General features: G+C 36.1%; 1 protein-coding gene across 6 annotated transcripts; it reads right to left on the minus strand.

Annotated features, from left to right (window-relative positions):
* Window positions 1-22,666: 22,666 nt before the first annotated feature.
* On the minus strand, window positions 22,667-114,392 carry LRCH2 (leucine rich repeats and calponin homology domain containing 2; the record flags this gene model as incomplete). Of its 6 annotated transcripts, XM_082681530.1 has the most annotated exons (22): window positions 22,667-22,786; window positions 31,975-32,052; window positions 32,206-32,343; window positions 32,525-32,637; window positions 33,397-33,454; window positions 35,714-35,764; window positions 38,784-38,828; window positions 47,681-47,797; window positions 47,876-47,924; window positions 56,180-56,245; window positions 58,069-58,146; window positions 61,924-62,031; window positions 63,677-63,735; window positions 63,832-63,929; window positions 64,134-64,245; window positions 64,545-64,632; window positions 68,692-68,825; window positions 73,850-73,986; window positions 74,070-74,175; window positions 77,906-78,032; window positions 81,408-81,552; window positions 114,023-114,392. In XM_082681530.1, 22 exons carry the CDS (start codon window positions 114,375-114,377, stop codon window positions 22,667-22,669), a joined length of 2,382 nt encoding a protein of 793 aa, XP_082537656.1. The 6 variants fall into 6 exon arrangements, with proteins under 6 accessions (XP_082537656.1, XP_082537657.1, XP_082537658.1 ...); XM_082681531.1 differs by lacking the exon at window positions 58,069-58,146 and having other exon boundaries at window positions 114,023-114,377; XM_082681532.1 differs by lacking the exon at window positions 35,714-35,764 and having other exon boundaries at window positions 114,023-114,377.
* Between the last annotated feature and the right edge of the window lie 29,787 nt (window positions 114,393-144,179).

Raw genomic sequence — 144,179 nt, forward strand, 5'->3', positions numbered from 1 at the left:
GTTTGTGTGTCTTCTAATTTTTTGTTATTGAAAATTGGATGTTTTAAATAATATAATGTGGCAACTCTGGAAATCAGATCTTCCTTCCCCAGTGTTTCTTGCTGTTGATTATTGTTTAGTGACTTCCCTAACTAACTCTAACTAATTCTTTAGAGTCTATATTCTTTGCCTTTTGTGGCCATTGAAGTCTCTGTTCAGATAGCTGAATGGTTAGCTAATGATTGAACAGAGATTACCTCCATCACCTCAAACTAGTAAGCTTCCCACCCTTTGCTGAGGTGCTGTTTGTTGAAAAATGCCTTCAATACTGGCAGTTTACAACCCCGCCTTAGCCTTTATTTCCTGTTTTTTACAGAGCTTCAAGGTCAGTCAGATAAGAGATTAGGGTCTTCTCAGTTCTTTCTTGGGTATTTGCTCAGATGTGCACATGTTCATGGCCACCTAGATCCTCAGGGATATGTCAGAACTTTTCAAAGATCCCTATGGACATTTCATTCCCCAGATTTTTAAGGTTTTTGGCCTGCTGTCTGTTTGCCCCAACTATTAATGGTCCCCTCAGGAGACTGTGATATTAAACAATTGCCTCTAATTTTTTTTTTAATGAAAAATGTCCTAAGGATAAGGTTTTCCTCATCGAGCAAGCCAACAGTTGGGTCAAACAAAAGCCAGTCCTGATAATGAGGATTTCCCAGGGAACTGCCAAAAAGGTCAAATGCTGACATTTCTCTGGGTATGAGGCTCTTTGGGGAGCTCGAAATCCAATATTCCCCCTTCTGTGTCTGCTAGGCTACAGTTATTCACAGCTACACATGGTCCTGAGACTGTTGGTTTTTAAGGCTACCCCAGAACTCAGGAAAGGAGGATGGGAATAGGGAAAGTCAAAACTTCATAATGTTGTTTTACTGAGATTCAGCTGTTTTTTAAAAAATAAATGCTCCTTGGATTTTTACAAGCCTTTGGTAAACTTTCAGAGCTGTGAAAAAGCTAATTTTGACACTTTCTGCTGTATTCTTATTTCCTCTGTGAAGGAATGGATTTTCAGAGGTCCTCACTCCACCAATGTGGAAGTGCTTCTCTCATCATCCTTCCATTTTGATTGACTTTCTTTCTCATACAACTTCCTCCTCTTATTTTAGAATATTTTTCTTTAATCTTTTAGCTTTTACTCTAGGCATTTTCTCATGCATGCTTAAAGTCTAAAGTTAAAAAAAAAACTTACCTTTTCCTGAAAAGACAAGCATCACAGAACATTAGCTCAAATCACACCTCCCTCTCAAGGTATGTTAAGTATGGTCTGGTATTTTAGTTTTATCCTATATAGTCTTTAAATTAGCCATTGTTATTATCATTTAATAGAGTCAATGTTAGTTTTGATTTACCCATATATTCACCTTTACTCTTATTTATCATTTGTTCTTGAATCTCAGATGATCTTGGGTCATTTTCCTTCTGCCCAAAGTGCTTCCTTTAAAGTTTTCATTAATGTGATTCTATGGGTGGTAAACAATATTAGTTGTTACACGTCTATAAATATTATTTTGTTCTAGTTTTTAAAAAATGGTCTCACTGACTATACAAATCTAGGTTGATAATGATTTTCTATCAGATACTCAGGATATTATTCTACTGTCTTCTAGCTTTCATTGTTATTTTAGAGAAATAAGCAATCAGCATAGTCACTGATGCTTTGTAGCTCTTTTCACTCTAGGTGTTTCATCTTTTGCTTTCCCTCTGGTATTCTGTATTTTATCACAAGATTTGTATGAGTGGATCTCTATTTACTTTGCTTGAGATTTGCTGGGCTCTTTAATCTAAGAATTGTTGTCTTTTATCCATTTCGGAAAATTTCAGGTTTCATCTACTCAAATGTTCCCTCTCACCCATTTTCTTTCACCACTCCTTTTGGAAACCCCGTTACATAGAGCTTAGATCTTTCCCCTTTTATCTTCCATGTCTAAATTTCTCTTTTTCTCACTATGATGAATTCCAGGTAATTTCTTCTTCATTCTCTCTTCAGCTACTTCCAATATGCTCAAAATCTGTTCACTGGGTTTTTTAATTCAGTGATAACTTTATTTCTAGATCATTTTGATACTTTTTGAAAAATCTGCTTGGCCCATTTTATAGTCTTTGGTACTTTACTCATACTGTCAATTTCCATTTTTAATTTCTTCAAACATTTTCAAAAATCTTATTTTATATTCCATGTCCAATAATTCCAATATCTAAAGTATTTTCATGTCTTAGTCTGTTTTCTATTATCTCTGCTGAACCCTTGTTTTCTTGCAGGTTGTTTTTGAAATCTGATTGTGAGCTCATATTCTATAGATCCCTATCTGTGGGAATTTGAGATTGAAGATACACTCCTCTAGAAAAGATACTCTTTTGCTTTGTTCAGTTACCTGGAAACACCAACAATCAGAGTATAATTTAACTAAATTCTATGCTTGAGGTTTTGGGAATATACACAAAAAAATGTGCAATAAGTCACAAGCCCATGCTGGAGATGGTTAATTTGAGGTTATTAATACTTATGAGAGTTTTTTTTTTTTTTTCTTTTCCACTCAATGTCAAAGTCAAGCCAGGAAAGTTTCCTCTTCCTTTTTTGTACATCAGACAACCCTTTGAAGCCTCATGCCACATTCTCCTTTTGTTGGCTTTTGGAATGCCAACTTTGAAAAATGTCAAATTTTATCTCCTATCCTTAAGTCCCATGCAACTGTCAAAACAGAAATTTTGTCAGAAACCATCAGGCTGATCTGCACTTACGGATGCCTTATTATCAGCTCAGCAAAGTCTTCAGCAATATATATTTTATTTTATTTTTTGTAGTATGATCCCTTTATAACTTTATTTTGGAGGATGGCTACTTTACCACTTTTTGTTATATATATATATTTAATCCAGCACTTTTAAGGAGGTGGATGGTTCTAATGTTATTTCTCTTATAATAACATAGGAAACAGATACCTTGAAGTACTGTTCTAAACATCTAAATATCATTAAAAATTTTGAATTGCACTGATACCAATATTCCAGACAAAATTCTGATTGTTCTATTTTTGCTTAACAATTTTTTTCATACATAATTGAAATGAATTAAGCTAAGCAAAAGGAGCCTTTCATGGCATATCTAAAATACATGGAAAGTATTTACAAGCACCCTAAAACACTTTAGAAAACACCTACTTACCATTATCTAGATGATTTTAAATCAATCATATCTGTATATCAAGCATTCCTCCACATTTTCATCATAACCAGGAGCCTAGAAACATGCAGGTAAATAGATGGAAAGAAGTGAATGAGAATTACAAAGTATTTTGGTCTAATTTGTCAGTCTGTCTGACTATGTTGAAGACTTGGCAGAAACCAAGCTCGTCCAAAATAGTGCTCATTATTAATATCATTGTTACCAAAAATTGTACCTTCAGTGTTTTCAGGATGCTGGGCAATGTACAGAGAGACTAGCAGGCAGCTTCTTGTGGCAGTTTATAGAGCAAATTTAATGTCTTTTTATTGGTCTTACCAGGTAGGCAAGTCAGGGAAAACCTTATTCTTTTTTTTTTTTTTTCAGTACGCGGGCCTCTCACTGCTGTGGCCTCTCCCATTGCGGAGCACAGGCTCCGGACGCGCAGGCTCAGCGGCCATGGCTCATGGGCCCAGCTGCTCCGCAGCATGTGGGATCTTCCCGGACTGGGGCACGATCCCGTGTCCCCTGCATCGGCAGGCGGACTCTCAACTACTGCGCCACCAGGGAAGCCCCCTTATTCTTAATGTATCTTATTCCTGAAAAAGTTATTTATAAAACTGCTCATGATTATTTTATTTGTGACTAAGAAATGTGCCTAGATCCTCGCTACTCAAAGTCTGTTCCATGGACCATCAGCAACAACCTCACATAAAAGCTTGTTATAAATGCAAAATCTCAGGCTTTTCCACAAACCAACTAAATCAGAATCTTCATTTTAACAAGATTCCCAGGTAATTTTTATGCACATTAAAGTTTGAGAAGCAGTGGCCTAGATGATTCTGGTAGGTTCATAGCTGGTTGACAAACAATACTCATAGTGTTGATTGCTATCAATAGTGAATAAGGTCTCAAGCAGAACACCACATTGATAAAATGCTGAACACCACAATGTATGAACACTTAGATGAAGACATAAATGGTGTGCTTATAAAATTTGGAGGTGATAATTGTTAACGTGTAGATGGCAGAATCAAGACTCAAAAATATTTTGGAAAGGTCTGACAACTAACAAATAAAATATAAAATATATTGAGAAGAAATGTAAAGGTTCAAAAACTAAATTGGACAAATACAGAAGAGGGGACTCTGGTTTAATACTAGTTCATATATAAAATACATAAGCAAGACTTCCAAAGATCATGTCAACGACGGAAAACGAGCACAATTACTACCTTTCTTCCCAAAATTAATTTTAGAGAAGCTATACAGGTAAACATAGAGCCCCGAAAACTAATTTTGAAAATCCTTGAAAATGCCCTGTGAATATGTGAAAGGGACCGAAGTCTGGTACAAAAGTTAGTTGGAGGCAGCAGTGAGGGGAACAGTAAGGAAAAGAGGAGACTTCTGTTTTTAGTATTACAGATCTTTGCTATCATTTCCTTCTTTTTCATTTATTTATGAGCTTTTTTATTAACATGTTTATTGTAGTATAATTGCTATACAATGGTGTGTCAGTTTCTGCTTTATAACAAAGTGAATCAGCTATATATATACACATATCCCCATATCTCCTCCCTCTTGTGTCTCCCTCCCATCCTCCCTATCCCACCTCTCTAGGTGGGCACAAAGCACCGAGGTGATCTCCCTGTGCTATGAGGCTGCTTCCCATTAGCTATCGATTTTACATTTGGTAGTGTATACATGTCCATGCCACTCTCTCACATCATCCCAGCTTACACTTCCCCCTCCCTGTGTCCTCAACTCCATTCTCTACGTCTGTGTCTTTATTCCTGTCCTGCCCCTATGTTCTTCAGAAACTTTTTTTTTTTTTTAAGATTCCATATATATGTGTTAGCATGGCATTTGTTTTTTTCTTTCTGACTTACTTCACTCTATATGACAGACTCTAGGTCCATCCACCTCACTACAAATAACTCAATTGTTTCTTTTTATGGCTCAGTAATATTCTCTCTCTCTCTCTCTCTCTCTCTCTCTCTCTCTCTCTCTCTCTCTCTCTATATATATATATATATATATGCCACATCTTCTTTATCCATTCATCTCTTGATGGACACTTAGGTTGCTTCCATATCCTGGCTATTCTAAATAGAGCTGCAATAAACATTGTGGTACATGACTCTTTTTGAATTATGGTTTTCTCAGGGTATATGGCCAGCAGTGGGATTGCTGGTTCCTATGCTAGTTCTATTTTTAGGTTGTAAGGAACCTCCATACTGTTCTCCATAGTGGCGGTATCGATTTATATTCCCACCAACAGTGCAAGAGGGTTCCCTTTTCTCCACACCCTCTCCAGCATTTATTGTTTGTAGATTTTTTTGATGATGGCCATTCTGACTGGTGTGAGGTGATACCTCATTGTAGCTTTGATTTGCATTTCTCTAATGATTAGTGACGTTGAGCATCCTTTCATGTGTTTGTAGCCAATCTATCTTCTTTGGAGAAATGTCCATTTAGGTCTTCTGCCCATTTTTGGATTGCGTTGTTGGTTTTTCTGATATTGAGCTGCTTGTAAATTTTGGAGATTAATCCTTTGTCAGTTGCTTCATTTGCAAATATTTTCTCCCATTCTGAGGGTTGTCTTTTGGTCTTGTTTATGGTTTCTTTTGCTGTGCAAAAGCTTTTAAGTTTCATTAGGTCCCATTTGTTTATTTTTGTTTTTATTTCCATTTCTCCAGGAGGTGGGCCAAAAAGGATCTTGCTGTGATTTATGTCATAGAGTGTTCTGCCTAGGTTTTCCTCTAAGAGTTTTATAGTGTTTGGCCTTACATTTAGGACTTTAATCCATTTTGAGTTTATTTTTCTGTATGGTGTTAGGGAGTGTTCCAGTTTCATTCTTTTACATGTAGCTGTCCAGTTTTCCCAGCACCACTTATTGAAGAGGCTGCCTTTTCTCCATTGTATATTCTTGCCTCCTTTATCAAAAATAAGGTGACCATATGTGTGTGGGTATATCTCAGGGCTTTCTATCCTGTTCCATTTATCTATATTTCTTTTTTTGTGCCAGTACCATACTGTCTTGACTACTGTAGCTTTGTAATATAGTCTGAAGTCAGGGAGCCTGATTCCTTCAGCTCTGCTTTTCTTCCTCAAGATTGCTTTGGCTATGAGGGTTTTTTTTGTGTTTCCATATAAATTGTGAAATTTTTCATTCTAGTTTTGTGAAAAGTGCCATTGGTAGTTTGATAGGGATTGCACTGAACCCGTAGATTGCTTTGGGTAGTACAGGCATTTTCACAATGTTGATTCTTCCAACCCAAGAACATGGTATATCTCTGCATCTGTGTCATTTTTGATTTCTTTCATCACTGTCTTACAGTTTTCTGAGTACAGGTCTTTTACCTCCATATGTAGGTTTATTTCTATGTATTTTATTCTTTTTGTTGCAATGGTGAATGGGATTGTTTCCTTAATTTCTCTTTCTAATCTTTCATTGTTAGTGTATAGGAATGCAAGCGATTTCTGTGCATTCATTTTGTATCCTGCCACTTTACCAAATTCATTGATTAGCTCTAGTAGTTTTCTGGTAGCATCTTTAGGATTCTCCATGTACAGTATCCTGTCATCTGCAAACAGTAACAGTTTTACTTCTTCTTCTATGATTTGGATTCCTTTTATTTCTTTTTCATCTCTGATTGCTGTGGCTATAACTTCCAAAACTATGTTGAATAATAGTGCTGAGAGTGGGCAACCTTGTTTTATTCCTGATCTTAGTAGAAATGGTTTCAGTTTTTCACCATTGAGAATGTTGGCTGTGGGTTTGTCATATATGGCCTTTATTATGTTGAGGTAAGTTCTCTCTATACCTACTTTCTGGTGGGTTTTTACCATCAATGTCTGTTGAATTTTGTCAAAATCTCTTTCTGAATCTGTTGAGATTATCGTATGCTTTTATCCCTCAATTTGGTAATATGGTGTATCACACTGATTGATTTACTTATATTGAAGAATCCTTGCATTCCTGGGATAAACCCCACTTGATCATGGTGCATGATCCTTTGGATGTGCTGCGTCTATGTTCATCAGTGATATTGGCCTGTGGTTTTCTTTTCTTGTGACATCTTTGTCTGGTTTTGGCATCAGGGGGATGGAGGCCTCATAGAATGAGTTTGGGAGTGTTCCTCCCTCTGCTATATTTTGGAAGAGTTTGAGAAGGATAGGTGTTAGCTCTTCTCTAAATGTTTGATAGATTTTGCCTGTGTAGCCACCTGGTCCTGGGCTTTTGTTTGTTGGAAGATTTTTAATCACAGTTTCAATTTCAGTGCCTGTGATTGGTCTATTTATATTTTCTATTTCTTCCTGGTTCAATCTCGGAAGGTTGTGCTATTCTACGAATTTGCCCATTTCTTCCAGGTCATCCATTTTATTGGCATATAGTTGCATGTAGTAATCTCTCATGATCCTTTGTATTTCTGCAGTGTCAGTTGTTACTTCTCCTTTTTCATTTCTAATACTATTAATTTGAGTCTTCTCCCTTTTTTTTCTTGCAGGCTGGCTGATGGTTTATCAATTTTGTTTATCATCTAAAAGAACCAGCTTTTAGTTTTATTGATCTTTGCTATTGTTTCCTTCATCTCTTTTGCATTTATTTCTGATCTGATCTTTATGATTTCTTTCCTTCTGCTAACTTTGGGGGTTTTTTGTTCTTTCTCTAATTGATTTAGGTGTAGGGTTAGGTTGTTTAATTTGTGATGTTTCTTGTTTCTTGAGGTAGGATTGTATTGCTATAAACTTCCCTCTTAGCACTGCTTTTGCTGCATCCCATAGGTTTTGGACTGTCATGTTTTCATTGTCATTTGTTTCTAGGTATTTTTTGAGTTCCTCTTTGATTTCCTCAGTGATCTCTTGGTTATTTAGTAGCGTATTGTTTAGCCTCCATGTGTTTGTATTTTTTACATTTTTTTCCTGTAATTGACATTTAGTCTCATAGCATTGTGGTCAGAAAAGATACCTGATATGATTTCAATTTTCTGAAAGTTACCAAGGCTTGATTTGTGACTCAAGATATGATCTATCCTAGAGAATGTTCCATCAGCACTTGAGAAGAAAGTGTATTCTGTTGTTTTTGGATGGAATGTCCTATAAATATCAATTAAGTCCATCTTGTTTAATGTATCATTTAAAGCTTGAGTTTCCTTATTTATTTTCATTTTGGATGATCTGTCCATTGGTGAAAGAGGGCTGTTAAAGTCCCCTACTATGATTGTGTTACTGTTGATTTCCCCTTTTATGTCTGTTAGCATTTGCCTTATGTATTGAGGTGCTCCCATGTTGGATGCATAAATATTTACAATTGTTATATCTTCTTCTTGGATCGATCCTTTGATCATTATGTAGTGTCCTTCTTTGTCTCTTGTAATAGTCTTTAAGTCTATTTTGTCTGATATGAGAATTGCTACTCCAGCTTTCTTCTGATTTCCATTTGCATGGAATATCTTTTTCCATCCCCTCACTTTCAGTCTGTATGTGTCCCTAGGTCTGAAGTGGGTCTCTTGTAGACAGCATATATATGGGTCTCGTTTTTGTATCTATTCAGCCAGTCTTTGTCTTTTGGCGGGAGCATTTAATACATTTACATTTAAGGTAATTATCAATATGTATGTTCCTATTACCATTTTCTTAATTGATTTGGGTTTGTTATTGTAGGTCTTTTCCTTATGTTTCCTGCCTAGAAAAGTGTCTTTAGCATTTGTCGTAAAGCTGGTTTGGTGGTGCTGAATTCTCTTAGCTTTTGCTTGTCCATAAAGGTTTTAATTTCTCTGTGAAATCTGAATGAAATCTTGCTGGGTAGAGTAATCTTGGTTGTAGGCTTTTCCCTTTCATCACTTTAACCATGTCCTGCCAATCCCTTCTGGCTTGCAGAGTTTCTGCTGAAAGATCAGGTGTTAACCTTATGGGGATTCCCCTGTATGTTATTTGTTGCTTTCTCCTTGCTGCTTTGAAATTTTTTTCTTTGATAGTTTGATTAGTATGTGTCTTGGTGTGTTTCTCCTTGGATTTATCATGAATGGGATTCTCTACGCTTCCTGGACTTGATTAACTATTTCCTTTCCCATATTCGGGAAGTTTTCAACTATAATCTCTTCAAAGATTTTCTCAGTCCCTTTCTTTTTCTCTTCTTCTTCTGGAACCCCTATAATTCGAATGTTGGTGCCTTTAATGTTGTCCCAGATGTCTCTGAGACTGTCCTCAATTCTTTTCATTCTTTTTTCTTTATTCTGCTCTGCAGTAGTTATTTCCACTCTTTTACCTTCCAGGTCACTTATCCATTCTTCTGCCTCAGTTATTCTGCTATTGATTCCTTCTAGAGAATTTTTAATCTCGTCTACTGTGTTGTTCATCATTTCTTTTTGCTCTTTAGTTCTTCTAGGTCCTTGTTAAACGTTTCTTGTATTTTCTCCATTCTATTTCCAAGATTTGAGATCATCTTTACTATCATTACTCTGAATTCTTTTTCAGGAAGACTGCCTATTTCCTCTTCACTTGTTTGGTCTGGTTGGTTTTTACCTTGCTCCATCATCTGCTGTGTGTTTCTCTATCTTCTCATTTTGCTTCACTTACTGTGTTTGGGTTCTCCTTTTCACAGGCTGCAGGTTCGTAGTTCCCATTGTTTTCGTTGTCTGCCCCCAGTGGGTAAGGTTGGTTCAGTCGGTTGTGTAAGCTTCTTGGTGGAGGCAACTGGTGCCTGTGTTCTGGTGGATGAGGCTGGATCTTGTCTTTCTGGTGGGCAGGACCATGTCTGGTGGCGTGTTTTGGGGTGTCTGTGTCCTTATTATGATTTTAGGCAGCCTCTCTGCTAATGGGTGGGGTTGTGTTCCTGTCTTGCTAGTTGTTTGTCATGAGTTGTCCAGCTCTGGAGCTTTTGGGTCATTGAGTGGAGCTGGGTCTTAGCGTTGAGACAGAGACCTCTGGGAAAGCTCTCACCGATTGATATTACATGGGGCCAGGAGGTCTCTGGTGGTCCAATGTCCTGAACTCGGCTCTCCCACTCAAAGGCCCCGGCCTGACACACGGCCAGAGCACCAAGACCCTGTCAGGCACACAGCTCAGAAGAAACGGGAGGAAAAAAAGAAAGAAAGAAAAAATAGTACAATAAAATAGTTATTAAAATAAAAAAGTAATAAAAAAACAAGCAACCAAACCATTAAACAAATCCACCAATGATAACAAGCACTAAAATCTAAACTAAGATCATCATATAAATCAGAAACTAGTCAGTCACATACAGCAAACCCCAAGTCTACAGTTGCTGACAACGTCCACCACCTCAATTTTGGGATGATTCATTGTCTATTCAGATGCAGGGTACATCAAGTTGATTGTGGAGTTTTAATCCACTGCTTCTGAGGCTGCATGGAGAAATTTCCCTTTCTCTTCTTTGTTTGCACAGCTCCTGGGGTTCACTTTGGTTTTGGCCCTGCCTCTGCATGTAGGTCACCCTCTGGCATCTTTTCTTCACCCAGACAGGAGGGGGTTAAAGGAGCAGCTGATTAGGGGACTCTGGATCACTCAGGCTGGTGAGGAGGAAGGGGTATGGAATGTGGGGCAAGCCTGCAGTTGCAAAGGCTGGCATGACACTGCAACAGCCTGAGGCATTCCATGTGTTCTCCCAGGGAAGTTGTCCCTGGATCACGGGACCCTGGCAGTGGTGGGTTGCACAGGCTCCCGGGAGGGGAGGTGTGGATAGTAACCTGTGCTTGCACACAGGATTCTTGGTGGCTGCAGCAGCAGCATTAGCATTTTATGCCTGTCTCTGATGTCCACGCTGATAGCTACGGCTCACGCCCTTCTCTGCAGCCCGTTTAGGTGGTACTCTGAATCCCCTCTCCTCGCGCACCCCCAAAACAATGGTCTCTTGACTCCTAGGCAGTTCCAGACTTTTTCCCGGATTCCCTCCCGGTTAGCTGTGGTGCACTAGCCCCCTTCAGGCTGTGATCATGCAGCCAACCCCAGTCCTCTCCCTGGGATCTGACCTCTGACGTCCGATTGTCAGCTCCCAGCCCCCACCCAGACCAACAGGTGAGCAGACAAGGCTCTCAGGCTGGTGAGTGCCAGTTGGCACCAATCCTCTGTGTGGGAATCTCTCCACTTTGCCCTCTGCACCCCTGTTCCTGTGTTCTCCTCCATGGCTCTGAAGCTTCCCCCTGCCCACCCCGTCTCTGCCAGTGAAGGGGCTTCCTAGTGTGTGGAAACTTTTCCTCTTTCACAGCTCCCTCCCAGACGTGCAGGTCCCATCCCTATTCTTTTGTCTCTGTTTTTTCTTTTTTCTTTTGCCCTACCCAGGTACATGGGGAGTTTCTTGCCTTTTGGGAGGTCTGAGGTCTTCTGCCAGCGTTCAGTAGGTGTTCTGTAGGAGTTGTTCCAAATGTAGATGTGTTTTTGATGTATGTGTGGGGAGGAAGGTGATCTCCACATCTTATTCCTCCACCATCTTGAAGGTCCTCCTGTAATTAATCTTCAAACCACCTAGCCATTGGTAGAAAATTTTTCTACCACATTCTGCAAATGATAGAAAATTATTCTAAGCAAGTGCTCCACAGAACATTTGCACATTTAATTTATAGGAAAGGTTAATTGCATTGCTCTGTTAGCATGGCCTGCTTGAGCGCTGAATCCAGGGGGCATAAATGATTTTTAAGTACCTATTTTTACTTTTAAAAAACTAATATTGTTTCAACAAATAGACCTATAGAACAAAATAGAGAGCCCAGAGATAGATACACATATATATGAGAATTTGAAATATGATAAAAGTGGTACCACAAATCAAAGGAAAAATTATGGATTATTTAGAAGGTGGTGTTGAGAAAACATACGCTCAATATGAAGAAAAAAAAATGACTATTGCCATTGTGTTGCAATCTTAAAGTCTCTGCCTCTCAAGTATGTCCCTGTAGTCAAAACAGATCTACTCTGACCAATAATCTTTCCTTTTCTACAGAAATTGTCTTTATAAAAACATAATAATAATAATAATATGTCCCCAATCACAACTCATTTAAAAAGCATGTTAAATATAAGGCATTTTAAACATAACTACAGTACAAGGCCAAGTAATATTTCTGCTTTGGCACCACTACGTGCAATAAGCAAATCAGCCCCCTTACAATCTCACAACTTTTATTACAGCACCTGCAAGCTCTATGTACTACCATCCGTTAATATTTTTGAATAGAGTATCTATTGTCAATTGCTTGTAGAGTATATTATTTTAATGAAGAGAAGTGAACAAAATTCTTCTTTGATGCCTTACCAAGCTTCCAAATTAAAAAAAAAACAAACATGTAGATGCATGCTCGATCATATATATCTAATCACAACTTAATCTTGTCATATGATGGATAATCTGTCGGATAGGTCAAGATAGGAGCTCACTCACATTTTTAATCAAATGACAAAAATTATTAGTAATTATTCCTTTTCTATTTATCATTACTGTGATTACATTTCCCTTGATCTCATTCAGTGAGAGACACCAGTGCCTAATGGAGACTGGGAGCTATTTCTCCTAGGTTTATAAGCCCTATGTTTTAGATTCCAGAATTATCTCTATGAGAAAACTAATCATTCTACCAGTTACAGTTCATTTTATTAACTACTTTAAGTTTAAAGTTGAAATCCTTTAAAACTTTGTGCTAAAGTTTAAAAACCCTAGGAAGATCTGTCATAAGAATTATTTGAATCATTGGAAATTCCAATCTTCGGAAAACATTTTACTCTAAATTCTCAGACATAATTTAGGCAGGATGGGATCAAAGTACCGTTTATCCCATTTCTTAAAGCCTTCTCTCTCCAAGATTACAATTCATCAATTTTCTAAATATCTCAAAATTGTCCTCTCCTCCTCCCTCCTTTCTCTCCCCATCTCTCAAAAATGCTCTTTAAAAAACACAAATGGCCTCCTTTTAACTATTACTTAACTCCCTATTTTCACACAATTGAGGACTTAACTACATAAGAATTTTACATAATTTAATGAAAAACTTTTGACCTGTGAATATATAGATTGGAACCATCTATGAACTATGCTATATGATCTAGATATAGTTCCCAGGATTTAATATTTCTTCACAGCCTTTATTCTAAAACTATCTTGAAATTGGAATAGGTAAGAATGACCCCATCTCTAAGTAATTTTATGTAGTCTTAGATTATTTTGATATATAATTCATTGACTGAACAAATACTAGGGAAATAATTTTTAACATCATGTATGAGAATGTGTAAAAAAGGAGCTTAAACTAATGGTGGGGGGCAGTTGACAAAGGGAGCCTTAAGAAATCCTGCATCTAAATGATGACTTGGGATTTGTCAAGTTCAGTGAGTAGGGAGGAGAGGTTCACGGAGTCATTTCATTTAGTTATCTGGGGATATTAATTGATTTATTCATAACTCAAGTTTATACTGAGTTCCTACTACGTGCCAGGCACTGTGTTACCAGCTAAAGATACAGTAATGAACAAGACATATCAAATAGATCCCTGCCTTAATGAATCTTACAGTCTTATAGGGAAGTATTATTAACACATAAAATAAAATGTCACATTGAGAAGTACTATGAAAGAAATTAGCGTGTTATGTTATAATATAATAAGGGAGAACTTTCTGAGGAGGAGACTTTCAAGCTGAATAAGAAGCAGCAGCCATGGGGAAATTGCATTTCAGGCAGCATACAAAGGCCTTGATACACTGGTGAGATCAATAAACAGAAAGGAGACCCATGTGGCTGGAGCATGGGGAGTTGTAAGAAGAGAGGTAGTGGAGTTGATGTTGGAGAGGTAACCCAGGGTTTATTATAAGTGAGATGTTTTAAGTACGGGGATGACATGATAATTTATGGCTTTAATGGGTCACTTGAGTTTGCAATATGGAGTATGAACTGGAGAAGCAAGTGTGGAAGCCAATTAGGAGTCTATTGCAGCAGTCCAGACAAGGGATGATGGTGGCTTGGGCTACAGTCCTGGCAGTGTAGATAGAAAGCATGAGACAAAGTTGATATGTATTCTGAAAAGTAAAAGTGACAAGTCTTATTAATGACTTGAACATGAAAAATAAAGTTAAAAAAATTGACAATGACTCCCTCTTTCTTGTCATAAGCAACTGAATCAATGATATTAACATTTATACTTCTATGGGTATGAATGTGTTTGAGGCCAGGGTGCAGAATAAATAGTTCTTTATTGGTCATTCTAGGATTGAGACATCTGAGATACAGTTAAGTAGGCAATTGAATATATACATATGAAACTCTGTGGAAAGGGTTGAGCTAAAGATAAAAGTTATACATCTGTAGAACAGTGGTTCTCAACCCTGGCTACAAATGGGAATAATGTGGGAAGCTTTTAAAAATACTAAAGCCCAGGTTCCATCTCCAAAATTTCTGATTTAATTGGTCTGGAATGGGCATTAACATTTTTCAAAAGCTCCCTAGGTGATTCTTTATGCAGTTAGGGCTGAGAAGCATTGACATATAGATAGGAATGGATTAGCTCTCCAAAGGAGAAAGTGTAGACAGAAGGGAGGCACAGGAATGAGACCTAAGGAGCAAAGGTTTTCAAAATTAAGATTCATGAGCCATCTACATCATAACCTTTTGGGATACTGGTTAAAGCTATAGATTCTGGGCCTTCCCTGGTGGCGCAGTGGTTGAGAGTCCACCTGCCGATGCAGGGAACACGGGTTCATGCCCCGGTCCGGGAAGATCCCACATGCCGCGGAGCGGCTGGGCCCGTGAGCCATGGCCGCTGAGCCTGTGCATCCGGCGCCTGTGCTCTGCAACGGGAGAGGCCACAACAGTGAGAGGCCCGCGTACCGCAAAAAAAAAAAAAAAAAAAACACCTATAGATTCTTAGGCTTAATTCAGAGGTGTTAAAAAAGAACTTGGGAGAATGAAGTCCAAGAATCTGCATTTTAACAAGCTTTCAAAGCTATTTTAAAGTACACTAAAGTTTGAGAACCATTCATTTGGAAGTAGGGCTGGAGTAGCCAGGAGGATAGAAGGCAAACTGGAAGAATATAATGTTACAAAGAGGTGAGAGAGGACAATGTTTCAAGGAGGGAGGGGCCAACTATGATGAAAGCAGGTGAAAGATCAAAAGAGATGGGAACAAAGAACTGACGTTATCTTGCAATATGGAAATCATGGTAATTTTGATAAGAGCAATCAACGTCAGTGAAGAGATCAGGTAAGAAGCTAGAATAGGGTGGATTGAAGAATGAGTGAAAGGTGAGGAAGTGGAGACAGCATAGAGTACTCTTCTAAGAGATCTGGGTTTTTAGCCAAGCAGAAAAAAGGTCAGTTGCTGGGAGTACTGTGGGAGTTTTATGGTTGTTTTCAAATGAAACTAGCATATGCTTTTATGTCGATGGTAACAATCAAGGTAGAGAGGCAGAAATCAAAAATGCACGAAGAATTATCAACCAAAAAAGTGAAGTACAAAAGAGGGTTTTTTATCCCAGAGAATATGTGGCCTTTGATAAGTAGAAAGACACATCTTCCACTGTAACAGTATTGAATAATCTAATAGGTGTAAGGGCAGCTAAGATTACAAGTGGAAAGATTATAGAGTCCCCAGTTGATGGTTTCTATTTTCTCAATGAAGTATTAAAACAGATTAATCAACTGAGAGACTGTGGGAATAAATTTGAAGAAAGGATATAAATTACTTCTGGTTGGCTCACTGAGATAGCATTCCAGCTCAAAACTCAAGTGATCTGTAGGAACTGTATTAAACTCAATTTGTTGCTATGGAAGATAATTAGTAACTCCTGGCTTAAAGCCATCTCTTCTGCTTTATGACGGGTATCTGGAATTTCAACTGAGCAATTGTTAGACTTTCAAATAGATGATACTCATTCATAAAGGAATTTTGGTACCTACCTACAGGTAATCCTGTGGCCAACCAATATAAGGTTTCCATCTGAATTAGGATATAATAATTTTCACAACAAAATCTTTATCTACATGTTTAATATCCAAATGGAGGAAACCTACTTCGCATGAGGTGCTGTGGTAGGCAATCTACACAATTCTCATTTCATCTACTCAACTCTATGCAGTAGCCACACAGACAAGTGAAGTTAGCACATACAAAGTTCCACAGCTACTAAAGGAATTGGGAATTAAACGGTCTGTCCTGCAAAGCCTGTGCTCAATACATAACAGAGATTACTACACTTAAGGTTCAGTGAATGCAGTGTTGACTGATCTCCAAAGCCTAAGGAAACAACATTCTTGATATATTCATGTATTTTCTTATCTGGCAGGAGGCTCAGAGCTAAGTTTTGAATAAAACTGTAGTAACTGACTTGAGTCTGGATTTTCTATCTATAATTGTTCTACCATCCTATTCATTACTTGGCTCTTATTCTCTATTAACTGGATACATGACAGTTTTTATTGATTACTTTTATTGCAAACCGTCATATTATTTTTAAGAGTAGGCTGAGGTATAAATCAAATAGTAAGTGATAAACTCTGTCTTTATATTTCTAAGAGTCACAGAAGGCTTAGAAAACAGAACTCTTAAGGCACTCTATATAGAATACTGCGATTGTGAGCCCCTTCAAGGTATAGGTATCTGTCTTATTCATCAGTGCATACCTGGCACCCAGGACACAATGCTTGGCAAGTAATAGATACTGAGTATTTCCTGAGTGATTTAAAACTCAAGTGTTGAGACATGCCACGGTGCCTGTTATTATTTCAAATTTCTCATTAAATTTCTCCAATACAAGAAAAATAATTAAAATTCAAACATGTATATGGACTAATATTTTGTGTAGGCCTACACAGAAAATAGATATATACATATACCACAGAAAAAATATAGTCTAAACTACAAAAATAAGCAAGTGAAGGATTCATAACAATTAATTCCTTAGGAGGACTAAAGAACTTTATTTCCTGCAGGTGATGTGGTAAAATAAAGTTTCTTTGATGTTGGATAGAATTAGAATCCTAGATTTTCCACCTATGAAATGGGTAAACTTGGGTAAATCACTTAACCTCTGGTCTAATTTTCCTCATCTGTAAAACTAGGATAATTACAGTACCCATCTCATAGGGTTATTCTGAGAATTACATTACATAATGCTTGAAAACATTCAGTACAATGCTATGCACATAGTTAAGAACTCACTAAATATTAGATCTTACTATTTAGAGTCCTACCTTATCCCTTTATCAACAAAATCTTATTTTATCAAGTCTGGCTAGAAAACACGTGGGTCTAGGCCTAAGGGCAAAACAGGATCATTTGTGGTAGTCTCTTCTTTCATTCCTGTAGATTAACCAGGGTGAAAGTACAGAAGCACTTTTAAAGAGACACCTTGGTTTAAGAAAAGATCTAGCAGAAAGAAAACCATTTCCATTTGCATTTATCACTTGCAACTTTGCCATAGAAAGAAAGAGAAAACAATTTGGAAATAACTGACAAGTCAAATAAATAAAAGATCAGTTAAAGAATTAGATCCCTACTGATATAAATATTACCAATAAGATTTTCAAATAATATCAAAAGCACCTAGAAATGAGTATAGAAAACAGTGAAAAATTTCCTAGTACTTTATAATTTGTTTAAAAAATACTTTTAACATTTCCATAGGCCAAAATTATTAGAACTTGAGTTATATTTATGTTATATCTACAATAGAACCATAAACATAAAAACATTACATTTAAACTAACATGAATTATTCTAAAACTTAACACAGAGAAAGATTTCAAAGCTAATTGCTTTAGAAATAAATTATTCCAGAAAAATATAAAATTTTAGGAAATACACCATTTTCTACATAGACTATTTTACAAATCTGTGGAATGGATATATTAACTTCCTCCATGCAAATGTGATGTACAATCATTCAAAATAAACAGAATTGCTTTTCAAAGAAACATGATTGTTGGGACCAACTAGCAGAAATGAATATTCAATGACAAATGTAGTACTGAGAGGTAAATTTTAAAAATTAGCTTGCAAAATATGAGCAGGAAAAACGATAAATTTTAATAGGTGGTAACCTCACTGACATCAGCCTTAGCGATGTTTTTGTGGATGTGACTCCAGGTAAGGGAAACAAAAGCAAAAATAAACAAATGAGACTACATCAAACTAAAAAGCTTCCACACAGCAAAGGAAACCATAATCAAAACAAAATGGCAACCTGCTGAATGGGAGAAGATATTTGCAAATCACAAATCTGATAAGGGGTTAATATCCAAAATATATGAAGATCTCATATAACTCAACAACAATAACAAAAAAAACTGAATTAAAAATGTGCAGAGGATCTAAATAGACATTTTTCCAAAGGAGACATACAAATGGCCAACAAGTACATGAAAAAATGTTCAACATCACTAATTATTAGGGAAATGCATATCAAAACCACAATGAGATATCACCTGCCTGTTAGAATGGCTATTATTGAAAAGACAAGAAATAACAAGTATTGGTGAGGATGTAGAGAAAAGGGAATCCTTGTACACTGTTGGTGGGATAGTACATTGATGCAGCCACTATGGAAACAGTATGGAGATTCCTCAAAAAATTAAGAAAAGAACCAGCATATGACCCAGCTATTCCACTTCTGGGTATTTATCTAAAGAACACAAAACCACTAACTTGAAAATATATATGCACCCGTATGTTCATTGCAACATTATTTACAATAGCCAATATAAGGAAATAAGCTAAGCACCCATGATGGATGAATGGATAAAGAAGATATGGTTTATATACACAACGAAATACTACTCAGGCATAAAAGAGAATGAAATTCTGCCATTTGCAACAACATGGATGGACCTTGAAGGTATTATGCTAAGTGAAATCTAAAAAACAAACAAACAAACAAAGAAAATAAAACAAAAACAAACTGATAGATACAGAGATCAGACTAGTGGTTACCAGAGGGGAAGGGGGTTGGGGAAGGGCAAAACAGGTGAAGAGGGTAAACTGTATGGTGATGGATGGTAACTAGGCTTGTGGTGGTGACCACTTTGTAGTGTATATATATAGATGTCGAATTATAATGCTGTATACCTGAAACTTATATAATAAAAGAAAAGAATCACTGCCCTAAGGTATAATTTTAATTACTACTTTATAAATAATACAGCATTACTTTGTATTTCTTTGCAATAGAAGTGACTGAGATATCTGAACAACAAAGTTCTAGAAAATTCAATTTGCTAACTGAAAAATCTATTTCTCTTTATGTACATACCTAATGCATTTCTCATCTACTTAGGTAGCTATTTGATGCATATTAATGGAGCACAGTAAAAATCAATCTATTCCTAACTTTAAATGACAGGCAATGCAGAGACTCCATACAGGATTAACCCAAGGAGGAACACACCGAGACACAAAGTAATCAAATTGACAAAAATTAAAGATAAAGAAAAAACCTGAAAAGTAACAAGGGAAAAGCAACAAATAACATACAAGGGAATCCCCATAAGGTTATCAGCTGATTTTTCAGCAGAAACTCTGCAGGCCAGAAGGGAGTGTCCTACCTTTTATTTTATGTAAAGGTTTATCTGACATTTATGTTATATCCAATCTATCTTAAGGTGACATCATTTTGTGAAGATATATGAGGAAATCATTGTTTTTTTAAAGAAAACATTGTCTACTAAAAATATCATGATGTAAAGAAAATCTAGACTCAACTTACTTTGAATATCCTCTTGAAGTCTATTTTTCCATACTAGAGAACATAGACACAAGCTATCAAATACCTACAAAAAATGAATGCTGTGATGTTAAGAGAAGAGGTAGAAAGGGAGAAAAGAAATCTCAGACTTTAATTTTTTCGTTCAACTTTATCCACAGTTTGCATCAGTAATATACATTTAGTGTTCCATTTATTTTTAAATGCATCAGAAAATCAATCATAATAGATCTGTGACCAATACAAACATTTCTGAATTCTTCAAAAAATTCAGTTAGAAAAGTCAATAAACTAGCATTCTGTAAAGATAATTATGAAACAAATGGTAATGTATTTTTACTCCTTATTTCAATTCTAACATATCTGACATCACCTCTTTCTTGTGTGATACAGGAATAAAATTTAGCAGAAGCAGCTATCTACTGCATGTTTTAGGTCCTAATAAAATATTTTAGTTTGATTATTTAACCTTCTTCAAATCACAAATCCAATTCAAATAATGATAATTATTCTTAATTCAATAACTGATGAAGTAAATATATAATAACCATAAAGACCATTTAGAATAACTTTACACTTACTCAAAAATACTAAAAGAAATACATCAGAGCCTTGGTATAATGTGTGCTTGGGGACTATGCTGTGAAACTGCCATAGAGGTGATGTTGCCTTTTGCCACTACAGTAAATAAACTGCCATGGTATGGACCTCAGATAGACCCATCTTAAATGGAATTCTGCTTTGCAGTAAAGAATGCTACAAAGGTTCTGGTGTATTTTCTCTTTAAAGTAATAACTAATTGACAAGTAAGTGAAATGCAATAAGGAAATGGCCTATAATTTCACTAATATTTCAATGATATGAAACATGAAGATACTTGTAAAATAATTAACATCTAGATTGATTAACAAGAGGAATTCTACAGCATGATAACTATGAAAGCAGTATGAATGATTGCTGTAGCTTTTAATGATCGCTTTATTTGTAACACTGTCAAATTTTTACATTAAAAACTAACAACTAAGGTATTTGTCATTTCTTACCTTTATTACCCAAGTTTTCACTAGAGAGATTGATTATGTCAATGCCGTTTTTTAAGATCCAACTGAAAAATAATAACTAATTAGCTCAAATATTTAAAGTAATAAATTACTAATAATTTAATTTTTAAACCTTTTAGTCATAAGAAGCTTTAATTCTTTAAAAGCTTCAATTTGACCCTTGGGGAATGTAAAGAACACATCTGTATCCTAAAGCCAAAACTTAATTATATGGCTTCATGCCGATTGATCAAAAAAGTAGAGTTGTTCCTAAACCAACCCTTACTATACCATTTGGCACAATGGTTTTTACCTTTTATATATACCTTTGAAATACCCAGGCCAACATTTTTAGTAAGTTGCATCCATATTAAGAGGTAACAAGTGCAAATAATCACATATTTAACATATGATACTTGCTTGATTACTACGAAAGTAATTATAATTATACTAAGGTTTTTCTACAGCAAACTGAGTTATTCATCACAGTAATGGTTTTGAAAAATTCCTGCACTACTACCAACGCAAATTTATCCATCTCTAAATTAAACAAGGACTTTATGTAACAGTATACTTATGAAAAGATTTATAGAACGGTTTGTGTTTATTTCAACATCATGTTGAGGATCAATTAAGATTTACAGGTTCCACAAATGGACATATTTTCTAATAAAAACCTATTCCTCAATTGCTGCTCTCTGAATCTGAATGTAACCAAAGGCAGCACACTGATGTAATAACGTTCCTGAAAGTCAAGATATAAATCCAAACTTTGGCAGTTTTATCAAAATGTCCTTGACAATTAATTACTCTGCTTATTTGCAAAAACCCTACTGCTTTGTGTAACATTTTCAATACAGAAATAAAATACTCTTCAAATAATACATTTTAAAAGATGATTAAGTTTTGCAAAATTAAATAGCATAAATTAAGCATATTAACATTGTTTTTCTGACAACATGAAATAACCAATTTACGAAAACTGCAATGGACTAAATAAAAAACACAAATGTCACAATGTGAGGCACATTTATCCTCACATATTACTGAACTTACAAAATCTACTAAAATATTTTAAAATTCCATTGATTCCATTAATACATAAAAAGAAATTGCAAAAATGCTTAAGACTATATAAGAGTCATCAATTACACAGGCACTTCACATGTAAACAATCTACAGTACAACTGAAAATATTTTGGCACCAACCTATAATACTAAAAGAATTTAATATAAAGCCAGAGTTCTATAATTTCTACTCACTTTTTTCTAGAAAACTAAGACCAAAGATTGAAGAAATTATGTATAAACTAGAATTACAAGCATATTAAATAACTCAAATATAGAATTGTTTTAAATTGGTAAAAAATGATTACCTTATCCACATGTTCACCAGTATGCTTTGATAAAAAAAATTAAACCTAATGTGATTATTGAATTGAAACCACATTTTAAATTTAGTATTAATCTGATTATTGAAAAATAATCAAGGTTATCAGCTGACTTAGTAAAAAGAGAATTTGAATTTATCAAAAACTCTTAAGTTGATCCAGTTTTCCCCCAAAAGAAGTTTGGGCAATGCAAAATTGAATTTTAATGTTTTAACATAATATTTCTTAAACCTAAGGCTTGATGTAATAAAATTATTTTTGATTAGACATCCTTATTCATAAATTTGAGATGTTTGAAATCACTTCAAATGAAACTAGACACTTATGATTTTTAAATGTTATAATCAAGCCGTAGAAAGCTGAGATGCCTTGGTTGTAGGTAATTCAAGAAGAGCCTGAACTGTGACACCAACTTTCACAAGACCTCTTTCTTCCAAAATATGATGAGGCAAACAGAGTCTTTCCTGAAAAAAAAAAAACAAATGATATCTAAACATTTGCTTCTTAATAGTGTAGCAAAACCTGAAAAAGTCAGAACTGGGTTTTTAAAACATGCTTTTTATGAAACTTCAAGTTAAAAGTACACAATTCTAATTAGATTAAAATCTAATTTTAAAATGTCTGTTTCAATACATTTTTATGGTATGGAATTCTATTTTACAGGTTGTATTTTGACCTGAAGTTGATCTGATACACACAATAAGCAAATATTTTAAAGTGAGACAGTGGTGCTAAATGTTCCCTAAGCTTTCATGCTACAACAGAAAGAGCACTACATTTCCAGCCAAGGGATCTAAGGGCCATATGAAGTACTAAAGGTACTAAAATTCCCTGAGACTCTGTTTTTTCAACCTGAAAATGGAACTGTGTGAGAAACAAACAGAGCAGTCTATATACGGAACCACTTTGTAAACTGTTCAGTCCTATACAAAACTAGCCACTCTGGTTCTTTCTATCAGTTCTGAGGTTCCATGGTCTGTGATGTATACAGCACTTCAGTACTTTTTTTTTGTCTTAAGGTTACTTCCCTCCAGCTTCTAGTGATGTGTTGCTTCTTAGTTCCAATAGTCTAGAATTTAATAAATAACAACTGCCTTCTCTTCTAAGTCATCACGTGTGTCATTTGATATTCACAACTCTATGAGAAAGAGGGTTCAGAGACAACTTTGCATTAGGTTTCATTAGCCTTCACTGATCCTCTTCTAACAATCTTAATGTTTCCAACGGTTCTGTCTTCACCCTCTTCTCTTTTCAAACTATATCCTCTCCTTGGTATTCTCAAAGCCTCATCAAAACTACAAGGGTTTTAACTGAAGGTCTGCATGCATGTGCACAACAAATAAATTTGGTTGCATTTTTGAAGAAACAATGCATTCTACTGCTTCAGGTGGGACACTCGCTTATCTCAGGAAAATAAGAATGGATACATTGGGTGGCAAACAGACCATCTACAGGTCCCATCTGGTCCATAATTTGTTTTAGTTAGCTACCACAGTATTTTAAAAATCTAGAAACATTACTTTTTTTTTTTTTTTTTTTTTTGCAGTACATGGGCCTCTCACTGTTGTGGCCTCTCCCGCTGCGGAGCACAGGCTCCGGACGCGCAGGCTCAGCGGCCATGGCTCACGGGCCTAGCCACTCCGCGGCATGTGGGATCTTCCCGGACCGGGGCACGAATCCGTGTCCCCTGCATCGGCAGGCGGACTCTCAACCACTGCGTCACCAGGGAAGCCCACTTTTTTTTTTTAATTCAGTGTTTCTAGAAACATTGGAAGCCTTGGCAAGACAGGGCCCTTATGCCCAAATAGTAACAACTATATTTTCCATCCTGATAACTTTCAAATCTTTATTTCCTGCCAAGATCTCTCTATTGAGCTCCAGATACAAATGTCAACTTGATACAGCCAAATGGATATCCAACAGACATATCAAAATCAATATGTCCACAACAGAACTACTTCTTACTAAATTAACTTCTCCTCTGTATTCTATACCTCAGTGAGTAATACACTATTCAATCTCTCTCAACATAAACCTGGGAATCATAGTAGTCTCTTTCCTCCTTACTCCCGTAAGTCAATCACCAAATACTACTGATAATATCTCATTTATCAAGAGTTCTCAAAAACTATCTTCTCACTCCATTTTCACTGCAACATTTGTTGCCCTCCTAATATTTTGCTTATTTATTCAAAAAACCACTAAAATATATATTAGAAAAGAAAAACAGGTGTCACATCAATGACCTCAACTCTCATCTTAGAAACTAGAAAAAGAAAAGCAAAGTAAACCAATGGTAAGCATAAAGAAGGAAATAATGAAGATGAGAGAGGAAAACAATAAAATTAAAAAACAGAAAATAATAGCAAAAAAAAATCAATGAAACCAAACATTAGTTCATTGAGAAAATTTTTTTAAATTCATAAATCCCTCGCTAGATTAATCACAAAAAAGAGAGAAAATACAAGAATTACCAATATCAGGAATAAAAGAAGTGACACCACAAGAGAGTCTACAAATACTAAAATGATAATAAGGGGGACATTATAAACAACATTATAACAATAAGTTTGACAAACTACATGAAATGGACAAATTCTTTGAAAGATACAGTATACCAAAGCTCATACAAGAACAAACAGAAAAATAGAATAGCCCTATATCTAATAAAGAAATTGAATTGTAGTTAAATACTTTCCCACAAAGAAAACCCCTTGCCTAGATGGCTTCAAGGTTCAATAATGAATTTGACTAAATATTTAATAAAGAAATAATAGCAATTCTACCCAAAATCTTCAAGAAAAGTGAACAGCAGGGAATACTTCCTAACATGTTCCATGAGGTCAGCATTACTGGACACCAAAACCAGGCAAAACCATTAAAAGAAAGAAAACAGAAGACTAATAACCCCACTAACATAGATGCAAAAGGGCTAAACAAAATTTTAGCAAATTGAATCCAACAATATAAAAATAACAACAACAAAATCCATCATGACCAAGTAGGGTTTATCCCAGAAGTCCAGGTTTGAGTTAATATCTGAAAATCAACCAATGTAATTCACAATGCTGTGAAAGAAAAAATATGTTAACTCAGCAGATGTAGAAAAAGCACTTGACACAACAACATCCATTTGTGGTAAGAACTCTCAGAAAACTAGAATCATATTTCTCATAAGGAACCTGTATCTGGAATATATACAGAAGTTAATAATAAAAAGGAGACTAATTCAATTAACAAATGAGCACAGGATTTGAAAAGACATTTCTCCAAAGAATATATACAAATAGTCAATAGGCACACAAAAAGATGCCCAACATCATTAATCATTAAGGAAATGCTAATAATCAAAACCACAATGGGGCTTCCCTGGTAGTCCAGCAGTTAATACTCCGTGCTCCCAATGCAGGGGGCCCGGGTTCGATCCCCGGTCAGGGAACTAGATCCTGCATGCTGCAACTAAGACCCGGTGCAGCCAAATAAATAAATAAATATTTTTTTAAAAAAACCCACAATGAGACCACTTCAGACCCACTAGTATGACTAGAATCAAAAAGGTAGACAAAGGCTTCCCTGGTGGCACAGTGGTTGCGAGTCCGCCTGCCAATGCAGGGGACACGGGTTTGTGCCCTGGTCCGGGAAAATCCCACATGCCGCGGAGCGGCTGGGACCATGAGCCATGGCCGCTGAACCTGTGCGTCCAGAGCCTGTGCTCCACAACGGGAGAGACCACAACAGTGAGAGGCCCGTGTACTGCAAAAAAAAAAAAAAAAGGTAGACAATAATAATTGCTGGTGAGGATTCAGAGAAATTAGAACCCTCATACATTGCTGGTGGTAATGTAAATCAAAAAATAGCTTAGCAGTTCCTCAGAAAGGTAAACATAGAGCTACCATGTAATCCAGCATAGAGCAACCATATAAACTACCATATAACCTAGTTAACTAAGAGAATTAAAACATTTTCAAACAAAAACGTGTTCATGAATGTGCATAGCAGCATTATTCACAATAAACAATGAGTGGAAACAGCCCTAATATCCATCAACTGATGAACGGTAAACAAACTGTGGTATATACATAGAGCCCTAAAAAATGAGGTAGAGCCATATTTCAGAGAGACTCCAGTTCTAGATCACCAAAATAAAGCAAATATTACAATAAAGTAAGTCACATGAACTTTTGTTTCCTAGTGAATACAAAAGTTATGTTTACATTATACTGCACTCTATTAGTGTGCAATAACACTGTCTTAAAACAAACCTTAATTATAAAATACTTTCTTGCTAAAAAATTCTAATCATCATCTGACAATGCAGGGTTGCCACAAACCTTCAATTCATAAAAAATGCAGTAACTGTGAAGCACAATAAAGTGAAGTGCAATAAAACTGGGTATGTCTGTACTGCTTTATGCTACAACATGGATGAACCTTGAGAGTATCATGCTAAATGGAAGAAGCCAGACACAAAAGACCCCATAACATATGATGTCATTAATATGTGATGTCCAGAATAGGAAAATTCAGAGAGATAGAAGAGGAGAGGAACTGTTAACAGGTAAGAGGTTTCTTTCTGGGGTGATAAAAATATTCTACACTTAGGGAATGTGAATTGGTATAGCCACTATGGAGAACAGTATGGAGGTTCCTTAAAAAACTAAAAATAGAACTACCATATGACCCAGCAATCCTACTACTAGGCATATACCTTGAGAAAGCCATAATTCAAAAAGAGTCATGTACCAAAATGTTCATTGCAGCTCTGTTTACAATAGCCAGGAGATGGAAGCAACCTAAGTGTCCATCATCGGATGAATGGATAAAGAAGATGTGGCACATATATACAATGGAATATCACTCAGCCATAAAAAGAAACGAAATTGAGTTATTTGTAGTGAGGTGGATGGACCTAGAGTCTGTCATACAGAGTGAAGTAAGTCAGAAAGAGAAAGACAAATACCACATGCTAACACATATATATGGAATTTAAGAAAAAAAATGTCATGAAGAACCTAGGGGAAAGACAGGAATAAAGACACAGACCTACTAGAGAATGGACTTGAGGATATGGGGAGGGGGAAGGGTAAGCTGTGACAAAGTGAGAGAGTGGCATGGACATATATACACTACCAAATGTAAAATAGATCGCTAGTGGGAAGTAGCCGCATAGCACAGGGAGATCAGCTCGGTGCTTTGTGACCACCTAGAGGGGTGGGATAGGAAGGGTGGGAGGGAGGGAGACGCAAGAGGCAAGATATATGGGAACATATGTATATGTATAACTGATTTGTTTTGTTATAAAGCAGAAACTAACACACCATTGTAAAGCAATTATACTCCAATAAAGATGTTAAACAAAAAAATGAGCTTGTGAAAAAACTAGAACTCAGGCCCACCAGACCTACTGAATCACAATCTGCACTTTTACAATCTCCCCAGTGTACCAGTGTACCCATGAATAGTTGAAAGGTACATTTCTACCTCCACATGTCTTTTCTGAGAAATAAACACATTTTATCCAGTTTCATATAAATAAAACACTCAAAAATGCAAAAAATAAAAAAATATTCTACACTTAGACCGCTGCCCAACTCTGTGAATATACTAAAAATCATTGAATTATACACTTTAAATGGGTGAATTTTATGGTATGTTAATTATATCTCAATAATAATGTTTAAAAAAAAATGTGTGTAACCAATCCCAGGCCTAAAAAAAGATAACTTCAATCCATACTTTTCAACACATATAAAAATTAACTGGACCTGCACAGAAGGGGAGAGGTGGCACATCCAGACAGGGGCCTCAGGAGTGTGGAGTTCTGGAGTTTCGTACCATGTTGATGACAGGCTCTTAGTGCCCCAGCCAGGCCTCAGGGCTGTGCCTCTGAGGTGGGAGAGCCAAGTTCAGGACACTGGTCTACAAGAGACCTCCCAGCTCCACATAATATCAAACAGCAAAAATCTCCCAGAGATCTCCATCTCAACACCAAGACCCAGCTCCACTCAACGACCAGCAAGCTACAGTGCTGGACACCCTATGCCAAACAACTAGCAAGACAGGAACACAACCCCACCCATTAGCAGAGAGGCTGCCTAAAATCATAATAAGGCCACAGACACCCCAAAACACACCACCAGACATGGACCTGCCCACTAGAAAGACAAGATCCAGCCTCATCCACCAGAACAGAGGCACTAGTCTCGTCCACCAGGAAGCCTACACAACCCACTGAACCAACCTTAGCCCCTGGGGACAGACACCAAAAAAAACGGGAACTATGAACCTGCAGCCTGCAAAAAGGAGACCCCAAACACAGTAAGATAAGAAAAACGAGAAGACAGAAGAACACACAGCAGATGAAGAAGCAAGATAAAAACCCACCAGACCAAACAAATGAAGAGGAAATAGGCAGTCTACCTGAAAAAGAATTCAGAATAATGATAGTAAAGATGGTCCAAAATCTTGGAAATAGAATGGAGAAAATACAAGAAACGTTTAACAAGGACCTAGAAGAACTAAAGAGCAAACAGCAGGGATGAAAAACACAATAAATGAAATGAAAAATTCTCTAGAAGGGATCAACAGCACAATAACTGAGGCAGAAGAATGTATAAGTGACCTGGAAGATAAAACAGTGGAAATAACTACTACAGAGCAAAATAAAGAAAAAAGAATGAAAGGAATTGAGGACAGTCTCAGAGACCTCTGGGACAACATTATAGGCACCAACATTCGAATTACAGGCGTCCCAGAAGAAGAGGAGAAAAAGAAAGGAACTGAGAAAATCTTTGAAGAGATTATAGTTGAAAACTTCCTTAATATGGGAAAGGAAATAGTTAATCAAGTCGAGGAAGCACAGAGAGTCCCATTCAGGATAAATCCAAGGAGAAACACACCAAGACACATATTAATCAAACTATCAAAAATTAAATACAAAGAAAAAATATTAAAAGCAGCAACGGAAAAGCAACAAATAACACACAAGGGAATCCCCATAACGTTAACAGCTGATCTTTCAGAAGAAACTCTGCAAGCCAGAAAGGAGTGGCAGGACATATTTAAAGTGATGAAGGAGGAAAATCTAGAACCAAGATTACTCTACACAGCAAGGATCTCATTCAGATTTGATGGAGAAATTAAAAGCTTTACAGACAAGCAAAAGCTAAGAGAATTCAGCACCACCAAACCAGCTTTACAACAAATGCTAGAGGAACTTCTCTAGGCAGGAAACACAAGAGAAAGAAAAGACCTACAATAACAAACCCAAAACAATTAAGAAAATGGTAATAGGAACATACATATCAATAATTACCTTAAATGTCAATGGACTAAATGCTCCCACCAAAAGACACAGACTGGCTGAATGGATACAAAAACAAGACCCGTATATATATTGTCTACAAGAGACCCACTTCAGACCTAGGGACACATACAGATGGACAGTGAGGGTATGGAAAAGATATTCCATGCAAATGGAAATCAGAAGAAAGCTGGAGTAGCAATTCTCATATCAGACAAAATAGACTTTAAAACAAAGACTATTACAAGAGACAAAGAAGGACACTACATAATGATCAAGGGATCGATCCAAGAAGAAGATATAACAATTGTAAATATTTATACACCCAACATAGGAGCACCTCAATACATAAGGCAAATGCTAACAGACATAAAAGGGGAAATCGACACTAACACATTCATAGTAGGGGACTTTAACACCCCACTTTCACCAATGGACAGATCATCCAAAATGAAAATAAATAAGGAAACACAAGCTTTATTTGGTACATTAAACAAGATGGACTTAATTGATATTTATAGGACATTCCATCCAAAAACAAGAAAATACACACTCTTTTCAAGTGCTCATAGAACATTCTCCAGGACAGATCATATCTTGGGTCACATATCAAGCCTTGGTAAATTTAAGAAAATTGAAATCGTGTCAAGTATCTTTTCTGACCACAATGCTATGAGACTAGATATCAATTACAGGAAAAAATCTGTAAAAAATACAAACACTTGGAGGCTAAACAATACACTACTTAATAACCAAGAGATCACTGAAGAAATCAAAGAGGAACTCAAAAAACACCTAGAAACAAATGACAATGGAAACACAACCACCCAACACCTATGGGATACAGCAAAAGCAGTTGTAAGAGGGAAGTTTAGGGTAATACAATCCTACCTTAAGAAACAAGAAATATCTCAAATAAACAACCTAACCTTACACCTAAAGCAATTAGAGAAATAAGAACAAAAAACCCCAAAGTTAGCAGAAGGAAAGAAATAAAAATCAGATCAGAAATAAATGAAAAAGAAATGAAGGAAACAATACCAAAGATCAATAAAACTAAAAGCTGGTTCTTTGAGAAGACAAACAAAATTGATAAACCATTAGCCAGACTCATCAAGAAAAAAAGGAAGAAGACTCAAATCAATAGAATTAGAAATGAAAAAGGGGAAGTAAAAACTGACACTGCAGAAATACAAAGGATCATGAGAGATTACTATAAGCAACTATATGCCAATAAAATGGACAACCTGGAAGAAATGGACAAATTCTTAGAAATGCACAACCTGCCAAGACTGAACCAGGAAGAAATAGAAAATATGAACAGACCAATCACAAGCACTGAAATTGAAACTGTGATTAAAAATCTTCCAACAGGGCTTCCCTGGTGGCGCAGTGGTTGAGAGTCTGCCTGCCAATGCAGGGGACACGGGTTCGTGCCCCGGTCCAGGAAGATCCCACGTGCCGCAGGGCGGCTAGGCCCGTGAGCCATGGCCGCTGAGCCTGCGCGCCCGGAGCCTGTGCTCCGCAACGGGAGAGGCCACAACAGTGAGAGGCCCGTATACCGCAAAAAAAAAAAAAAAAAAAAAAATCTTCCAACAAACAAAAGCCCAGGACCAGATGGCTTCACAGGCGAATTCTATCAAACATTTAGAGAAGAGCTAACACCTATCCTTCTCAAACTCTTCCAAAATATAGCAGAGGGAGGAACACTCCCAAACTCATTCTATGAGGCCACCATCACCCTGATACCAAAACCAGACAAAGATGTCACAAAGGAAGAAAACTACAGGCCAATATCACTGATGAACATAGATGCAAAAATCCTCCACAAAATACTAGCAAACTGAATGCAACAGCACATTAAAAGGATCATACACCATGATCAAGTGGGGTTTATTCCTGGAATGCAAAGATTCTTCAATATACGCAAATCAATCAATGTGATACACCATATTAACAAATTGAAGGAGAAAAACTATGTGATCATCTCAATAGATGCAGAGAAAGCTTTCGACAAAATTCAACACCCATTTATGATAAAAACCCTGCAGAAAGTAGGCATAGAGGGAACTTTCCTCAACATAATAAAGGTCATATATGACAAACCCACAGCCAACATCACCCTCAATGGTGAAAAACTGAAACTATTTCTACAATTACTTTAAAAGCAGCTTAAAATCATTCATTAGATAGCTGTTACAGTTGAAGCTGGGACTCAGTAGAAGGTACCAAGGGAAGGTATTCATTTTCATGTTCAGAAAGCATTACTCATTCCTACTGTGAAGAAGAATCCAGTTTGCATGCAATAAATTAATAATTAAATGATCATTTTGTTAGAAAAATAATTACCTGTGAGACACCCAGCTTTTTACAAGCATCAAGAAAATTTTCTACATTTCTTCGACATTTTGCCATGCTAAGTTTAGGCTGTAAAGTAAGATAAAAAGGTATATTTTCAGGTATATTTATACAAAATTAATAAAAACTGAAAATTAAATTTATTGAAGTATATTATTTAAAGATTGTTTCAAGAAGCTCTATCTTCCTTTAGAGAACTAACAAATTGCAGACAAAACTTACCACTGCTGGTGATGGCACATGAATACTAGCTACAGAGCGTGGCCTTATGTGATTGGCTAAATGGCAAAGAACAACCCCATCCATCAGTGCAGCTCCAATGTCATCAGGCAAAATTACTTTTAACCTGGATTCGAGATTCTACAAAAGAAACGGGTATAAATCACAGATATTCTATCTAAACATATATGTTATATATTTATACAACTAACCATTATGTAATCTAAAATTTTAAAGAGTACTGAAAATAAAATATAACTTGTTAATTTTCCACATTAAACCCATTTCTATAAAGGAGACCTGAAAGGTCAATATGACTTACATTGCGAAGTTGTCGTATTTGCTCTCGTTCTTCCCGTAGATGTTCCATCTTTCTTCTCATTGTAAAACCTGGATCTGCTGCCCCATATTCCTGACGAGATGAGCGGCTAAAAGCTATAAAACAGAAATTTCCTAGCTTATTACAAAGCTAACAGGAAGGATCAACCATCGGTGGGGAAAGAGACATGATAAAAAGAACCAGAACAAAATGACATAAAACACTATTATTATTAATAAATTCTAAATATTTTTTACAGAATATAACTGAAATCTGCTTATTTGCATAATTGAAAGTAACAGGGAAGACAAGTGTAACAATTTCTACCACCTATACATGTTCTTACTTAAACATATTATTAGAAACTTATGATCCAGGTTAAGAATTATTACTGAACACAAATCAGCCTTTATTATCTTTAAAGAAAAAGGAAATTATTCTTGAAGGTCAATACAGTTATTCACGAATAAAAACTATAATTCAATACCTTGCCAAGTAACATGGATCCATTTTCTTTTGGGCTTGCCAAATGCGAAAAGATCCCTTTTTAAAACCACAATATAATGGAGTGCTATAATTTCAAACAGTGTTTGGTCTGCTGGCAGAGTGGTCATTCTAATAGCAGTCACAGTAGAGTAGAAATAAGACTGCAGTATATCTAAGGCAAAAAGCTGAGGTTTCAGGAGCTTGAAAGTAAAGAGGAAGAAAGAAATGGGGAATGGGAATTGGAAAGACAAATAAGGTTAAGAGAAAATTACTTTTAGGAGAGGGGAAAGAATCTATGTGTACTTAAAACTATGGAATCAATCCCATTTAAGCTGAGAAACTCGTTTCATATATAGCCAATAAATTTTATTCACAGAATATATATTTACCTGATCTAGGCTTCAAGCCAAAGGGACCATGTGAAAAAGCATCAGTTCTATCATAATCCTAAAAACAAAAAACAAATAAAACCTCTTTTCTTTCAAAATAATCAAGGTAGTTATTCATATCCATTCCAATTTTGAGAAGTATTTTTTTCCATGATTAGTGTAGTAGAGAAAGGTAAACTGCATTTCAATTCAAATTGATATATTTCACTTCTAAAAGGTCTATAAATATTTGCTAATTGACTTCTCCCTCATAGTATAAGGAAAATGAAAATTATTGAAGCATATAAAATAGGTATTTTTTGAATGAAGAACCAGATTAAAGTCTCCCCCAAAATGAAAAAAAGCTTCAATGAAAAGATAAGTGAAATTAGTAAAACTTACTCAGTACCTACTTTGGACTTGACCCTTAGTGGATAATCTGAGGCAAATATACACATTCATACTAATAGGGGCTGCAGAGTGATACATAATAAAGTATTATTTCTTCTATCTGAATGCACATTGTTTCAAAGTGCTTTCACACAGTAGTGTGCTTTGGAAAGAACTGTGGTATATTTTAAAAATCTGAACTTAGAGTCAGAAAGTTTAGGCTAAGCCTTGAGCAAAACATTTAATTTCTCTGTAACTGTTCCTTCATCTTTAAAATGGGATGTTGTAAAGATTAAGTGAGATAACTAAAAGAAAACACTTTGTAAATTATAAGATGGAAAGATAATGTAATTTTAGCAGCATCTTATTTAATCTGTACAACAACTGAAGTAGCCAGAGTTTGGGCTTCAGTCACTTCTCTACCATTTATCGACTGGAGTCTTTAAGAAAAGTTATCAGTCTCTGCAGCTATAAAATGATGAGTATACTACCCAGCTCATGGGACTGCTCTTAGGTTTAAATGTATAGGCAAGCACTTTGTTAATAGTAAAGCACTATACTATAGTACAATTATACTAATTGTTTTTATCATTTTCCTTTCACAGATGAAACTAAAACAATCAGAATTCTGTTGACTCTCTTAATTTTCTGATTAACATATGATAAGCAATTCAAGTTGAAAGTCAGTTGAGCTACTAAAATACATGCTCACCACCCTATCCCTCTACAAGCCTCAGTTTGTCTTGATTACTTCGGTTAAAGTGTTATGAATTTCCAGACAAAATTTTCACTTATCCAAATGTAAGGAAAAATGTATTATAAAAGCAATATAATTTATTTGAGAAAACTGGCACTGATACTCTCCCCATGAGCACAGATCATAAAATCATAAAGTACCTAGTTAAATAAGGCAGCACTTACATTTGTTATAACTGAAAGTAAAAAAAGGATTTACAAAAGCATGTGACAAAGACTAATTTTAGGATATCCTAATTTAAATTATTTTCTAAAAGAATGCAAACCATTTTCCTGCCATATAAATAATTTAGAAACATATTTATAAAATTAATGTCCACGTCCATTTAACAGTTTTATAATGCAACTCACCCAAAACAATAGACAAAGAATCCTGGCTTTTTAAAAAATTAACATCACCTATATAAGATGAAATACTGGCTAATTAACCAAAGTTATATGGTGAATTTGGATCATCCAAACGTTTAGACAAAGTTCTGAATTCACCAAATGAACACATAATCATCTATTTACTAATGCCAATACACTTTTAGAATACTAAAGTAATCTGAAGTAGAAGAGATACTGTTTAGAATTTTTTAAATTTATCTCTTATTGTGAAGCAATAGGTTTAACTAAATTAGAAGAGTTAATCATTCAAACCACCAAAGTATTTGATTGAGATCTCAGAAACTCTAACTTTCATCTACCCCTTCTCCCCATGCTCCTCCTTAGGTCTAAGATGCTAGGAAAGGTGTACCCTCCTGTCGATAGGAACAACCCACTACAGGGATGTTTCTCGTGGAAAAAGGAAGTTTTTCTTGCATTGCTTTCAGACCTAACTGGTTATGAGAAAAACCAAAGGCCATTGCACAATGCTGAAGTACTTTTTTCAAATTTAAAATCTGAAAGCTGTTCTTATCATTGATTTCAAAATATGGATGAATTATAAAACATAAAAAAATGTATAAAGTGAATTATTTTCTGTAATCTATAGGCATTTTTCAATAACTAATTTAAGTGATATTGATTATGAATATTTGTTCAAAAATATAGTGTTCTTAGAATTTTTTATAGGCTAGGTTTGTATAAATTAACCTACTATGGATTTTTAAATATGGGTGAATAAATTACACTTAAAAAAAAGAAAGATGAGGTTAGAGAGAAGAGACAAAGAAACCTATGTAAACACATTTAAAAACAGAACTTGTACCTCAGATGATACTGGAGATTGTGGTGACATATTAGCATTATCACTGTCTTGCTAAAATATAAAAACAAGAAGATGAAAGATGAAATTAAAATATGAATGATGATTTAGACATATAAAAGGAAAACTGAAAATTTTTTGATTAACTACTAAAGGAAGAATCTGGAAAATGCCATCTACCACCTTGCCAAAGTGTGGTCTGTGGACCAGTAGCATCAGCATCCTCTGGGAGCTTGTTAGAAATGCAGAATCTCAGGCCCCACCCAAGACCTACTGAATCAGAATCTGTATTTCAGGTGATTCATAAGCCTTTAAAGTTTTAGAAGTAGTATCTACTTACATCAAATATTTTCTTATAAATATATTTCCTTTAAATATCACAAATGAAAAACCTTTCTATATTTCTTAGAAAAGAGCCATGTGTTAAGATTAATTCCTGATGGGAAATGGCAACAATATGTTACAATCTGAGACAGGTACATGGAAGCATGCAAAAATTCCATCACGCCAAATAATAACATTTACCTGGAAAATTATGTGTATCTAACATAGGCTTAGAAATAATGACAAAGAATTAATTGAATTGCATAAAATACTACTAAATGGTCCATGTTTTTTCAATGATTACTACTAAACAAATACAAAATTCTTAACATTTAATCTTGAATATGCATACCACAGACGACATGTATTCATCATCAACAAATGATTACTATCTACTATATGTCAGACACTGGTGCTAGACACTGGGAACACTGAAATTTGGTAAAATATCATCCACTCAAGGATCTCTCAGTCTAGGGGGAAAACAGATTCATTTACATGGGTAGTACAACCTTCTCAGTATAAGGATAGAGCTATGCATGATATATTATGAGGCACAGATAAGGGGCACTTGGGGAAACAGTGGGGGTGGTGGATAAAATCAAGTTTCCTGAGAAACTAAAAAACTGAGTAGATGTTTAACAATATTCCAAGATGAGAGGACAACAAGGACAAAGGCACAGAAGTAATAACAGCCAGGACATGGAAGCAACCTAAATGTCCATTGACAGATGAATGGATAAAGAAGATGTGGCACATATATACAATGGAATATTACTCAGCCATAAAAAGAAATGAAATTGAGTTATCTGTACTGAGGTGGATGGACCTAGAGTCTGTCATACAGAGTGAATAAGTCAGAAAGAGAAAGACAAATACCATATGCTAACACATATATATGGAATATAAGAAAAAAAATGTCATGAGGAACACTCTTGCACTGTTGGTGGGAATGTATATTGATACAGCCACTGTGGAGAACAGTATGGAGGGTCCTTAAAAAACTACACATAGAACTACCATATGACCCAGCAATCCCACTACTGGGCATATACCCTGAGAAAACCATAATTCAAAAATCATATGTACCCCAATGTTCATTGCAGCACTATTTACAATAGCCCAGAGATGGAAACAACCTAAGTGTCCATCATCGGATGAATGGATAAAGAAGATGTGACACATATACACAATGGAATATTACTCAGCCATAAAAAGAAACGAAATTGAGATATTTGTAGTGAGGTGGATGGACCTAGAATCTGTCATACAGAGTGAAGTAAGTCAGAAAGAGAAAAACAAATGCCGTATGTTAACACATATATATGGAATAAAAAAAAATGTTTCTTTAGAACCTAGAGGCAGGACAGGAATAAAGATGCAGACGTAGAGAATGGACTTGAGGACATAGGGAAGGGGAAGGGGAGGTTGGGATGAAGTGAGAGAGTAGCACTGACATATATACACTACCAAATGTAAAATGGATAGCTAGTGAGAAACTGCTGTATAGCACAGGGAGATCAGCTTGGTGCTTTGTGCCCACCTAGAGGGGTGGGATAGGGAGGGTGGGAGGGAGGCTCAAGAGGGAGGGGATATGGGGATATATGTATATGTATAGCTGATTCACTTTGTTGTACAGCAGAAATTAACACAACATTGTAAAGCAATTATACTCCAATAAAAATGTTTTTAAAAAAGCAATAAATGTAAGGATGAGTGCAGAAAACCTTGTAATTCCACATTTTTGGACAGTATGGTGAAAGGAAGGCAAATTGTGAGTTGAGGCTGATGTGGTAAGCAGGAGCTTAATGAAGAAGGACCTTGAATTTACCTTCTAAGTGATGAGGAGACAGTGAAGGTTTCTAAGCAAGGGAATGGCCTGATCATATTTGTGTTCTTTGAAACAGTCATTTGCAGCAGAGAGGTGAATGGACTGGAGAGAGGGAGAAGATCAAGGATGCTATTGCAGTAATACAGGCAAGAAATGAGGAGGGCCTGTGCCAGAGCAGAAATGCAGGTGGGGAATGTATTCAGAATATTTCTGTATCAAAAAAAAAAAGGTTTTGGTAACTGATTAGATATTGAAGCAGGCAGGACCAAAGTGGATATAATATATAAAGGGACAGGGAAAATACCCAAGCTGAACTTCTAGCTCAGGTACAACAAACGTTTTTTTGGTGATTCCATTTCCTAAAATTAAAGGAGTTTTCAGAAACCCTGCCAAGTATCCAACATCAAATGAATTACCAATCCTTCCAAACAAAAATACACAAAGCTTAAGTATTCATGGTGATGAGACTGTATCATTTCAAAAATGCCAGGCTGCTGTACAGCTTAAAATGATGAGGTAGAAAAATTTATAGTAATGCACAAACTGTAGAAATCTAATTTTAAGTGTTGAAATAGTATACAGAGCTGTGAAAAGAGATTAACAAATTCCAAAGGAAAAATCTCAATTGACCACCAGGTTGATTTAAGAAGATAAAATATAGGAAAATGTAAAATTTTTAAATTAATTAGTTTCAAGATGAATGTTAATAAAATTCTAAAGCTGAACTACAAAGGACAGATGGAAATTACATGATTAAATTAATAATTGTCTAACGATGCTCAGTTTTTATTATTGGAAAAAACTTGTGCATTAAATCAATAACAAACTGAAAGATGAATTATATTTTACTCTGATTGAGCCAACTACATGTGAAAGTAAATATTTTAAACAATTGCTAATATTACCCTGTTTTCTCACCTCATCGTTTTCATTGCCACTTGAACTCTTCCTTGATGATTTATACTGAAAAATATTTAAATCACATTATTTTATTTTTCCTTGAACAAATAAATTCTCTAAGTAGTAAATTATATATGAGGTTTATTCACATTTTGGTACTTTTATTAAATTATCTAAATTATATATAAAATGTAAATTATATGTAAAGATAAATAAACTGTTTAATTACATAACCAGTTTAAACAGTCCTACTACTTACTAATAGCTAACACAAAACAGTACTTCCTATGTGCAAGGCATTGTTCTAAGTACATACGTCAAGTAACATTTCCTTCCTAAACCAATCCATTTCCCATTCATTCAGGTTTGCTATCTGAGTGCTGTCTTAAATCCTCCTTTTTCTTAATCCACTATTTACAAAACATCAAGAAGTCAATTCTTTCTGTAATCTCTCTCAGACTTACTTCTTCTGAATTCTCTCAAATATTATTCTATTCTAGGCTCCACTATCTCACGCCTAGCCTGTAATCTCACCAGTCAAAAATGTCATCCATTTTTAAGAAACCTACTGATTTTAGGTTAAAAAAATACTATATTAAGTGTATATATTGACTATACAATAACAGTAACAGTGATAATAACACTTATACCAGTGCTTACTATACACCGCGCACTGATTGAAGTGTGTTACATGTATGAACCCATTTAATATTCTTAACCCTGAGGTAAATAGTATTGGGTTGGCCAAAAGGTTCATTCAGTTTTTTCTGTAAGATGGTTCTAGCAGCACTTAGTTGTCTTTAACTTCATTCAAAACAATTTTGTTAGATTGTATGTGACAGCTGTCATATCAGCTTGCATTTTAAAAAAGACTTATCAAAATTGGTAAATTTTTGTATAGCCATTTTAATATTAAAGATGGAACAGGGCTTCCCTGGTGGCACAGTGGTTGAGAGTCCGCCTGCCAATGCAGGGGACACGGGTTCGTGCCCCGGTCCGGGAAGATTCCACATGCCATGGAGCGGCTGGGCCCGTGAGCCATGGCCGCTGAGCCTGTGCGTCCGGAGCCTGTGCTCCGCAACGGGAGAGGCCACAACAGTGAGAGGCCCATATACCGCAAAAAAAAAAAAAAAAAAAAAAGATGGAACAAAAGAGCAACATTTTCAGCATATTATGCTTTGTTATTTCAAGAAAGGTAAAAACGCAACCAAAATGCATAAAAAGGTTTGTGCAGTGTATGGACAAGGTGCTGTGACTGATCGAACGTGTCAAAAGTGGTTTGCGAAGTTTTGTGCTGGAGATTTCTTGCTGGACTATGCTCCACAGTCGGGTAGGCCAATTGGAGTTGATAGCGATCAAATTGAGACATTAACCGAGAACACTCAACGTTATACCACGCAGGAGATAGCTGACATACTCAAAATATCCAAATCAAGTGTTGAAAATCATTTGCACCAACTTGGTTATGTTAATCGCTTTGATGTTTGGGTTCCACGTAAGTTAAGTGAAAAAAACCTTCTTGACCGTATTTCTGCATGCGATTCTCTACTTAAACGTAACGAAAACGTTTTGTTTTTAAAACAAATTGTGACAGGAGATAAAAAGTGGATACTGTATAATAATGTGGAATGGAAGAGATCGTGGGGCAAGCAAAATGAAACACCACCAACCATGCCAAAGGCTGGTCTTCAACCAAAGAAGGTGATGTTGTGTATATGGTGGGATTGGAAGGGAGTCCTCTATTATGAGCTCCTTCCGGAAAACCAAACGATTAATTCCAACAAGTACTGCTCCCACTTAGACCAACTGAAAGCAGCACTCAATGAAAAGCGTCCAGAATTAGTCAACAGAAAACGCATAATCTTCCATCAGGATAACGCAAGACCCCATGTTTCTTTGATGACCAGGCGAAAACTGTTACAGCTTGGCTGGGAAGTTCTGATTCATCCGCCATATTCAGACATTGCACCTTTGGGTTTCCATTTATTTAGGTCTTTACAAAATTCTCTTAACGAAAAAAATTTCAATTCCCTGGAAAACTGTAAAAGGCACCTGGAACAGTTCTTTGCTCAAAAAGATAAAAAGTTTTGGGACGATGGAATTATGAAGTTGCCTGAAAAATGGGAAAAAGTAGTGGAACAAAAGAGTGAATATGTTGTTCAATAAAGTTCTTGGTGAAAATGAAAACTGTGTCTTTTTTTTTTAATTAAAAACCAAAGGCACTTTTTGGCCAACCCAGTATTATCTCCATTTTATACTAAGGCACAGAAGTAATATGCTTAATATCACAAATTCTAGAATGTAAAACAGTGCTTGTTTTTAGGAGCAGGAATCAAGGAAATACAGTTATGACAACCACTAAAGTTCTTCTGATTCCTCCTCGCCAGTAATTATCCTGCAAATCAGTGGCAGATTGACCTTTTCAAAATACTACGTGCAACTCATGACTCTTCTGTTGAAAAAACCTAACTTTCAGATTATGTCCAAATTTCTCTGCCTGGCATTAAAAGGTTCTAGTTAATAGCCCCCTTTACTTATGCAGCATTATCTTCCATAACTCTTGGAAAAATAGATAACCTACCTGATAGCTCAACCACAAACTGGAGGATGAGCACCATTAGGGATGACAAATACAAGACCTAAATTCCTCCACTGTCTCTCCTATGACTTATGACAACTATCACTAATCTACCAAGGTGCTCTTTACAGCTGATTCCAGACATAGCCTCAATATACTTTTAATCCAATGTTCCAGATAGCCACTGAATAGAGTTGACATGTGTGAATAAACCTATTTGCCATCCTTAGGCACAATGTCACTGACGGCACTTGTTCTTGTTCTACTTCAACAAAAAAGTGACATTTAGACAGTTGGACACCAGGACCCCAAGATGGCATCAGGCATACTAGTGAAGGAGAAGAAACTCATGGATGTCAAAACAGGGGAGCTGCCCAAGCTTGATACTGATGCAGGATTTCACCCCTAAAGGCACTGCTGGAGAGCTTCAAAGAGGTTACTATGAGTATTACGAGTATTTCACTGGACTTTCCATGCTTATGTGCTTTTCAACTACTGCCTTTCTTACAAGGAACTCAAACATGAGCAGTTATGCAAGTACCACTGAAAAGGAGGACGCAGTCTGCATTCCTGACCATGACCTTCTTTGCCCAGCAGCCCTGATCTTTGCTGAGTCCTTTCATATCCTAATTGAGAATTAACATCTGAAAAAAGATGACTGGTAGGGACTTCCCTGGTGGTGCAGTGGTTAAGAATTCGCCTGCCAGTGCAGGGGACACGGGTTCGAGCCCTGGTCCGGGAAGATCCCACATGCCATGGAGCAACTAAGCCCGTGTGCCACAACCACTGAGCCTACACTCTAGAGCCCACGAGCCACAACTACTGAGCCCATGTGCCACAACTACTGAAGCCCAGGCACCAATAGCTCATGTTCTGCAATGAGAAGCCACCTCAGTGAGTAGCCCCCACTCGCCACAACTAGAGAAAGCCCGTGCATAGCAACGAAGACCCAACACAGCCAAAAATAAATAAATAAAATAAATAAATTTATTTAAAAAAAAGATGACTGGTAGAAAAACAAAAAACAAAAGAATGACATTTTAGTGAATAATAAGCTAATATTTATTAGTGTATACTCTGTGGCAAGTGCTGTTCTAAGCACTTTATATTATTAAATAATTCAGTAGTTATAATAATCCTATGAAGGAAGATACTATTAGAGTCATCTGAAGATAAAAAAAAAAAATAATAAGCTCAGCAAGATTAGATAATTTGCCAAAGTCACTCAGTTAGTAGATATCTAAGTAAGGACTGGAACCAAAGTGGTTTGATTTCTGAGGTCAAAGCTCTTAACCACTATGCTATACTCTCATCCCTAAATCTTAAATGATTAGTAGGGATCTTTCAGGAATAAAAGAATGGGCATGCTCAGAAGAAGGAAAGCACAAAGGAATAAAAAAGCTCAGCCTATGTAAAAAAGAGTAGCTAGTAACGAGTGAATTGTGGCAGGTAATAAAACTTAAAGAAGTAGGTAAGGATGGCCATGAAGTTTTTTAAAAGTCCAAATTTTATGTAATTTATAATGGGGAGTCAATAAAGAATTTTAAGCCAGGGATTTCTCTAAGGACTGTGAAACTAGAGAAAGGGGGACCATTAAGAAGTTATTACAATTGCCCAGACAAGAAAGAATGAGGGTTCCAACAAAAGCAAGGGCAGTAGATATGGAGAAGAAGTAATGAATTGGAGAAAGATGCATAATTAGCATCCTGATGACCAATAAGGTAAGAAGAAAGAAAGAAAGCAAAATCAAGGAGGACTGAGGTATAGAGCTTAGAGAACTGGGTGGGTAATACTACTACTAACTAAAATAAAGAACAGAGAGGAGGAGCAAGTTCCATGGTGGTGTGGCAGGAGGGGGAGACATATTGATTTGAAATACATGGCATCCAGACAATTAGAAACACAGGTACAGAGAACAGGAAAAAAAAGTTATGAGATGTAACTTTAGACCCAGGAGAATATGAGACATCTGGAATCATAAAAGCTTCAGAAAGAGTAACAAAAGATGAGACCCCTAAAAACAAGCAGAAGAAAAATCAGAAGAAAAGTTAGCCAGGAGCATCAAAAAGAAAAAAGAAGAATCAAGGAAGGAAAATGAGGCAGAAACCAAGCAAGGAGTTTTGAGAAGAAAGATGTGGTCATCACTGTCAAATGCTACACTAGATTTTGCCATTAGGAGGTACATGTTAGGCTCTAGTGAGGGGCTATTTCCATGGAGAAATGGAGGTAAAAGACAGACTGCAGTGGGTTAAGGAGTGATCGGAAACTGCAGATCTAGAAATGGCAAGTTTGGCCCTAGAAGAAAACAAAGAGATAAGGCAACAGCTGAAAGGGGAATCAGGGATAATGGTAGAGGTCTGAGCACATTTATAAGATGGAAGGTAAAGAGAAAGGACATAGAAGAGTGAACGGATAATTGATAAAGGAAAGAAACAGAGGATGATACAGTCGAGAACTTAGATAATGAGACTTGTATTATTATTACTCAACTGCTATTCTAATTTAAAATATCCATTATACATGAAAACTTAGGAAGATACTTAGTTTTGCATTACTGCACATATTTAAAGGTCCTAAAATCCAAATCAGAATATATACATAGATTTTTAAATATTCTATAAGTCCAACTTCTTACTAATTCAACTCAGCTGTCAGTTAACATTAGTTGGAATAACTGAAGTTTTATTATATCTAAATTCAAATACTACAATAAAGGCCTGTTCAGAAACACAAAGATCAGTTCATCTCTGAAGCTTATATTAATTTCACAGAAGGGACAGTACTTGTGCACAAACTCTGACTCAGAACAAATCAGGTTATTTCAGAAGACCAGTTGGCTTCCCTATTCCGGTATAAAATTAACCATGGTCAGAGAAAATATACAAAAGTATTTTCCTTGGGGTTAGCCATTAAGTTAAAATATTGTACTATATTTATGAAATCAGATATGTATTTTAAGAGTCATTATAATGTTTTATCACAAAAGTAGTGAGATACCTTTGATGACAAATATATATGGCATTTAAATAAATCAAATAAGCCTTAAAACTAATTTGGTATAGTTATTCTGATTTTTTTTAACTTTATTTAGAAATGAATCATCAAATGCATTTAGAAATTTGTGTTGTCATTCTTACAAGAAATTAAAGCTACTAATTTACATTGAACATTGTCGAAAAAAGGTTAGATTTTCATACTTTGTTGTATATCTTATTCAAATGATATTAATAAATTTCTGTAAAAGATTTTTGTAAGGAACGGCACCAAAAACAGAGGAGAGCTTAAACAAGCTTTATTTGGGAACGCTCCCGGGCGAGGTTCACTGGTCCGAGAGAAAGGGGCCAGAGAAGTCGCGCCCAGGTGTGGGCACGAACAAAATTTATAGGGGCGGACGCAGGGGAGGTGCTTGCTGTGTGAAGCAGCCCTTTTTTGGTAATCTCTCGGGTGTTGTGGCAATGTCAGGTGTCGGTTGCATCAGCCTCAGAGCCGTTGGTTCCGCCCCTCGGGGAGCGGGAAGACCGGGGCCGAGTGGTGTGGCAATGTCAGGTGTCGGTTGCATCAGCCACTTTGGCGGGGGTTCCGTCTGGCTCCCTGGGCCCTTCCCCGGACCTGCTGGCCTTACAATTTTTAATAAAGTAATGTATTTTCTGGAATACTTTCACTCTGAGAAATGCAGTGATTTTACTTCAGCAACAATGACATTAAATTTTATTTACTAGAATAGTAATCTACACAAGAGCGGCTGGGAGTCTAAAAGAGTTAATATAACTCTCCTACAATGATTTACTTATATAATCTGACCTAAATTATCTTCTTACTCACATACTCTGGCCAATTATGTTGAAACTTTTTAAAATTTAGTTTCAGGGGCTTACCTGAAAAACATACCTCCCAAAATCAGTCCTAGCAACTATGAAACTGGAGAGCTAGATTTCACACACACACACACACACACACACACTTACTTTCAATAAATCTTCTAAATAACAGCATCATGAATAATTTACCATGGGACACAAAGAAATCCTGTGGTTCAGTCATTTATATATGTTAGGATAAAGTTGCACAAAAGGTCTGTATGTTTCATAACAAAGCAAAGCTAAAGGAGCCATCACTGAGTGAGCTTAGTGATAATCTGATATATATCTCTAGAGTAGTATACTTCAACTATAAATCCAAATTAAGTTCAATACTATTATCTTATGAATAAGCCTTTTTATTCTTGAGATAAGTGATTAAGAGAAATTTCTTTTTGAAAGAAAGACACTTCATAGATAATATTTTAATCATGAAAATACTGGCAAATCTGAATAACCATTTTGACTTCACTTAGAGAGTAGTATCTCAGTTTTATAATTTTTTTTTAACACCTTTGGAAAAAACTGTTGACTTTATTTTTTTACAGTGTCCTAACACTGACATCTTCTGACTATTGAGGAGAACTACATGTCTCCTTAAAATATTTCCCAGTTACTGAAGCTTATCTTTGCACCTACTTTATTAACTATAGTAGAAATTAACATTTGTTGAATGATGATTATGGACTCTTCAGATATTATCTCCTTTGATCTCTTAGCAACTTAAAAAATAGCAATATTATGGAAGGTATACTTAAGCCATAAAAAAAATATTTATCAACAAATGATACTATTAAATCAAATAACTATTTTTTAAAGGTTCACTGAGGCTTCTATTAAGACTTTACTGAGAAGTTTACTTGAGTTACAATAAAATATTTAAAAGACAATAAAACTGTATTTATCTGAAAGTGTGTTCATTTGATATTAGATCAACAGATCAACAGCAGATCAACAGGCAGCATAGCATAGGTTCTCGGTTCAAGTCTTGACTCAGCTGCTTATTAGCTAAGTGGCTTGGAGCATTTTACTTAGCCTCTTTGTGCCTTAATTTCCCCATCTATAAAATAGGAATGACAATAAATGCACTTACTTCTTACTAAGTGCCATGCAAGTATTTTGAAAAACAGTCAGAATTTGTATGCTTTTACTATACTAATAGATCAAATAAATATCAAATCTCTTTTATTAGTTAGAAATACTAAAATTTCTACCACATCATCAGTTATTCATCAAGTTTTATCTGTTAACAAATTTTCTTTAGTGAGTTTGTTCAAGTGCCATAAACTAAAAGAGGGGACTTACAAATTAATAAATGCCAGAATGCAAATATAACTGAAGATTTGTAAAGGGTACTAACCAGGATTCTGCTAAGAATGTCTTTCCTTTTTTCCCTATGTCTTTTATTTCTTCATTATCTCTCATATTGACCAGGTAACATAAGGCTCATTAAAAGGATTCAGTAATTATTTGTTGAAGGAGTAAACTTATCACAGACTAAGACATATAACATTTTTGCTTTGGTCATATGATACTACTTCCAAATGTATGTTACACTCCCGTAATAAGGAAACTGATCAATGTGCATAGAGACACACTTTTACCAAACTGAGAAAAGCATGAAATATAATCCTATTTATTAGTGATATAAACTTCAAATTACCTATAATTTAACCTAGAACTATGTATTTATGTATTTATTATTAGATAAAAATTAGGTTTTGGGAAACAGAAAAGGTCCACAAAAACAATAAAATTTGCTATGCATAGAGCAGGAGCTTGGTTGCACTGAGTCAGAAATTCCAATAACAAATTCTAACTAGTATTGAAGATTACTCCAGTTCTAATGACTGGCCACTATAAATACAGCAGACCTTAATCACAAATTAGACAATATTACAATATTTACAAAGGTGTACACAATGAAATTTCATTAAAACCCTTCTAACTAGAAATTTGAGATAATTCAGATGGTCTGAGCTTTTAATTTATCTAAGATAAAATGCCATCCTAAGAAATATATTAAGGTAATAAGAAGAGAAAATGGGGGAAAATGCTTTCAGGCATTTTTAGAATCATGTAAATAGCATTTATTTACATAGAAACAGTTAAATGCTAATTGTAAAAATGTGTCAACTCTTTACTGAAACAGATCCAATGAAAGACCTTTTTTGGGCAATTCTTTTAAAATACTATTACATATTGCTACAACTAGCAGTGTAGCAAACATTCATGTTTCTTGTAAAGTATCTGGCAAATCACAATTCACACTGATCTACTCTTAATTATTTTGAATTACTGAAATTTTATGGAAATAACTGGCTCATATATGTATACCACATACATGTAGGAAATCAAGATAAAATAACACATCTACTATACCTAACTAGAGAGTTATATTCTGTCATATTAATGTGAAACAAAATGGATAAAGTCAAAACTAATAATTACAGAGTAAATTTTAAAACTTAATAAAGTACCTTGAAATATTCTTTTCTAATCTGTTTGCTCCGCCTCCTTTCTTCACTCTGCCAGATTATAGGCTGAGATTCTGGCCACTGTTGTTCATCTATTTGATCCTTTTGACTTTCTAAGGGCTGTAATAAAATAATTTCTTTTAACTAAATAAATGAGAACAAAATATTAGATATAACAGTAATTTAATTTCTTCTTACCTGCCATGTGAGGGGTGATAATGGTGAATTAACTTCATCTGCTGAGACACTAAAAAATTAAAGATGCCTTAATATGTATATCTTAAGACATAGTCAAAACACAGGATATTTATTATATTAAAATAATTACCAAAAACTAAAAAAATAATAATAATTTCTTTAGATGATCTGTATGAAACTTCAAGTGGCCTAATATACATATAACTGGGGTTCCAGAATAAAATAACTCAGGTGACAGAAAAGATATTTAAAGATAAATAAAGACCACAAATTTTCAAATTTCATGAAAACAATAAACCCACAAACTTGAGAAGCTCAATGAACTCCAAGCAAAAGAAATATGAGGAAAACTACAACAATATACATCATAATCAAATTAAAAGCAAATGATAAAGAGAAAATGTAAAAAGCAGCCAGAGAAAAAAGACACAATAGGTCCAGTGAAACGAATACTGACAACAGAGTTCTCACAGGAAACAACGCAATCCAGAAGACAGTAGAAAAACCTCTTTAAGGTACCAAAAGAAAACAAAAGTATCAACCTAGAATTTTATACTAGCAAAGATATCTTTCAAATATGAAGGTGAAATAAAGACTTTTTAATTTTGGCTGTGCTGCACAGCTTGTGGGATCTGAGTTCTCTGACCAGGGATTGAACCCAGGGCCACAGCAGTGAAAGCGCCAAGTCCTAACCACTGGATCACCAGGGAACCCCAAAGACTTTTTTAAACATTACAGAAACTGAAAGGATTCAACATCAGACCAGCAGTAAAAGTAATGTTAAAATATCTCTTTCAGGTAGAAGGAAAATGATATACATGGAAATACAGAGCTATACAAAGGAACAAAGGGCACTGGAGATGGTAACTAAAGGGGTAAAGATAAAAGACATTATTCGGATTATTTAAATCTCTTTAAAGAAACAATTGACTATTTAGAGCCAGAATAATAACAATGTAATATGTAACACAGAAGTAAAATGTATGGCAACAATACCACAAAGGCCAGGAGGGAAGAAACAGAAGTATACTCTTGTAAGGTTCTTATAGGACATATAAAATGACATAATAGCACTTGAAGGTAGACTGTGATAAGCTAAATATTATACTTTAAACCCTAAAACAATCACTAACATAACAACAAGTTGTAGCTAAATAAGCCCACAAAGGAGATAAATAGGAATTTTAAAATTTAATTCTAAAGACAGGAGAAAAAGAGGAAAGATGGCTACAAAGAATGGATAAGATAAAAACTAAACACACAATAATACAGTAGATTTAAATCCATGAATACCAATAGTTTCAATTAAATATTAACAATCTTAACACCACAATTAAAAGTCAGATTGTCAGATTTGATAGAAAAGGAAGATACTACCATATGCTAACAAGAAACCCACTTTCTCCATAAAGACACAAATAGGTTAAAAATAAAAGGAAGAAGAAAGATATATCATGTTGACACTAATCAAAAGAAAGCTGAGGGGCTTCCCTGGTGGCGCAGTGGTTGAGAGTCCGCCTGCCGATGCAGGGGACGCAGGTTCGTGCCCTGGTCTGGGAAGATCCCACATGCCGTGGAGCGGCTGGGCCCGTGAGCCATGGCTGCTGAGCCTGCGCGTTCGGAGCCTGTGCTCCACAACAGGAGAGGCCACAGCAGTGGGAGGCCCGCGTACCACACAAAAAAAAAGAAAGCTGAGGTGACTATATAATATCAAAAAAGTACACTTCAGAGCAAAGAATATAACCAAGAATATTTAAAAAGTCATTTTATAATGACAAAGGTGTAAATTCACCAAAAGGACATTACAATCCTAAACATTTATGCATCTAATAACAGCTTCAGAATATATGAAGGAAAAATGAAAGAACTTTAAAGAGAAAGACAAATCCACAATTAGTGTTGGAGATTTCAAATAGTCTTCTCTTAATAACTGATAAAACCAACATTGTAGTGCGCCCAGGTGGTGCTGGGGTGGTAAAGACAAGAAATGAAAAAATAAAGAAGTATATATTGAGAATGTCAGATGGTAAAAAAGTATATATTTACAATGTCAGACGGAATTAAGTTCTGTGGAGAAAAATAAAGCAGGATCTGGGAAAAGGGACAAAGGAGTGGAGGAGACATGCTCTTTTATATAAGTTGTTCAGGTAATCCCTTGCTGATGAAGTGAAATCTGAGCAGAAATGTGAAGACAGGGGAATAAGCCATATGGTTATCTGCGAGGAAATCATTCCAGGCAGAGGCAAAAGCTTTGAAGGGGTGGGAAATGCTTGGAGTATTGGGAGTCAGCAAGGAGGCCAGTATAACTAGAGAAGAGCTAAACAGCAGGAAGAGCGTAGGAAGAGGAATACAGTAGGGAGCCAAATGATGTAGAGGTTCACAAGTCCTTAAAGGACTCTATTTTTACTCTGAATGAAATGGGAGGTCATTAGAGAATTCTGAAGAATGACATGATCTGATTTACATTTTTAAAATACCAATCTGATATATTTTTTTGAAAACAGACTAAAGGAAAGCAAGGGCAGAAAGGAGACCTGTTACCAGGCTGTTATAACTGAAGTAAGAGATTGCTAGGGCTAGGGTGGTAGGCATGGAGGTGGTAAGACATGATTAGATTCTCGGCATATTTTGAAGGCAGAGTCAACAAGATTTGCTAAAGGATTAGTTATGGGGTGTGAAAGAAAATTACAAGTTAAGGATGAATCTGAGGTTTTTGAGCTGAGCAACTAGAAAGATGGAGTTGACATTTTCTGAAATGGGGAAAAAGGCAGGAAGAGCAAGTTTAGAGGTACAAAGAGAAAGATTAAGAGTTATTTTGGAAAGTTAAGTTTCATATGCCTATTATACATCCAAGTGGAGGTGCTGAGTAGGTAACAGGTAATACAACTCTGCAGTGTGTACATGTATGTACATACATACACACATGTACATGCAAATGTTCATGCACATATATAGAAAATTGGTTTAAAGGGGAAAAATACCAAAATATGAAGACTTCTCATCTCTGGGGAGTAGGATAAAAGATGATATTTATTTTTTCTTTGTGATAAAATTTTCGTATTGTTTTTAACAATAAAGCTACATTATTCTTATAATCAGGAAAAAACTAAAAGATTTTTCATTTTTTTAAAGAAGAAATTGGTGATTGTTCTGAAAATGAGAAAAGTGGAAGTAATAATTCTGTAAAAAAAAAAAAAAAAAAGGCCAGGATTGAATATCACAATTTTGAAGTTTGGGTAGCTGGGGCTTTCTCAAGAGAATGTTATAAACCTGGTGAGAAAGCTTAAGACAGAAATGAAAGGAACTGAGAAAGAAGGTAATAACAGAAAGTTCAAGGACAACAAAATATGTAAGATAAAGAATCAGTATTCAAAAAGGGAGAGAGTGGGTTAAATCCAGTTAAATGAAATTTGACAGAGATGAATGTTTCTAGACTTGGGTATGAAAAGTTATCTTATGCCTGAACTGAATTCTAAAAGCCTAAGTGAAAAATGGAAGAAGAAAGGGTAATCCCAGCAGAGATACCAGGATATAGAACACAGAGATGTGAAACTATTTTGTAATAAAGAAAGGAGTACTACTATTCCTAGCCAGAAAAGGTGCCAGTGGAACAGTACATTGGATGAGGCTCTCAAGCTAGGCAGAAATTCACTTCAATCTTGTGGGTTAAGCCAAATGTTTTAAGCTTTACCCTAAAAGTTAGAAAGAACTATCAGAAGATAATAAATGGGAGTCACATAGTCAGGCTTGTGTTTTAGAACCATCACTCTTATACCACCAGTACAGAAAACAGATTTAAAGGTAGGCCAAATTCAAGAAAGGAGATATGTCCGGGGCCTGTTGCAGTGATCCAGGTGGAAAAGACGGGGGCTGAACCAACACAACCGTAATAGGAATGGAGAGATTGGGACAGACGCAAATAATGTTAAGACGCTATAGTTTTCTGTGACTGAATGGATTGGGAAGGGTGCATAAGAGAAAGGAATTTCCAATTATTCCAAAGTTGACTATATAAATAGTGGCACATTCACTCAGGCAAACTATACAAGAGAATAAACAGATTTGGGAAAAGTAAGTTCAGTTTAGACTGTGAGGTAGTTAGGAAAACATATCAGTGAAATGTATGCATCTGGAGCAAGCAAAGTGCTCTTGTTGCCATATATTAAGACTTGGGGTTCTGGAGCCAGACAACCTGGTTTTAAATCCTCACTGTACCATTTACCAGCTGTGTGACCTTGAACAAGCTAAGGTAATTTCTGAGCCTCAGTTTCTCACCTATAAAATGGGGATGACAATAGTAACAATAACTCATAGAGTTATTTTTTTTCATAGAGTTATTATGAGGATTAAATTACATCATACATCTAAAGCACTAAAAACGGTATACATATTAACAAGCATTCAACAAATGTTAATCCTCTCTGTGTGTTCTTCTGTACCTACGCCCTAGCCTTGGACTTTTTTACTTCCAGAGGAATGACTCAGGAGTTGAGTCTGATGCAAATTTTCAAACCACCAAAAAGAATAAATAGAAACTTTTGATGTCTTCTAGTTCTCTGGAATTCATATAAGTGGATTAGACTACATATTCATATAGAAGAATTTAATAAAACCCGATTGAAAGGAAATAAAAATGACCCAAAACCAATGGGATGCAACAAAAGCAGTTCTAAGAGGGTAGTTTAGAGCAATACAATCCTACCTCAAGAAACGAGAAAAATCTCAAATAAACAACGTAACCTTACACCAAAAGCAACTATAGAAAGAACAAACAAAATCCAAAGTTAGTAGAAGGAGAGAAATCATAAACATCAGAGGAGAAAAAAATGAAACAGAAATGAAGAAAATAATAGCAAAGATCAATAAAACTAAAAGCTGGTTCTTTGAGCTGGTTCTTCTTTAAACAAAATTGATAAATCTTTAGCCAGATTCATTAAGAAAAAAAGGGAGAGGACTCAAATCAGTAAAAGTGGAAATGAAAACGGAGAAGTTACAACTGACACCACAGAAATACAAATGATCGTAAGAGAGTACTACAAGCAACTATATGCCAACAAAATGGACAACCTGAAGGAAATGGAAAAATTCTTAGAAAAGTACAACTTTCCAAGACTGAACCAAGAAGAAATAGAAAATATGAACAGACCAATCACAAGTAATGAAATTGAAACTGTGGTTAAAAATCTTCCAACAAACAAAAGTCCAGGACCATGGTTTCATAGGTGAATTCTATCAAACATCTAGAGAACAGTGAACACCTATCCTTCTCAAACTCTTCCAAAAAACTGCAGAGGGTGGAACACTCCCAAACTCATTCTACAAGGCTACCATCACCCTGATACCAAAACCAGACAAATATATCACACAAAAAAGAAAACTACAGGCCAATATCACTGATGAACACAGGCGCAAAAATCCTCCACAAAACACTTGCAAACAGAATCCAACAACACATTAAAAGGATCATACACCATGATCAAGTGGGATTTATTCCAGGGATGGAAGGATTCTTCAATATATGAAAATCAATCAATATGATACACCATATTAAAAAATTAAAGAATAAAACCATATGACCATCTCAATAGATGCAGAAAAAGCTTTCGACAAAATTCAACACCCATTTAAGATAAAAACTCTCCAGAAAGTGGGCATAGAGGGAACCTACCTCAACATAATAAAGGCCATATATGACAAACCCACAGCAAACATTATTCTCAATGGTGAAAAACTGAAAGCATTTCCTCTAAGATCAGGAACAAGGCAAGGATGTCAACTCTTCCCACTATTATTCAACATAGTTTTGGAAGTCCTAGCCACGGCAATCAGAGAAAAAGAAATAAAAGGAATCCAAATTGGAAAAGAAGAAGTAAAACTGTCACTGCAGATGACATAATACCATACATAGAAAATCCTAAAGATGCCACAAGAAAACTAGAGTTAATCAATGAATTTGGTAAAGTTGCAGGATACAAAATTAATAAACAGAAATCTCTTGCATTCCTATACACTAACAACAAAGGACAGAAAGAGAAATTAAGGAAACAATCCCATTTACCACTGCAACAAAAAGAATAAAATACCTAGGAATAAACCTACATAAGGAGACAAAAGATGTGTATGCAGAAAACTATAAGACTGAAAGAAATCAAAGACGACACAAACAGGTGGAGAGATATACCATGTTCTTGGATTGGAAGAATCAACATTGTGAAAATGACTATACTGCCCAAATCAGTCTACAGATTCAATGCAATCCGTATCAAATTACCAATGGCATTTTTCACAGGACTGGAACAAAAAATTTTACAATTTGTATTGGAGCCACAAAAGACCCCGAACAGCCAAAGTAATATCGAGAAAGAAAAACGGAGCTGCAGGAATCAGGCTCCTAGACTTCAGACTATCCTACAAAGCTACAGTAATTAAGATAGTATGGTACTGGCACAAAAATGGAAATATAGATCAATGGAACAGGATAGAAAGCCCAGAGATAAACCCACACACATAAGGTCACCTTATTTTTGATAAAGGAGGCAAGAATATACAATGGAGAAAAGACACCCTCTTCAATAAGTGGTGCTGGGAAAACTGGACAGGTACATGTAAAAGAATGAAGTTAGAACACTCTCTAACACCATACACAAAAATAAATTCAAAATGGATTAAAGTCCTAAATGTAAGGCCAGACACTATAAAACTCTTAGAGGAAAACCTAGGCAGAACACTCTATGACATAAATCACAGCACAGCAAGATCCTTTTTGACCCACCTCCTAGACAAATGGAAATAAGAACAAAAATAAACAAATGGGACCTAATGAAACTTAAAATCTTTTGCATAGCAAAGGAAACCATAAACAAGATGAAAAGACAACCCTCAGAATGGGAGAAAATATTAGCAAATGAAGCAACTGACAAAGGATTAATCTCCAAAATATACAAGCAGCTCATGCAGCTCAATATCAAAAAAACAAACAACCCAATCCCAAAATGGACAGAAGACCTAAACAGACATTTCTCCAAGGAAGATATACAGATTGCCAACCAACACATGAAAGGATGCTCAACATCACTAATCATTAGAGAAATGCAAATCAAAACTACAATGAGATATCACCTCATACCAGTCAGAATGGCCATGATCAAAAAATCTACAGTAAATGCTGGAGAGGGTGTGGAGAAAAGGGAATCCTCTTGCACTGTTGGTGGGAATGTGAATTGTTACAGCCAGCCACTATGGTGAACAGTATGGATGTTCTTTAAAAGACTAAAAATAGAACTACCATATGATCCAGCAATCCCACTCCTGGGCATACCCAGAGAAAACCATAATTCAAAAAGACGCATGCACCCCAATGTTCATTGAAACACTATTTACAATAGCCACGTCATGGATGCAACTTAAATGCCCATCGACAGATGAACAAATAAAGATGTCGTACATATACACAATGGAATATTACTCAGCCAGAAAAAGGAATAAAACTGGGTCATTTGTAGAGACATGGATGGACCTAGAGAGTGTCATACAGAGTGAAGCTAGAAAGAGAAAAGCAAAGACAGTATAGCAACGCATATATGTGGAGTCTAGAAATATGGTATAGATGATCTTATTTGCAAAGCAGAAATAGAGACACAGATGTAGAGAACAAATGTATGGATACCCAGGGGGAAAGGGGTGGGGTGGGAGGAATTGGGAGACTGGGATTGACAAATATACATTATTGATACTATGTATAAAATAGACAACTGATGGGAACATACTGTATAGCACAGGGAACTCTACCTAATGCACTGAGGTAACCTAAATGGAAGGGAAGTCCAAAAGGGAGGGGATATCTGTATGTGTATGGCTGATTCATTTTGTTGTGCCTTGGAGGCTAAAACAACAGTGTAAAGCAACCATACTCCAATAAAAATTAATTAAAAAAAAGAAAAAAGTGAACAATACATAGAGAATAAACGCAATCAGTGATGAAGAAACACATTATTCTTGACAGTAACAGTAATACGATATATGTTTGCTAAATGGATAAATGAATCTGTCATCAAGACAAAATGCAGGGATGAGTACAAAAAGATCAAATCCGCATTTTTGGATTTGTTTAAATCAAAAGTCAATTAAACCTGTGCTGTATAACACATTTCTTTAAAAAATAAAAGCACATTTCTTCTCTAAATTATCTAGTTATATTAAATTGGTATCAATTATTCATTTAAAGCCCACATATAGGAACATTATTGTTAAAGGATCAACTTTCATTATAAAATATTAACTATAAGTACTAAGATATTTTTATACCTCTTTTCACATTCCACAGTTTGTTTTGGCTTGTTTCTTGTGACGGAAGTTGAATGATTAAGAATCCTAGAAGTAAATCAACACATTAATTCCATAGTATATTAAAGAGAATAGTGTATATACATGATATAAAAGATGTCCATAAATAACTGCATCTGGTCCATGAAGATCTTTGCTAGAAAACAATATTTAAATGTTATTTAGATCAGATGCTCATAAGCGCACTGGCTATTATGAAGAAATGAAGTTCACCAACTCTTCCATGCGTCTTCTCTTATAAACCCTTTCTCAAGGCTTGGATATCTTCAAGCCATGCTATTTCCCTGTGCATATCTAACTTTTGGCTGAGACAGAAGATAAAGAGATGCAGATTGTTTAGGTACCATCACAACTGATTTAGTTTTCCCAGGATAGCAAATGACAGGATCATGCTGATGTAATATCATTTTGCCTAATGTCAATAAAACTTAATTCAAAATGCAAAGCCAGTGCTAAAGTTCAATTCTTTAAAAAAAACTCCACAAGTTTATTAAACTTTTAATAACCAAATGAAACAGTATTCGAAGAAAACCAAAAAAAAAAAGAAAAATAAAGAATGATAAACCACTGTATGAGAGAACTATTTGTCCATAATTTTATGTAAGTCTAAGTGTTAATCTCAAAGTCAAAAGTAATGAATTATTAACTATCTTTCTTTAATATAAGTAACATATTTAAGAGTTCTTAATATTTACCCATTTACTATAGATATAAATGTTATCTTAATTTTCAATTTTAAGTTTAGTTTTATAAGGAGTAGAATATCTGCCTTTTATTCAAAATAATATCATCAGATGTCAACTATCAAAAGAATACACAGGAGAAAAGAAATTCCAAATTAAAGCTACATATTAACTATTAAAACACATAAGAAATAAATATAAGTGGGTAATTCCAGAAAGATGGTTAACATAAAGAAACCAATTTCCATTACCCCAGTTTCCTCACTAGCTTAGATCTAGTAGAGCCTCACCAGGAAGAAGTCCCAGTGAGGGGCAAAGGTCAACTATCACAAGCAAAGCAGCGTAGCTTTGCACCAAACAGTTTCGAGATTACTGACACCTTTGTGTGGGCAGGCACTAAAATTGTACTGAATCCCCAAATGCAGAAGAATTTAGATAATAAATTATCTAAGATTATGAGGAAAAATTACATCATTAAAGAGTGATTTTTAAAAAAGGAAGTAAATCCTAAGAGTTCTCTTCACAAGGAAAAAATTTTTTTCTATTTCTTTAGTTCTGTATCTATATGAGATGATGGATGTTCACTAAACTGCTTGTGATAATCACTTCATGATGTATGTAAGTCAAATCATTATACCAAACACCTTAAATTTATACAACGCTGTATGTCAACTGTATCTCAATAAAACTGAAAGAGAAAAAAATCTTAATTTAAAAAGGAGATATAGCAGTGTGAAATATCCGGGGGGGCAATGTCAGAATTATTCCCTGGGAAGGGGAGGTCAAACTACAGTGCCCTTCACTGCAGTAAATTCTGAATTCTCCCCATACCATACTCACTAGTGTTGTGATTATTTATGTGTATAAGTCATATTGGAGCAGAAAGAAAAAAAGTTGAGATCTACTTACCTATAAAATATATTTTATGTACTTGAAAATTCTCCTATGAAAAATTTTGTGTATAATTGATATTTAATATTTTACTCTGTGATACTCAAAGTTAAAATAAGTGTCTGTTTTATCTAAATACCTCTTCTAGATTATTAAGACACTTCCCCAATCCAGGTACCAGTACTGAGTTTTAAGTAAAAGACTATATAATTCTATATAATTCAGCTGCATCAACCTGGCCCCTTAATACTTAAGGCGTCCACAAACTCTAGATACCTTGATGCACGTCCTGCTGCTCTGGTCCTCTGGAAGAGTTTTTCACTGAATGATGCTCTATAACATAAAGGTCTCCGTCTGTATTCACATTTCACATACATCAACCAAACCAAAAGATGGAAGAAGTAAGATGTTTTGGGAGAGGATAGGGAAGTCATTAGTAAAGCAAGCAGAAAAGAAAAAATGGATAGATTTTAAGGGTTGAGAGAACTACCTGATTAGTTATAACAAGCTAGAGATTAACATGATGCTCCTCAAATTAGAGTTCACGTGATCAGAAAAAAAAAAATCACATGAAAAGGTAATGTACATAATTTCTATAATTCTAAACCAAAATAATAAACTGCTCAAAATCTGATTTTGCTTTCCATGATCCTTAATTAATTATACTTCAATATAGCTTTTCATAATTACTTTTTTAAATTTAGCTATATCACATAGCACTCAGAAGCACATGTTTGTACAGTAAGTAAAAATTCTCAGGACACACCTAAAAGCTAATAAAATAATTATTAAAAGTAAAGACGTAATAGAAAATACTATAGAATAAGTTAGAAGGAATGAACATGCAATGGGAACCAGTCAACTGAAGCTATTCATTGCTTGCATGTATTATAATCCTTTCTTTAGGATGATAATCAAACAAATTTTAAGAAGCCAGTTAAACATCTACTTAATCAGCCATGTAATAAGAAAATCAGTATAAGAAGAGCAGTAGCCACTTCTCTAATGTTAACATACATAAGTAGAGTTGGTGGAAATTTGAAGAATTGGCTAAGTAATTTACAGAGCAACATTATTTTAAAATAATGATTTTTTAAGACAATAGTTTTTTATTTAGCTTCCCAAATTATAGTGAAGATAAAATTATGATTTGTGGAGATAAAATAATGATTTGTGGAACAGCTATTTTAATATAGACAAAGTCATTGATTCAGGGGGACTTCAATACACTCAAATACCAGTAGAAATAATCCAATAGTTTGACAAAGGGGATAAAGATTAGCTTTTAAAAATTTAACAATAAACTGTCAATACAAAGTAGTTTAATCTATGCATCTCAGACAAAGAAGGGGCAGTCTTCTAAATAACTAGGCTTCAGACTTTGAACACTTATGAGTTATCTACTTGATGGTTTATTTGGTGATCCTTTTCCCCACCCTTTTTGATTATTAATTCTGTGTGATATCTTCTTGTTACTTTCCTAGGACAGTTTCATCCACCGAGTACTAGTATAAACCTTCTTTAAGAATCACAGATATTTTAAAAAACAGTGCAAACTAAACAAGTGGCAAAGCTGCTCTAAGAAAATCATCACTAAACTCAACATAAGCAATTTTTAAATTGCCTCTAATTTTGGAGTACACGCATGGCTTCTTTTAGCTGAGAGTTAACACTGCATTTACCTTTGACTAGTAGCTAGCTAAAGAGCAGTTAAATAGTAAGCATACAGTCAAAGTAGGAGTCTTAAGTGGTACTTCCTGATATACAAAGATAATCTTACCCCAGATAAACTATTTTAAATCAAGACTAACAATAAACAAACAAAAACATTACAATGATTATGTTAAAACTTAAAAAAATTTTACAACTCCTGGTTGACTTGCAATTTTAAATAGCATTTCAGATTCTTCATTAATAAAGTTGGAATCTAAAACAATACAGTGTGAAAGGGAAAAACTACAACCAGAGAAGGTATACAAACTCACATCCTCTAAGGCATATATTCTTATACAAGATTACTTTTGACTTTTTGGACTCACTCAAATTTTAGTATTGTAACAGTAAACAAAAAATTTTAATTATCTACATCTAAGACATATAAGCAATAGCAACATATTTTAGAAGGAAGGATGAGATCATTTAATGGAGAAAACACTAGATTCAGCATAAAAAAATTCTGGGATCTAATTTAAATTGTCTACAGATTACAAATTTTAAAAGTAAAATGTACTCCTTACTTTATGAACAGATATTATAAAATTTTAATGCCTTCAAAAATTAGACATACTTATAACATTAATGTCACTGCATATTAATATTTAATCCAAAAAGCTCTTATATTTGTATGCACTAACATCTGAAAAGGAGGATGAAGTAGAGAAACAGTTCAGAGAGAGAGGAATTAATTTTGTATAAATCTCAAAAAATAACAGAAACTATGTAGAGAGAACAAATTAACTAAATTAATGGTTCCTATTAGCTTTAAATTTGTTGATCTCATTTTCAAGCAATTATTTAACCAGTAACAGTATTACTGAGTACCTACTGTGTACAGTGCTAGGCACTGTTTTGTTCTGATTACAAAACTATCACAAAAACAAGACCTATGAAACATCATTTGATGTTGTATCTAGGCTAGAAAGAATAATTTGTCAGAGGGATAGATGAAAAACTAATACAACAATAGGAGAAAATTGAAAATATAGAAATGTTATATGTGGCAATGTTAAAATCTAAAATTATGCACTCAAATGCTATTCTTAACAGAATGAGAGAAATGGATATTGTTGTGGGTTCTTATAAAATCAGTATTCTCTGTCCATAATGATAAATGCAATTTTTTCACCTGCCAGGTAGAGGAGGTAGAAACTCAACTATTTTTTAAGCTACACAGAGCAGGTGGTGGCTTGCTTCATCAAACCTCTTAAACCAATGGGGAGATCAATACTTTAATTATACTGAAGGGGGAAAACACACACAACCTCATAAGTAGCCAATTTTTAAAAAGCCCAGTTAAAAATGAATCATAGGAAAAGATTAGAAGATAAGATTCACAGAAAAGGGTGACAGAAAGTTATGGCAGAAGAAAAATGTCAATTGAGAGTGAGGATACATTAGACATAGATATAGAAGGGATAAAGATGAGTGATATTTTCTAGTATGGTTTTCAATTCTATAAATGCAGTAGCAGTGCAAAAAAAAGATACTGAGTGATTATTTTTTAAAAATAGTGGCCCCTAAAACCACACATCTGTCATTGAATAAGTTTTAATAGTAATTATTTTTCAAAGCATCTTTGAAATGCCAGTATACTTTTTTAAGCTTCCCAAAACATGGTCATGTGATCCATAAACATTTATTGCTTTGAATAAGTAAAATGCTTAGTAGTTATCCATGTTAAGTGCACCAAAATTATTCTTTTAATTTTCTCAAAAGAAAAAAATCTCAGATCTGCTTTATTATTTCAAAACTATAAATTCAGTACTCTCAGTACATGAAGATGGCAATAAAGCTGACCCTCAGCAGCACATAGAACTTTTTCTGTATTAAAAATGGACCTGCACTGATTTTACACTCATTAACACAATGTCCTCCTCATTGCCAATAACACGCATTTGGAGAAAGCCCAGCCAGAGGGAGAAATGCTCCTTGACCAAGAAACAGACTAAAGTGAACCTGTGACTCTCAAATCGTCACACTGATTTAATCAACGATTATATAATTCAGTTCAATTTTAAGGAGTTTACACATATCCCAAGTAACTCAAAATCTGATAAAAAGCACACTATATACTTGTGACACGTACTTGGAAAAAAATACTCATAACATATTTAATGCTACTGTGAGCTAAGGTGAATATCAACAATTATTATTATTTAGCACCAGGAATAAAAAAGAGATATCAAAGCAATAATTAAATATAATGACTAGATGAGTATAAAGTATTCTGTTAATTGTATATGTAACTTTCTATTTCTCTCCTAAGAATTTCCTATTGTCTTTTAGTAGTTAGTCCCTTGAAATAGATCTTAAGATGGTCCTATTATTTACTGTTTATTTGATAATCTTTAAATACTCAGATTTAATGATTATAAAAGTTGCCCACTTAAATTTCATTATTGAAAAAGATACCTGTTCTTCTGCTCTTGCTGCAATAACTGAGCAGCTATTTTCCTCAAATCCGTTACTTCTTTCAAACCATCATCTTCTTCCTCGGCAAGTAATTGCTCTTTCCCAAGTCTGAAAGGTGACACAAACATGGTTATCCAAAAAGTAAGGCAGATGATATTTTATGCCAGCTTCCAAATGTAGAAACCATTTTTTATTTTTAATAGCATGTGAAAGCCAAAGCCCTATAACGTCCTTGTATTTAAAATGTTAAAATAAGAAATAAAGAATATTTAAGGAATATAAAAACATATCTATCCTCTCAATAGGCAACGTGGCATACTGGTTATATTAATATAATTAATGGCTAAAAGGTAAACTGCACCACCATTTTGTAATTTCTGAAATGTGTAATGGCCATAGTAATTTAACAATGCATATTCTCCATCTTGAGTGTAATAAGGACCACAGAGCTCTATTTGGCCTATCTTTAGAGATAGAAAATGTTATGAAAATCTCTCATTTTATCAAGCCACTCTACTCTTATCAGTTTATTCATTTTGATTTTCAAAATCTCTATGTAAGATGTTTAAGTAGTAGAAATGCAAAATAGATTGACAGACTGGCAATTTGCCAAAAAACACTCATTAAAATATATAGTTTTATCATTCAAACAGAACAAAGAAATTTTAAAATTGTCCTCCAAAGTCTAGTAATTTTACCCCAAAGGTATTTCATTTAAAAAATGGTACCAAGCCTAAGACTCTGTATCTTTACCATATCTTGCATGCCACTGGAGACTCAAGTATAGGCAACTGTCCTCATGAGATAAGGTGAGAAAGTAAGAGATGAATGAAATATAGAGTACAAGACAAAGCACTGTATCTCCCTATGGGGTACCAGAGATGATTAATTAATGACTGTTAAAAAGTTACCAATGAGGTCATTTGGGGGAAGCACAATGCAGAGAAAAGAGAAAAACTTGGGGATCAGAGAGAGAGAGCTAGGTTCACACCCGAGGTTCTAGTGGACACTAGCTAAGTAGTTCTAGACAAGAAACTTCAGTCTCCGAGCTTCACCTTCCTCATCTGTAAAAATGTGGACAATATCGACCCCCCAGGATTTAGTGAAGATTAAGAAACATGGCAAAGCACATAGCACAGATCCTGGTATATGGTAGGTATTCAACAAATGCTCCTTCCTTCCTGCAGCTATGAAGTAACTTGAAGGAGTGACTGAAAAATGTGGTAGGTCATATTCCATCATTTCATAAGATAAATGATACAGAAAAGATCCAAAGTACAATTATTTTAATAAAATAGAGAAGTAAATACCCTTAAAATTACCATAACCAGTCTGATGAAACAGAAAGTGTATTAGACCAAGAGTCAGAACACCTGAGTTCCAGACATTTGAAACTCCAAGCCTCAGTATCCTTATTGGTTAAATTATGCCAATACCATCTGTTTTAAAGAGTTGTTAGATAGCTCAAATGAGGCAATGTATGGGAAGGTACAGTATTCTTCAGTAATAATAATGGGTGATATTATAATTACACTTATAGGGGAAAACAGAGTATATACTACACTCAACTTATATGTTCAGTATAATTCTCAGTTTAATTGAGGAATGCAGACAGATGAAATATTCACAAATTAACTATCTGAACTTAACAGGTAAATGAACAAAAAAAAATATTCGTTCAAGTAGAAATATCTAAAGAATATTTCAAGTATTAGTAAGTAACATTTCAATTTGAGAATTAGTGTGTGCTTACGTTTTTTCATCTCCCAATTCTTCATTTTTCTGAGATTTTTCAGGGCCTTTTTCTTTTCCCTTATATAAAAGAAAGTTATCATTTTAAAATGTATTGTTCGCTTTTGTGAGATTAAAGAGAACATGTTATTAATACTTGTTCAAAGTTTTCTTTACCTTAAGGAAAGTGACAAATGATCCAATAGGTGCATCTCCCTGTTCAGGAACTGCTACATCATCTGTGTTGGGGTCAGTAAAATCATACACCTCCGGGTCTAAGTATAGATTAATATTTATTAGAAAATATGAATAGTAAACAGTATTCTCTGACACTGCAGTGCTTAGAAAAAAGTACATTTTCCCAATAAAAGAGTTGGCCAAAGATACTATAATTTTTTAAAGGCCATTTTAAATAAAATATTCATTTTTAATAAGAGCTATGTACATGATATAAAAATAGCAGACACCATATGAATTACCTTTCTGAGAATCAGGTTTACTTCCTACTGAGTGACTGTCATTTCTTGATGTCTGCTCTCTATTTGATTCTGAGACTTGAGAATGAAGGCTGATTGTGTCGTCATCTGATGGCTGAACAGAATAAGCAAAAAGTAAAAATGAGGCGTTTTAAACAAATGATAAGGATTAAGTTGCTTTAATATCACATCTTAAGTATAGAACATCTGATTTAAATCTCCAGTTTTCAAACCAAAAATTAATGAGGTTTACTGTTCTGCTTTTTAAAACGTGCATGTCTTTTTTTCATTTGAAGTCATAAAATGCATGATGATCATATTTTTAAGCAAAAGAAATCAAGTGTGTGCAAGTGTCTATTTCAAAGCTCTAATAAAATTTTAAAATAAAACAGTTCAGCAATAGAGAAGACTCACTTCCGTTGTAGACAATCGTTTCTCTCCGTTATCACTTCCAATTCCAGAGTCAGGGCCATGATTTTTATTTGGATAAAAATCTTCCATACTATGGAAATACAAATTCTAAGGGCAGTTAGGGTTTTCTTCTTAAATAGATAATACATAATTGACCTAAAATTTCCCTAGATAATACAGTCTTACACATTTTTGATATGTAGGATCCTTAAAGACATGAGGAGAAAAATATCAGATCATACAAAACACTTTATTCATGTCCCTCATGTAATATTTTTCTTTCATGTGCTCTGTTGTAAAAACTTAACAATAGCTTATTATTTCTCCTGAGAGATTCAGAAAAGCACAGCCCTGCTAGAAAATCATCTTGATAAAGACCTATTTTTATCAGTTTGACAAATTTCACCACAGAATGCTGAAATGTTTTTTAACTTTAATTCATAGAGTTTTTTCTTCATTATCTTTAAAAATATATTTTAGATTTGTAAATAAGGCCCATTTAGTAATTAACAAAAGAGAAAAAAGGCAAAAAAAAGGCTGTGACTCATTGAATAAGCAACTGTTTTGGTGTGAGGATAGAGCTGTCCTTGCAAATTTCTGAATTACAGTATGCCACCCAGGTTGCAAAATATTTTTCACTTTAATTTGCAAATTTACTATACACTCTACACTGACCACTGATTATGTGCCAAGAATTGGGCTAGGTGCTTTAAAGGTAATACCTTATACATTCCTTGTGAAAACTCTAGCAGGTTAGTGGTGCTTTTTCATTTTATGGAAGAGGAAAGTGAGGCCAGGAGGGGTTGAAAAAATTGCCCAATGACACGCAACTTGCAAATGGCAGTCTAAATTTGTTCCCAAGATTATCTAACACTAAAGTCCCTAATCTTAATCACTATGCTATACTCCCTCCCCAAATACTCATTTTATACTTTTCAAAAGTATATCAACAAACTTAGGGAAGCAATTACCAAGTGTCAAGGCACTATGCTGAACACCTGAGATGAGATGAATTTTAAAATGTTTGGCTTCAACGGGCTCTCAGCCCAGAGGGGAAGGGAGTATGTTTATATGTTTTGAAGAATATGACAAAGGTAAATATAAAGTGCTGTGAGAAAAGAGAGATTAACTAATTCTCCTTGGTAAGGTTAGGAAAGGCCTCATCCAAGAAAGTGGCATTTGAGATGAATCTTGAAGGATGAAAAGAGGCAACAATTGCTAGCATTTGTTAAGTGTCTACATTGTGTTAGATACTATGCCAGGTACACATATTTTATTTATAATCCTTACATTATACAATTTACACATTATTTCTTTTTACAAATGAAGATAATACAGCTTATAAAAGTTAACTTCCCAAGGGGAAAAATTATGACATTTACTGAATATTATCCATTGAACTAGTTGCCAAGCACACATTTAATTCTCACAACAAGCTTATGAAGTGTGTATTGCTAACATTTTAAATAAAGAAACAGGCTCAGAGAGATTAAATAATTTACACAGCCCACAGAGGAATTAAGAGAGAGGTTAAACCATGATTAGAACTGAAATCCATCTGACTGCACTGCACAATAATACATCCATGTACTATACTAAAATACATTGGTGTATTCGTAATAGACGATAATGATAATAATAAGCTATTTGTTGAGGAATTATTATGGATAAGACATTGTGTTAAGTACTCTACATACATTATTTCATTTAATCCTGACAGCATCCATATGGTTATTTCCCTTTTCATATATAATAAAGCTGAGAACCAGAGATATCATGACACAAGGACATACAGTTATTAAGGGTCGGAGAAGAGCTTCACAGGCATATTATGTCTGACTCCAAAAGCTGATGATAAGTATAGCTACTGTAATGCCTATGTAAAATAAAGAGTTTACAAAATAGTCAAGGCACAGAAAGTAGTAAGAACCATATAGCCAAGAACATGAGTGTGAAACTCAAAGTACGAGAACTGTGAGTGAGAGATAAGCACACTCAAAAGCCAACTCATAAATAAACTCTATTGACCTGCACTGTCCAATACAGTAGCCACCAGTCATATATGGCTATTGAGCATCTGAAATGTGACTAGTCCAAATTGAGACATGCTATAAATGTAAAATACATACTAGATTTCAAAGATTCAAAAGGAAGAAAAAGAATGTGAAATAACTTACTAATTTTTTACATTTAATTATAAGTTGAAATGACATGATATATTGGGTTAAGTAACATACATTATTAAAATTAATTTCACCTGCTTATTACTTTTAAGTGGGCTACAAGAAAATTTAAAATTACTTACGTGGCTCACATTGCCTTTCTATTGGACGGCACTGCTAGAGAACATCTCCAAAATATATCTCAATTCTGTCCACTCCTTTTAATCTCTACTGCAATAACCCTATTCAAGACCCCTTGATCTCTTGGCAGTACCACAACAACCTAACTAGTCCCTGTACTTCTACTCTTGTATACTTCCAATGTATTCTCTCTGTAAGAGCCAAAATAGTTTTTTTTTAACATAATTCAGATCATGTTATTCTCCTGTTTATAACTGTCCAATGACTTCCCACTGTACTTTAAATAAAATTCAAACTCCTTACCACAGCCTCCAAAGCCCCCACATGACTTCAGCCCTGACTACCTCTCCAAAATCAACTTGTACCACAATGCTTGCCTCCTTTCAGCTTTTTAACACAGCAACTTTCTTCCTAACTTAACGCCTTTGCACATGGCATTATTTCTGCCTGAAATGCTCTTCCCCCCACTCTTGCCACAGCTAGCTTGCTTTTCTCCTTCCACGTCTTGACTTAAAACCTCACCTTCTCAGAGACATTCCCTGACCACACTCCTGAAACCTGTTCCTTTCTTTCAAAGCAGTCACCACAATTTGAAATTATATGTGTGTGTGTGTGTTCTTGCTTTATTTACCGACTGACATCCTCCACTAGAATGTGAGCTTCATGAGAGCCAAGGCCAATGTGTATATAATTAAATAAAACATACCCTGAACCTGCCGGTAGGCATTCAACTGATATTTTTATTTATTTATTTATTTATTTATTTATTTATTTATTTATTTTTGCGGTACGCGGGCTTCTCACTGTTATGGCCTCTCCCGTTGCAGAGCACAGGCTCCGGACACGCAGGCTCAAACGGCTATGGCTCACGGGCCCAGCCGCTCCGCGGCATGTGGGATCTTCCCGGACCGGGGCACGAACCTGTGTCCCCTGCATCGGCAGGCGGACTCTCAACCACTGCACCACCAGGGAAGCCCCAACTGATATTTTTAAAATAAATAAATGACTAATACAATGAATGCTGTTACTAAAGTAATTTTTAAATAAATATAAAGCATACTAATAGAGATTAGTATATGAATTAATTCTAATTTTTATAGAATTGTTTGGTCTACTATCTTTTATAATATTAAACAAAATAATCTTTGCGAACTAAATTTAATGTTCTGATATTTAATTCTACTGAGGCAACAAAAATATTCAAGAAAAAGTCCTATTTGTGAATTCAAGAACTTGCACTGTTAACAACAATATACTCTCATCCAACTCCAAATTATTTTCCATGCTACTAGACGGAATTATGTTTTCATAAAATTGTTCAGACCAATCTACATCTCGAAAGGATGAATTAAAAACAAAATATCAAATCTAATATTTCAAAATCTCATGAGTAGAAAAACACCAATATCATAGAGAACATCAATGGTAACTCAACTTTGATCCAGACATAAAGAATATGAAGGTGAAAGGTATCCCGAAATGTCTTGCTCTTCCACTAACCTCAGTTCAAAGTCAAATTCTACTTGTTATTTGAAACGTACAACAGAGTGATCACAGGAGTAAATTGACAGTTGTCAAGTGCTGAGAAATTAGTGTTTCTGTACTATAATGTCAAATCTTTACATTTTACTACTAAAAGCTTTAATAATAAATTTTTGAGAAAATTCCAAATGTATTCTAGTATACCAAAAGTTCATTCTATGATGGTGATATTTCACTTCAGCCAATTATTTAACACTGGGCCAATCAGTCTAAGTATATTCAGTATACCTGAGATTAATAAATATCTTTTATATAGAAAGAAGACACAATCATCATGAAATGAGACTGTCAGAATATTACATTACCTGTCTGTGAGAGGTTGGGAGGGCATTCTTTTACTCAATGATGGAAGATCCAGAGAATCTGGTTTCTTATCCATTCTGCAACATGCTTGGATATTTAAGTATTTAAATATGTGTACTTTACCTTTTAAACATATCTGTCAGTAAATAATAAAGATTTAATTATATAGGTCCAAATATAAATGTCATCTACCAATTTATTGATAAATTTTAATAATCTCAAATTATTCGGAGACATAACAATCATGAGAGATACTTTGCATATTTAAATAATTTGTACTTCTGACACTAGGTGAAAAAAATCTGACAACACTGATACCAACTAAAATTCTATTGCGGTCTCTGTTCTTATTAGAAAAAATAAGTTAATTTTTCTGTATTTCACTGGGTTTTTTGTTAAAAGCACAATGTACAAACCACTAAACAATATAAAATTTATAATTCATGAAAGTTGCCTTTATTCGAAAAAAATGAAAAGAAATATATTCATTGTAGTGGTGAGAACAGAAAATAATAATCCATGTAATTCTTTAAAGTAATCTCATCAGAATCACTAAGTCATTTGGGCTAAACACTGGAAGAAAGCTAATCAAAAGAATGTAAATATAGGAAAAATGAATTTGTTGAAAGGTGTGACGGTAGGCCAGTTAGAATAAAATAAAGCTTTAAATGGTCAATTCAACTAAGACAATATCCTGAAAAGTTATTTTCATTGGTGATAAAGAAAAGGAATAATGAAGGGAAAAATACTATGTGAAAGAAAATATTCTATATAAAAAAGATAGACAATGCACAGTAGGGAAACAGTAAGTCAGCTTTACAAAGGTTAACTACAGTCACCATAAGTGTTATCGAATAAATATTTCTCAAAAATTAGAATAAAAAATGTTTTGTTTTATGGGCACACATAACCTAGCAACACACAAAACAATGAACAAAGAAAACAGTAAGAAAAGTACATTAAAATGTAATTATCATTCCACGTAGAAAGGATAAACCTAATAGATACCAGATCTGACCTGACCACTGAAAAACTTCATTTAAGAGGAAAATTTAAAACATCTGAGCTATTAGAATATAAATACACTACCAATTAAAATGTATCCTATTATCTGTCCAAATTATTTTTAAAAATTATCTATTTCCAAATTAAATGATGGCAAATTACTTTCTTTTGTAAATTTAATTTATATCATAATAATTCATGTACATAGTTTTAAAAATCAAAGTGAATTACAAAACTGATAACAAAAACTTAATCCCCCATTCCACCCCTTTCAATCTCTAAGACCCAGTCCTCACATTCAACTCTTTCAGTTGGTTTCTGCTTTTTACCTTCATATTTATAAATAACATGGGTCTAATGCTATTTTTTTATTTTTCAATTATATATTTTATTTATTGAGGTCTTACTAAGGAAGATGAGGACTTAGATTCCTTATGTTACCACTACCACTGAGGCATGAGATAGATGGGCTCCTGGCTGAGCAGCTGGAGCCTGTCCCCTGTGGACAGATATCCCAAGATAAAGATAATGGCAGGAGCAAGGAGGAGCTGAGTCCTGCTTGGATGAAAGATAAAGAGACCATGTATTTCTCATTCTTGAGGTCAAGGAGACCTCCCCAACTACACATGCGCAGAAAGGTTCCTCAGAGGTCAGAGAAGGGAGGGGGCGCCAGACCATAATATGTTTGGTTAACTTCCCAGAAATCCTTGCACTGGAATCCATCTGGCTGAAAGAGGCATGCGCACACAGGAGAGGACCCTGAGTTAAACCAAATATGGACTCAGAGCCAGGCAAAGTGAGATGATTGGCCAGAGGAAACCCGGAAGAACTGCCCTATATAAGTGATTTGAATCACCTCTCTGGTGCCCTCCTGCTCATTAAGGAGGACGCCCACACCCTTTCTCTCCAGGTGTGTATCTCAGCTTTGCTTCTGTCTTAACAGTTTCTCTGTGTGCTCTCCCACTTGTGCTGTGTCTCTAAACTTTGTACCTGTTTTTACAGTTTTTGCCTCCTTGAAACATTCTTGCTTTCAAACGTGGCAAGAGCCAGGGAAACTTTGTTTCTAGCCTCTAGCCCCTTGTGGTCTAGTGGCTAGGATTCCTGGTTTTCACCCAGTCTACCCAGGTTCAATTCCTGGGCAGGGAATTAAGATCTCACTTCAAGCCATCGCTCACTGCTGTCTCCACAAGATCACCACCACTATCACATATCATCAAACCACCTTCCTCCCATCCCCAATCCCTACCAACTCATATAAACATACTTCCTCCCTCTTCAGAAGCATAACATAGTGGTTAGAGCATGGATTCTGGAGTCAGACTACCTTGGTCTGAAACCAGGCTCCACCATATGCTAGCCGTGTGACCTTGGACAAGTCACTAAACATCTATGCCTCTGTTTCCTCCTATATAAAATGAGGTATAATGACAGTACCTGTTTTATAGGGTTGCTATAAGAAATGAATTAATGCATGTAAAGCATTTTCAACAGTGCCTGGAGCATGGTAAGTGCCATATAAATCTCTGCTATTATTATAACTATGTCACAATTTTTCATTAAATCAAAATCCAGTATGTACAATATTATGACCAAGAAAATATTCACAGATGAGCTACACAGGTTAGTTAGATTACACTTCCTTTCTCCTGTAAGTTTTTTTTTCCCTAAAATGACTACTTGTCCCATTTTTTTCCTCTGCATAATTTTCTGTATGCCTATTACTAATTCATTCCTGACTCTGACAGAACTGTAAAACATCGCTCCATATTGACAAACACATCAAGTCAGGTATCAATTTCTTTCTTCTTTTTCTATTTTCTTTTTGGAGACAACCCCCCTATTCCAAACTGACTTGTTGCTCTCTAGGTCTATGCATACCTGTTTATCTTGGACATGAATTCTTTCTTAATTTACTCCCTCATTTTGATATAGTATATCCTCTGCTAGCTTCCTAGTAAAGGGTGCAGGAGAGCTAAAATTTCTGAGATCTTTCATGTTTGAAACTTTTTTCTATCTTACATTTAACTGATAGTTTGACTTTATAAAGTTGGAGATATTTCCTCAGTCTTTGAAGGCATCATTCTAACATCTTCTAGCTTCCCATGCTGCTGCTGAGAAGTCATTCTGATTACCACCGCTATGAATGTGACCCATTTTGTTTCAATGGAAGCCTTTCAGTGTTTTTGGTCTTTCATGTTAGAAATTATTTCTGCAATATCTAGTGATCCATTGCTGTCTGTTCATTTTCAAAGTGAAACAATAAGAAGCCAAATGGAAGCTCTATGTATGAGGGAGAAGTTTATCAACGGTGAGCCTCACTGTCTAGATTTCAGACAGTGACTGCACACTTCTTCAGGGGCCTGCCAACGATCAGTATATCTATAGGTCTTTTCTCCTAGTTCAGTCAGTTTACCAAGAGAGAAATCCACCAACTCTGCCTGATATATATAAGAGAGGCTGCAAGTATTCTGGGAGCCAAGCAAGAGACATCTACTGGAGAGTCCCAGCATTCAGTATGTAAGCATTCACTGTTTCCAGTATGGGGTCTCACCCCTACTCACAGCTGTACCTGGAGCCCCTGACTCTGGTTGAGTCTCTCTATAGCTGTGCTGTCCAATACAGTAGTCACTAGCCACATGTGGCTATTTAAATTTAAATTTAATCTAAATAAAACTAAAAATGTAATTCTTCAGTCACACTATGTACTCTCAAGTGCTCATTAGCCACTTGTGGCTACCACACTGCAGGTTTAGAACATTTCCATCATCACAGAAAGTTCTAATAGACAGTGCTGCTCTAAAGAGTAAACTCCAGGCTTATATTGAGGCAAGGAACTATACTCATTTGGCTGCTGAGCTGAGGAGGAGAATCTGAGAGAATCCACCTACTCCTCAGCGTAGCTTCTGCTAGCTTAGCTTCTGCTAAGGCAAGGGAGGGGAAGTCATGTAGCTGTGGAGCTAAGGACAAGAATCAGAGTGTCAACCTAGACCTGTAGTATCAAATATGTTAACCACTAGTCATGTAAACCTATTTAACTTTCAATTAATCAAAATGAAATTAAATTGAAAATTTGGTTCCTTAGTCGCACTAGCCATATTTCAAGTACTCAATAGCAGGTGGCTATGGTATTAGACATCACATGTTATAGAACACTCCAATCATTCAGAAAGTTTACTGGATATCAAAGCCTTAGATATTCTACAGCCCTTCATGTTTTCAGTCTTTCATACCTATATTTGTAGTTACATGATTCCTTCAATAATCACAAAAGAAACAGTCAAGCCATTCCCAGGTTTAACACAGTAAAATTAACTTGCTTCTTGTTGCCTTCTCCCACAGCAGACACAGTTTCAGCTTTCCCCATCCTGCTAGGACAGCTACTACCAGGACCCCAGCCAGCCTAAAAAGGCACCTCCTTTGCAATGAGTGGAATGCACCTTTGTAGGAAGAAAAAGGCAACCTGTCTTCTGGATGTATACAAACCCAGTGCCAGGGCATGTAGCTTAGAAATAGAGTGCAGGCTGGCATTTCACTACCATGTGCCTCCTCAGCCAGATACTCTTGTGCCGTGTAAGTAGAGATCCTAGTTACCACTATTTCACTTATTTTCCATTTTCCAACATTCTGTTGCCATCTCTCCCCTGCTGTCCTCTTCTGTCTCGTTCTTTGTCCTCGTGGGTTTACAGCTTAGTGGATTCCTATGCTATCATTTTAGTGGATTCCATGTGGATTTAATTCTCAAACTAAAAGTATGAATTAAAACTTTTCCACTTGTATATTTTTCTTTCTGTTATGATTCCACCTATCAGTGCTAAAAATGTATTCCAATCAATCACACAACAAATCTCAAGTAGATATATACCTGAGTAGGACAGAGGTAGAGACTCCATAGTCTATCCTTTTAAAATAACATAGACAACCAGAATTATCAGTTCACAAGCAGAAAGTTGATATCTGGGTGATCCAAATCCTAATCTCTAGAAAGTACGCTAAACCTCCTGCCAAAGTGAAAAAGTCACTTCTCAGAAAAACTCTTTGAGACAATACCTCAAAAACAAATTGACTCTTAATTCTTATGCTTTTTGATTTACCAGTAACAGATATAATTCTTAATAAAAATAGAAGAAACAAGTATCATTTTTTAAAATTACAAACCTGCGCTGGTGGTACTTGCAATGGATTGTTATCCAAAATTATTACTTGTAAATGATGCAGCTTCCTGTAACAAACTGGAATTTCGGTCACTTTATTACAAGAGAAATCCAGCTTGACTAAGGGAAGATCTCCTAATTCTGTTCAGGAATAAAAAATAATTAAATTAAATTCTACATAGGTACTCTCTTATTCACGTGAGTAAGAACAGTGAGCATCTTACCATCTGGCAATACATGAAGATTATTTCTTCTTATATTTAGCTCTCTAAGTGATTGTAATTTTCCCATTTGTTGGGGAAGAACCTGAATCTCATTGCAGCTAATATCCTAAGGAAAACAAGAAAATAAAATTATAACAAACTAACAGAGAAATAGAGATGTATTTCAACTTTTAAATTAAAGTACATGGCTAATAGCTAGTAAAAGTTACCTCTAATGTCATTTCTCTAAACATTGATTATCAGGCAGATTTCCATTTATATTACATCGAGAAATCAACTCAGCACAGTTAACATACATTTTTCTGTGCAAAAATGTAAGGTTACAACTTAGTACTACATAAGTCAGTCTTTTGAAAATCTCAACTAAAGACCACTCTTACCAACTAAAAACAGAAGTAAGGATGATCCAGGTGCTCTTCATTCATAGGTAAAAATGAAAGACAACTATCAATCATTGTGATAATTTGTCAATTATAGTAGTTGTTTTGAGATACTTGGTTGGGCAGAAGCTGAGAAAGTCAAGGATTTACAGATGTGAGCTGAAGAACCAAAGACCATGGTCAGAATCGATTTAACTAAACCTATTTCTCAAAGGGATACAAAACATGAGGGATTACAAGCTCAAAATTTTGTGGCTCACGTCATAACCAAAAGGCATTCTAGGAGATCTAATCAGGAATGTCTCAGGGTTAGGTTAAAATGCAAACCCCAATTTAAAGGTAAACAATACCACCTTTCCATAATATGAGGATAAAGGCACAGCTTAAATTATTTACCTGTGGTCCCTCTCCCTCCCCTTTCTTACTATCACATCAAAAAAAAAAGGGAAGAAAAATCTGCAACAAGATCTCAGGCAGCAGTCATTCCAGACACACTGCAAATGAAATTCATGTTGTACTGCAACTGCCCCCAATTTCCAACTTTCTGGAACTGACATTAGCTTGGAGGGAGAGGAGTGGCACATACATATATTGTTTTATCAAAAGTAAAAAAGGCAGGAGGGTAAATTCAAAAGAAGATAAAGAAGAATATTAAATAATATCTAATCATCTAACCCACAGATGATTTAAAAAATGTATCCTACATAATTCTTTCCAACTATATCTAAGGCATCTTCATTCAACAACAAATATTTATCAAATACAAACTATTTGTTAGGCACTGTTGTAGGTGCTGGGGACACATCAATGAATAAAACAAACAAAAATTCCTGCCTTCGCAGCTCCTTATGGAACTTGCATTCTAACAAGGGGAGTAGATTATACAATATGCTAGAAGGTGATAAGTGCTATGGAAGAAAAAAACAGAGCAGGGTAAAGGAAAATGGCAGTACTAGTAATAGTGGGGAGGGATATTAGCAATTTAGACTGTTTCATAAAGAAGCTGATATTTGAGCAATATTATCAGAGGTGAGAGTATGAGCCATGCCAATACATAAGAAAGGAATATTCCAGACAGAAGGAACAATAAATGTAAAGGCTCTTAGGCAAAGCATGTGTGACATGTACTAAGAACAGCAAGGAATCCCATGTAGCTAGCGGGAAGTGGGCAAGGGGAAGGCTAGGATGGAGGGAGGGGTAAGACTTCGGCTTTTACTCAGAGACATGGGCAGGTACCAGAAACTTTTAAACAGAGGTATGACATGATCTCACTTATGTTTTGACAGGATCACCTTAGCTGTTGTGTTGAAGATAGGCTATTGTCCAAATGATGGATAATAAAATTTTGGGAAAATGCCCATTAAAGCAAATACTATGGCTTCCTCCCGAAGGTGCCTAATACTGAAGATTTCCATACAAAAAAATCCATAAGAATTTGATAGGTAGCTGCCACTTCCCAGAAGAAATAAACCCAGGGACAGGATACTGACCCACTCACCAATGGGTACTCTACAAAATACTCTGCTGGGGATTGAAGGCCTGAGAGTATTTCCTAGATCTAATGACAGAACTTCACTATAGCTGGCTACCACGCTCTTATGGAATAGTGTCCTGGGAAAACATTCCAATGACAGGTAATACCCACAAATTCACTGTGTGATTTAAAACTGTCAATTAGCCAGCCTAATGCAACCTACCCACCATTACTAATTTTGAGAGTTTAAAGCACAATAATTTTATAGTGCCTACTAAAATAATGGTTAATATTTTTTCACATTCTATTTAAATAAAAATACTACACTAAATCTAAAAATCCTAAATATTTTTGAAATTTCATTTATCCACAAACTATCTCATGTAATACAATTTAGAACATAGGGTCAAAAACTGAATGAAAAAGAAATTACAGAGCCACAAAATCTTAAAGTAGAATATATATATAAAATCTTTAAAAACGTTAACAGTGTGCAGGGCAAAGAAAGTAATGGGTCCCTTGTAATATGAATTTGTTAGACCACAAGTTAGATCACATCTTCTGTTCATTTGTGAGTGTAACATTAAAAGAGACCTTAATAAAAGGGAGCATTATCAGTATAGACATAGCTAAAGATAAAAAGTAATAAAGAATAGAAATATAGAAAATATGAAAAGGAATAAAATAAAGATGTTTAAGCTACAGAAAAACAGGTCTTAGAGTTTGGTAAAATGGAGAGCAGACATACAACAGATTACAAATATCCGAAGGGAAGAAAAGTTGTCATTATCTATATACTTCTTCACATGGTAGCCCCAGGACCAATGGATAAAAGTGATAGGGGCATGTATCTTAGTTCAAAATAAGAAAGATAACAAAGTTCTGCAAAAGAGAATTAAGGCTGCCTCAGATACACACACGCGAAGATTTGTCCACCATTGAAAATATACAACTAGATGTGTCAGGGATTCCTGTGTTAGGAAGTGGTTATATCTGATCACTTATAAGATCTCTTACAATATTAAAATTCTGTGGTTCTACAACATAATAAGTTCAAGGAAGTTTCTTTGCATTACAATTGCACATGTAGGTATTCTCTAATGAATAAAAAAGAAAAGACATTCCTGAAATTTCTCTTCCTTACATTCTATTTGCACATTAATTTCCCATTATAAAACTGTATATAAATTCGTCAAGAAAACTTTTGGCCCTCCACACATTAAAAAGTTATATTTATGAACACTTTTTAAAAGAATCTATGTATTGGGAAAGCATTACTCAAGATAAAACAGAAAATAAAAATAAACAGCATGGTATATTGTATGAGGTAGAAGTAACAGAAAAATGTGAAAACAGCTCAGTGCTTTGAAGATTTGATTATGTTTCTCTCAGAGTTCAATGTCCTTTAATACCTACAATGGTACGTTCAAAGTAATTACTTTAAATTATTCCTATGTTTCTATAATCAATTATATCAATTTCTATAATCAATTATATAAATGTCCTCTTTCCATTTATCTTGGTTCCATTTATCTTGGTGTCATAAAATCACACAAGGATATAGGAGAGGAAGGTCATTTTATTAATTCTACTGTTTGTAGGCACTGTACTCTCCTCTCTCTGACGCTTTCATAGAAGCCCTGTAAAACCTTAAAAAAAAATCCACCTTATCTCTTCCTGGTCTAAGACCTTTACTGTCCACAAGATGGATAGACAAATGCTTATTTGTTTGAAAGCATTTAAGACTTGTAATCAAGCCTTCTAACCTCACTAGGACTGAGGAACAACCAGGCTTTTATTGTAGCTGTGAGCTAAAATCAGACATAAGCAATGGTATCTCAAAATTTCACTAAAGTGAACTTAGGCATATATCAAGTTATTTTTTTTAATTACAGTGAAATTCCATAAAGGAATTAATCTTCAGAAATATAAAGGTATGTATTATGCATATTATATACAATCGATGCAACTATTTTACTCACCAATTCCATTAAATCTTTTAACTTCCCGATTTCTTCTGGAATGGATACCAGTTTATTATTACTGAGGACCAAAACTTTAAGGGGAAGATCAAATAGGTATTTTGGCAATGTTGATAAAAGATTTCGACTGAAAAGAATAAGAAAGTCTCATTATGAGAAATATGTCTGAAACTTGACATGTTATGTTGAAAAAGAACAGATCACCTCAAAAGTAAATTTTCACTAAATAGTAACTATCATTAAATGAGTGCTTACTTTGTAACAGGCTAAAATCTTTACATGCACTATCTCACTTAATCCTCATAGTAACCCCACAAGACTATTATCTCCATTATACAAGTAAAAATAAAGGTTAAAATTGCTTAAGTGACTTGCCCAGGCACAACAGACTGCAAAGCCTGTGCTGTTACCTATGATATTGTCCTACACACCACCAGCCCTCAAAACCTAGAATTATTCTTCTGAGCTAGAAATTGCTAAAACCTTGCTCTCTGGCATAATTTCACTATATTCAATACCTCTACACCCCTAGGGAAAGGCTCCAAGGATAAATTTGCATGTGCTGTGTTCAAATTTATGAAAGAATGAATAGAATTATATCTTTAAAAACATGTAGTAACCCTAACCCATTCGCTTTTGTTATGGGTTTATGGTAGAACAGTCTACTAGCACCTTTACCTCAGCTCAAAGTTGATACAACATTCCTGTCTCTGTGCATACATTTAAATATAAGGACAACTAACATTTATTGAGTGCTTACTATGCGGCAGGCCATGTTCAGAGCACCTCAGATGAATTAACTTGACTAACCCTCAAAACAACCTACTTTAGGAAGACAGACACTATCATGATGCCCATTTTACAGATGAAGAAAAAGTCTAAAAGAGATTAAGTAAACTGCTCAAAGTCACAGAGCTGGTAAGTGGAAGAGTCAGGATTCAAATCCAGGCAATTTGGCTCTGGGTCCCTTACCCTCAAACTAATTTTGGTCAAATTTACATGCCAATGCAGACTGACCCAAACAATTCCTGCTGTAGACTGTTTGTGTCCTCCCCATTCAAAACTATAATGTTGAAACCTAATACCCAATGTGATGGTATTTGGAGGTGGGACCTTAGGGAGGTGGATCAGTGGCCTTAAAAAGAGATCCCAGAGAGCTCCCTTGCTCTTTACGCCATGTGAGGACTCAGCTAGAAGCCAGCCATCTATATGAACCAGGAAGCAAGTCTTCTCCAGACACGAATCTGCTGGCACTTTGAACTTGAACTTCCCAGCCCCCAGAACTGTGAAAAATAAATTTCTGTTGTTTATAAGCCACCCAGTCTATGGTATTCTGTTACAGCACCACGAGAACAGACTAAGACAATCCTACTACCAAAATATATAAAGTGCATCATTGTATTTACATACTACCAAGCATTCATTAGCAATTTGCTATTATTTTTCCTGCTTTTCAAAGTGATATTTATAGACTTGTACCTAGCATTTTGTGTAACATGGAGGCAACAAAAGCCCAATGTTACCCCATTGGGGGGACTTCAAGAACTTTCACCTCATTTTATGCCCGCAGAGGATGTCCAGAAACACTAGACTAGCTTCAATCACATGGCACAGACTTTAATAAAAAAGGATAATGCCCCAAGACCAGCAATCCTAGCCGGACTGGTGGAATGTCAAATATGCCAGGTGCTTGTCACAACCCTTGCACTTTAAGGATCAAGTAGGATGCTTGGGAAAGTGGTCTGTCTAGAGCACACAGGAATCTTCCTGAGGATTCCACTGAAAAGGAGAGTAGAATCCAGGAAGAAAGAAAGAGCTAAAAAATTATCTTACAAGTTTCTCAAGATCTTCTCACCAAAATAAAAACTAAACAGGAAAAAGAATGGCACATACAAACTCATTCTAATCTCTCTCACACCAAGAAAGTTTAAAAATTGGCTTCTTTTCTTCCCTTAAGAAGCAGGTTTATCGAGTTAGCAGTCAGCTTTCCATTTCTTTATACACAGCTAATAAGTCATCAATCTTCACTTTTTTGCCACACGTTTTAGAGATAGTCAAAGGAAGTCAGTCACTAGAACAAATGTTATTTTAATACAGTGTATTCAAAAATTTCTCCGACTGTAAACAAAAACCAGGAGTCAACTTTCAGAGATCAAAACAGGAAAGAATCACAGAAAGTTTTAGCAGAACTATTCTAAGATCTACCATACATGTTAATATAGAAATGCAATTCAATTTTGACAAATCACTTTTTCCATAAAAGAACAAAATAAAAAAAAGACAAAAAACTTAAAAATACCTCACTTTCCTCAAACCTTTCCCAAGCGAGGCCAAGGAGATTATGTACCCAATTAGAGAAAGGAACAACCCAAATGACCAACCTCTATGAAAGGAAATTCCTCTCACACATTTTAAGGTGTAAAATGGTTTCAGTTAAAGTATTATATTCAGTTATAGTATGTACTGACAGGTTACACCACTGGGGGAGACATAAATAATATATCACAGAGAGAAAGAAATGCTATTATTTATGTATATTAATTATATTTACTATTTCCCTATATGAGAATTTAGACAAGTAACTTTGTTAAGGAAGTGGGAAGAAATTATTCCTTATAACTAGAAACATAAAAGAAAAATAAGAAAAAGATTCTAAAGTTAAGTCACAATATACCAGTTTCCATTCAATGTCACTCATTGATAGGGCAATTTTTTCTTATACTTATTCAATGTTCACTCTATTATAAATATAGGGTAATAGCTAAGAATGAGAGTTCTATAGCCATACTGCTGCTTTGATTTGAATCTTGGCTCTACCACTTGCGATATATATAATTTTGGGCAAATAGTTAACCTCTCTCTGTGCTTCAGTTTCCTCATCTGCAGTGCAGGGATAATTAACCACGTATCCCAAAATGCTGTTGTGAAGATGTGATGAGGTAATATGGGTAAAGTATTTGTAACACTGCTTGGCACACAGTAAGCACTTATTATTAACATCAATTACCCGCTTCCTAACCTTCCAATACTCCCATGCCAATCTATCCATCCTTGAAGTAGCAACAAGAAGTCACGAGAGTGAAAAATATAAATCAAGAACTGTTTCTTTATAATGTTCCACTTTAACTGAGGATGCATATACATAAATCTGTGTTGTGGTGCTATGATTTCAGTAAAATATTTCTGATCTAAAGCCTTGGTACTCAAAGTGATCTAAGGACCAGCAGGCATGGGCATTACCAGGGAAGCTGTTAGAAATGCTGGCCCCACTGCCGACCTATGGAATCAGAATCTGCATCTGATTCCTGTGCACAGTAAAGTTTGAGAAGCACTGCTGTCAAGAACAAGACCAAAAGCCTATAATGTGGATATATAAAAAATATAAATAAGATACTCCTGAGATATAGGCTACATAGCCAAACCAAATACATTCCTTTTCAACTAAAAAGAATCAGAACTGTAATAAAAAACAAAATCTACCCCCCCAAAATTGTTTCCTTACCTAATATTAAGGTATGTTAACATCTGTAGGTTTTTAATGGCTTCAGGAATGGTTTTGATGCAATTATGATATAAATTTAACGTTTCAAGAGGTGCAAATAACCAGACATCAGAAGGAATTTCTGTAAAACGATTTCTTGAAAGATCTGAAAAATAAAAGTAATGTTTGAGTGTCAAACATACACCTGTATTTATGGAATTAACAGAACTATTTTCACACTTGCTGAATCACTTACAATCCAAGCAACTATTTCAAATATTGACCTCATGGAAAGTCTGTTTATTAACAAACCGTACTTTATATACTTCATTATCTTTAAACATTATCTATTAAAGTATCAGTGAGGAATTCTCTCTGATATTTAAAAACACGAAAAAAACCTCCCCTGATCCCACATCAGCCTCCATCCACCTCTGCCTCCTTTATAGCCAAATTTACATAAATCTACAACATAACTGTCTAACTTACCATGGACTTCTCAACCCACTGTAATTTGCTTTCTATTCATTCTCATGCCCACCAAGGTCACCAACAGCCTCCATTATCAACCACCAGTCAGCCATCTGGAAATATTTCTCTTCCCTTGGCTTGGAAGACTACATTTCTGGATCATTTCCTATTATCTCCCTGGCTACTTCTTAGTCTCTTGCTAGATTCTTCTCTACCCATACTGTGAATATTAGTGTTCCTAAGGGCTGTGACATAAGGTACTCTTTCCTTAAGATATATACTCTATTAGGTGATTTTATCCAAAACCGGGGTTAGTATTCATATATTGACAAATTTCAAATTAAATATATGTTTGAACACCTATGTTCTAATATTTAGGACTTCCTCTGGATATCTCTCAGGCACCTCAAACTCTCCAAGTGTAAAATCGGAACTGAAGATCTTCTTCCACATATTTCTTTCTCTCATCTTAGATAATGTCACCAATATCCTGCTCACGAGCTGCTCAAACCACAAACTTGTTCGCCCTTGATTCCTTCCTCTCCTAAATTATTCCAGGTACACACAAATATACTTCTATGCATTTAAGTTTTCATAAAAATAAAATCATGGAATTATTATAACTATTATACCTCTATTGAGAGTTTATTTGTTAAATGAAAATTTGAAAAATATTTAGGATATCATGTGGCAGGTTGAAAAAAAATACCCTAAAAGCGTTTCTCAACCAAAGTACGATTGACCTTTTGGGCTGTATAACTATTTATTGTATGAGGCTATCCTGGGCATGGTAGGATATTTAGCAGCATCCCTGACAACTACCTACTAGATGCTAGTAACACCCTCTAGTCATGAAAGCCAAAAAATGTCCCCTGGAGTACAAACCCTCCTACCCCTGTTGAGGACCACTGCCTGAACAACTATCAAATTAGCTATCTTACAGTAGGAATATACTTTGCTTACACAACTTCATTATACTTATTTGGTTAAAAACATAAGACTATCATTCACCTCTGTCAAGAAGAACATCTATAGTGTATTTTAGCCCACTGTACCTCACTTAGCATATGGTATGCCCTCATAAGAACAGCTTCCTACCAACACTCAACTTCCTCACTCTGAGGGATGAGACCTACATATTTAGCAGTATAATAAATTCCCTATTCAGAATATTAATATACATGTATTAATATGTTTTTATGTATGTGTGTATACACACACACTCACCTAATGCAAAATTTCATAATTGGCGAAAGAAAACTTTAGTTATGATTATATAATATAAAGATTAATTTGGATTCTTCTTCCTCCCACCATAAGATTCTGAATAACTAAATAAAAGGATAGACAGAATTATTAGAAACCAAATTCTGAACTTTCATTTTCCTGGCTCACCTCCTCTGAGCACCCAAGCATCGTGCAGTTCTATTTAGGGGGAAAAATTAAGTCTTTTTTTTTTTTTTTTTAGTTTAGAATGTTTCTTTTACAGTTGACTTTTACCTCTTATTCTTGTAACTTCAGAATCCTGGGAGTTGGGCTTCCCTGGTGGTGCAGTGGTTAAGAATCCGCCTGCCAATGCAGGGGGCACAGGTTTGAGCCCTGGTCCGGGAAGATCCCACATGCTGTGGAGCAACTAAGCCCGTGTGCCACAACTATTGAGCCTGTGCTCTAGAGCCCACAAGCCACGACTACTAAGCCCACGCACCACAACTATTGAAGCCCGCGCACCTAGAGCCCGTGCTCCACAATAAGAGAAGCCAACGCAATAAGCCCGTGCACTGCAACAAAGAGTAGCACCCACTCACTGCAATGAGAGAAAGCCCATGTGCAGCAATGAAGACCAAACACAGCCAAAAAAAAAAAAAAACACCAAAAGAATCCTGGGAGTTGGGAGTTGAAAATTACTGATTACAGTTAATTTGAAATACTAAAAACAAAATTATGCCCAGTTTGTTATTCTGTATATCTAGTAAGTACTCATAAATAATACACTGGCCCTAGAAACAGATGATGGTAGCTTGCATTGAGACTCCAAGAATAGGGATTAAAAAAAGTAGATAGAATTTGAAATATATTTGATATTAGTACTTCCAAGAATTGGGCAAGTGATTGTTTATGTGGGATAAATAAGAGGTAGTAATCGAGGATGGCACCCAGAATTCTGGCCTAGGCAACTAAATGATGCTACTTAATAGATGAGTGAGAAGTGGAACAGGATTTTTGTTCTTGTTTTTGCTGGTAGGGTTTTGTTTTGTTTTTTGAAACAGAGGTTAGAATCAAGGGTTCAATTTTATATTTGTACAAACTGAGATAACTGAAAGATATCCCACAGGGGACTGTGAAATCGACAGTTAATCAGATCATTCTGGATCTCAGACATGAGGTCTGGGATGGATATATTAAACTGAAAGTTGTGGGAATATGGTTAGTACTCTAAAATCATAGAAATGGAAGACATCACCTAAAATCAGAGTACTGAGTCAGAAAGGAAGTTCAAGACTGGGCCATCCAGAAGACCAAGACTTATAAGTTGAGCAGTAAAAACACAACAAGCAGAGAAGACTGAAAATAATAGTCAAGAGAAAACACAAAAATCACAATAGAGAGAGTGTTCAAAGAAGTAACCAGAGAAAAAGACAAAATATCAGTATTAATAATTTAAATAATATCAGGATATTATTTTAATAATTTATATATTATTGTATGATGCTTCATGTTCTTTCCCCTCCAAAAGCAAGATTATTTAGTTAAATTACAACATAGCTACAATGCTGAAGCCTGTGGAACAAAAACCACATTCACAGAAAGACAGACAAGATGAAAAGGCAGAGGGCTATGTACCAGATGAAGGAACAAGATAAAATCCCAGAAAAACAACTAAATGAAGTGGAGATAGGCAACCTTCCAGAAAAAGAATTCAGAATAATGATAGTGAAGATGACCCAGGACCTCGGAAAAAGAATGAAGGCAAAGATCGAGAAGATGCAAGAAATGTTTAACAAAGACCTACAAGAATTAAAGAACAAACAAACACAGATGAACAATAAAATAACTGAAATGAAAACTACACTAGAAGGAATCAACAGCAGAATAACTGAGGCAGAAGAACAGATAAGTGACCTAGAAGACACAATGGTAGAATTCACTGCTGTGGAACAGAATAAAGAAAAAACAATGAAAAGAACTGAAGACAGCCTAAGAGACCTCTGGGACAACATTAAACGCAGTAACATTTGCACTACAGGGGTCCCAAAGGAGAAGAGAGAGAGAAAGGACCCAAGAAAATATTTGAAGAGATTATACTCGACAACTTCCCTAACATGGGAAAGGAAATAGCCACCTAATTCCAGGAAGTGCAGAGAGACCCGTACAGGATAAACCCAAGGGGAAACACACTGAGACACATAGTAATCAAATTGGCAAAAATTAAAGACAAAGAAAAATTATTGAAAGCAGCAAGGGAAAAACGACAAATAACATACAAGGGAACTCCCATAAGGTTAACAGCTGATTTCTCAGCAGAAACTCTACAAGCCGGAAGGGAGTGGCATGATATACTTAAAGTGATGAAAGGGAAGAACCTACAACCAAGATTACTCTACCTAGCAAGGATCTCATTCACATTCGATAGAGAAATCAAAAGCTTTCCAGATAAGCAAAAACTAAGAGAATTCAACACCACCAAACCAGCTCTACAACAAATGCTAAAGGAACTTCTCTAAGTGGGAAACACAAGAGGAGAAAGGGACCTACAAAAACAAACCCAAAACAATTAAGAAAATGGTAATAGGAACATACATATCAATAATTACCTTAAACGTGAATGGATTAAATGCTCCAACCAAAAGACACAGGCTTGCTGAATGGATACAAAAACAAGACCCATATATATGCTGTCTACAAGAGACCCACTTCAGACATAAGGACACATACAGAGTGAAAGTGAGGGGAATGGAAAAAGATATTCCATGCAAATGGAAATCAAAAGAACGCTGGAGTAGCAATACTCATATCAGATAAAATAGACTTACAAATAAAGAATGTTACAAGAGACAAGGAAGGACACTATATAACAACCAAAGGATCAATCCAAGAAGAAGATATAACAATTATAAATATATATGCACCCAACAAAGGAGCATCTCAGGGCTTCCCTGGTGGCGCAGTGGTTGAGAGTCTGCCTGGCGATGCAGGGGACATGGGTTCGTGCCCAAGTCCATGAAGCTCCCACATGCCGCGGAGCAGCTGGGCCCGTGAGCCATGGCTGCTGAACCTGCGCGTCCAGAGTCTGTGCCTCCAGGGCCTGTGCTCCACAACGGTAGAGGCCACAACAGTGAGAGGTCCGTGTACCACAAAAAAAAAAAAAAAAAAAAAAAAGGAGCATCTCAATACGTAAGGCAAATGCTAACAGCTATAAAAGAGGAAATCGACAGTAACACAACAATAGTGGGGGACTTTAACACCTCACTTACACCAAAGGACAGATCATCCAAACAGAAAATTAACAAGGAAACACAAGCTTTAAATGACACAATAGACCAGATAGATTTAATTAATATTTATAGAACATTCCATCCAAAAACAGCAGATTACACTTGCTTCTGAAGTGCACACAGAACATTCTCCAGGATAGATCACATCTTGGGTCACAAATCAAGCCTCAGTAAATTTAAGAAAATTGAAATCATATCAAGCATCTTTTCTGACCACAATGTTATGAGATTAGAAATCAATTACATGGGAAAAAAATGTAAAAAACACAAACACATGGAAGCTAAACAATACGTTACTAAATACCCAAGAGATCACTGAAGAAATCAAAGAGGAAATCAAAGAATATCTAGAGACAAATGACAATGAAAACACGACAGTCCAAAACCTATGGGATGCAGCAAAAGCAGTTCTAAGAGGGAAGTTTATAGCAATACAATCCTACCTCAAGAAACAAGAAAAATCTCAAATAAACAATCTAACCTTACACCTAAAGGAACTAGAGAAAGAAAAACAAAAAAACCCAAAGTTAGTAGAAGGAAAGAAATCATAAAGATCAGAGCAGAAATAAATGAAATAGAAACAAAGAAAACAATAGCAAAGATCAATAAAACTAAAAGCTGGTCCATTGAGAAGATTAAAAAAATTGATAAACCATTAGCCAGACTCATCAAGAAAAAGGAGAGGACGCAAATCAATAAAATTAGAGCTGAAAAAGGAGAAGTTACAACAGATAATGCAGAAATACAAAGCATCCTAAGAGACTACTACAAGCAACTCTATGCCAATAAAATGGACAACCTGGAAGAAATGGACAAATTCTTAGAAAGGTATAGCCTTCCATGACTGAACCAGGAAGAAATAGAAAATATGAATGGACCAATCACAAGTAATGAAATTGAAACTGTGGTTACAAATCTTCCAACAAACAAAAGTCCAAGACCAGATGGCATCACAGGTGAATTCTATCAAACATTTAGAGGAGAGTTAACACCCGTCCTTCTCAAACTCTTCCAAAAAACTGCAGAGGAAGGAACACTCCCAAACTCATTTTATGAAGCCACCATCACCCTGATACCAAAACCAGACAAAGATACTACAAAAAAAGAAAATTACAGACCAATATCACTCATGAATATAGATGCAAAAATACCCAACAAAATACTAGCAAACAGAATCCAACAACACACTGAAAGGATCATACACCATGATCAAATGGGATTTATCCCAGGGATGCAAGGATTCTTCAATATACGCAAATCAATCAATGTGACACACCATATTAACAAATTGAAGAAGCAAAACCATATGATCATCTCAATAGATGCAGAAAAAGCTTTTCACAAAATTCAACACCCATTTATGATAAAAACTCTTCAGAAAGTAGGCATAGAGGGAAGCTACCTCAACATAATAAAGGCCATATACGACAAACCCACAGCAAACATTATTCTCAATGGTGAAAAACTGAAAGCATTTCCTCTAAGATCAGGAACAAGGCAAGGATGTCCGCTCTCACCACTATTATTCAACATAGTTTTGGAAGTCCTAGCCAAGGCAATCAGAGAAGAAAATGAAATAAAAGGAATACAAATTGGAAAAGAAGTAGTAAAACTGTCACTGTTTGCAGATGACATGATACTATACATAGGGAATCCTAACGATGTCCCCAGAACACTACTAGAGCTAATCAATGAATTTGGTAAAGTTGCAGGATACAAAATTAATGCACAGAAATCTCTTGCATTCCTATACACTAATGATGAAAAATCTGAAACAGAAATTAAGGAAACACTCCCATTTACCACTGCAACAAAAAGAATAAAATACCTAGGAATAAACCTACCTAGGGAGACAAAAGATCTGTATGCAGAAAACTATAAGACACTGATGAAAGAAATTAAAGATGATACAAACAAATGGAGAGATATACCATGTTCTTGGATTGGAAGAATCAATATTGTGAAAATGACTATACTACCCAAAGCAATCTACAGATTCAGTGCAATTCCTATCAAATTACCAATAGCATTTTTTACAGAACTAGAACAAAAAATCTTAAAATCTGTATGGAGACACAAAAGACCCCGAATAGCCAAAGCAGTCTTGAGGGAAAGAAACGGAGCTGGAGGAATCAGACTCCCTGACTTCAGACTACACTACAAAGCTATAGTAATCAAGATAATATGGTACTGGCACAAAAACAGAAACATAGATCAATGGAACAGGATAGAAAGCCCAGAGATAAACCCACGCACCTATGGTCAACTAATCTATGACAAAGGAGGCAAGGATATACAAAGGAGAAAAGACAGTCTCTTCAATAAGTGGTGCTGGGAAAACTGGACAGCTACATGTAAAAGAATGAAATTAGAACATTCCCTAGCACCATACACAAAAATGAACTCAAAATTGATTAGAGACCTAAATGTAAGACCGGACACTATAAAACTCTTAGAGGAAAACATAGGAAGAACACTCTTTGACATAAATCACAGCAAGATCTTTTTTGATCCACCTCCTAGAGTAATGGAAATAAAAACAAAAATAAACAAATGGGACCTAATGAAACTTCAAAGCTTTTGCAGAGCAAAGGAAACTACAAACCAGACGAAAAGACAACCCTCCGAATGGGAGAAAATATTTGCAAACGAATCAATGGACAAAGGATTAATCTCCAAAGTATATAAACAGCTCATGCAGCTCAGTATTAAAAAAACAAACAACCCAATCCAAAAATGGGCAGAAGACCTAAATAGACATTTCTCCAAAGAAGACATACAGATGGCCAAGAAGCACATGAAAAGCTGCTCAACATAACTAATCATTAGAGAAATGCAAATCAAAACTACAATGAGATATCACCTCACACCAGTTAGAATGGGTATCCTCAGAAAATCTACAAACAACAAATGCTGGAGAGGGTCTGGAGAAAAGAGAACCCTCTTGCACTGTTGGTGGGAATGTAAATTGATACAGCCACTATGGAGAACAGTATGGAGGTTCCTTAAAAAGCTAAAAATAGAATTATCATATGACCCAGCAATCCCACTACTGGGCATATACCCAGGGAAAACCATAATTCAAAAAGACACATGCACCCCAATATTCATTGAAGCACTATTTACAATAGCCAGGACATGGAAGCAATCTAAATGCCCATCGACAGATGAATGGATGAAGAAGATGTGGTACATATATACAATGGAATATTACTCAGCCATAAAAAGGAACGGAATTGGGTCATTTGTAGAGATGTGGATGAATCTGGAGACTGTCATACAGAGTGAAGTAAGTCAGAAAGAGAAAAACAAGTATCGTATATTAATGCATATATGTGGAACCTAGAAAATGGTACAGATGAACCGGTTTGCAAGCCAGAAATAGAGACACAGATGTAGAGAACAAATGTATGGACACCAAGGGAGGAAAGTGGCGGGGGGTGGGGTGGGGTGGGGTGATGAATTGGGAGATTGGGATTGACATGTATACAGTGATGTGTATAAAATAGATAACTAATAAGAACCTACTGTATAAAAAAATAAAAAATAATAATAATATTATGAGTTCCCTTAGGGAATTTAATTAAATTCATAAACTATTTTCTGAATGAGGTAGTACATTTATTTAGTAAATACCACTTAAAATTACAATTAATTATTATTCTAATTTAATTGAGTAAAGCATAATGAAGTTAAAATTAAAACTGAAGCCATTACAAAGCCTCTAATTAAGGAAATCTTGTTCTAGGCTTTTTCAGATTTTAAATATGTATAAACATCTTTTCTAAGAATTGGGTAAACAGAAAAAGAGTGGCAAAAGAAAAATACAACCATAGAGGCAAAGATAAGCAATAACACAAAACTGTATTTTGATTTCTTGATCTCACACTAACAGCATCTCATATTTTCCTTCAAAAAAGTGAAAATTAACGTTTACATAGATATAATGGATAAAATTTAACTCTGATTTAAATTTTTATCTTGTGATGTACAATTAAACCATAAGGAAGTTTTTATAACATTAAAAATCATTTAATGAACACGTGCACTGGCGCAACTAGAATAACATGACTAAAAAAGAACATATTCATACTCAAGAAGTACATGCAAAATTGGTATTTTATTTAATATGGTTCCATCTAAAGATGGAAAACAAACTGTTAATTTACTCCTTATGGGGAGATTCATTTCACAACAGCTTTAAAGTCTGCCTTCTTAGGGGACAAGTAGGACTTGGGAAAAGACAATTATAAAGATGTTTCACCTTTCCCACACACACAAAAAAGGAAATTAAAATTTGCTCCTTATCTTCCTGCAGTAAGCTGAATGGTGCCCCTCAAAGATATCAGGTCCTAATTCCTGGAACCTGTGAATGTTGGCTTATAGGGTAAAAATTTTTGCAGATATAATTAAGTATCCTGCAATGGATATTATCCTGCATCACCCAGCTGGGCCCTAAATGCCATCACATGTATCTTTATAGGAGGAAGACAGAGGGAAATGAGACAGACACATTGAGGAAAAGGCCATGTGAAGATGGAGGCAGGCATTGGAGTGATGTGGCTTAGGAATGCCAGCAGTCACCAGAAGCTGGAAGAGGCAAGGAATGGATTCTCTGCTAGAGCCTCCAGAGGATTTACGGTCCTGCTGAAACCTTGATTTTAGCTTCAAAAGACTTATTTTGGACTTCTGGTCTCAAGAACTATAAGAGAATAAATTTCTGTTGTTTCAAACCACCAAGTTTGTAGTCACTAGTTACAGCAGCCACAGAAAATAAACAGATTTCTCAAAAATCAGAATTAATGAAAGAATGCCTGCAAAAAATTTTTTAATTAAATAGTTGTACATTTTTTTTCTTAAACAGCAAGGTGATATCTCAGTATCCTTGAGGATAAGTGCCTTTATAACCACTGAACTAGTTTTCTTTTGTCTTGGTTTTTATTATAAAATCATATCAAGCAGTATTGGCAATAACTCAACAGTAGACAGACTGCTGTGTACTGTTTCCTGCCTCCTTCAAATCGCTCCTTGTAAAACGGCTGGGAGCCTGTTAGACGTTAATAGATCATTTTAAATAATCTGATCTAAATTATGTTCTGTATCACTCTTGAGCTTCAGAGGTCAAAGAAGCTAGAGAAGGGAAGAGAGGAGTCAGATGGAATGGAAATCTGTTTGCTGCCTCCCAGGCTGCAGCCACAAGAGCCACAGACGGGTCCATCTGTCACCCAGTGCATTTCTTGGCCCACCAGCTAGCATTTCTGCCAAAATATAGAAAATGACTTTCAGAAAGTATACTATTATACTGTACTAATTATAGTTTTATTTTACTCAGTGTTCAAAAGGCTGTATGACTTTTGTCACACATTGTTAAAATGAACTAAGATACATGAGTCTTCTCTGGGTGATAATAATATAGATTGCTATAGTCCCTCTTATTTTAAAAAAATGCCAGATTATGTTTGAAAATCTGTCACATTTTCACCTATGGAAAAACTTCTAACAATGATGTGTGTTTTAGAAAACACTCATCAGTAACAGAGATAGAGAATTTTCTGCTTAAAGAAACATGACAGTTAAGGAGAGAAATAATTTGAAGTCAGAACTTTAAATTCACATCAACAATAACCTAAGTGGAACTGAAGCAACTGTCTCATGTGTGCGCGTGTGTGCGCGCACACGCACCCTCCACATATGCTAGGTCGGAAGGCTATAGGCTTTGCATAATCATTTCTAATCCTCAAAACAACCTTATGAGGTAGCCACTATTCCTCATTATACATATGAATCAAAGACATATTGAATGGCATGACTATAATGTTAAAAAACTAGTAATAACTGACAGCAGAGGGGTTCCAAACTCAGATATGACTTCTAAGTCCATGTTCTATGTGTGCTTTTCCACTCCTCCAACACACTATTGTGACTTCCTGTTCCAGATTTCAAATATTCTGTTCCACTGGAACCACAAAGCAGGGTCAGAGAAATTCTAAATCTCCTAACTACATTCATATCCTAGATTTCTTCTTGCAATAAGAAGCAGAACATATATCCTACTTCAAGTCCCAATTTTTAGTTAAGAAAATAATGAACACCATTATAAAGCTCTCAGCTGTTCCCAATTTACCATTTCAGGACTGTTTAGTCTGAGCCAAAACATAGCTTTCTTGGCTCCTTAAAGAATGGACCCTTATTAATTTTTCAATATTTTAACCAACTCAATAAACAAAGATTAAAAAGAAAATGAAAAAGTAAAGGAGTTTCTTCAAAAGATTCGTAACATTTTATAGGCTGAGTACCTGTCAAGAACTCTAAAGGATCTGAGACTTTAGCCTACTTGTCAGCCAACAAGCTAGCCTACCACAGTTGAATGGAGGCTGGCAGAAGGCATGAGACTCCTGCGTGTCAGAGGACTTTATTACTCACAGCACGGCAAGTGGCATGAGCAGCAAGTCTGTATCAGTTCCTCTTGCCCCCCAAATCTCACAGGGGCAACATATATGGGTATAGATGGATACCTGCACATACAATACATCACATTAAAGGAGAGAAAGTCTAAGCTGAGGGAACCCAAATCTTTTATAATAGACAGTACACATGCCTGTACTTTGTTCGAAGGGAGACATTATTTTACTGGATAATAAGCATGATTGTCCTTTCTTCCAAAAGATAGTCCTGAACAAAGGGCAGTTAGTGCCTCACTCCCAAGATATGCCGAAACATGAGACCCACTGAAAATTATCTCCCAAGGTGTACATTCCTTATTGACCAAGGATCAGAAGTTGCAGCCTCACCACAGAAAATACACAAGGTAAAATAATTAAATATCATAAGCATCAAATTCTCTGTGGTTCTGCCCTTAGAGTCTGGGACAGAGGCAGGCAAATCCTGATTCTCACCTTCCAAGTCTCATTCTTATTTCCCAGGCAGCATTCTGACTTGACTCATAGGCTGTGCCACTCATTCAAAATTCCATTAAGCACCATGAATTAGGTACTACATGTTAGGGTAGCTTAAAAGCCAGTCAGACACCAAGTCTAAGCAATCCCAATTATTGTTCCACCCTAGCACCAAATATTATCGGCTCAGATAATAACACTTCAGTGAAAGGAACTATGAAAAAAAAAATCACCCCCACTTAGTTCAACTAAAAGTATGATTTTTTACAAAGCTGTTGTGATGGGACCAATACTTCATAATCCTTGGGGTGTATCTCACAGTTTACAGAAGTCCTACAGACTGAAAAATGAGGTATAACTGTTATTTAGTAGATGAGCACTAGACTGTATCTGAATTACATTCTAATTCTACTGATGATTACCTATAAAAGATCGCCAAAATCACTTAATTACTACTACTCATTATCTCAGAGCTACTGAAAATGAGTAAACATTCTGTAACAACCTAAAATCCTTAGAGGAAGTAAGTAAAAGAAACGACAGGAAAATTATCAATTTGTACCTAATGATATATAATGTTCATAAAGATCTAAAATAAAATGATGGAAATTGACAATTATATTCAGTTCTTATTACACGGAAAATATATGCTAGAATTATGTCTTTAGGAGAGTGCATAAAATCAACTAACTAAAATACTTATTTCCTAACATGAAAATGAAAAAAATTTTCTGTGCTCTTCAGTAACTGATATTACTCAAATGTGAGCAGTTACAGCACGTAAAATCTGATTAATACGCTCTCAAATACTAATGCTTCCTTACCTACTTTTCCATCTAAAAGAAGTGTTAGGACTAGAAACAAAAGCAACAAGAAAACAGGAGGCACCACAGCTGTCTGTCAATGCAAGAATGGAGAGTGTCTTTGAAGTATTAGACTCTGATGTTGGAACCTGATGGGAAATGACAACCCCATGGCTCTGGCATCTGCTTTCAACAGATGCCCTCAGCAAAGACAGGTGATTTCTTGATTCAGTATTCCCTAGAAGGGTATTGTGCTATCATTCAGGAAAAGATAATGAAAAGTCAGTCTATAACATTAAAGCCTTGTTGAATAAGATGTACAGCTCAAGAATTTCTAAGCTACTCCATGATGTTAAAATATTAACCATAAGTACAGTGGAGAGGGAAAAAAAGTATGAAGTAGATATTAGAAAAAGTGAAGAAAAAAATGCTTTAAAGCCAACAGTTATGAGAAACAATAACAAGCAGACCTTAGTGACCTGCAGCAACCAATAATGGAAGGCTCCTTTTGAGCACAGGCACTTTGAGAAGCAAGGGGGCAAACAAAAACAGATGCTGCAAGGAGAAACCACAGCTGCTAACCAGAGGGTAGATTATATGCATGCTCAGTGAGAAAAGGACTGTGAGTCATACAACTATTAAGCCACGTGGAAGGACAAGACTTTATTTTTTTTAAGGGGGGAGGGGCAGCTCTATGCACAGTTGTCTGTAGGAAATTCTACAAAGTGTTTCAATTTCATCAAGAAATAATGCAGTATAATGACGTTCAAACATCAAAGTGATATTTGAGAATGACACTATACTTCAACCCCTATAAAATTTATTAGACTATAAATTTGGCATTTTGAATTCATGTAGTATTATTTATTAAGTGGTTCTTGAAAAACTTTTATTTTCAAAAGACAAATGTTAGAGCCTCATCACATAACTTTCACTAAAATAAATTCCAGATGGAAGAAAAAGATAAACATGAAAAATGAATCATAAAAAACTAGCAAAACATTCTAGTGAATAGTCACTCAATTCTAGAATGAGGGGTGGACTTTCAAAGCATCAAATAAAGAAATAATTCACAAATGAAAAGATTTCTAGATTTAGCTACATAAAAAGGAAAACTGCAGTCTATCAAAAAGCAAAATGATAACAACAACTCATAGATAAAGCCTGGCCCAAGGACATAAACAGATTCAAAAATGAAAATTATCAATGACCAAGATGTATATGAAAATATATTCAACCTCACTGTTAATCAAAAGAAATGTAAAGAATAAGACACTATAATTCACCCATCAAATTTAAAAGTTTTCAAAGATATTACCCAATGTTGGCAAGGCTAGTTTGAATTGGGCACTTCCCCATATACCGCTGATGGAAATTCAAAATGAGGTAACCTGTCTAGAAGGAAATTTGCCAATATGAATCAAGAGCCTTAAAAATGTTCATACCCATTGATCCAAGAATTCAATCTCTAGCAATTTTTAAAACCAAATAAAGATGCATAAAATACGATGTACATTTCAGTTATTTAATAGAGTAGGAAATTAGAAACAACTTCAATGTCCAACAATAGGTAAAGGCTAAATAAAATACAGTATACCCTCAAAGTGAAATATCCCGCAACCTTTAAAAATAATATTATAGACTTGATTCCTTAATATGGAAATAAGAATGCTCAGAGGGTAAAAACTAGAACACTCAAAATATTAAACTATATACACAGTATGAGCCAATTGTTTCCTTTTAAAATGTACATTTTATACACTCAGTATATACACATACAAAGACCGACAGGTATGTATGTACAAGGTGATGAGTGTGGGGGTATGAAGGAAATACACCAAAATGTTAATGCTTACTCAAGGTTGGTAGAATAAGGAGCGTTTTGTATTTTCTTCTTTATGCTTTTAATATTCTAAATTTTCTACAATAAGCAAACATGCTTCTGTTATAAGGAAACACTATTAATATTATACTACTTTAAAAGTATTATATTTCAGAATGTAAACTGAATTCTAACCATATATATTCCATTCATAAGAATGATGTATCCAGACAGCTATAGGCTAATTATAAGTTGGTATTATATACAATTATTTTGTTTTTATGGGGCACATCTTGGCCCGCTACCAAACATCATCACTGTGCTGTCATGTTTTATTGCTAATCCAATATTATATGTCATAATTTTTAAAATGCAAATTACAAAGAAAGTATGCAAGTTTTAATGTCGAAAATCATGCTTTCATGTAAATTATTTTCATAAAGGAAACCCCCAAAACTATACAATTTGAATTGTTATAATTAGTCTGATAATGAAGTAAGCGATAACAAAACATGTCACCTTGACCATCTTTAAGATATCTGAACTGATGCATGATTAATCTAACGTTGATGTACTTTCTGCCTAGGTCAATGTCAACTAGTCACTGAAAATCAAATGGATCTGTTTATACAGGAGGCCCTCCTTATCTACAGATGGGGAACCCACAGATATGGAGGGCCAATTGTACTAGGCCATTTTACATAAGGGACTTGAGCATCTGTGGATTTTGGTATTCGCTGGGGTCCTAGAACCAATCCCCCATGGATACTGAGGGACAAGCACACAGTATACTTTTTATTTGCATTAATTATGCTACCTTAGTACATTTCTACTGCATGAGAAAGGAAAGTCTAATGTAACATAAGCACAGTCTATGTCAAACTGACTTCCCAATATAACTCTAGTAGGCTTTGGATTCCAAAACAAAAGCAGTCCTGGAGGAGGGTAAAAAAAAACAACAAAACAAAACAAAACAAAAAAACCCAAGTGCAAGCTACTATGCTAAACAAAACTAACTGCTTCATCTTTGATGTATCCAGATTAAGACAGATTTTACAGCCGGTGTACTGTGCCCCTTAAAAAAATACTGTATTGGGCTTCCCTGGTGGCGCAGTGGTTGAGAGTCCTCCTGCCGATGCAGGGGACACGGGTTCGTGCCCTGGTCTGGGAGGATCCCACATGCCGCGGAGCAGCTGGGCCCGTGAGCCATGGCCGCTGAGCCTGCGCGTCCAGAGCCTGTGCTCCGCAACGGTAGAGGCCACAGCAGTGAGAGGCCCGCGTACCGAAAAAAAAAAACAACAACTGTATTTACGGAGCAAGGATCATCCTTACTTGAGCTATTTAACAAGGCACTAAATATTGGATGCTGAAATTAAAAGCAAGTTACAGTAAACTAATTACAAAGAAATGACAAATTCCACAAACCAGGCCAAAGAAAACCCCATTAGTATATCTTAAATGTTCAAGTGGCTCCTACACAGCAGCACACTGGCAGCTACCAATAAGACCAAATGGATTCAGACAGTTTATTACTAACACAGACAGAGAAAGCATGATCTGTATGGTGTCACTTCCCCATGTCCCTAGTCCCACAGGACAAAACCAAACTGGAGGGAAGGACCAAATAACAGACAACATGCACAGAGGGTTGCTCTGTCATGGAGGAGCCAACTCTAGACTGCAGCTTTGCAATTTTATACTCACAACTGTATCTGAAAGAATGTCCCATGTCTCACCAGAATGAGGGAAGGAGATAATAAACTGCCTTGAGGAAGCCTCCCACAAGATAGGGAGGTGGACACAAAATGACCTTATGTCATCTATCTTGCCATGTACCAGGGAGGATCAGAGAGTCTTTCCCCAAGATTTGAGTCAGACTGTGGTTCAGCCTTGCCTATGTGGAGATGTGCAAGATCACCAAGATACCATGGCAAAGCCATTCCTCTAGTTTATAGTCATACAAATAGAATAAGAAGTCAGTACATAAAATTATCATGCTCGTCCCATAATTTTAAGTTTAGAAATTTGACAAGCATTTACTATCAACTGTTGCAGAGAGACACTGCAGTCAACCAAACACTATAGGGTATTTTTGTATAGAAAGTGTTATCTGCCCTCAAAGAGTTTAAACTCCTCTTGAGGGAAGCAATGTAAAGCTAAGAGCACAACTGCACCTGGCTATGTACTGATATTAAATAGTAACTTAAACAACTAACAATAGAGGAATGATTAAATCAAATATGGTGCATACATACAATAGACTATTAGGCAGTCATTAAAAATCATGTTATAAAGCATTTTTCTTCAGTGGAACAGTGGCATAAACAAAACTCTCAGAAAGAACAATTTGGAAGAAAAGTATACAACAGACTATAATGGAAAGACTTTTAAGGCAACAACATTACATAAATTAATGTTGAGAAAACATTCAGTCATGAGTTGATGAGGTTTTTTACAAGAGAAGCAGTGAAAATATATACAGCAATTATTTCTGAGAGCTTATGGCAAATGGAGGACAGTAGACCAATGGAAGAAGAGAAAACTAGACCAAGACACATGAAAATAATTTTAAACAATTTAGAGCTATACTACTGGAAAATCTGCTAACCCAAGCCAAAATAGGCATTCATCTCACAATTTTTCCTGGACTTCATCTACAAATATGATTTTCAAGATGGGATTAGTTAAAACAACAGATTAATGCTCAAAACATTTTATAATAATTTTAATGCCAAACGTTATTTAATGTCATAAACATTACTTACAAATCAATTTTATTAATTAACCTAAATATTTAAAAGCAGTCAACTATTCTAAAATAAAAACATATTCAGTGATACAATATAACAATATATAAAAACTATAGCTAATTTGCAACTGTTAAAGTTTAATAATCATATCTCTGCTTATGAAGCAATTAATAAGCTGTTATTTCTTTTTGCTTTCTGATAGCTTTTCTTTTTTTAAATAATATAACAAAACAATAAAAACAAAAATCAGAGACAGTAAGAAGTCCAATCTGACTGAAGAACAGGTACATACATGAGAAGTATTTGGAAAACATGGTGGAAAAGGAAAGAGACAAACTGTGGAGGGACCTGAAAAGGCACCCAGGGTAAGAAGCAGGCTAAATTGAACAAATGTGCTAAACATCTACTGTATACCACACACTATACTAAATGTTGGAATGGCAGCAAAGCAACTATACTCAAAAACCTCCAAAATCAATAAAAAGAGAAATGTAAACAAATACCATATTTCTTTGATCTTACAATGCACATTTTCGTCTAATGTTAACATTTCTAAAATCCATGTATGTGCTTATTGTGGTAGTGTTTCTCTTTTTCTGGAAAAGTTATTAAATTGATAATGAATGTTACAATAGGGGAAATATATTAATTGCAATAAAGGATCACAGCAGCTACATTAGAGGTATAGAGTAATCCCTATATGTAGAGGATGCAGGAAAGAGAAAAGGTAATAAAGAAAGGCCTGATCTTGGATACAAAAGATCAACAGGAGTTCACAAGGCAGAAAAGAGGGAGAAGAAGGACATCAACAGTAAGGGCAAAAATAACATGAAAACATGGAATAGCATGATACTTTCAAGGAACAGCATGGAATTTGGCAGGCTGGAATGTAGAGTTTTGGGACACTATGAGACTAAACTGAAAAGCAGGTAGGCCAGGAATGCAAGAAGGATATAACAGCTAAAAGCCTATCAATGTAATATACCATATTAATGCAATAAAAGACAAAAAACTAGATATAAAAAGGAATTTCTTCAACCTGAAAAAGGGCATCTATGAAAAACACCAGAGCTAATATCATATTTAATGGTGAAAGACTGAATGCATTCCTCCTAAATTCAGGAATAAGACAAGAATGTCCACTCTCACCATATCCACTCAACACTGTACTAGAAGTTCTAGCCAGGATGATTAGGCAAGAAACTGAAATAAAAGGCATCCAGATTCAAAAGGAAGTATAACTATCTCTATTTGCAGATGACATGATCGTACATACAGAAAATGCTAATGAATCCATTAAAAGACTATTAGAATGAAGAAACAAGTTCAGCAAGGTTGCAAGATAAAAGACCACTATGTAAAAGTCAATTATAGGGACTTCCCTGGTGGTCCAGTGGTAAAGAATCCGCCTTCCAATGCAGGGGACACAGGTTCAATCCCTGGTCAGGGAACTAAGATCCCACATGCTGTGGGGCAACTAAGCCTGTGTGCCACAACTACTGAGCTTGTGTGCCTCAACTAGAGAGCCTGCATGCCGCAAAGTACAGAGCCCATGCATTCTGGAGCCCACGACACAACTAGAGAAGAGGAAACCCACACGCCACAACTAGAGAGAAGCCTGTGTGCTGCAACAAAGAGCCCGTGCACCGCAACGAGCACTGCAATGAAAGATCCCACGTGCCACAATGAAGATCCCACATGCCACAACGAACACCTGACACAGCCAACTAAATAAATAGATAAATAAATAAATACTAAAAATAATAATAATAAATAAAGTCTACTAAAAAAAAAGTCAATTATATTTGGGTCCAGTGGTTAGGACTCCGTACTTTCACTGCCTAGGGCCCAGGTTCAATCCCTGGTCAGGGAACTAAGATTCCACAAGCCACGTGGTGCAGCCACAAAAAAAAAAAACGTATTTCAATAAACTAGCAATGAATATCCCAAAAATGAAATTAAGAAAAAATTCTATTTTTTCTATATGATAGTATGTCAGAAAATAAAGACTGAGGAAAACAACAAAATATTATTGAAAGAAACTAAAGATACAAATAAATCAAAAGACATCCCATATTCATGGACTGGAAAACTTAATATTGTTAAGATGGTAAAATTTCCCCAAATTGACCTACAGATTCAACACGACCCCTATCAAAATCCCAAACTGCATTTTCTGAAGAAATTGACAAGCTGATCCTAAAATTCATATTGGTCTCGAAACAGCCAAAGCAATCTTGAAAAAGAACAATGTTGGAAGAAGACTCACACCTCCTGATTACAAAACTTAATACAGAGCTACAGAAATCAAGATAGAGTGGTACCAGGATAAGAACAGCTATACAGGGCTTCCCTGGTGGCGCAGTGGTTGAGAGTCTGCCTGCCGATGCAGGGGACACGGCTTTGTGCCCCGGTCCGGGAAGATCCCACATGCCGCAGAGCAGCTAGGCCCGTGAGCCATGGCCACTGAGCCTGCGCGTCTGGAGCCTGTGCTCCACAACAGGAAGGAAAGGCCACAACAGTGAGAGGCCCGCGTACCGCAAAAAAAAAAAAAAAAAAAAGAACAGATATACAAATCAATGGAATAGAATTGAGAGTCCAGAAATAAATGTTCACATTTATGGTCAGTTGATTTTCGACAAGGGTAACAAGAAAACTGGATGAGGAAAGAAAGGTATTTTCCGGAAATGGTGCTGGGACAACTAGATATACATATGCAAAAGAACAAAGTTGGACCCTGATCTCACACCATACATAAAGAACTCAAGATGGACAGATAGCCAAGAGGCACATGAAAAGATGTTCAACATCACTAATTATTAGAGAAATGCAAATCAAAACTATAATGAGGTATCACCTCACACCAGTCAGAATGGCCATCATCAAAAAATCTATAAACAACAAATGCTGGAGAGGGTGTGGAGAAAAGGGAACCCTCTTGCACTGTTGGTGGGAATGTAAATTGGCAAAGCCATTATGGATAACAGTATGGAGGTTCCTTAAAAAACTAAAAATAGAACTACCATATGACCCAGTAATCCCACTCCTGTGCATATATCCAGAGAAAACCATAATTCGAAAGGATACATGCATCCCAATGTTCATTGCAGCACTACTTGCAATAGCCAGGACATGGAAGCAACCTAAATGTCCATCAATGGAGGAATGGATAAAGAAGATGTGGTATATATATACCATGGAATATTATTCAGCCATAAAAAAGAATGAAATAATGCCATCTGTAGCAACATAGAGGGACCTAGAGATTGTTATACTGAGTCAGACAGAGAAAGACAGAGAAAGTCAGACAGAGAAAGACAAATATCATATGATATCGCTTATATGTGGAATCTAAAAAAATGATACAAATGAAACTATTTACAAAACAGAAAGAGTCACAGATGTAGAAAACCAGCTTATGGCTACCAAGGGGAAAGGGGGGAGATAAACTGGGGGATTGGGATTGACATATACACACTACTACATATAAAAGATAACTAATAAGAACCTACTGTATAGCACAGGGAACTCTATTAGGTGCTCTGTAATGACCTATATGGGAATGGAGTCTAGAAGAGAGTGGATATATGTATATGCACGGCTGATTCAGTTTGCTGTACAGCAGAAAGTAACACAACGTTGTAAATCAACTATACTCCAATAAAAAAAATTAATTTAAAAAAAAAGTACCGGGCTTCCCTGGTGGTGCAGTGGTTGAGAGTTGGCCTGCCGATGCAGGGGACGTGGGTTCGTGCCCCGGTCCAGGAAGATCCCACATGACGCGGAGCGGTTGGGCCCGTGAGCCATGGCCGCTGAGCCTGCACGTCCGGAGCCTGTGCTCCGCAACGGGAGAGGCCACAACAGTGAGAGGCCCGCGTACCGAAAAACAAAAAAGTACCAACACACCTGAGGGGTAAAATACAGTATTTACTGGTAAGAAAAAAGTTATAATTGAAAAACAAACAAACAAACAAAAGAACTCATGATGGATAATATGTCTAATGTAAGTGCTAAAACTATAAAACCAAAAGAAAACAAAAGAGTAAATCTTCATAACCCTGGGTTAGGCAATGGCTCCTTAGATATGACACAGAGCACAAGCAACATAAGAAAAAAAAAGATAAAATGGGCTTCATCAAAATTTTCAAATTTTGTGTTTCAAAGCAGACGACCCACAGACTAGGAAAGAAACATTTGCAAGCTATGTACTTGGGTAAGGGTTTTATGTATAGAAGAAAAAGAAAAAAAAAATTCTTATAACTCAGTAATAAGGAAAAGACAACCCAATTAGAAAGTGGACAGAATCTAAACAGACATTCCCTTAGGAAGATATACAAATGGACAATAAACACATGAAAGGAGGTCAACATCATTAGTCATTCGCAAAATGCAAATCAAAACCATAATGAGATTATACTTCACACTTACTAGGATGACTGTAAACAAAAATACAGATAGCAACAAGTGTTGTTGAAGATATGAAGAAACTGGAATCCTTATACACTGCTACTGGAAATGTAATATGGTGCAGCCACTTTGGAAAACAATTTAGCATTTCCTCAAAATGTCAAACATAGAATTAACATATGATCCAAGACGCAAGAGGGAAGAGATATGGGAACATATGTATATGTATAACTGATTCACTTTGTTATAAAGCAGAAACTAATACACCATTGTAAAGCAATTATACCCCAATAAAGATGTTAAAAAAAAAAATATGATCCAGCAATTCTACTCCTACATGTATAAGAGAAATGAAAACATACATCTACCCAACTTTTACATAATATTCATAGCAATATTATTTATAATAGCCAAAGAATGGAAACAACCCAACTGTCCATCAACTGATGAATGGACAAACAAAATGTACAATAGAATATTATTCAGATATAAAATGGAATGAAGTACTGATATATGCTACAACATAAATGAACTTTAAAACATGATAAACGAAAGAAGACTATCACAAAGGGCCACATACTATAAGAATCTATTTATATAAAATGTTCAGAATCAACAAATCTATAAATACAAAAAGTAAGTTAGAGGTTGCCTAGGTCTAGATTGGTGGCGGGGTGGGGGGATATGCTAATGGGTATGGGGTTTCTTTTTGAAGTGATAAAAATATCCCAAAATTAGACTGCAGTGATGAGTATACAACTAACAACCAATAAACTATATACTTCAAATGAGTGAATTTTTGGCATGTGAATTATATCTCAGTAAAATGTTAAAAAGAAAAGAAGTAGGCAGGGATATATCTGGAAAAAGATGGTCCATGTACTAAAACACAAAATAGGACCTCTACCTCACACTATACATAAAAATCAACTCCACATTGATGAGGAACTGAAACACCCAAAACAAACCTTTAAAACCTTTAGTAAAAAACATACATGAATATATTTTACACATTCTTAAACAAGACACAAAAAATAGTGACTATAAAAGACTGATAAATTTGACTGTATTAAAATGTAGAACATTTGTTCAGCAAATGACTGCTTAAGAAGCAAAAAAGACAAGTTACAAACTAGGAGAAAATACAATATACAAAACTGACAAATGATTAGTATAGTATTAGTATTTGGGGCAAAATATATTATTTCACAGTACAGGAAACATATATGGCCAAGTAGGTAAGACATTTGAAGATATGTTAATGAAACTGGTGACCAGGGAAATATAAACCAAGAAAGGTATCACCTCGAACCAGTCAGAATGGCCACCATCAAAAAGTTTACAAGCAATAAATGCTGGAGAGGGTGTGGAGAAAATGGAGCCCTCTTGCACTGTTGGTGGGAATGTAAATTGATACAGCCACTATGGAGGACAGTATGGAGGTTCCTTAAGAAACTAAAAACAGAACTACCATATGACCCAGCAATCCCGCTACTGGGCATATACCCTAAGAAAACCATAATTCAAAAAGAGTCATGTACCACAATGTTCACTGCAGCTCTGTTTACAGTAGCCAGGACATGGAAGCAACCTAAGTGTCCATCAACAGATGAATGGATAAAGATGTATATACAATGGAATATTACTCAGTCTTAAAAAAGAATGAAATAATGCCATTTGCAGCCACATGGATGGATCTAGATTATCATACTAAATGAAGTAAATTAGACAGAGAAAGACAAATGTTATATGATATCACTTATATGTGGAATCTTTAAAAAACGACACAAATGACCTTATTTACAAAACAGAAACAGACTCACAGATATAGAAGACAAACTTATGGTTACCAAAGGAGAAAGGAGGGGGGAGGGATAAATTAAGAGTTTGGGATTAACAGATACTATATATAAAATAGATAAACAACAAGGACTTACTGTATAGCACTGGGAACTATATTCAATACCTTGTAATAACCTATAATGGAAAAGAATCTGAAAAAAATATATATATACACACACACACACACACATATATATAAATAACTGAGTCACTTTGCTGTACACCTGAAACTAACACAGCATTGTAAATCAACTACACTTCAATTAAAAAAAATAGTTTCATACTACAAAAAAAAAAAAGACGTCATTGAACTACCATTTTAAACTCGTTTGGGGGAATTCCCTAGCAGTCCAGTGGTTAGGATTCCGCGCTTCCACTGCAGGGGGTGCGGGTTCAATTCCTGGTCGGTCAACTAAGATCTCGCATGCCTCAGTGCAGCCAAAAATATTAAAAATAATAAACTCGTTTGGCCAAAATGTTTAAATCTGACAATACTATGTGTTGGAGGAGATACGAATTCATAGAATCTCTTACAGAGGTTGATGGAAAGGTAAACTGTAAACCAGTTGGCATTATCTCCTTAATTTGAACATTAACATACCATACAATCCAGCTATTCCACTCCCAAGAATAAACACAAGAGAAATTCTTGCACGTGCACAACAGAAGACATGTATAATAACGCTTATAGCAGCACTGCTCACAAGAGCAAAAATATGTTAACAACACAAATGGCCAGGAGTGAGACAGTGGATAAACTATATTATAGTCACACAATGAAAGATAATGGAGCCACCAAAAAGAATGAACTACAGGGACTTCCCTGGAGGCGCAGTGGTTAAGAATCCGCCTGTCAATGCAGGGGACACAGGTTCAAGCCCTGGTCCGGGAAGATGCCACATGCCGTGGAGCAATTTAAGCCCGTGCGCCACAACTACTGAAGCCTGCACACCTAGAGACCGTGCTCCACAACAAGAGAAGCCACCGCAATGAGAAGCCCCCGCAATGAGAAGCCCGCACACCGCAATGAAGAGTAGCCCCCACTCGCCACAACCAGAGAAAAGCCTGTGTGCGGCAACGAAGACCCAACGCAGCCATAAATAAAATAAATAAATATATAATTTTTAAAAAAACAGAATGAACTACAGCTTCATACAACAATTTGGATGAATCTGAGCAACTTAATATTAAGTAATATAATATAAAAATTACTAGTTATATAAAGCAGAGTTGTGTATTAGCTTTTTCACATTTTTGTAAAGTTCAAAACAAGGAATAAGCAACGTATTATTAAGGAGCTGGCTTACTGGATAGAAGGTGTTTTAGTAGCAACAAGTGACAATCAGATTTGCATATTAGAGTGCTCCAGTTACAGTGTGAAAGACTAATTGGACTTGAAGCAAACTGAACATGAGGCAGAGAGATCATTTGGGAAAACTGTTGATAGGTCCAGTTAAAGGTGAGGAGAGGAGGACCTGAACAACAACAATGGCAGTGAGAACAGACGGGAAGGAAACAGATCTGAAAGCTATTCAAACAGTTATGATCAAGAGGCCTTAGGTCCTAACCAGATATAGAGGGTGAGGGACAGTGAAGAGTCAAGAATAATTCCCAACTTTCTGGTCTGGGAGATCAGGGGGCCTAGGGTCAATAACAAAAGTTGATCTTTTTTTGACATTTTGAGTTTGAAGAGACTCTAGGAAGTCAATATTCATATAGTATCCTCTTTTTATGATTAAGTATAAAATCTGATCCTTCCCCCTTCAAAGTCCATCCTCCATCTCCATTATAAAGCCCCCTCTGATGTTCTACCAACACAATCATGTCACCGCTCCCTCTTCAAACTTGCACATCACTCTGTTTTCACTTAAGACATGTATCTTACTCTAGTCCAGCACTGCTCAATCTCAATCACCACTGACATTTTGGACCAGGTAACTCTCTGTTGTGTGGGCAGTCTTGTTCATTGTAGGATGCTTAGCAGCATCCCTGGCTTCTACCCACTAGATATCAGTAGTATCCCCAAGTTGTGACAGTCAAAAATGTCCCCGGACATTACCAAATATCTCCTGGGGGCAAGTTCCCCCACTCCTTGAAACCTTGATCTAGCCTATATAATAGATACATGAGTACTTATTCTATAGCACTAGGAAATCATAAGTTCCTTAAAGACAGCAACTTTATCACCCTGTCCATTTACATAAAATAGATATGACAAATCCATTCTTACATACTAATCAAGGTAAATTAAGGAGATAGCTATGTTCAATTTACTATTTTTAATGTATAAATATCTTTAAAAGTAATTGATTTCTCATTGACACAGACATCCCCAACCAATTAGCTCAAAGTATTAAGGATTTATATATTGTAATTACTTTTTTAAGAGGGGAAAATTTCTATGCTGCACATTCTAGAGTCTCTCAGGGACATAATAACGTAGAGAAGTCATTTTTGAATGAAATCCAGATACACAAATGCTCTAGAATTGGTTAGTCTCAATAGAGTTCAAATAAAATTTTATGGCACAGTTATTTTATTTCTGTTTCTTGTCACCTTGAATCCCTAATATTATACATAAAATTCCACTGAAAGGAACTTAAACAATTAATTTAAAAGTGACAACAATCTCTGTCACAAATTATAAGAGTACACAGATTAACAACGTCCACAAATAGGGAAGAACTTACTTTCTTATTTGGAAAAAAAACTTTCAAAAAATTTTGCGGTCAAAAAACATATGAGACAATATCCATTGTTTAATTATCCATTACAGTCCATTGACTAGTATTCTGTAAGTGGAATGCTATCAATTTATAATTTATTTGAAACAGGAGAAATGTAAAGATTAAAAGTTAGACCTTTAGCAGACTGAATACACTAGTTTAAAGTGAGACTAAACACAAATTTAAATTATTGTTATAAAACTCACTTGTACAGTTTTCTTTTATTACATTAAATGGTTCCCTGGAGTATAAGGTATTTTTTCCTATAAAAGGGAAGCAGAGAAAACTTTCTGAAACTTTTCAGAAAACTGATTATAAGAGTGTTACAATGCTTCAAGAACTACCTAAATACACACAAAGTGTAGAGAAAAGAAAAAGGTTTCCCCTTCTACACCATGATGATGAACAGCCTCTGTACGATGGGGGTGGGCATCATACAGTTTAAGTATCCCTTAGAGTGTACTGCTGGGATAGACTAGGAGAGTGATATGCCCTTTTGCAAAGTTTCACTGTATGCCTTGGAACTTAAATATCACCTCCCAGGAAATCAATATGCTCTAAGTATTCAATTACTTTTATTTGTGAAGTGTCCTTAACATCATCTCTCATGCTGTCAATGAGGTTCTGGATCTTGTACATCTTTATGCTTTTGATGATAAATAAATGCTTCAGAGTTTATGTTACAAATAATCTAGATCAAAATATTAAATTTTAAATTAATCAAGTGTCACTATAACCCCAATTCAAAAATATCCCAATCAACCATTTCTGTTATTTTACCTGTCATGCAGTATATATAATTTTTTTCAGAAAACATCGTAAGCTCATATTGTTCAAAAGCAACTAATTTAGCTGCTTAACACAGTCCTAATTCTAAACTATGGCTTACTCTCCATAATGACTCCTTAAAGCATTTTGCTCTATTGAGTACTTATTCCTATGCTTGTAACTTTGTTCTCCCAGATGACACTGCCTCACTTAAGATTAAAATTTAAGACAATAATGTCCCCAGACATCTACCTTCCCCTTCACCTTAGCAAAAGTCAGGTAACTCCTCCCTTCCATTGCTAACAACTTTCCACCCACTCCATGAAGATCCCCCCTCCCCCTCTTGCATTTTAACACTGAACTCTCTACTAGTTCCCTCCTTTCAGCCTCCAAGTATGTTTGAGAAAATATAGAGTGAACCTGCAGTTAACATCTGCCCTTAACATGCAATGTCATTCTCAACTCCGTATCAGTGCAATTTCTCCCCTGACAGTCTGCAACTGTCCCTCCTGCTTAATCATAACTTGATCCCATACTGATCATTTACCTCAAGATTCAGCTATATCTAACTCTATAGGAAACTTTCTCAAACTAACTTAACCCCCAATAAAATTAAGCCTTATGCCCCAGTTCCATATCACTTAATTGTACAGTTTATTAAAACATACAATTTTGAACATTATATATTATAACTCTTTTCTAATTGTTACATATATTACTGTACACATTCACCTAGTTTGTAAACCTGTCGAGGATCATGTTTCCAAAGTTAGAGTTCAGTAAAAGCTTGCTTAATGAATCTATTCTAAAACCAACAGAGGGGCATGAAGACAAACTATGCAAATACCATGCACAAAACAAAACACACTGCACCACAAACAAAAACTATATAATCTATGAAACTAAATAAGCATTCATCTTTCAGATTAAATAACCTATTTATTAGCACAGTGTTTATTTTAATAGTAGCTTTGTTATAAGAAGAGAAAGTGTTGCAATGGAAATAACACTGGAATAGTGCTAGAGTTGGAAAACCTAGCCTCTGACCCACACTCTGCCATACACTAGCCATTTAACTTCCGGCAAATCACTTAACCTCTCTCAACAACACAGAGTAATTACTATGCACTCTACAAAGCTCAAAGGGTTATTATTAGGATACAATAGGGTAATATATATTAAAGTGCTCAGAATTTATAAAGAGCTGTATAAATGGTATTATTTTAATGATAAACGTACCCTCCAATTTAAGATAACATTTTATTTTAAAGTGTGAACTTGCAAAAGAAAGAAATTAAGGGGCAACTATTTATGCTATAGAAGAATTCATCACTGAATAAAATAAATCACTGCAAGGTTCAGCAATTCAAATTCAATCTGAAGCAATTAAAATATGAGTCAACCGTCAAAAGTGTCCTTCACATTCAATTTCTCAGTAAGATATTTATTACATAAAGCAAGGCAGATATTTGAATCAGGCCACAAAATCACAAGGTTATTCCACTGAATGCACTAAGATGGCCTTCACCTATGTTACAAAATCAGATGCTGCACAGTTTAACTGGCTCCATTTTACAAGCCGATACAATGCACCATGCCCCACAGTTGAAGAGGTGAACCAGCACATGTAGGAAATACTAGAGTTGACTCCAGGTTTACAGGAAAACACGTGATTAACCAGGACACAGCACAATCTGATGTATGTAAAGAATTCCTAAATCTGTTTCACAGACCTATTGTTTATGGACATAAAGAAGTATGAAGAAGCAGAGGGAGCAGCTGCAAGTAGACTGAGACTTATTTGTAGCACTGGTGACAAAGTCAAATATGAAAAGTTTCAGGATTTGTTTGGGTAGCCGTTAAAATCACTTCCAAGCTCTCTTAAAGTCAACAAATTATCACAGTATCCAGACAGACTTTTTAAAGTTCTAGGCAATTTCCCTTTGTCTTGCCAAATCTACCCACAGACCAGCAAAGATAAGACATTACAACCAGAGTTAGCTACTTTCCTGAAATGGGTAACCAACTTTCTGATCCCTATTTTTATGTTTTTATATGGGTGAGGATTTTAATCAAGAAGTATCTGGAGGGACTTCCCTGGCCGTCCAGTGGTTAAGACTCCACGGGAACTAAGATCCCACATGCCACGTGGCCAAAAAAAAAAAAAAAAAAGTATCTGCAAGGCATATCAATTCAAAAAAGGTCACAAGCACAAACCACCAAATGGAGATTCAAGTAAATTGGCAAACTCTCCCTTTTAAATGTTAATTGCCTGGAAAGGCTGCCATAATTATTTAGCGTTGAGCTCCATCCCAGCAAAGGAAGAGGAGTGAGGTTGAAGATGGAAAAAGAAATAAGGAGGGCGGCAGGAGAGAGGGGACAGGTGAAGAAGAACAGACACCAGAAATACAAAGAGAAATAAAAAGGTACCAAAGATAAACTTTGCCATCAGCAACCTATTATCCACTTTCCCTCACAGGAAGACTATTAATAGACAAAACAAGATTTTGCTGCTACATATTCTAGGGGCATTCTTTTCTTAACGCAAATTTATCCAACAGTAGGGAACTGGAGAAATTATAGTTTCCTGGTAAGTTTCTAGTCACTACAGACATAATATGATGAAAAAAATGGGTCTGCTTTACTCAAGTCTATCAAAAAGAATACTGAACTAGAACGTGAACACTTGTTTCCTAGCTTTGGTTTTGACCCTCTTGACAAGTAGCTTTAGGTTAGTCACCAAACTTTTATCAATGTTCTCATTCACTCAAACAATAAATATATCTTGAGTGCCTAAAAACTGAGCTATTTTAGAGTTTCCCAACCCTGACTGCACATTAGAATCACCTGGGAATTCTTAAAAAACAAAACAAACCAACAAACAAAAAAACCCTCTCTTTGCCCCTGAGACTGATTAAATTGGTCTAGGGTGGGGCCCAGGCATAGGTTTAAAAAATAAAACACACTCCCTTGTGATTTTAACATGCAGGCAAGGTGGTAAACCACAGGTCTATTTCATCTTATGTATATGTAAGGAACAGCAAAATAATGTGAAAAGCCCTCTCCCTTCCTTTGAAATTTATCAATTTCCCCTTCTAATCCAATTTTGTTTCAACCTAGGTTCTCACCACCTCACACCTAGATTAACAAATAGCTTTCCACCTATTTTCCCTTCTTTCAATCTCTTCCCAACCCAATAAACCACTGCTGTCTAATCAATTTGGTACTGAAACAGTATCCCACTGAGAGTCATTTTAAGTATAACAATATCAACAAACAGAACTGTTTTCATCAAGCAGAGAATATACTGTATATACATATTTGTATGTCTGTATGTATATGTGTATGTATGTACGGCATGTATGTATAATCTCAAACGTGCTCTGTTTGTCTTCAGTTCCATTTATATATAATGGATACTAGTCTCTTTACATATAAGATTATTGTCCCTAACTAGTTCATGGCTGAATTTGGTCAAAAATGAATGGCAAATGAGTCACTCACAGATTTCTCATTTAAATTTTGAAGTGTTCCCACAAGGAACATATATTCAATTTTTAAAAAAGTAAAATGCGGTGGAATTATCTCAAAAAGTCCTCTGTTACTGTAGGCACTGATAAAGTTTATGATGAATGAATTTTACCAAGAACAAATATGGTTCTGGTTTGTGTTAAAACTTGCCTCAGAAAACAAACTGAAGCCTTAAAAGCCAGTGGTTATAACCACATAAGATGATATTCATATTTATGAAAAATATTATTAAGTACAATATAAGCAATATATAATGAGAAAACTGAACAAGTATATGACTCTTTCCCTGCCTTTAAGGAGCTCTCCATCTTCTCAGGGAAAGCAAAACATAAAAAGAAAATAAAGCCAGCACTAGCAGGTAAGTGGTAAAGACTATAAGTACCACAGGAATTCAAAGAAACAGGAGACTACTGTGGACTAAGGGAGTTGGAGACAGCATCTTGGAAAAGCTGGAGCTTGAACAAAATTAAATAGGTGGAGAAAAGAAGGAAATCTCGTGCATGTGGATGACCTTCTACAAAGATAAGGCAAATATTCATAAACTATATTTGAGGGACAGAGAGCTGACCTAGTTGGAACAGAGGGTTCTATGTAGGAGCATTTGAAGAGTTACGGTTGCAATAATAAATTGGAGCCAGGCAGTGAAAGCCCTGAATGCCAAGAGAGGATGCTTCAACTTTGTCCTATAGATAAAGAAATCTTTTATAGGTAACAAGTAAAACAACATATCTCTATAATGATGCAGTCTGAAACCATTTTTCTTCATGCCTTTGAAGAACATACCAAGTAGTATAATATCTTGCCAATGTATCATGAATATGTGAACATATTGTTTGTTCAGAGTGAAGGAGTAAATACTCAAACATGCTTTCCAAAATACAAAATCACTGATCAATTACACATTTCTAGTTCTTAGGATAATTCCTAAGAGAATAATTGGGTAGAAGGCTTCAATTTTAGGTTTTCCTCCTCTCCCCACCCTCACCCAAACACACACCTTGATTTAATATCTAGAAACGTAATACAATGAAACAGTGTTATTCTGAAAATAAGAGGTCTTTTATTGCTTCTCATTATGAGTGAATTTACTTACTATATTGCTTCAAAATCACTAAATCTATTAAAATCAATCTGTCCATGATTTCTTTCAGCAAAGCAAATAAAAACAGATACATAAATAACAAATTTAAAGATTACGAAAAGTAAAAAATCCTTCATCAAACCAAAACACACCTAAAATAATCGGCGTTGGCTTATAAGGCATAGGGGAAAGAGAGTGTGTTCATAACAAAAAATGCCATCCACAACAAAGAGTACCAGAGAGTATATGAAGAACATTACAATAGCCAATTTCTTGTCCAAAATGATAAACCATTAACCCACAACTCCAAGAAGAATGGAGTTAATTTTGTTTCTCAAAAATGCCCTTAAAATTTCTGGTTATATCTGCAATAAAAATTAAGACTCCAACATAACTCAGAACAAGGACTCTTTCCCCTAGTAAACCAGACACATAAGTGATTGATGATTTAATTTTCCACTGCAGCAAATACTAATTTAACCACCACTATCTCAACACCAGGAAAATGACAAATCTCAGTCTTTAAAGGCATATGTGATAAGAAAGCAAGAATATTCTAGGATGATTAAAACACACACAAAATAAAAACACAGAAAAACCGTGGCAATACTGCTGCTGTACTAGGAAAAGGGATATACCATTCTTGCAGGCACGTATGGCTTTAAAGAATATGTATAGATTATGATGTTATGTATTGCCTTTTTTTCCTCCGGGAAAGATGGGAACATCCACGAGAGTTAGCAGTGCATTCGGGAAGGTGTCAATACCTCCCTTACTGGGGAAACTCGCTTTAACAATAATGCTCTTTCACCCCTCACATCCCACCCGATTTCCATACACCCTTCAGTCAGCATTCCCGCCCCCGCCCCCACCTTTCCCTGCTCTTCCCCTCACATTCAGAACTGGCTGCTCTGACTTTGTCAGTCTCGCCGCCCCCGCGCACCCGCCCAGACCAGCAGAGTCCAACAACGCAGCCACGCAGCCACCCACTCCCCCCACCTCCTCCTTCTCAGCCCAGCTTCCCCTCCCCCTCCCCGTCCTGTCACCTGCTTGGGTGGTGTCCGTCAGGTCGTAGCCGCTGCCCGGGAAGTCTCGGAGTTTCCTACCACTGAGGCTCAGGATGCCGGAGTTGCCCGCCTCCTCCAGGGCCCGGTCCAGGCTCCTCACGGTGTGTTGAGGCTGTAGGCTCCCCGGGTTCCACTGCGGCCCGTTGGGGAACGGCTGACCGAAAAGAGTCGGTACCGGGATGGGCACCACCAGGGTCCCGCCGCCGCCGCCGCCGCCGCCTCCCACTCCGGCTCCGCCACCTCCCCCTCCGGCCGCGCCACAGCCACCGCTACTTCCACCTCCACCACAACCGCCGCCCCCACTGTTACCACCACCTCCCTGACTCGCCGCCATGTTCCTGGGAGAGAGAATAGCCCCCGACAATACTCTCAGCTTGTGCCGCGAGTGTAGGGGGTTCTTAGGACGCATGCGCAGGCTGGGGGCGGGGTGGGGGGGCGAGGTAGAGGGTGGGAAGGAACTAGGGGGCGGGCTGGGAGGAGGTGTTGGGGATGAAGAGGCGCTGTTCAAACGCGCAGAATGCTTGCTTTAAGAAACGTGTGATCAGAGGAAGGATGCTGAATCCCGGTTCCGCTGCTTTGGGTACCAAAATCTTGCGAAGCGACACCAGCTTGACTGTAAGTCATTTGGCGATATGCCCCCAAATCTCCGTGTTGCTTCACCTTTTGCGTCTGCAAAACAAAGGTAAATATATTAGATAGAGATGAAAGGGATTCATTTCAGAATATTTTGAAACAGCGTTTAGAAGGACTATCAGGGACCTGACTGAAATGCTTACGGCAAATGCCTCAGGAATCCTTTAGCAGTGTTAACACGGAGAGAAACTTTGGGGAGGAAAATGGGTGCAGAATTGAGTTTTAAGCCTATATGAATTTTGCCATAATTCAGAATTCCAAAATAGGAAAAGACTTTTAAAGTGTTTTCAAGGAAGCCTCTCGTTTCAGTGCGTGTGGGTCTCAGCCAAACTGCTGCCTTCCAAAACTTGGAAAAGTTCTCGGCATTCTGTCCTCTAAGTCTTTGAAGTTGTGCCAAGATCTCCAAAATATCTCGAGTTTCTTCTCATCATGTCAGCATGGCTGATGTAAAACTCTTTGATCATCAAACAACCTTAAAGTTTATTTTTGAAATACAGGTTTTGGTTTTAGGTAGAATTCTGAAGATTTAACACTGTGGATATGAAGCTAATCAATCTTGCATTTTAGGAGTTCATTCTTAGAACATGAACGCAACCACACAGGCCACTGCCATCCCTCCACTCCCACTCAGAGTTATTCAAATGTTTTTCACTAATAGAAAAGTTACACAAGAAAACTATCAGAATGCTTGGTCATATTCAGTTATCATTAATTTGAATATCCTGCGCATCTCTTTTACCTCCATTTCAGTTTAAGCAATCTGTCAACAGTCTCATTTTCTTGGAGAAAGCTCCACAAAAATTTCTGCTTTGGAAAAAAAGTACGGGAAAGAATTACAACTTGTCTAAAATGCTTTGTAGCCGTATAGGTTAACTAAGATAATTATGTTGCAAGAAATTACACTTGCCAGATGCATGACCCACAGAAGGAACAGAACTGAGAATCAGACCTCCACAATGAATTAGCAAGTGAAATCAAATTATTTAAACCCACTGGTGTCAGAAGAGAAAGTTGTACCTTATATCTCATCTTTCTTACATCGCAAATCAAATCAGGTATTAATTGAGAACTTCCAGAAGTTCTCAATTCAAGAGGGGTGGAAAGGGAAACTAAATTTATTAGGTAGAGAAAAGATTAGGAAAAGAATGTTTAATAACTAGCCGGTAAAAAATTTAGTAATTATTTAAAACAACGTATTGGACTCCAGGAAAAGTATGTCCTCTGGATCAGGACACCTGTCAAGTGAAAAAGGCCATGTACAACCAAATTTAAGAAGGAAAGTAATCTTTCAAAGAATTTAAAAGATAATCTAAGTAGGAAAAATAGGAAGCCTACAAAATAGGCTAGATATACATGAAAATCTGACAAAATAACACATTCTAGAGCTCTTTGACAAGAACACCAAGGCCATAAGGAGTGTTAAAAGATAAACTGAGGCATATTAAAATTTTAAGAGTTTGAGCATTTATCTATTGGAATTGGGCAGTACCAAACAGGAAGTGGTTAAGAGTACTCACCAACAGGAGCCAAGGGAAAGACTTATATAAAGAAAGTGAGGAAGCAAAAAAAGAAATTATTTGATTGGTTGTAGCTTAAAGCCTAGTTGGCTGTTTGTGATTGGTTGTCCTTAGAATTTTGATTTCCTAACCTTGAGGCTTTTATAGGCTTAGATTTTGGTTTGCTTATGTAGGCCACCATGGCATTAGAGCCATCTCAGTCCAATGGTCTTCTTGTTTAATTAATTTAGCAGGAGGTAAAAGGTTTAGAAGAAAGAGCATGAAATTTAGAAATTTGTTCCAACCCTTTAACTGCCAGTGTAATACTCAGAAAAGTGACCTAAAATCTCTGTACTTCAGTTTCCTCATAGGGAACACTGGAAAATAACAATCATACTTATAATAATAATAATATATAAATAGTGCTTACTATTTACCAGGAACTGTTCTAATTGCTTTATATAAAGTCATTCAATCTTCATAACAATCCTGTAAAATAGGTACTATTATTCTTCCATTTTATGGATGAAGAAAAATAGCATATACCTCACATAGGATTGTTGTAAGAATAAATAAGATCACATACGTAAAGTGACACTGCAATACCTGGCATTCATTCATTTAGTAAACATTTATTGAGTGATTACTCTGTGCAAGGAACTATTCTCTGTGCAAGTAACAGTATAGAATTAGGTGCTCAATAAATGTTAATTTCTCTACTACACCCGTGAATCCCTCATGAAAGAAAATAAAATAATAAAAAATATACAAAATGGAGAAAGCCAAGGAAGAAATCAGTTAATTCCTTGGTAATTGTGGGCAGAAAGATATTTGACATATTGCATAAATTTTTTGTTTCAGTCTATACGAGAGGATATTTTTACAGTGATTACCACTTTGATGTTATTCTCTATGTGAACACATTGGTAATTGGTTAAATTACAGACAATACTCAGAATTATCCAAGCCAAACTTAAAAATTGAATGTTGACAAATCACCAGGACTAGATGACATGTATCAAAGATTATAGAAGGAAAACAAGGGGTTTTGAACAAAATATTCAGCCTCTATTAAATAAAGCATTGGCCAACTACAAACGTGATTTGTATTCAAGAGAACTCTAGAGGGGACTTCTGAAATTCCAGGTCAGTTTATAGTCAGCGCTATCCCAAGCAAATTGGTAGTTACTCAACATTTTTTTTTTTTTTTGCGGTACGCGGGCCTCTCACTGTTGTGGCTTCTCCCATTGCGCAGCACAGGCTCTGGACGCGCAAGCTCAGCGGCCATGGCTCACGGGCCTAGCCGCCCCGCGGCATGTGGGATCTTCCCGGACCGGGGCACAAACCCACGTCCCCTGCATCGGCAGGCGGACTCTCAACCACTGCGCCACCAGGGAAGCCCCTACTCAACATTTTTAAATAATATAGAGAAGTAAAGTCACAGTCCAAAGCTCCAAATTCTTCTATTAGAGATCAAGATTATTGGGATAGACTACAGGATGTTCTTGCCAGCCTATAAATAAATCAAAAGTGAGATATGTTTTATCTCAGAATCTAGAACAAGGCAACGAACTTGGGGATTAACTAGATCAAACTATAATATGAATTTTTTTTAAATCCTGAGCAGGATCCAGGAAAAAAGCCATGGGAGTCTCTGCAGTTTGTTTCCTGAAAACATCAGTATTTCACATCAGTTAAATACTAACCTCGGGGGTGTGGGGGGGGGACAATGAAATGTTGAGTATCATCAAGACATATACCAGAAACCCTGAAAAATATTAATTTACATCTTACTGAACTATTCCACAGCTGCTGCTGGAATGTGATGTGAAGTTCTGCTCACTCCACTCTCAGCACAAGTCCTGAATTAGAGAAAGCCCTAAGAAGTACACCTAAATGATTAGAGAAATGATGGAAGGAGAAATTTACTTGGCCTTCATCTCTCTGGTAACTTGATCTTCAGTCCCTTCCAAAATCCCTGTTCTGGCATGGAACCTTCAGAGTAGTATATATTAACTTATTTTAGCATAATTTATAGCACACTATATATGACATCCCTGATCCTCCTTCCCCTGTCTTTTTTTTTCTTTTTTCTTTTTTTAGGCCACACCCAGTGATCAAACCCAGGCCCCGGCAGTGGAAGCATGGAGTCCTAACTATTGGACCACCAGGGAATTCCCCCTTTGCATTGCTTTAACCAATCCTAACAAACTCATTAATCCCAAAGTTAATATTTATTAACTCAAGAGGGATTTGGACAAATGTATGAATGATAACTATTACTTAAAAGAATCTATTACATGCCTAATCTTCAATGTTGATGACAATAAGCACTATTATGTTCTCTCTTGGTTAGAATCCCTGCTATGATACTTACAAGATGCAAGATAGACAGGTCCTTAAAGCTCTCAAACTCTCAGATTTCTCATCTATAAACAAGGGATCATAACATTATTAGCTATCTCATAAGATTGTAGTGAGGATTACATGAGATATTTACATAAAACACATAGTATATTATAACAGTTTGTTTTTTCTAGGTTCACTTTACCGATAGAACACTGAGCTGAGTGAACCATGAATTATCAGCATAACAGTTCTTAAATTCCTCTGTACTATTGTGCTACCAGCACTAATAGACATTTTCCTCTGTGCTGCTCTTGAAGTTACATCCTTATTGACTCACCCCATGTTTCTGCCTCTCCTAACTCTTGTGTTTTCACTATATGATCCAGTAACTTGATTCCAATTCTTGCTTACTGTCTCTAATGCAATCCCAGCTTTTGACCTCTGTGTTTCTAGTATGTTTACCTGATATCATGAAATCCATTTAAATATCTGTTCCAAATCCTTCTTAAAAAATATATCTTAGATGTTTTGCTTTGTGTAAGCAACACAGGTCTGTTAAAAGTCCTGAAGAGTTTTTATTACAGTAGTATGTAAAAGATACAGATTGCTGAATTTTGCTTAGTTTACCTTGGCCAAAGGAAAGTAAATAAAACATGACATAAAATTATTAAACCTGTTACGTCCAGTTAGAAAATATAAGGTTGAGGAAGAGTTTTTAGTCTTCTTTAGTATTACATTGGAAAGTCTCCTCTTTATAGGTAAACATGGAAACATGCCATATGCCTTTTGGGCAAGCTTGTCTTACAATAATTATTTTCCTCTTCTTGCAGTATGTGAGAGAAAATGATCAAATAGGGCCTTTTCAAGCAAAATCCAAATTCCTAAAAGGAAAACCTAGGCAACTATCGTGTTACCTCTAAGCAGGCTATACCTGTGAGAGAAAAAAAAAATCCAATGTTAATGGCATTTCAGTAAAGCCTGTTAAAGGAATTACAGTATCAAGATAGATTAAAGCCCCAGGAGAAAAGATAAATCCCAAAACGGTTTAAGATTCTGTATTTCCTTAAATGGAATGAAATAGAAACATTTGGACCAAAATCTGTGTCTAAAACGGAGGTTGGAATGAAATGATAAAGAATCAAGTTGGGCATCTACCAAAGTCTATATTTGTTTTCCTTAATTTTTGCTTAAATTTTGCTTCAAATCTTCATCACTATATATGGCAAAGTGTGGTTGTTACAGGTTTATGGGTTTTTGTTTCTCTCAATCAAATAAACGTATGACGTAAATCTCTGTGGGACTGTGATTGAAATGACTCTGAGCCTGGTGGCAGTGTACCCAGATTATAAGGTTTTTCTTTGATTGATGATGAAATTTCTTTTAAAGACTGAATCTGTAAACCTGAAGCTCTCAAGTGATAACTGGATCACATGTGACCCTAAAATCCAATGCTTCTCTCTGTGTGGCAACAAGACTATTTCTTCTTAACCATGGTCATGAACATGACCCCAGTTAGCCTATTTGTGAGTTGTCAGAAGGAAGGGTCAAAGCTCTGTTCCCTAAACAAGAGAGTGTGATCAAATATTGCAGGATATTTTAGATGTGTTTTGCTTTGGTGAGGCAGTCAGAAATTTCAACATCCACTTACATTATAAGTTTAGGTTGGCAATGCTGACCCTCAAGAAGATATTTACATCTGCTTAAGTACTTTGTCTACAATTATGGTATGATTCCACAAAGTAGGAGAAAATATATTGGTTGAGATGACCTCATGTTTCACACTTCCAGGCATTAACAGGCATATTAATGTAGGAAACTAACATACTTTGCCACTCTTTTGTGGTTTTAAAAGTCTCTTTATTAAAACAGCTAACCAGGGCTTCCCTGGTGGCGCAGTGGTTGAGGGTCCGCCTGCCGATGCAGGGCACACGGGTTCGTGCCCCGGTCTGGGAAGATCCCACGTGCCGCAGAGCGGCTGGGCCTGTGAGCCATGGCAGCTAAGCCTGTGCGTCCGGAGCCTGTGCTCCGCAACAGGAGAGGCCACAACAGTGAGAGGCCCGCGTACGGCAAAAAAAAAACAAAAAAACAGTTAACCATAGTCATTAAATAATGGAGTAGATAATTCTAAGGTACTAATTAGTAAACAATTAGGTTATCCTTGATAACTTCATCCAGTTCTTCCATTTTGTATTTCTTAAACACTCCTTAATAAAATCATCTTAAATACGTACCTCTACTTAGAATAAATCCTTTTTTTCCAGGACACATGCATAAAGCTCCAGAGAACTTTAAAATTTCCTTAGCTGGCTATGACTTCTCCTACTGGTCATAGGCAGTAGACTTTTGATAAGTTGCCAAAACCAAAGATATAAACACACCGTACTGTTTGACTACTAGCATCGTCTCCACTGCCATAACCTTAACTCAAGTCACTATTTTCTCTGGACTACTACAGTAGCCTCCTAACTGGATTTTCTGCTTCCACCCCTCTACCACTTAATAATTATGTGGCCTTGGGCAAGTACCTTAGCTTCTTTGTGCCTCCATTTTCTCATCTGAAAAATAGGGATAATACTACCTACCTTATAGGGATATTGTGAGGATTAGAATTACTTAATACATGTCTAGTACATAGTAAGAACTTAAAGAACTTTAGCTAGCATCATTGTCATTATCGTTATCATTAACATACTCCACTGGCTAATAATATCTAGCAGTGAAAGGTAAATTATCTCTCTTAATTGCACGATAGTCCTGTGCAGCGGACATTATTATTATCCCCATTTTATATGTGAGGAAACTATGGTCCAGAGAAATTAAGTAACTTGTTCAAGGTCTCAGTTGAGAAGTGGCACAGTAAAAATTTGAATAGAAGTATGCCTGTGCTAAACCAAGTGCTAAACCAAGGCTCTTAGTATGCCAAGTGCAATAGAAGTATGCCAAGTGCTAAACCAAGGCTCTTAATCACTGTACCTTCTGGCAGTAATCTATCTGACTTAGTATCTTTTCTCAGTCCAAAAATTCTTAGCTGCTAACTCCCTCTAAACTATCTCCATAAAACAGTGATTACCAGTTGCTAAGTGCTGCCTGTTTAGCTTACATAAAATCATTAAATTTATTCATTAACACCTTTCATCGACTTTCAAATCAACCTACTTTTTTTTTTAATTGGAGTATAATTGATTTACAATGTTTCAGGTGTACAGCAAAGTGATTGAGTTTTATACATATACATACATATGTATATATATATATTCTTTTTCAGACTCTTTTCCATTATGCAAGATATTGAATATAGTTCCCTGTGCTATACAGTAGGTCCTTACTGTTTAACTATTTTGTATATACTAGTGTGTATCTGTTAATCCCAAACTCCTAATTTATCCATCCCCCTTCCCTTTCCCCTTTGGTAACCATAAAGTTGTTTTCTATGCCTGTGAATCTATTTCTGTTTTGTAAATAACTTCATTTGTATCATTTTTTCAGATTCCGCATACAAGTGATAGCATGTCATTTGTCTTTCTCTGACTTACTTCACTTAGTATGATAATTTCTCAGCTCACCCATGTTGCTGCAAATGTCATTATTTCATTCTTTTTTATGGTGGAGTAATATTCCATCATATATATATATATATATGTATATATATATACCACATCTTCTTTATTCATCTGTCGATGGACATTTACATTTCTTCCATGTTTTGGCTATTGTAAATAGTGCTTCTATGAACATTGGGGTGTATGTATCTTTTCCAGTTATAGTTTTGTCCAGATATATGCCCAGGAGTGGGATTGCTGGATCATATGAACTCTATTTTTGGTTTCTTAAGGAACATCCATACTGTTTTCTATAGTGACTGCACCAATTTACATTCCTACCAACAGCGTAGGAGGGTTCCCTTTTCTCCACACCCTCTCCAGCATTTATTATTTGTAGACTTTTTGATGATGGCCTATTTTCTTATATGGACTTATATTTACTGGCTTCTTTTTCAAAATACCGTAAACCCAAATTATTACAATGGCATTTTTAAAGGTTTTTTTCTCATTATGAAAATTTACCCATAGTCCCAATTCACAAAGACAGCCAAAGGGATGTATTTAGTGATAAGATTTTTACGTATTTGTTTCCATGCTTTCCTACTAGCACAAATTTTTATTTTATTCATTATTTATTTCATTTATAAATAACATTTATTTATTTTATAAAATCATATAAGCATTTTTATCATTACATACTCTTTACAGATATTATAACTGTATACTATATATTATATAGTACTCTATATTATATAACCACATACTACTTGATATGTACATCTGTTATGGGATAATTAGATTCTTACCAATATTCCTTTATTATACATAAGCTTTCTATTAATATTATTATTAATAAAACATTTTTCTTATTTATTATTTCCTTATATTAAATTCCAAGAAATTCATGTATTCAATCATAGGGTAGAAATATCTTAATTCTCTTAATAAACATTGCCAATTGCTTCCCAAAAGGTTTGTACTAATTTACATTGTCAATAATAATATAAGTAAGAATTTTTTTTTTGGCTGCACCACAAAGCTTGTGGAATCTTAGTTCCCAGACCAGCGATTGAACCCGCACCCTCAACAGTGAAAGCACAGAGTCCTAATCACGGGATCACCAGGGAATTACTTAAGTAAGAATATTTTTGCCAGTATTAAGGACGTTCAGTTTTTAAATATCATTACTATATTATATATGACACAAAAGAGAATGTTGGTTCTTCTACTTTAGGCCAACGTGGCCTGAAGGAACCAGACTTACCCTCCCACCTGAAACAACCAAAAATTTGGATAATGTATATAGAACTATGGCTTTCAAAACACTGAATATCAGTCAACAAAAACAGTAATAACTGGGGTATGAGACACAAAAGAAGTAAAACCTGCAAATGCCCAATCTTAGTGCTTTGAGAGAGTTTCCAGAAACTTCTTCAGCTGGAAAAAAGAGTATCTATGAAACACCTACAGCTAACAATAATCCTGATGGTGGAGGACTGAATGCTTTCTCTCTAAGATCAGGAACAAGACAAGGGTGTCCACTCTCACTAATTCATTGAACATTTTACTAAAGTTTCCAGACAAAATGAGAAGGCAAGAGAGAAAGAAAGAAAGAAAGAGAGAGAAAGGAGAGAAAAGAGGGAAGGGGGAGGTAGGAGGGTGGGAGGGAAGTGGGGAAGGAAGGAAGGAAGGGAAGCAGGCAGGCAGGCAAGGATCCAGATTGGAAAGGAGTCTTTATTCACAGATATGATCATCTGTGTAGAAAATAAATGGAATCTATAATAACGCTACAAGAACAAATAAGTGAGTTTGGCAAAGTTGCAGGATAGAAAATCTCATAAAGATGTGAAGACCTGTACACTGAAAACTACAGACCATTGCTAAAGGAAATTAAATAAGACATAAATAAATGGAGAGATATATCATCTTCATGGGCTGGAAGACAACATCGTTATGATGCCAGTTTTCCCCAAAGCCTCAGCAGGTCTTTTTTGGAGAAATTGACAAGCTAATTTTTTTTTTGCATGTGAAAATGCAAAAAATCTAGAATAGTGGAAGAAAGTTGGAAAAAGAAAACAAAGTTGGAAGACTAAGACTATGAAAACTCAAGACTTACTACAAAGCTACACTAATCAAGACAATGTGGTACTGGTGTGAAGATAGAGAAATAGATCAATAGCACAGAATAGAAAGTCCAGAAATAAACTCCTACTTATGGACAAATGACTTTTGACAAAGGTGTAAAGACAAGTCAGTGGAAAAAAGACAATTTCAACAAATACTGCTAGCACAATTGAATATCCATATGCAAAAATACAAAGTTGGATCCATACCTCACATCACATATAAAAATTTACCAGTAGCATATCATAGACTTATGCAAAACCTAAAACTTAAAACATAGGAGGAAATATTTCTGGCTTTGATTTAGACAAAGATTTCTCAAATATGACACCAATAGCACAATCCATAAAAGAAAAAAATGATAAATTGGACTTCATCAAAATTATAAACCTCTGCTATTTGAAAGACACTGTTAATGGAATGAAAAGACAAACCACAGAATGAGAAAAAATATTTTCAAACCATATGTAAGATAAAGACTTGCATTTACACCATGTATATAACTCTCCAGGGTAATAAGAGTCATAAGTAATAAAAAGAAAGCAAACATCCAAAAAAAATGAGCAAAAGATTTGAACACTTCACCAAAGAAAATATCTGATGGCCGACAAGCACATGAAAAGATGTTCAACATCATTAGTCATTACTGAATGAAAAATAAAACTATGAGACACTACTACACATCTATTAGAATTGTTAGTATTAAAAAAAATTAACCATACCAAGTGTTGACAAGGATGTGGAAAAACTGGAACCCTCATACTCTGCTGTTGGAAATGTAAAAATGGTAAAACCACTTTGGAAACAGTATGGCAATTTCTTAAAGTGTTCAACATACACCTACCATATGATTCAGCTATTCCACTCCTAGGTATTTACTCAAGAGAAAAGAAAGCTCATATACGTACAAAGACGTACACATGAATGTTAATAGAATATTTATTTGGAGTAACCAAAAACTGAAAACAACCCAAATGTACATCAATAGGAGAATGGACAAACAAATTGGATTATGTCCATACAATGGAATACCTTTTAGTTATAAACAGAATGAACTATTGATACAACATAACAATGTGGATGAATCTCAGAATAAATATGCTGAATGAAAAAAGCCAGAAAAAAAGAGTACATAATGTATGATTCCATTTACATAAAACTCAAAAAGTGCAAACTAATCTATATGGACAGAAACCAGATTAGTGGTTTCCTGGGGGCATGTATAGGTTGGGAGCATGGGAAGAGAAATCACAAAGGGGCACAAGAAAACTCTTGGGGGTGATAGGTGTATTCACTATCTTAATCGTGGTGATGGTTGCATGGGTATATATATATGCCAAAATTTATCAAATTGACACTTTCCATATGTGCAGTTTTTTGTATGTCAATTAAACCTCTATAAAAATGTTAAAATTGACAAATTATTCATTGTAAAATGAACATGGAAAAGATTTTTTAAGATTAAAATTTCAGTAAAATAAAAATTAATGCAAAAAATAAAGGCTTTGATAGCAGTTAATATAAATTGATCAAAGAAGTAAATTGGATGAGCTGAGTTTACTCTTAATATGCTTTCTTGACAAAAATAGTGGAATGTAATTCTAAATCAAATATTTGTACAGGGCTTCCCTGGTGGCGCAGTGGTTGAGAATCTGCCTGCTAATGCAGGGGACACGGGTTTGGGCCCTAGTCTGGGAGGATCCCACATGCCGCGGAGCAACTAGGCCCGTGAGCCACAGCTGCTGAGCCTGCGCATCTGGAGCCTGTGCTCCGCAACAAGAGAGGCCGCGATAGTGAGAGGCCCGCGCATCGCAATGAAGAGTGGCCCCCGCTTGCCACAACTGGGGAGAGCCCTCGCACAGAAGCGAAGACCCAACACAGCAAAAATAAATTAATTAATTAATAAAAGGCTGCATTATAGTCCATCTTGTGGAAGAACTAGTTTATAAATATATATATATATATATTTGTACATAATTAGGAAATCAACATGTCCTTAGAGTCCAAATATCTACTGTATCAAAATGGCCCAAAATGTTAGAATAAAAATGGCCTAGCCCCAATGATAATTGAGGTAATTGTGAATTATATCCCCTCGATGAGTTTGCAATGTAGTTGTAGAAGAAAGACTTGCATATAATAAATAGTTAAATAAAAATTAAATTAGAGAATATGTGATCCCATTTATACTTGTACGGGGAAATCAGAGAATAGAGTTAAGGAAATCTTTATGGAGGGGTTGGAACTTGATCTGAGCCTTGAAGAATGATGACCTAGACAGAGCAGAGGGATAAGACATCTCAGGGAGGGACAAACACAGAAATGAGCACATGGTGTTTTAGGAACAGTATTCAGCGTGGCCTGACCAGAGCAAAGGGGGCATGTTGGGGAGAATAGAAAATAAGCTTGCATAGGTAAGATGGAACTGGGTTATGGTTGGTCTTGAAGTCAGAAAGAAGTGATTAGATTGGATTCATTAGATAAATTTCTCAGAGAGGATCTGGCATCATCATATATTCCATGAGTTTAAGCAGAGGGCAACTGGAGTGGGGGAGATTAACTGTTACGTTAGACTAAAGTAGAGGTATTAGAAATGTTTAGGAGACAAATTTAAGAGAGATTTTATAGGAGGACTCAACAGGACTTGGAGACATATTAGACCTTTATTCCCTCACATCACTAGTTCTATTCCTTGACATTTGATTGATATCTAGAGTTAATTTAACGTTTACATCTCCTTTCACAACTATATTCAAGAATAATTACATAGTCACATTTATGTAATCTAAGCCTGGGATCTTTTCTCTTCTTATTCAAGCATAATATATCATCTAATTCTTCCGGACTAATTTATTCAGTATTAATAATTCTGAGTTCACTTTCATTAATGTATAATTGTGTTCTATCATAACCTTATTTCATAATCTGATACACAGTTTATTCTGATTTTCTTTGTACACAAGATTCATTTTTAAATGGATATATCAATCCTTATCTTTATAAAGTTTGTTTAGTATTTTAAACTTAATTCTCTGTGATTCAGCATTATGCACTAATAATTTACTATTTATTCTAGTTATTTCTTCTTACTGTTCTTGTACACTTCTGAACTGAATATTATCATCAGTTGCATTCCATATGGTCTTCTGGACTCTTCCTTTGCAAAATAAACATTTCTGGCACAGAAAGCTTCTTTTTTTGTGAGATTGCTTAGAGGGTATTTGTGCTTTGGGAGAGAGGAAAAAGAGACAGCTGGCAGAGCCTCTCTCCCTCATTCTGACCCTAACTTTCTTTATTCCCACTGCACAATTTAGCCTAGAGCAGGATAAACCACATGAGTTATTAACCCCCAACAGGCTAAGCATCCAATCTCCAGCAAATGGTTACCTTGAAAGTTGAGCAGAAAAGAGTATTTTTTGAAAATAACACTTTCAAAAGAAATTTTCAACAAATATCTTATCTGAAATAAACTTTAATGATGCTGCATCACACCATCCCATTACCCTCTTTCTACTACCACCACATCAACCACTTTGACCTCAAGGTCAAACTCAGTCTTGGATCAAAACAAAACAAGAACAACAACAAAACTCTTCTTCGACAGTCTCAAACTCAAGCCCATCTCTTTCCTGCAATCCCCGATGCATCCCCTTTGTTCAGACCCTAGTCATCTCTCTCTTGGACCGTTACAACAGCTACCTAACTAGTCTCCCTGCTTCTGGTCTTGCCTCTGGTCCTTTCTATTCTCCACACTGCTGCCAGAGTGACTTATCAAAAATGGTCACTTACGGGCTTCCCTGGTGGCGCAGTGGTTAAGAATCCACCTGCCAATGCAGGGGACACGGGTTTAAGCCCTGGTCCAGGAAGATCCCACATGCTGCGGAGCAACTAAGCCCATGCGCCACAACTACTGAGCCTGTGCTCTAGAGCCCGCAAGCCACAACTACTGAGCCCACGTGCCACAACTACTGAAGCCCACGCACCTAGAGCCCGAGCTCTGCAACAGAAGAAGCCACCACAATGAGTAGCCCCTGACTGTCGCAACTAGAGAAAGGCCACGCGCAGCAACGAAGACCCAACGCAGCCAAAAATAAATAAATAAAATAAATTTATTTAAAAAAAAAAGGTCACTTACCAGTTTCCCTACTGCCTACAGAAGAAAGTCCAGCTCCCTTAGTATGGCATATAGGGCCTTTCATGATTTGGTTCCTGCCTATTTCTCCAGTCTCATCTCTCACCACTCACTTGCTTTCTACTTTATGCTCTAGTCTAGCCATTCTAAATCATTTACATTTCCTGCCATACACCATGCTGTTCCTCTTGACATAAATGACCTCCCCAAACTCTTTCCTCTGAGTAACTCTTCTCATCCTTCAGGATTCAGTTTAGGCATCACTTTTCCAAAAAGCTTTTCTTCAACTTCTCATCTGTTGCCTTCCCTCCAGTTCACTGTGTTCTCAAAGCACTCTGTGCTTCTCTCTATCATATTAGTTATTACACATTATCACCTTTTTGTCTTGTTTCCTTTCACTCAGATGTGAACTCCTAAAAGGCAGGGACTGTGTCAAATTCATATGTGTGTTCTGGCACATAGTAGATACTCAAAAATATTTATTCCAGAATAGAGAAATGCAAAGATGACTACCATATAAGTCTTAGGATAAACACCTTATATTTGACTCCTGGGTACCACATAAAAGAGTGTGATCCCAACACCTTTTGAGGCACACACATATGTGTATGAGAATTGAAATCATTTAATCTTAACATCTGTAATAGAATGATCCTTTTTTTCTCAGAATCATGTTCTAAACTCGCCTCTTTCCACATCATAGTTGGGATCGGCTCTCTATCCTTGCATTTAACACAAAGTTGCCATGTTTCAACGATTTGTTATTTTCAGTCCTGGGTACATTCTCAGACTCCAGCCTTGTGAGCAACTAAATTCCACTGCTTACTGCCCTAAGGCCGATTCCAAGAAAGGTTTTCTGGCTCATAAATTTTTCCTGCTGTTTGGAGTAGAGGGCACAGAGCCTGGGTGTCATAACAGAAAGTGCTAATCTGTACACCGGGTGTATCGAAGCATGTAAATCCAATTCATAACATTATATGACACTTTTATGAGGTTAAAAGCATCTTGCCAGACCTATTCAAATTGTATGCATGTGGGAGACTTGTGCTCATAGCTATTTTTAGAGTTTTAGATAATCTTCAACAAATATGCCAAGGTACCCTCAGTAGTCTGTTAGAGATCAAAAATGTTTCCAAAGAAGTGTGCCAAGGTCCAACTCCTTCTGATTACAGAATGCTGATTCTTATTGTAGGCTAAGCAGGTCTACCAGCTTTCTAATAAGGAGCAAAACAGACTGCTTATCTGCTGACTTCAGAGAGAGTATCAGTAGGTGACAGTGAGCAACAGCTCTTATACATGACTGGCAGTAGGAAATCTCATGTGCTGTCAGAGAGGGAAACTGGAGTTTTTGAGGAGTCAGTGTGCCACCTTTGGTGGAAATACTATATATTGCTACCCCTCTTAAAGATATGCCTTCGTCTACTGTCATCTTATCCCATTCCCTCTTTCTTTCTTTTCTGTGACTTTGGGTCATCCTTTCCGTGTAATTCATTCCTGCCCTAGCAGGTTTTAGTTAACAACAGAGTCACAGTCAATAATATGACACATCTACTGAAAATTGGTGACACAATTGTGTACTATTTCAATAGAAGTACATGAATCAGGTTAAAGGAGATATTATCTTCACTTTACTTCTTGTTAATCAAAATACAACTGAATATTTGGTTCCAGCATGAGAGCTACACTTGAAGAGAATAAACAGAAATGTCCAGTGAGTTTGAAAATCAAGTGTTACAAACACCATTCATTGGGAAAAGTTTTAAATATATTTTCCTGGACAGTGTTTCTTGATGAGTAGTCTGTAGACTATCTGCATCAAAATTATATGGGATGCTTGTTAAATTTTCAGATTCCTAAGATCTATCCCAGACCTATTGAATCAGAGTCCCTGGGGATAGGACTAGGTGATATAGATTTTTAACATGCTCCCTAGACAATTATTTTGCGTATTAAAGCTTGAGAACTAGTGATTTACAAAGTACATAATAATGGCTTTCAACTATTTGTAAGGGTTCTTCTAGGAAAAGGAAAGGATTAAATTTGAGTTTCTCAAGAAAGTAAAAGATTAGTTTTGTGATGTTCAGGAAGGAAGAACTTAAACTATGGATGAAAGCTATAGTAGGAAAGTCCAAATATAAGGAAGTTATTTTTAAAGCAATTAGATATAGCCATCAATAGAAGTAGTAACTGTCTTGCAAAATAGTGAATTTTTACCCCTGGAAGTGTTCATATATAGAGGATAGAGAGTTCTCTTTAAGGGATGATGTAGTAGGAATTCTCACATTGAGTAGGAAGTTGAGCAAAGTGACTTCTTGAGTCTCTTCTAGCTCATACGTTTGATGAATTTATACAAAACACTTCAAATCATTAAAATTATGTCATGGCCTCCAAAGTTGATATTCCTGGTCTCTTTGATATTTCCTTCATTTAGCATTCATTTATAAGCAACTACTATGTGCTGAACACTGTGCTAGGTTGTAGAGATACAATGGTCAACAGGCAGCAGTGTCCCTGTCTTCATGGAATTTATAGTGTCATGAGTAAATGGAAAAAGTACAGTTACGTTAGGGGAACCACTGACTGAAACCGCCCACCCTGGCGAGGTACCACAGTAACCATTTGCATGAGTTATCTTGCGACAGGAGGTCCTGGTAAGGAACGTGGAACCAGCAAGCCACCACCAACCAGAAGAATTCGGGAAAGGTAAAAAGGACAAAGGAGACACCAGTCCATATGTCCTACTGACCTCCCAGAATCCTTCTCGCTGGAACCCATCTTGGCTGAGTGATGTGCATGCCACCAGGAAGGACCCTGAGTCAGAGTGATTGGCCAGAGAGAACCTGGAAACTAACCCCACTACCATAAAACCTGAGACTGTGAGCCACGTGGCAGAGCAGTTCTCCTGGGTTCCCTTACCCTCCTGCTCTCCACTCAGGTGCCCCTTCCCAATAAAGTCTCTTGCTTTGTCAGCACGTGTGTCTCCTTGGACAATTCATCTCCGAGTGTTAGACAAGAGCCCACTCTGGGGCTGTGAAAGGGGTCCCCCTTCTTGCAACAAATGGCAACTCTGGTGGGGCCTCTTCTTCACTATGACTGACATTCTCACCACTCGGTGTACTCGGGGACAAGCTCTCCCACCTACAGACCAGACCCAGTGGCCACAACTGGGACCCTTTTATCCCTGGTCTCCTCCTGACGTGGACGACTGGCCAGGGTTCCCCAACTGGGTAGGGAACTTTATTGACCTCTTTCACCTTCCCTCTCTCTTTCCTCTTTTCAGCCCCTCTTATCCTAATCTTTTTTCTTCTGTCCTGGTCCTGGATGCAGGAGTCTGGTTGAAGGGCCTCAGCCTGATCTGAGGGTCGGAGCCTGATCACCTCCAGTGGGCAGAGAACTTGAATTCTGGTTCTGGTCTGTTATCTGGTCTCTGGTTTCTGGTAGGGCCGAGTTCCCGTCCTCCCTTCCTGGAAGCCCAGGGAAAAGTCCCATAACACCTGGGCATCTGCAGGTGGCAGGAGACGTCCATAAGGCCACCCCTTTTGTCCCCCCTCCTTCCCCTCTTCCTTCAACCTGGCCTCCTTTCCTCCCTTTGAAATCTTTGAAGACCCAAGATATTTCCAGTTACTCTGTTAGTACTTGGATCTGAAGTTCTTTGTCTCTGTAGAAGGCTTTCTGAGAGACTGCAATCTTGTATTTAAGGGAGTGTCTGATTAGGACAGCCAGGCCTGTGTTTTATACTTTGTGTTCTGTGTTGTGATTTGTGATGGCCATTCTGCCTTGTGAAATGGGAAATTCTGGTTCCGTTAAGCTATGAGATCTCTGGTTTTGTTTGTCTATATGTCTGTGTGCATTATATATATGTCCTTACATTTGGATGGTATTATCAAAATTTGTCAATGAGCTCTACTTAATTGGCTTAGAGGAAGTTAAGTGCTTATATAAATTCTGAAAAATACAGAATATAACTGGCCAGAATTAATTTCAGGTTCATGTGAACTGGGAAATATTCAGTATTAAATTAATATCTGGTATTAAATTTAATTTAAGTTTGTTAATCTAATTAATATAGACATGTCTTTAGAGTCATCAACATTAAGTGTAATAGCTATATTGTGCCTAGGTTTAATATAAGCTAAATAAAACCTTGTTATATCTGTTACAAATTTGTCAGCAAGGAAAGTAACGCGAAGTGAAGAAACTTTTAAGGAAAGAAATGTAAATGAGATAACAGCTTTCGTTGAACTTTTCAAAATAATTATATCTTAGGAATGTCTACCTAAAAATAATCTCTCCAGATATTTGACAACTTGAAAATTAGAATTGTGCTAAAATAAGTTAAGTGGTAGAAGGCTTGTGGAAAGTAGACCCCGAGAAAAGAGTTTTGTGCATGGTCAGGACTAAGTTTAAAATAAGTTTAATTGAGTAAATGAATTTTAAAAGTAAGCTGGTACAAAACTTGAATTTGGCTTTTCTCTCTGTTAAGAGTACAAGTTTTCTTAAAATGTTGAACTGCCTTTGATAAGAGATTTTAAGTTTCTTTACATTTTAAGTGATCTGTTCTGCATTTGTCTTTGAAATCTTTTATTGTTACTTTGGGTAAATGAATAGCTATTGTTTCACAGTGACCTATGATCCTATCTGACTGAGTGTTCTAAACCCTTTTTGAAATGTTATCAGTCATAATTCTAGTTATTATCTTCAAGTGTTGTATGTCACAGCAGTAACCAAGTTTCTTTGTCAATTGCATTGTAATCAATTTTAAACATGCCTTCTTAAGTCTTTTGTAAGATTTAAAGAAAGGACTTTTGAATACAGGTTTCTGACTTTCAGACCATAGTGCTGAACTAGGTAAGAAATTGAAGAATTCTAATGGAGAAACTGATGGCTTCATAAAGCTGTTAACAAAAAGTATTAGTTACATAGGACTGAGTGAACTGGTGAATATGGTTATAATTTTTATGGTTTCTATCTAAAATATTACTGATTTAAATCTGTGTTTTCCAGGTGCAAGGAAAACCTTCCCCTCAAACTAATTATGACTTACAGTAATTTGATAAATTATACCGTTGTAAGCGGAATTGAAACATTTATCTTTTCTCTCTATCTGCTCCCTCCAGAGATTGGAAACTCTTAGGTTCCCAGCAGATTTATCAGATAAATTAGGAGGGCTACCTCACTAACAGGTACAGAAATCTCAAGGTATTTTCAGGACCTTGAAAAAGGAGGAATTCACCTAAATTTGTAAGGTGAAATCTGTGAGAAGCCTGTGGCGTGGCTTTTCTGGCCCAGGGAGGCCTTTTATCAATTAATCAGACTTAATTTGTGGACAAATTAATCTTGATTTGACTATATTTGATAAAAAATGAGGGTAATTTTAGAGAGAAAGAGATGTTTCAATGGTCGTCAAAATCTAATTCTGTTTACTGAGGTCTGTATTCATTAAGACTCACTTCTCAGATAGTTCCTTGCTGTTATGTTATATTGTTGTAAAGTTTAATTGAATTATTAAAAGGACACTCTAAGTTTGTTGCTGAAGCTTATCTCAGTAATATATCTTTGGATGAAGATCAGATGCCCCACGACTTGCAACCAGGGGATTATGCATACTGGAAAAGACATAATTTAAAGGACTATCTCCAACCTGGAGGGAAGAACCCTTATTAGGTACTCTTAAGTAGTTTATGCACACTGAAACTGAAGGGAATTGACTCTTGGATTAATTTCCACTCACAAAGAGCCCCTGCACTGAACTGGCCTATAGAGAGGACGGCTGACCTCAAAATCACCTTAAAACAATGCTCAAACAGGGGAGAAACTACACTCACACTAGGACAAGAAGAAGACAACATAAGAAATAGACAACTTGTCCAATATCCTCGTCCTGACTCGTATGATCACTTATAATGTTTCCTTGACTTCTTGGACCTTTGCCTATGAATCAAATGTTTTTCTATCATAGGCATGATTCTATGCTAGTTTTAAAAATCAATCCACTTGTTGGGTTTGCGGCCAATTACCAGTACTTCTTGGTTACCTTGGGGAATTTCTCCACGCCAAGGCTCTAATTGATTGGCCCTGAGAAATTTACTTTGAAAGAAAAATTATAGTCATGTTTAGGTCACTATTGATATTACTAGATGGAATCTCCTCACCTGGCCAATTAATAATGCCTGCTCTGACCCTGGCCATAAATATGAGTTTTCTTCTATTACTCAAGCCCAATCAGAGCAACAAGCAAAATTTCAGCCAAGGAATAAAATCTCCCACAATTATGGGATGGATTTATGTAGATAACAACAGGCTATGGTAATTTAAGTTTAAAGGCTCCTCTATGTTGGGAAAAATTAAATCATACTAAAGATAATCAGTCTAGTAACACTAGGAAACCAGGTTGGGTGTCTTATGGACAGTGCCAATATATAATTTCCCTTAAAGATAAGGATTGGTACAGAATAGATGGAGTGAGACGACCTGGGATATACAGGGCTGCACCTAATGGAAGTTTTTTTTGTTTTCAAATGTTATGCTTCTAAGCTTTGGTTTTCTTTCTTCCTTTCTTTAAAAAATATTTATTTATTTAATTTATTTATTTTTGCTGTGTTGGGTCTTCATTGCTGTGCACGGGCTTTCTCTAGTTGTGGCGAGTGGAGGCTACTCTTTGATGTGGTGTGCAGGCTTCTCATTGTGCTGGCTTCTGTTGTTGTGGAGCACGGGCTGTAGGCGCATGGGCTTCAGTAGTTGTGGCACATGGGCTCAGTAGTTGTGGTTCACAGGCTCCAGAGCGCAGGCTCAGTAGTTGTGACGCATGGGTTTAGTTGCTCCGCAGCATGTGGGATCTTCCTGGACTAGGACTCAAACCCATGTCTCCTGCATTGGCAGGCAGATTCTTAACCACTGCACCACCGGGGAAGTCCCCTACTGGAAGTTCTTGACTTAAATTCTTACTCATGACCTTACTAATACTGCTAGCTATATTACATTTTTATATTGCCTGTTTTACAAACTTGATGTTTCTTGCATTACCAAATGTGTGACTGAACCTCTGATAAAATGATGATATATAGTTCTATAGGAGATCAATGATTGTAATAGTGTAACTCTAGATTTGGGAAGAAGCAACAAGAGGGACAATTTTCCTGGACCATAAGAGACTAGTAAGACAGGTGGTCCAGAGACTTTTGGCTACTGTTAATAAGGCCTAGTCCAGTAATAGCACATTGAGTGACCTATCAGCAGAATCCTTTCCAGACCTGGGAATGAACATTCCTAGCACCATGGGATGAAATGGTCATGAAAAGCCTCCCAAACCATGGTTGAATTTAAGACGCTGAATGGGCCCTGACAACTGAAAATTGGCACTTGCCATCTGCCTCTGGAAAGATTAAGTCAATGGCCATTGTGGCCACTGACCTTCAACACCCCCTGAAAGAAGTTCAGGGTAGAGATCAAGAATGAGGTACTCTGTGCTCTGAGAAAAACTGGCAGAACAGGCCTTTAGATAGTTAAATATTTTCAGAAGATTTTATGTGCCCAAATTCTTGCATCTTCTTATATCCAGAAAAGCACTAAAATCATTATTGGTGATATCTGCTTTGGCCATTAAGGAGAGCAATGCAATTGAAAGTCAAAATGGAGTAGCTATGGTTCAGACATCCAAGGAAATAACTAGGTGACACTATGGGTGAGATTTTGGACAAGTCTTTGTATTGCTAACAACCTGAGTTTTCTGAGCTCTGTCAGACTTGGATGCCACCAGCCATTCTCAAAACAATGCCTGCCGGCAGCTGGTAACTGCAACCTTACTTTTTAAATGTCTCCTCTTGTAACTATTACATTTTTAGACGATGAAATTGGTTTAGATCATACATTAACAAAAAGAAGAGACATGTATGATAACCAATAGCACCTGTTATCTATGTGTTAATACCACATTAAAAGTTAAAACCTACTTAGATAAAACTAGACAACTGAGTAAAAGTCTCCCCACAGTGCCAGGTCCAGACTGGGTTTCAGGCTTATTCTCCTGAAAAGAAATGAGGTTTATTTTGCCTCTTAAAATTCCCTTGTCACTCCTCCAACTACTTCTAATTGGGTCTGTTACACCAAAATAGCAGACCAAGGGATTGAGATTTTAATCATACAAGACTCAGATCCAGGACTTGGAACTCGGAAATATTTCCAATTCAGTGTCAATTTTCCAATTTGAGGCAGGACCATGCCCCATTTTAACAGGAAGTGGCCAGAGCCATCATTGCCCAGTTCCCTGAATTGAAACTGAACAGGACTCTGTGGGGCTCTGGAGTTCAAATACTTTCTGTGTCCCCTGTTTCTTGTTTGTAGCATATAGACTTCATTCAGCCTCCTTGACCTTCCTTGAGTTCCAAAGGTCAGATTCAAATAGTTGCTAATCAGCGAAGGGAGGGGATACAGAAACGGGGGAGGAGCAGTCAAGTGGGGTACAGCCTTGAGGCAGGGTGCTGGTTCCTCCTCAAGGAGTATGCATAACAGTATCTTTGAGTTCTTTTGCAGGAACTAAGGCCCCCACCCAGGTGGAGGATTGTAACTTCAGGTTGAGGGCAAGATTCCTGGAGCACCATCCTATTACCTCACTACCAACCAATCAGAAAAAAGTCACACACCCTGCAGCCCTCACCCCAAATTTTGCCTTCCTTTTCTGGGCCCAGTGATGACCATCCTGTTAGCCTCCTGTTTGGCCTTTGTCTGTTTCAACTGCTTACCAGGTTCATCTCTGACAGAGTCCAACATTTTCAGGCTAAATTGTTGTTACTATGAGGGTGAAAGTCAGTTTCGGGAACAGAATACCTCAATTTAGATCAGGTGGAAAGAGACGTCTACTCTACTAGGCAGGACTATGCCCACTCTCAGCAGGAAGTAGTTACAGAAGAAAGAGACCTCCACCCCAATTCCCAAGAAGTATCTTGAGTATGAAGTCTCTCAGGGGGGATTTGTTAGGGGAACCACTGACTGAAACCACCTACCCTGGCCAGGCACCACAGTAACCATTTGCATGAGTTACCTTGCAACAGGAGGTCCTGGTAAGGAATGTGGAACTAACAACCACCAACAACTGGAAGAATTCGGGAAAGGTAAAAAGGACAGAGAAGGCACGAGTCCATATGTCCTACCAACATCCTAGAATCCTTCTTGCTGGAATCCATCTTTGCTGAGTGATGCACATACCACCAGGAAAGACCCTGAGTCAGAGTGATTGGCCAGAGACAACCCAGAAACTAATCCCATCACCATAAAACCCAAGACTGTGAGCCACGTGGCAGAGCAATCCTCCTGGGTTCCCTTACCCTCCCGCTCTCCACCTGGGTGCCCCTTCTGAATAAAGTCTCTTGCTTTGTCAGCTCATGTGTCTCCTCAGGCAATTCATTTCCGAGTGTTAGACAAAAGCCCACTCTTGGGCCCTGGAAGGGGTCCCCCTTCCTGCAACAGTTATAGAGTGGTAAGTGCTGTGGTGGAGGAATATAAGGTGCTAAGGGGACATAGAGAAAGGGTACCTAATTGGACTTGGGAGTCAGGGAAAGCTTTCTGGAAGAGATACTATCTAAGCTGAGAACTCAATGATTAGCAGGAGTTAGCAAGGCAAGGGAGGGAAGGGCTTGTGCAAATTGCAGGCGGCAAGAGACAGCACGCCCATTCAAGGAAATGAAGGTAGTTCAGAATGGCTAGAGCAGGAGATACAAAATGGACTGAAATGGTATACAGTGTCCAACCTCTCTGAGCCACATAGATTATTATTAAAAGTTTGGCTTTTACCCCAAAGGCAACGTGGAACCATTGAAGGGTTCTAATACAGGAAATAATATGATCAAATATTCAGTATACAAAAAACCATTCCTTAGTACACAGAACAGTCTTTTGCTCTGACTTTCAACAGCAATGTTCTGCAAACTTACCTGCTTATCCAGTGTCCAACTGGCTTTGATCTCTGGCACCAAGTTTCCTGTTACTACCACCTGGTTTCTGATTACTACCTCATAGCCACCATAATATAAACTATTGATAGAAGGTAAATACAATATGTGGATGTGGATCCACACAGACTGATCTTAAGCTAGTTATACAGCCTAAGACTCAGTAAGTGGTTCATCACCACTAGATCATAAGCTCCATGAGGACAAAAGTCTTGTTCACTAGAACCTGGCACATCTTTATTACTCAGTTAATATTTGTTGACTGAACAATAAATCCACAAAATGGGGACTCTGGCACATACCTTTCCCACTGTTAGTGCTAAAAGGGATAACTATATAATGAGTATAATACCTGGAACATAGTGAGGGTCCACAAATAGTGGCTGTCATTATTATCATGAGGCTTTGTTGCTCTTGGCTCTAAAGCATCACCTTATCTCCCTACTCTAATGTAATTTACAGTTGTGGCTCGATACCACTGACCCTGGTTTTTCTCCTCCTTTGCATGAGATCGCCAGTTGCCTCAACACTTGGTAATGATTTCAACATTCTCTCTATTTCTGTAACTGTGATTCTGATTTCACACAAACCAAAAAGATTAATTAAAAGGCCATTTAAAAACTTCTAATGTTGTATTGAGATTAATGCTGAAAATATATAATTCAGAGTATTAGGAAATATGTTGTTTACAACCTTCATAATAATAATCTTTGAAATTAGAGTTGTATGATATAATTAAAACTAAAAGGAAGATGAGTCAATCAAAAACAAGGAAGCATAGTACAGAATTTCGTGAAAGAAAACCCCGTCAACTCATATCAAAACTGATGAAGTACAAGTTTACTTTCAACTGCTTTTATATATTAGACATCCTCAAATCCTTAGAGGGCAAAAGCAGGCAATTTGGAAACAGTGATGATGTGAAACGAACTAGGGAAAGATAAATTTGGTGAATTGCTTTGTAAGCCCCGAGGCAGGGAATGAGTCTGTTCGCCAGCTGTCTGCCTATCTTCCTAACGTATCTGTTGGTACAGTAATGCCGAAGAAATGAAAACAAGCAATAGTCTTGCCAATATAGGTGAAATTCTGAACAAGTGGCCTAAATAAAGATAATTGATATGGTAAGGCAAAGAATAATGCTACATAACACTTTGCTGAATTAGGTATGTTTAAGGCCATAATCTCTAAAAGAGACATAGAGTGGTTCATAGAGATGGGATTTAAATTTGTGTAGGCCTAATAGTAATAAAAATTTTAGTTTGTCTAAAGATAAAAATAATTAAATGACTAGACTGAGGAAAAGACATAAATTTTTGTCAGTGCCTTGATTAACTCAACATCATAGATCAGCTTTAGAACACTACTATAGAAGCAAAATTGTAATACATGAATATAAATTTATTAAAATATTTGAGAAATATTTGATAATATATGAAAATATCTCACTATTGTATAACAAGTAGAGAGCCAACCCTATTTTGTCCTCATTTATTACATTACATTTAATTAAAAGAGATTTTTAGAAAGCAAAATACGTGTTATGTTAAAAATAATAACAATGATATTCCCTCAATATATCAAACTTCTTCAGGGAAGAATCGGCTTCATAAGTCTATCAACTGGATTACATAATGAATCCCTATCAAAGAAGATCCTGTGAAGAACATGAATAGATTTTAAATTCATGATTTTGGAGTATATATAGCAACAACCACAAAATTACAACAAGAAGAATGCATGCAGGATTACACTTACCAAATGAAAGGGTATAGGCAGAAATAAGTCTTTCTCTCCAAGATTCAATAGATCTCCCTGTGGAGGAGTCACACTAAACAAATCTCTCCTTTCCTTATCTGCCAGTCCAATGCTGAAAACAGGTCTTACTGTCTCAGCTAACATTTAGGAAATTATCATGCGTCTTTACTGTAATGCCTCTCACAAAGATAAAATACGAACTGAGGCAGAATGCAGAAGAGAATGAAACAAATATGTGTAGCTGAAATGCTGTCAGAAAATCTCTGATAAATTAAGGCTAAGTCCGATTTATTTGTGACAGAACCCGTTCTGGGAGGCTGCAGATACCTGAAATATATTAAAAGAACCGTTTTTCTATCTATCTGATTTGGCAGTGGAGTGCCTCTTAGTGTCCATGGTAACTCCCATAGAGTGGTTTGGAAATTCATCATTAAAAGGCTTGCACATTAAAATATAATGGATCAGCCATAGTACTCAGGTAATGTTCAGTTTCTGAACTTCAAAACAAGTTTAAATCATTCTACACCTTTAGGAACATATTACCAGAGGAATCTATATATAAAAACTACCCAATTTTTAAAATCCACAACAATAGTATAATTTTTCAAGTACTACAAAGTATAGCTGGTGGTTATAGTACAGAAAAGATAAAAATATGAGAGCATTTGGAAATCTAAAATAGTCTCACAAAATATAAGTGGTATATATAAGCTGTAATCTTAGAAATGTTAATAAAGAAATATGGGAAAGTACTTCTATTGATGTCCTCAAATGGCCATTTTGTTTTGTGTTCTTTATTTTAGAGGAATCTAAAGTGGTTGTATTTTTAACTTCAAAACTTCTAACATTTTGGTTATCCTTTCAGCACTAAAAATCTAACTAAATTGAGACAAGACAGGATTTAATGTAGCGAATTGAAACTAAAGAAATCTGTCTTGGTTCCCACGTATAATCTTTCTTCGGCAGGTTTCATATTACAATTTGAGAAATTGCTTAAATGCATGGAAATACTTCATTGGCCTGCTCAAAAGCAACTGACCTTTACTCAGCCTGTTAATCAGTAAGTGAAGTCAGTGAGACGTGACTAATTCCAGAGGAACAGCTTTTGAATATACCTTAGTGTGGGTAAGACCTGGCAGTAACTCAGGATGTATTTAGCTAAAATTAAGAATGTGAAAGTCTTAATCCTTTAGTGGTTTGAAATGCATTATATACATTAAAAATAAATAAATGTCTCCATGGGAACTGTACTCAGTCAAAAGAACTATAGGCTCCAAATACAATATACCCCCAACATTTTTAGATGAGGTCAGGAATGTTGTGGTCTGATGAGAAAATTAAAATAATTGAAACCAAATGGATAAGATTAATCATCTGGGAAAATAGTCTCAGGAAAATGCCCATGTAAGAAATGACTTCTGAGCATGTTGACATTGGACTAGAAGTTCCCTAAGTCAGAAGCAACCCCTTCAAAAGAAGGTGTCGGGACTTCCCTGGTGGCTCAGTGGTTAAGAATCACCTGCCAAGGCAGGGGACACGGGTTCGAGCCCTGGTCTGGGAAGATCCCACATGCTACTAAGCCTGTGCTCTAGAGCCCGCGAGCCACAACTACTGAGCCCACGTGCCACAACTGCTGAGGCCCGCGTGCCTAGAGTCCCTGCTCTGCAACAAGAGAAGCCACTGCAATGAGAGGCCTGCACACTGCAACGAAGACCCAACGCAGCCAAAAATTTAAAAAAATAAATAAATAAAACAAGGTGTCAATTTAAAATATAACAATGAACTATAATCAAGGCCATTTAAACTTTTCTTTCATGAGGGAATTTGAAATGGAAGAAAAGTCTTGGTGACTGATAAGGAGATATATTAAAGTAAGGTACTTGGAGTATAGCAATTTGTCCATTTCCCCAGTGCCATGCAATTGAGAGGATTGAAGGAGGATTCCATTCTTCTTGACAGCTCCATCCCTATAGAAGCAATGGATGCGTCTAATTATTATAATTGGATTACACTAGCCCATTAAGATAATTCAGTCCTTCATGCTTCCTTTATAAGAAAGGAGACTTTTTTTTAATATGTATAAATTTATTTACTTACTTATTTGGCTGCTGCACACCGTGTTTCTCTAGTTGCGGCGAGCAGGGGCTACTCTTCGTTGCGGTGCGCGGGCTTCTCTTGTTGTGGAGCACCAGTTCTAGGCACGTGGGCTTCAGTAGTTGCGGTACACGGGCTTAGTTGCTCCTTGGCAGGTGGGATCTTCCCGGATCAGGGCTCAAACCCGTGTCCCCTGCATTGGCAGACGGATTCTTAACCACTGTGCCACCAGGGAAGTCCCCCAAAGGAGACTTTTGTCTAGCATATTTTTCATTGTGAACATTGCCTCTCAAGTCCCTGATAAGAAGACTATATGCACTAAGACTCTCCACCCCCCTACCATGTATAGACATCCTGTAAGATATAGCCTTAGCAGCCAGCTAGCCTCTTTCTGTGCCATCTTATATAAAACATAGATATATTTGAATTGTTGCTCTGTCATTGAGAATAGACCTCTATAACTCCACTCGAGAAAGATAGTCCTTATTTTCAAAAGGTATTAAAGAAATTAAAAGTATCTTACAGGGCTTGCCTCGTGGCACAGTGGTTGAGAGTCCGCCTGCCAATTCAGGGGACGTGGGTTCGTGCCCCGGTCTGGGAAGATCCCACATGCCGCAGAGCAGCTGGGCCCGTGAGCCATGGCCGCTGAGCCTGCGTGTCCAGAGCCTGTGCTCTGCAGCGGGAGAGGCCACAGCAGTGAGAGGCCCACGCACCGCAAAAAAAAAAAATAGAACCACCATATGATCCAGCAACACCCCCTCCCTTCTGGGTATATATCCAAAGGAAATGAAATCAGTATCTCCAAAAGATATCTACACACCCATGTTCACTGAACTATTATTCACAATAGCCAAGATATGGAAACAACCTAAGTGTCTGTCAACAGATGAATGGATAAAAAAATATGATATATATATACACAATGGAATATCATTCATAAAAAAGAAGGAAATTCTGCCACTTATGACAACATGGATGGACCTGGAGGACGTTATGCTAAGTGAATAAGACAGACACAGAAAGACAAATACTGTATGATGACACTTATATGTATAATCTAAAAAAGTTGAACTCATAGAACAAGAGAGTAGAACAGTGGTTGCCAAAGGCTAGAGAATGTGGGATATGGGTAGATGTTGGTCAAAGGGTACAAACTTCCAGGTATAAGATGAATAATTTCTGGAGATTTAATGTACAGTATGATGATTATAGTTAATAGTACTATACTGTATTACCAGAAATTTGCTAAGACAGTAGATCTTAAGTAAGGTGATGGATGTGTTAATTAATGTCATTTTGGTAATTGTTTCACAATGTATATATATATTAAATCACCATGTTGTACATCTTTTAAAAAACCGCATTGTACAACATAAATATATACAATTTTTATTTGTCAATCATACTTCAATAAAGCTAGAAAAATTAAATAAATAAATGGATCTTACATTTTATGTATGAAAAATCAATAATATATATAAACAATGACACCAAAAACAGAAATTAGGGAATCCATAAATTATTTTAAAAGTCTTTTTCTTATAGATTCATTATGCATTTATTGTAAACAATAAATTGCTCTGATAGATTTCAAATGTGAATCAGTTATATATGCAACTTTTTAGAAATGTTTCTAACACTTAAAGTGAGGAATAACTTAAGAACTATGTAGAATATTTGACGATTTTGATATTTCCATTTCTCTCACACTCCACCTCCAATTTTGCTCCTTCAATATATACTCCAAATCCAACCACTTTACACCTTTACACTGTACTGTTCCAAACAACCATCATCTATCACCAGCATAACGGGTCTCCCTATTTCCTGCTTCCACTCTTACCCTCTACTGTCTTTTCTCAAAACAGCAACCAGAGTGATTCATATTTAAAACATAAGCCAGGGTCTTACCCGGTGGTCCAATGGTTAAGAATCTGCCTTCCAATGCAGGGGACGCGGGTTAAATCCCTGGTCCAGGAAGTAAGATCCCACATGCTGCAGGGCAACTAAGCCTGCGCACCACAACTACTGAGATCACTCACCTCAACAAGAGAGCCTGCGAGCCAC

This window comes from Grampus griseus (assembly GCF_964374135.1).
Source record: "Grampus griseus genome assembly, chromosome: X".
Taxonomy (NCBI): Eukaryota; Metazoa; Chordata; class Mammalia; order Artiodactyla; family Delphinidae; genus Grampus; species Grampus griseus.